The sequence below is a fragment of the Pongo pygmaeus genome, chromosome 18 (genome assembly GCF_028885625.2).
Source record: "Pongo pygmaeus isolate AG05252 chromosome 18, NHGRI_mPonPyg2-v2.0_pri, whole genome shotgun sequence".
Classification (NCBI taxonomy): Eukaryota; Metazoa; Chordata; class Mammalia; order Primates; family Hominidae; genus Pongo; species Pongo pygmaeus.
This window is the reverse complement of record NC_072391.2, coordinates 43,688,513-43,831,293: the sequence shown is the minus strand read 5'-3', so window position 1 is coordinate 43,831,293 and position 142,781 is coordinate 43,688,513. Positions and strand designations below refer to the sequence as shown.

Sequence of the window (142,781 nt, the reverse complement as noted above, 5' to 3'; positions counted from 1 at the left end):
TTTACCCCAGTCAAGTATTTGCCTTTTGCCTTATTAAGGAATCTGTTTTGTTCTTTTATTGATAATTCCTTTCTTTTTTTCTTTGCCTTATTGCACTGGTTGGGACTTTTTGCCTTGATCCAATTGTAGGGGGGAACATTCAGTCATTAAGCATTAAATAACTTTGTTGTTGTTGTTGGCTTAAAAAAATACCCTTTAGTAGATTGAGGGTAGTCTCTTTTATTTCTGCTTGTTGGAAGTTTTTTGTCAGGAACAGATGTTGAATTTTGTCAGATGCTTTTTCTGCATAATTGATAGGACCTTTTTTCTCCCCTTTAGAATGTTCATATGTTGAAACATACTGATAGATTTTCTTTTTTTTTTTTTGACACGGAGTCTCACTCTGTCACCCAGGCTGGAGTGCAATGGTGCGATCTTGGCTCACTGCACCCTCTGCCTCTTGGGTTCAAGCTTCCCTCACCAGCCTCCCAAGTACCTGGGTATACAGGTGTGCATCACTATGCCTGGCTAATTTTTGAATTTTTAGTAGAGATAGGTGTTTCCCATGTTGGCCAGGCTGGTCTTCAACTCCTGACTCAGCCTCCCAAAGTGTTGGGATTACAGTCTCGCTCTGTCGCCCAGGCTGGAGGGGCAGTGGTGCGATCTTGACTCAATGCAACCTTGCAACCTCTGCCTCCCAAGTTCAAGCGATTCTCCTGCCTTAGCCTCCCGAGTAGCGGGAATTATAGGCACACGCCGCTACGCCCAGCTTATTTTTGTATTTTTAGTAGAGATGGAGTTTCACCATGTTGGCCAGGCTGGTCTTGAACTCCTGAGCTCAGGTGATCCACCCGCCTTGGCTTCCCAAAGTGCTGGGATTACAGGCATGAGCCACCGCGCCCGGCTGCATTTCTCTTTTGTAAGAACCTGCTCTGGTTTATTGATATTTTGCTGTTTTTCTGTTTTAAGTTTCATTAATTTCTGATCTTTACTATTTTCTCCTTTCTTTGCTTTGGGCTTATTTGCTCCCTTTTCTAGCTTATTGTGGCGGAAGCTCAGATCATTGATTTTATGATTTATTTATTTAATTCAAGACTGATCAGAAGGCTTTTTGTGCTTTTCTAACAAAAGCATTTAATGCTATAAATTTCCCATTTGCTTCATCTCACAAATTTTATTGTGTTGTAATTTTGTGTTCAATTTAGAATATTTCTGATTTTTCTTGATATTATAATTTTCAAATATAGTTTTTTTCAGTTATCTTTCTGATACTGATTGTAATTTATTGTTTTTTTAAACTATAGTTCTTTGAATAGTTTTGCAGTATTTGCTCTAGGGATTACTATAAACATACTTCACTTTTTACAGTTCATTTAGAAGTCAATGTTTTACCAGTTCAAGTGGAATGTAGAAAAATCTTACCATTGTTTACATTCCTTTACCCTCTCCCCTTTGTGTTATAATTTTCTTATAAATCATAAGACTTGTCTGGGCACAGTGGCTCACCCCTGTAATCCTAGGACTGGGAGGCCGAGGCGAGCAGATTGCTTAAGTCCAGGAGTTCGAGACCAGCCTGGACAACATGGTGAATCCCCGACTCTACAAAAAATACACAAAATTAGCTAGGCGTGGTAGCATGTTCCTGTAGTCCCAGCTACTCAGGAGGCTGAAGTGGGAGGATTACTTGAGCCCAGGAGGCAGAGGTTGCAATGAGCCAAGATCACTTCACTCCACTCCAGCCTGGGTGACAGAGCTAGACACTGTGTCTCAAAAAATAAAAAATAAGACTCATCAGACAATGTATTTTTTCCTTACAACTATCATAGATATTTTTAAGAACCCAAGAGGAAAACAGTCTATCACATTTACCACAATATTTATCATTTGTATTAATCTTCCTTAATTCCTGATGTTCCAAGTTTACATCGGTATCAGTCCTTTTCATCTGGAAAATTTCTTTTAGTGCAGGTCTATTGACATTTAATTCTCTTATTTTTTCTTCATCTGAGAATGTCTATTTTGCCTTAATTCATGAAAGATATTTTTGCTGGATATAAAATACTGTGTTGACAGTTCTGTTCTTTCAGCCTCCATGGTTTCTGATGAGAAATGTGCAGCCATTAAAGTAATATTTCCCCTATATGAAACATGTTATTTTTCTCTGAGTATTTTCAGGAATCTTTGTCTTTGGTTTTTATTGGTTTGATTATGATGTGCCTGGGTGTTTGAATTTATTCTCTTTGGGATTTGTTGAGCTTAAATTTGTAAGATTATGCCTTTCATCAAATTATGTAAAGTTTTAAACCATTCAGATATTTTCTGCTCTACTTTCTCCTCCCTCTTAGGCTCCAGTGATGCAAATGTTAGACTCTTTGGTATTATCTCACAGATCTCAGAACCTCTGTTCATTTATTTTATTTTAATAAATTATTTCAGTTAACAAAATCGTATATTGTATACAGCATGATGTTTCAATATGTATGTTCACATTGTAGGATGTCTAAAGTAAAGATAATGAACATATGCATTATCATGTATACTTACCATTTTTTTGTGGCTGGAACAATTCTCTTGGCAATTTTCAAGTATACAATATATTATTAACTATAGTCGTTATGCTGTATAATTGATCTCTTGAACTTATGCCTCCTAACTGAAAGTTTGTTTCATTTGACCAGCATCTCCCTAGCTCCCCTCCCTCACCACTGGTAACCACCATTCTACTCTCTGTTTCTATGAGTTTGACTTTTTTAGATTCCACATGTAAGTGAGGTTATACAATACTTGTTTTTTTGTGCCTGGCTTATTTCACTTAATATTCACCAGGTTCATCCATATTGTCATAAATGGTAGGATTTCCTTTTTAATGGCTGAAGAGTATTCTACTGTGTGTATATACTACATTTTCTTTTTTTTTTTTTTTGAGATGGAGTCTCGCTGTGTCACCCAGGCTAGAATGCAGTGGCGTGATCTTGGCTCACTGCAAGCTCTGCCTCCCAGGTTCACACCATTCTCCTGCCTCAGCCTCCCGAGTAGCTGGGACTACAGGCGCCCGCCACCATGCCCGGCTAATTTTTTTGTATTTTTTAATTGAGACGGGGTTTCACCGTGTTAGCCAGTATAGTCTTGATCTCCTGACCTTGTGATCTGCCCACCTTGGCCTTCCAAAGTGCTGGGATTACAGGCATGAGCCACTGTGCCCGGTCTATGCTACATTTTCTTTATCCATTCATCTGTTGAACACTTACATTGATTTTATATCTTGACTATTGTGAATAATGCTACAATGAAAATGGGAGTGCAGATATCTCTTCAACGTACAACGTACTGACTTCATTTCCTTGGATATATACCCAAAAATGGGATTGCTGGATCATAAGGTAGTTCTATTTTTAGTTTTTTGATGAACCTCCATACCATTTTCTGTAATGGCTGTACCAGTTTACATTCCCACCATCAGTGTACAGGATTTTCTGTTTCTCCACATCCTGACCAACACTTGTTATTTTTTGTCTTTTTAATAATAGCCATTCTGACAGGTGTGAGCTGATATTATGGTTTTGATTTACATTTCCCTGATGATTAGTGATGCTGAGCACTTTTTCATATATGTGTACACCATTTGTATGTCTTCTTTTTAAGAAATGTCTATTCACATCCCTTGCCCATTTTTAAATTGGGTTATTTTCTTGCTATTGAGTTGTTTGAATTACTTATGTATTTTGGATATCAACTCCTTAGATGTATGTTTTGCAAATATTTCCTCCCATTCAACAGATTATCTCTTCACTCTTGATTGTTTCCTTTGCTGTGTAGAAGCTTTTTAGTTTGATGTAGTCTCACTTGTTTGTTTCTGCTTTTGTTGCCTGTGCTTTTGGTGTAATAGTCAAAAATCATAGCCAATGCCAATATCAAGGAGTTTTTCTAGCTTGTTACCTGTTTTCTTCTAGTAATTTTATGATTTCTGGTCTTAGGTTTAGGTTTTTTAATCCATTTTGAGTTGATTTTTTGTATATGGTGTAAGGTAAGGGTCCAGTCTAGTTCTTTTGCATATGGATAGCCTGTTTTCCCAACACCATTTGTTGATGATACTATCCTTTTTCCATTGTGTCTTCTTGGTGGCCTTGTCGAAAATTAGTTGAACATATATGATTGGGTTTGTTTCTGGACTTGCTATTCTTTTCCATTGGTGTATGTGTCTGTTTTTATGCTAGTACCATACTGTTTTGATTAGCTTTGTAATATAATTTGAAATCATGAATTGTGATACCTCCAACTTTGTTTTCCTTTCTCAAGATTGTTTTTGCTATTTGGGGTCTTTTGTGTTTTTTTAAGAGTTTTTTTTTTTTTCTGTGAAGAATGTCATTGGAATTTTGATAGGGGTTGGGTTGAATCTGTATCATTTTGGGTAGTATGGGTAGTTTAAATAGTATTCTTCAAATCTATGAACATGGGATATCTTTCCTTTTTTGTGTCTTCGGTTTCTTTCATCAATGTTTTGTAGTTTTCAGGGTACAGATCTTTATTAGTTAAAATTATTTCTGGGCTGGGCGTGATGGCTCACGCCTGTAATCCCAGCACTCTGGGAGTCCGAAGCAGGTGGATCGCGAGGTCAGGAATTCAAGACCAGCCTGGCCAAGATGGTGAAACCCCATCTCTACTAAAAATACAAAAATTATCCGGGTATGGTGGTGGGTGCCTGTAATCCCAGCTACTTGGGAGGCTGAGGCAGAGAATTGCTTGAACCTGGCAGGTGGAGGTTGCAGTGAGCCGAGATTGCGCCACTGCACTCCAGCCTGGGCAACAGAGCGAAACTCCATCTCAAAAAAAAAAAAAAAGTCTAAGTATTTTATTATTTTCATGCTATTGTAAATGTGATTTTTTTCTTGGATAGATTGTTATTGGTGTAAAGAAATGCAACTGATATTTGTATTTTGATTTTGTATCTTACAACTTATTAATTCATTTATTCTAATAATTTTTCTATGAAGTTGTTAGGGTTATCTATATTGAGGATCATGTCATCTACAAATGGATAATTGTACTTCTTTCTTTCTGATATGATGCCTTTTATTTATTTTTCTTGCCTGATTGCTCTTGCTAGTATCTTTAGTGCTATGTTCAGTGGAAGTATTGAGTGGGCATCCTTGCCTTACACAGATCTTAAAGGAAAAGCTTTCAGTTTTTTCCCCATTAATGATATTAGCTGAGAATGTAGGCTGTTCATAAATTGCCTTTATTACGTTGAGGAATTTGTCTTTTATATTTATTTTGTTGAGAGTTCTTTTATCATAAAAGGATGTTATGTCATTGCGATGTCTGACTTTAGTATTAGGGTGATGCTGCCCTCAAAGTGAGTTCAGAACTTCTACTTTTTGGCAGAGTTTAAGAAGGATTGGTATAAATTCTTTTTTTGTTTTTTGAGACAAGAGTTTTGCTCTTGTTGCCCAGGCTGGAATGCAGTGGCATGATCTTGGCTCATGCAACCTCCGCCTCCTGGGTTCAAGTGATTCTCCTGCCTTGGCCTCCTGAGTAGTTGTAATTACAGGCGTCTGCCACCACGCCTGGCTAATTTTTGTATTTTTAGAAGAGATGGAGTTTCACCATGTTGGGCAGGCTGGTCTTAAACTGCTGACCTCAGGTGATCTGCCTGCCTCAGCCTCCCGAAGTGCTAAGATTACAGGCATGAGCCACTGCACCTGGTTAGTATTAATTATTTTAATATTTGGCAGAATTCAACCATGAAGCCATCTGGTCCTGGGCTTTTCTTTGATGAAAAGTGTTTTATTACAACTTTAATATTTTTATTTGTGATTGGTATGTTCAGGTTTTCTAGTCTTGATTCAATCTTTGTAGGTTCTATGTTTCTAGAAACACCCATTTTCTCTAGGTTATCCAATTTGTTGGCATATAATTGTTCATAATAGTCCCTTATGGTCCTTTTTATTTCTGTGACATCAGTTGTAATGTCTCCGCTTTCATTTCTGATTTTGAGTCTTCTTTTTTTTCTTAGTGTAGCTAAAGGTTTCTCAACTTTTATATTTTTTGAAAAACCAACTTGATTTTGTTGATTTTCTGCAGTTTTTCTATTCTCTCTTTGATTTATTTCTGTCCTGATCTTTATTATTTCCTTCCTTCTGTTAACTTTGGGTTTAGTTTGTTCTTTTTCTAGTACCTTGAGGGGTAAACTGAGGTTATTTGGGATCTTTCTTCTTTTATAATGCAGGCATTTATCACTATAAAATTCCCTTTTAGTAGTGCTTTTGCTACATCCCTTAAGTTTTGATATGTAGTATTTTTGTCTTCATTTGTGTGTATGTATGTATGTATGTATGTATATGTATGTATGTATGTATGTATGTATATGTATGTATTTATATACACAGGGTCTTGCTGTTTTGCCCAGGCGGAGCTCAAACTAACAATCCTCCCATCTCAGCCTTCCAAGTGGCTGAGACTACAGGTGTGTACCACCATTCCCAGCTTGAGATATTTTTAAATTTTCTTTTTTTAAAATTCGCATATAAAATTTATTTCCATATAGAAAAATTTATAAGCTAAATATAAAGATTAAACTAAAATAGTGTTTGAAAAGCCCACTACTTCAGTGCTGACAAACTAAATGAAAATAAGGCTATTTTGCATTTTAAATCATAAAAAACTGAAATATATCTTAAAATAATTAGATCCCCAGTGTTTGCTCTTTTTTTAATTTTATTTTCTTTCAACTTATATTTCCTGCTACAGCTTCTTTCTTACCTGAGGGTTTGCTCTTCTTCCATCACAGCTATATTGAAGAGTATACTGGTTTGGATTGACTGGCCTACCTTGGTCATCTCTTATTAATCTAAAAACATCACAAATGTCATGCAGTTTCTGTTTCATTATGTTAATAGCTTTATTACATTGGGCTCACTCTCAAGAGTTTCCTTCTTTGCTTGCAATTTACATACATCATCCTCTAGATTCAAAATTATGTCTAATTTGCATTTGTAACAGTTCTGAGCAGCAACTTTATTTTTCCCTCTTCATCTGATATCACAGATGAGCAAGACTTGTAGGTCTGTCAGATAGTACCTATTTAATGTGCTACTGAAAGAATCAACAGGTGGGCTGGGCACAGTGGCTCATGCCTATAATCCCAGCACTTTGGGAGGCCGAGCTGAGCAGATCACCTGAGGTCAGGAGTTCGAGACCAGCCTGGCCAACATGGTGAAAACCCGTCTCTACTAAAAATACAAAAATTAGCCAGGCGTGGTGGCGGGTGCCTGGAATCTCAGCTACTTGGGAGGCTCAGGCAGAAGAATTGCTTGAACCCAAGAGGTGAAGGTTGCAGTGAGATGACATCACACCACTGCACTCCAGCTTGGGCAACAGAGCAAGACTCGGTCTCAAAAAAACAAAAAACAGGCACGTGGACAATTTCATCTACAGAAAAAGGGATATGCAAAGCTTTAGCATGTCATTCATCACAGCTCAAGTTTCTATCAGTCACTGAGGTACCTACTCCTTATTTTCTGTGACTTTCCAGGCCTGAAAAAGATTCCGAAGTAGATTCTGGTGCACTTGGCTGTAAGTGGTAAGTGTGGTTATAAAATATGTCTTGAAATGCAAGATCCCCATGGAAACCATAATCACTACTATGATCCATGTGACAAAACATACTGGGTTCTGGGTAGCAGCCTCCTACAGAACCTTCTAAGTCATGATGGGAACGAGACTATACTAAAACCCTATAGCACCTTCACAGAGTGAGAAGAATTAGACTTGGTGATAGAGGTGCTATTGTGACGAGTCTAAAGAAAGGCCAGAATCAGAATCTGGTTCGTCAAAAAGCCGAGAAACATCCACTGGATCAAAGTCATTGTCTGTGGCTAGTGACATTAAGTTTATCAAATATATTTACGGGAAGGTCATATAGTAGGTCTTGGCTTTTTAGATTCCTCATCTGATTGTCAACATGTGGAAGAGATCCTGTCAAATTAGTTCTAGGAAGGGTTTGCCCAGGATTGGTGAATGTAACTGTAGAAATGGTTCTTGTGCCCGTGAAGTGCTTCCTACTGGATCTCTTCTAAATGTATTGTTGGGACACAGCAACATGGCCTCATGAATATTGACATCGTGACTTACAGCCTGGCTAAAGTCTCCATTATAATGTGCTGAAGAAATTCATGCCATCATTGATACTGCCTGGAAGAGGAGGAATATCTCCCGATGAGATCCCTCCAGTGAATTTTCAGGCTATGATGAAAACAACAATCTTCCAGAGAGAAGTATCTGTCCCATTCAGATGTCTGATTTCTAGGTTCACTGGTCTCTTCTGCCTCCCAGTCAGGTTTATCTGCTCTTTGTTTTCATCTTCATTGTTCTGCTTTGTAATGAGTTCTTCTGGGTTGACACATTTTCCTCGTGCTGGGAACTGGGAGCCCCAGCTTCATGCTCTTTTCTTAGTGCCTCATTTTCTTCGTTCTTCCCCGCCGGCCCAGGGGCTACTCCGAGCTGCTTGGGGATCCCCGCCGCCCCCACTGCGCAGCCTGGCTGGCGCCGACTCTTCTGGCCAACGTGGCGGTGGCGCCGAGCAGCCCGTGAACCAAGTCTGCATCCCCAGCTGCCACGCTGTGCACCAGCCACGAATCCACTTGGGTGCGGGGGATGCAGGGGACCCCGAGCGCGCGCACCTCCCGGAGCGGCTGGCCCTTGGTGTGCAGCTGGCCCGCTCACCCTCCCGAGGCGGGGAAGGGGCTGAGCGCGTAGACGGAGCTGGCTGGGCGGAGCTGGCTGGCTGGGCGGAGCTGGCTGGCTGGGCGGAGCTGGGTGGGCGGAGCTGGGTGGGCGGAGCTGGGTGGGCGGTGTTAGGCAGAGGGTGAGGTCAACTTTCTTACTTTCTTTTTAGTCCAGTGGCTGTTTAAGACTATGTTATTTAGTTTTCACGTATTTGTGAATGTTCCTTTTTTGTGTGTGTGCTGTTACAGATTTCTAATTTCACTCCATGTAGTTGGAAAACATACTTGATATGATTTTGACCTTAAATTTGTTAAGACTTGTGGCCTAACGTGATCAATATATCTGGGAGAATGTTTTGTGTGTGCTTAAGAATGTGTAGGCTAGGCTTGGTGGCTCACACCTGTAGTCCCAGCACTGTGAGGTTGAAGGGACAGGATCGCTTGAGGCCAGTTCAAGATTACACTGAGCTCTGATCACACCACTGCAGTCCAGCCTGGGTGGCAGATTGAAATCCTGTATCTTAGAAAAGAAGAATAAGAATAAGAATGAGGAGGAGGAGGAGGGGGAGGGGGAGGGGAAGGGGGAGGAGGAGGAGGAGGAGGAAGAAAAGCAGAATGTGTATTCTGTTGAGTGAAAAGTTCTATTTATGTCTGTTAAGTCCATTTGTTATAGTGTTCAAGTTCACTCCTTACTGATTTTCTGTCTGTACGTTCTGTCTGTTACTGAAAGTGGAGTGTTGAAGTCTACTACTATTGCTGTCAATTTGTACTTTTAGATCTGTCAATATTTGCTTTGTTAGGTGCTTTTGTTTGGTGTATATATATTTCTAATTGTTATATCTTGTTGACCCATTTTTTGTTAAATGACCTTCTTTGTGTCTAGTGACAGTTTTTGACAAAGTCTGCCTTGTTGGATATGAGTTATAGCCACTTCTACCTTTTTTGGGTTAACATTTGCATGCAATATCTTTTTTCATCCCTTTACTTTCAGCCTTTGTGTGTCCTTGAATCTAAATGAGTTTCTTGTAGACAACATATAAATTTTAAATCTGTTCAGGCACTGTACATCTTTCTTTTGTGGAGTTTATTCCATTTACATTTTTTTGTTTTTAAAAATATTTTTATTTCACAAACTATAATTGGATACATGAATGGGGCACAATGTAATGGTTTGATGTATTATATAATGTGGAATAATTAAGCTAATTAACATACCTAGCACCTCATTTTTTTTTGTTGTAAGACTTTTAAAATTTATTCTTAGCTATTTTGAAATACATAATGCATTATCATTGACTATAGTTACCCTACTGTGTGTTAGATCTTATGTATTTATTTCATCCTAATGGAAACTTTGTACTCTTAGATCATTTATCTGATACTCTGATTCCTTGTTCTCTCCTTCTTCCAACCCCCAGTCTCTGGTAACCACCTTTCTACTCTAGTACTATGAGTTTGACATTTTTTAGATTCCACATATAAGTAAGATCATGTGGCATTTGTTTTTCTGTGCCTGCCTTATTTTACTTAGCATGATGTCCTCCAGGTTCATCCACAGTATCACGAATAACAGGATTTTCTTCTTTTTAAAGGCTGAATAATATTCTATTGTTGTATATATCATATTTTCTTTATCCATTCATCTGTTGATGAATATTTAGGTTGAATTCATATCTAGCTATTGCGAATAATGTTGCAATAAACATGGGAGTGCAGATACCTCTTCAGCATGATTTTAATGCATTTATTCCATTCAAATTTAAAGTAATTTTTGATAAGGAAGGATTTATTCTTGCCATTTTGTTAATTGTTTTATTTGTCTTGTGGTTATTTTATTCCTCTTTTTTTTTCTTGCTGTCATTTTGTTTCTTTTTTTTTTTTTTTTTTTTTTTACATTGCTAGGTTTTGATTCCCTTTTTCTTTGTGGTTATCAAGGGGCTTACACAGAATATAGTTCTCACAGTCTACTTTAAGCTGATAACTTCCCTTGCATGCAAGAATGCTTTTCTCTCTTCTCTTCCCACATTATGCTATTGATGTCACAATTGTCTACTATTTGTATTATGTATCCATTAACATATTTTAGTATTAGTTGTTTTTAATACTTTAACCTTTTTTTTTTTTTTTTCTGGGATAGAGTTTTACTTGTTGCCCAGGCTGGAGTGCAATGTCACAATTTTGGCTCACTGCAACCTCCGCCTCCCGGTTCAGGAGATTCTCCTGCCTCAGCCTCCCAAGTAGCTGGGACTACAAGTGCCTGCCACCATGCCTGGCTAATTTTTTTGTAATTTTAGTAAAGACGGGGTTTTGCCATGTTGACTTAAGGTGATCCGCCCGCCTCAGTTTCCCAAGTGCTGGGATTACACGTGTGAGCCACCGAGCCCAGCCTAATACTTCAAACGATTTTTTTTTTTTTGCTTTTTAAGAGACAGGGTCTTGCTCTGTCACCCAGGCTAGTGGCCTGATCTTGGCTCACTGCAACCTCACCTCCCACATTCAAGTGATTCTCCTGCCTCAGCTTCCCAAGTAGCTGGGGTATTACAGGTGTGCACTACCACACTCAGCTAATTTTTGTATTTTTTTTTTAGTAGAGATGGGGTTTTGCCATGTCGGCCAGGCTGGTCTCGAACTCCTGACCTCAAGTGATCTGCTCACCTCAGCCTCCCAAAGTGCTGGGATTATAGGTGTGAGCCACCGTGCCTGGCCTAAACTTTTATAGTAAGATTGCAGTCTATTTACTCACCACGGTTGGAATAATAAAAGATTTTTTGCCTGTATGTTTACATCTGCCAATGAGTTTTATGCTTTGTTTTGCTTTCCTGTTGTTGTTCAGCATTCTTTCAGCTTGAAGGACTCCCCATATCATTTCTTATTTCTTGTCAGACAGGTCTAGTGGTGATAAACTCCCTCAGTTTTTGTTTGTCTGAGTAAGTCTTTATGGCCCCTCTTTTTTTTTTTTTTTTTTTGGAGTCTCACTCTTGCTGAAGTGTAATGGTGTGATCTCAGGTCACTGCAACCTCCGCCTCCTGAGTTCAAATAATTCTCCTGCCTCAGCCTCCCAAGTAGCTGGGATTACAGGCACCTACCACCACGCTCAGCTAATTTTTGTATTTTTAATAGAGATGGGGTTTCACCATGTTGGCTAGGCTGGTCTGGAACTCCTGACCTCAGGTGACCCGCCTGCCTCAGCCTCCCAAAGTGCTGGGATTACAGGCAGGAGCCACCCCACCTGGCCCAGCCCCTTGTTTTTTAAGGATAGTTTTGATGGGCATAATATTTTTGGTTGGCAGTTTTCTTCCTTGAGTACTTTGAATGTACTGTTCCACTCCCTTCTGTCCTGCAAGGTTTCTGCTGAAAACTCTGTTAGTCTAATGTGGATTTCCTTGTATGTACCAAGCTGCCTTTCTCTTGCTGCTTCAAAATTCTTTGTCTTTACCTTTTGTTAGTTTGATTATAATATGTCTCTGTGTAGATCTCTTTGGATTCTTCTTATTTGGCATCCTTTGGGCTTCCCGGATCCACATTTCTCTTTTCTTCCCCAGTCTTGGGAAGTTTTCAGCCATCTCTTTCTCTCTCTCTCCTCCTAGTACTCCAGTAATGCATAGATTGTTCTAGTTAATGGTTTCCAATAAGTCTTTTAAGCTATCTTTACTCTTTTATTCTGTTTTTACTTCTCAGATTGTGTAATTGTGATTGACCTCTTTTCTAGTTCACTGATCCTGTCTTCTTGATCTAGTCTGCTGTTGAACTCTATTGAATTTTTCAGTTCAGTTATTCTTCAGCTCTGTGATTTCTGCTTGATAATTTTAAATATTTCCTATTTCTGTTGAAATTTTCAGTTCAAGAATTACTCTCTTAATCTTGGTGAACGTCTTTATGACCTATTTCACATTCCCTATCAGGTAAATCACATATCTTTATTTCCCTAGGTTCTGTTTCTGGAGATTTATCTTGTTCTATTTATAACATATTTCCCTGTTTCTTCATTTTTCTTGACTTTCTGTGTTGGTTTTTGCACAGTAGGTAAGACAGCCACCTCTTCTAGTCTTGTCACACTGGCCTCATCTGGGAGATGGACCTCACCAACCAGCCCTACCAGATATTCTAATTCTAGATGCCTCTCACATCTTTTTGCTTGTCCAAATTGCTTTGTTCTTCATGGCCCTTTGGATACTAGGGTGTGCCAAGTTCTGTCAGTGCCCCAAGATATGTGAGATAGAAGCCAATCCCTTGACATGCAGCTTGAAAAGTCGGAGTGCTAGATTTATGTTCCAATTCCTTCTACCTCAGGGAGAAGCTGGGAGCTAGAGTTTATCTCCCACTCACTCTGTCCTAAGCCTGGAAGAGGATCTGTGGCAAATGCCTGCACTTTTATGCAATCTGCACATTCTGAATTTCAAATGAATCCACTGGATGTGCACCCATTTAGCAACCAGCTTTTTTTTGTCTTCTGTGTTCTGGGGAGACTCCAGAATACAGAGCCCTATCAACTCCCAGAGCTAGGTGATTTAGCAATCAATTCCTCATATGGGAACTGTTAAAAGTGGGGCACTTGATGCATACATATACTTTTTCCAGGAAATCTGCAGACCTGGATTTATCACTCAGTTGAGCTGGGGGAGAAGGTGCAGGAAGTGCCCATTCTTCCCTAGAGCCTTTCAGAGGTTTATTGTTTATCTGCTCTGTTTGCTCCCAGATACAGGCTAGCCGGAAGCCCGACCCTCAGGCAGTAGCTGGAAAAGTATGCAGACAGACCTCTTTCAGAGAGATACTTGGAGCTGGGCCTCTTTGCTTATTCTCTCTGGACTGATCCTGGGTGGGCTACAGCCACTGGAAGTGCCCTTTAACTCTACAAGCTAGATGAGCTCACAAACAAACCCTTCATTCCTGAGGGAGAAGCTGGGAGTTGGGTGATGCTTCCTGTTTGTAAAGTGCTGTCCCTGTTGTGAGGTTTGTGCACAAAGGTGTCTCAGCTTTTACTACCTGTTTTGATGTGAATATTTTCTCAGTTGCTCAGTGTGTTAGAGTCTTTCAACTAGTTTTTGGCATTCTCTCAGAGGGATTTAATTTGTGCGTAGATGTTTATTTGGTGTGTCTGTGAGAGGAGATAAAGTCAGCATTCTCCTTTTCTGCCATCTTGCTAATGTTTATTGTAATTTTCTTTTTCTTTCTTTTTTTTTTTTTTTTTTTTTTGAGACAAGGTCTTGCTCTCTCACCCAGATTGGCATGCAGTGGCATGATCACAGCTCACTGCAGCCTCAATTTCCTGGGCTCAAGCAGTTCTCTGGCCTCAGGCTTCCTGAGTAGCTGGGATTACAGGCACACACCACCACACCCAGCGAATTTTTAAAAATTTTTTGTAGAGATGAGGTCTCACTGTGTTTCCCAGGCTGGTCTCAAACTCCTGAGCTCAAGTGATCCTACCGACTTGGCCTCCCAGAGTGTTGGGCTTATAGGCATGAGCCACTGTGCCCAGCTTAATTTTCTTTTCTCGTGATATCTTTGTCTGTCTGTATCAGGGTAATGCTGGCCTCATAGAATGAGTTAGTATGTGTTGCCTCCTGTTCTGTTTTGTAGAAGTATTTGATATTAAAATTCCTTAGGCCGGGCGCAGTGGCTCACGCCTGTAATCCTAGCACTTTGGGAAGCTGAGGCAGGGGGATCACCTGAGGTCAGGAGTTTGAGACCAGCCTGGCCAACATGGCAAAACCCCATCTCTACTAAAAATACAAAAATTAGTCAGGCGTGGTGGTGCGCACTTGTAATCCCAGCTACTTGGGAGGCTGGGGCAGGAAAATCGCTTGAACCCAGGAGGCAGAGGTTGCAGTGAGCCAAGATCATGCCACTGCACTCCAGCGTAGGCAACAGAGAGAGACTCCGTCTCAAAAAAAAAAAAAAAAAAGAGAAAAATTCTTTAAATGTTTTATAGAATTCATCAGTGAAACCATCTGGTTCTGGACTTTCCTTTGTTGAAAGGTTTTTGATTACTGAGTCAATCTCTTGTTATGTGTCTGTTGAGATTTTCTATTTCTTCTTGAGTCATTTAGGTAGTTTGTGTGTTTCTAGGAATTTGTCTGTTTCATCTAGGTTATTTAATTTGTTGGCATACAATTGTGCATAGTCTTTTCTTATAATCCTTTGTGTTTCCGTATGGTCAGTAGTAATGTCCTCACTTTCACTTCTGACTTTAGTCATTTGCCTCTTCTTTTTCCTTAGTCTAGCTAAATGTTTGTTAATTTTGTTGATCGTTTCAAAGACCCAATTTATGGTTTCATTGATTCTCTCTATTGTTTTTCTATTCTCTATTATATTTATCTCCAACTGGTAATTTTAAGGAACTCAATTCCAGAACCTCAACTTCTATTTTATTATTTACTATGGCATCATGTAAGTTCTTTTCTACTACCCCTTTCTCTCCAGTCCTTCCCCCACCTGGCAAAATAAAGTTGAAACCTTCACTCATCTGAATCTTACTGTGGGGCATTTTCTGGAGTGCAAAAACCTCCAGGATGCCCCCCAAAATGGCCATTTGAAATATTGTAATGTTTTATGCCATAATCTTACTATAGGGTTTCCTTTTTGCTTTTATCTGTTGAGGGTAAAGCATTGTTAGTCAGGGTTCAACCAAGGAAAGAGGACCAGTAGGAGATAACCATTAAGAAATTTATTGCGGCTGGGCACGGTGGCTCACGCTTGTAATCCCAGCACTTTGGGAGGCCTAGGTGGGTGGATCATGAGGTCAGGAGTTCGAGACCAGCCTGGCCAACACAGTGAAACCCTGTCTCTACTAAAAATACAAAAAAATTAGCTGGGCGTGGTGGTGGGTGCCTGTAATCCCAGCTACTCAGGAGGCTGAGGCAGGAGAATTGCTTGAACCCAGGAGGCGGAGGTTGCAGTGAGCCGAGATCATGCCACTGCACTCCAGCCTGAGCAACACAGCGAGACTCTGTCTCAAAAAAAAAAAGTCTCTCTGAACAAAATATTGAACCTCATTCGATCTAAGACACCATCAGCTGTCAAATACACTTTTGTGTCATGTAACACGTATAAGGAAGCCAATTAACCTTTAACATTTTAATTTTATACTTAAAAATTATTTTAGGCTGGGCATGGTGGCTCATGCCTGTAATCTCAGCACCTTGGGAGGCCAAGGTAGGAGGATTGCTTGTGGCAAGAAGTTTGAAACCAGCCTGGGCCACATAGGGAGACAGCCTCTCTACAAAAAAAAAAAAAAAAAAAAATTAACCAGACAAGATGCACAGATGCACGCCTATAGACCCAGCTACTTAAGAAACTGAGGCAGGAGGATTCAGCCCTCAAGTCTGACATTGCAGTTAGCTGTGATCACACCACTGCACTCCAGCCTGGGTGACAGAGAAAGACTCTGTCTCTAAAAAAAAAAAAAAAAAAAAAAAATTATTTTAGACTTATTTAGACATAGAATTAATGATGATGAACAGCTGTGGCCAAGTTCACTCATGTGCAGACAATGATAACCATACCACAACTGCTACCTGGCTGATGGTGTCAGATACCATTGATTGTATAATGCACGTGAATTTCAGAGATGTTAAAAAGTGGGGGAAGAAAGTGTATCTTGGCCGGACATGGTGGTTCACGCCTGTAATCCCAGCCCTTTAGGAACTTGAGGTGGGTGGATCTCCTGAGCTCAGGAGTTCAAGACCAGCCTGGGCAACATGGTGAAACCCTGTCTTTACCTAAGATAAAAAATAAAAAAAGGGTCAGGCGCGGTGGCTCACGCCTGTAATCCTAGCACTTTGGGAGGCCAAGGCAGGTGGATCACGAGGTCAGGAGATGGAGACCATCCTGGCTAACATGGTGAAACCCCGTCTCTACTAAAAATACAAAAAATTAGCCAGGCGTGGTGGCGGGCGCCTGTAGTCCCAGCTACTCGGGAGGCTGAGGCAGGAGAATGGCGTGAACCCGGGAGATGGAGCTTGCAGTGAGCTGAGATCGCACCACTGCACTCCAGCCTGGGCGACAGAGCGAGACTCCATCTCCAAAAAAAAAACAACAACAACAACAACATAAAATTAAAAAAAGAAAGTGCATCTTAAAGTCAATGAAATATGTTTTGCTTCAGCCAATCCCTAGAATATAGAGACTTTATTTTTCTTGATTCAATTACATGTCTTTGATACATGAATTTCTGTAAAATAATTTGTGTTCCAAGACTTCAGATTTTAAAATGTTTCTAGCTTTAAGAGAAAATATTTTGGCCGAGGCGATGATTTGTTGTTGATTCTTATTTCAGGCGATAGCAGAGGCTCTGTGACTGAGTTGTCAAACATACATATTAAGAATTTGGTTTTTTTCATTTTATCAGACAGAAAAGATGATTAAAAGTTTATGACCCTCCTAGAGAGATGTATGCTGTTTGATTCTTAGCTACAATTTCATAACAGTTTAAATTTCATCTTAGTGTGGCATAAAGAACAACATTTTGAAGTCAAACAGACCGACTTGGATTTATATTCTGGCTTTGCCACTTACTAGTGATGTGACTCGGTATGTCGCATCACCTTCCTAGATCTCAGTTTGCTCCTCTGTAAACTCCTCATAGATTAGACAATGTATATAAAGCATAAAGTGTTTACCAGAGCAGTTGTTTAGTAAACTGCTGTATTGATGAAAATGATGGTCTATTGGAGTGCTAGGAATACACGATTGGTAGAACTGGATGTTACGCCAGGCAGTGGGGTTGCTAGAACCTTACCTGGAGTCAGTCTGGAGAGGAAGGATAGTTTTTTTAATAGGTCGTTCCTCAGGAAATGAAGTGACTTTACTATTAGTCAAAAAGAATTAGTGCTACAAATTGCAGCTGGAGAGAAGGAATAAATTCTAGTGTTCCATAGCACTGTAGGATGACTATAGTTAATAATACATAGTTTGTTTTTTTTTTTTGAGACAGGGTCTTACTGTATTGGCCAGGCTGGAGTGCAGTGGAGCGATCCTGGCTCACTGCAGCCTAAAACTCCTGGACTCAGGCAATCCTCCCACCTTAGCCTCCCGAGTAGCTGGGACTACAGGTGGGTGCCACCATGACTGGCTAAATTTTTTAAAAGTAGTTTGTAGAGACAGAGTCTCATAATATTGCCCAGGCTAATATATAGTTTCAAATAGTTAGAAAGAGGATATTGAATGTCCCCAACACAAAGAAATGATAACTGGTTGAAATGATGGATGTGCTAGTTACCCTGATTTGATCACTCTACACTGTATTATCAGAATATCACTATGTATCTTTAAATATGTACAATTATGTCCAATTTTTAAAAAGTGACCCTGACTCAGATAAATAGATAGATGATAGATAGAATTAGTGCTAATAAACACCATATTGGCCTTTTTTTGGGGTTTTGTTTTTGTGTTTTTTTTTTTTTTTTTGAGACGGACACTCACTCTGTTGCCCAGGCTGGAGTGCAGTAGCACAATCTCAGCTCACTGCAACCTTTGCCTCCTGGATTCAAGTGATTCTTCTGCCTCAGCCTCCTGAGTAGCTGGGACTACAGGTGTGCACCTCCACGCCCCGTTAATTTTTGTATTTTTAGTAGAGACAGGTTTTCACCATGTTGGTTAGGGTAGTCTCAAACCCCTTGACCTCAGATGATCCACCCATCTTGGCCTCCCAAAGTGCTGGGATTACAGGCTTGAGCCACTGCGGCTGGCCAATATTGTTGAATGATAACATTTTATTAGTCTGGGAGCAGAAGGAAAGGTTGGGAATGCAGAAAGAATGGTTTTAATAATTTGAGAGGGATTTTGAAATAGGAATTGATTCCTAAAGCTTACGAATGGAAGAGGTCATTTACTCTTCATTCATGAAGTACGTATTGAGCACCTGCTAAATGTCAGGTGTTTTGCTAGGCCCTGGGAACTCAGTGGTGAGGATGCAGACAAGGTCCCCATCCTTGTGGAGCTTACATTAGGGTAGGGGTAAGGATACACAATAAAAAAGGAAACCACTTTAAAAACAAGATAATGATATAATGATTCTAAGGATTTACTGGTAAGGGAAGGTCTGTCTGGGAAGATGACGTTTAACTAAGGCCTGATGACAGAGTGATGTTTCTTGTGCTTGAGGTTCATTGAGCTTCTTCTTTTTATCTGTGGATTTATAGTTGTGCTCTCTCTCTCTCTCTCTGTCTCTCTCTCCTTTCTTTCTTCTTTAATTTTATTTTCTTTGTTTTTGTAGGGTCTGGCTCTGTTGTCCAGACTGGAGCGCAGTGGTGCGATCTTGGCTCACTGCATGCTGCCTCCTGGGCTCAAGCGATTCTCCTGCTTCAGGCTCCCAAGTAGCTGGGACTACAAGTTCACGCCACCATGCCTAGCTAATTTTTTAAATTTTTTGTAGAGATGAGGTTTCACTATGTTGCTGAGGCTTGTCTTGAACTCCTGGGCTCAAGTGATCCCCCAGCCTCAGTCTCCCAGAGTGCTAGGATTACAGATGTGAGCCAATGCACCTGGCTGGATTTATAGTTTTCATCAAATTTGGGAATGACATGGCCATTATTTTCTCCTCTCTCCTTTGGAAATTCCAATTATACATATATTAGGCCACTTAAAGTCCCACAGCTCACTGCTCTTTTTTTCCTCTTTTTTTTTTTGGATAGTTTCTATTGTTATGACTGTGTCTTATCTTCACTAATCTTTGTCCTTTGTAGTGTTTAACCTGCCTTTAGTCCCATCCAGTGTATTTTTCATCTAAAATGTTTTAGGTTTCATCTCTAGAATTTCAACTTCGGACTTTAACAAATGTTTTCAGGCGGGCCCAGTGGGCGGCTCACACCTGTAATCCAGCACTTTGGGAGCGGAGGTGGGCAGATCACCTGAGGGCAGGAATTTGAGAACAGCCTGGTCAACATCTACTAAAGCATGGCCGGGATCTTTGGGGTGTCAATATTCTTCCCAGAAACCTCTGCAGGCCATGGCACCTTTGCCTGAGTTCTTGTCCTGTGTCCAGGAAGAGCAGACAAGTGAAGGGTGACCAATTGTCTAAGTTCTTGTCCTGCGTTCAGCAAAGCGAAGGGTGAACATGAAGATGAGCTTTATCAAGTATTACAACAACTCAGCAAATGAAAATGAGCTTTATTAAGTGTTACAGTAGCCGAGAGGAGACCTGCAGGGGGTAGCTCCTGTCTATAGGCAGGTCATCCACCAAGTGTTCAGTTCTCAGCAGAAAGGAGGCCCTGGAAAGGGTAGCTCCTCTGTGCAACTGGTTGTCCCAGATGTCTGCAGTTCTCAGTGGAGAGGAGGCCCTGGAGAGGGTGCCTCTTCTCTGCGGTCAGGTAGTCACTGCAACTCTCAGCAGAGAGGGTAGCTCCTCTCTGCAGGTGGTGGTCCCGTCCTCTCCAGCTCTCAGCAGACATGGTACTCCTCTCTGCAGCTGGTCATCCTGTTGTCTCTCTGCCCCCTTCATCCTCTGGCTGTCTTCTGCCCTGCTCTGGCTGATCCCAGGGCTTTTATGGACCTCAGAGGGGAGGAAGTATGTGCCCATTGGTCCATGGGTGTCATGGGCCGCCATAGACCAGCAGGAAAAGGCAGCACAAGTCCCCACTCCAGTCCATTGGACTGGCAGCCCAGTCCCCAGCCTTCTGGCCCTCCCTGGTCTGAAGGTGGGGACTTCCTGGGGACCTGCCTCTTCTGCCCAGGACTCTGTCTGTCTCCCGCTGCCATTCATGGCCCTGGGGCTGGGCCCCAACCCCGCTCTGAGATGAGAGCAGGCGCCAGGAGCCAAGAGAGGCCAGGCAGTGGGAGCAGACACCGCTGAGCCTGCAGAGATGGGGGGAGGGTCCTTCCTGGGGCCTTGGAGGCCTTGGAGGGTGCAGGCTGCAGAGATGTCCAGTCCTGCACCTGGGAGGGCAGCCGCAGCTGCACCCTGGAGCTCCCATCCCGCCAACTTGGAAGGCTCACGCTTGTCCCCCGGCTCCTGCTTGCTGTGTAGAGTGGGAGGCCCAGGTCTGCAGCCACAGGTCCGCTGCGCCTGGGAGGGTAGATCTTGCCTGTTCCTGCGCTCCCCTCACACCCCGCCCCCACAAGAGCACAGGTAGGCTTGGATCCACAGCTGTAGTTTGGCGGGGCAGGGCTCCTGGCCTGCTCCATAGGGCAGGACGTCTGGGTTTGGGTGGCTACAGTTGCACTCGGGGAGCTCCTGGCTCCAACTTACCAGGGGCGGGGCTCCCTCAGGCTCCACGGAGTGTGTAGCCCCTGCTGCAGCCTGCGTGATTACAGCAGCCACTACCTTTAGCGGTGCAGGCCTGTAGTCCCAGCCACTCGGGAGACTGAGGCAGGAAAATTGCTTGAACCTGGGAGGTGGAGGTTGCAGTGAGCCGAGATTGCACCACCATTCTCCAGACTGGGCGACAGAGTGAGACTGTGTCTCAAAACAATAAAAATAAATAAAAAATTTAAAAGTAAAAATGTGTTCCATGTCTCTGCTTAACATCTACTTTTTCTCTAGTTATCTGGATGCTGGGGCCATCAGAGGGTTCACCTCATTTTCTCCTCACTTCTCATGCCTCACTGTCCGCATCACCCATGTCCAGTGTCTTGAGCACTGATCTTTCCTATATCCTGTCCAGATCCTTACTTGTTACCTTAGGAGGGTAAATCCAGTCCTGCTTTATCTTGGCTGAATGTAGGAGTACCCCACCTTTATTATTTAGCTCATATTCATATTCACTGTAAGGTTTTAAAATGTGCAAATAGGCTACATATTGATTTTAACCAGTTGCTGTTGATAAAAAAACACTTGAGAGTCTAACTAATTTTCCTGCTGCATGATAAAGCCCATGCCTTTGCTTTGATCTCCGTACTAATCTTCATTCACTGTGTATTTATTAACAGCATAGCTCTCAAAAAGCTCTGGCTTTGCTTTGCCTTTCCTTTCCTTCCTTTTCCCTTTTGTTTTTTTTTCTTTTTTTTTTTTTGACAGTCTTGCTTCATCACCCAGGCTGGAGTGCAGTGGCCCGATCTCGGCTCACTGCAATCTCCACCTCCCGGATTCAAGTGATTCTCGTGCCTCAGTCTCCTGAGTAGCTGGGATTACAGGTGTGCGCAAACACACCCACCTGGCTAATTTTTGTATTTTTAGTAGAGATGGGGTTTCACCATGTTGGCCAGGCTGGTCTCAAACTCCTGGCCTCAAGTGATCCACCCACCTCAGCCTCCTAAAGTGTTGGGATTACAGGCGTGAGCCACCGCACCTGGCCGCTTTCTTTTCTGTCAATTAAAAAAGTCACTTCTGGCCAGGCAGGGTGGCTCACGCCGCCTGTAATCCCAGCACGGTGGGAGGCCGAGGTGGGCGGATAACTTGAGGTCAGGAGCTGGAGACTTGGCCAACACGGGGAAACCCTGTCTCTACTAAAAATACAAAAAATTAGCTGGGCGTGGTGGTGGGTGCCTGTAATCCCAGCTACGCAGGAGGCTGAGGCGTGAGAATCACTTGAACCCAGGAGGTGGAAGTTGCTGTGAGCCGAGATCGGGCCACTGCATTCCAGCCTAGGTGACAGAATGAGACTGTCTCCAAAAAAAAAAAAGTCACTTCTGACCTTACCAGTAAGAGAAATCTGCTTCAGATCCTTTTATTATTTATTATCTATTATGGTATCACATTCCTAGGCTGAGCTGTTTCCCAGATGTACTTATCGAACATTTTTATGCATTATATATGGTCCAAGAACTTTAGAATGTGGGTTGAGGTGGAGTTACGTTTTTTTTGGTTGTGGTAAAATCTATATAACAACATTTACCATTTTTTCTTTTCCTTTTTTTTTTTTTTCCAAGATAGGCATTACAGGTGTGAGCCACCGCACCTGGCCTCTTTCTTTTTTGTCAATTAAAAAAGTCACTTCTGGCCAGGCACGGTGGCTCACGCTACCTGTAATCCGAGCACTGTGGGAGGCCGAGGTGGGCAGATCACTTGAGGTCAGGAGCTGGAGACTTGGCCAACATGGGGAAACCCGGTCTCTACTAAAAATACAAAAAATTAGCTAGGCGTGGTGGTGGGCGCATTACAGGAGCTAATTTTGCTCCGTCACCCAGGCTGGAGTGCAGTGGCACGATCACAGCTCACTGCAGCCTCAACTTCCTGGACTCAGGCAATTCTCCCTCCTCAACCTCTCAAGTAGCTGGGACAACAGGCACTTGCCACCCCACCTAGCTAATTTTTGTGTTTTTTTGTAGAGACAGGGCTTTTCCATATTGTCCAGGCTGGTCTCGAACTCCTGGGCTCAAGCCATCTGCCCGCCTTGGCCTCCCAAAGTGCTGCGATTAAAAGCATGAAGCACCGTATCTGGCTTTAGTCATTTTTAACTCTCCATTTCAGTGACATTAAGGGCATTCACAATGCTGTGTATCAGTTACTACTATCTAATTCTAGAACTTTTTCATCATCCCATACTAAAACTCTGTACCCCTTACACAGTAACTCCTCATTCCCTCCTTCCCCAGCCCCTGGCAACCTCTATTCTACTATTCGTCTCTATGAATTTGCCTATTCTAGGTACCTCATATAAGTGGGATCATAACAACATTTGCCTTTCAGTATCTGGCTTATTTCACTTAGCATAATGGTTTCAAGCTTCATCCATGTTGTATCAAGTATCAGAATTTCATTCCTTCTGAATGAGTAATAATAAGGCTGAATAATTTTCTGTCGTATATATATTCCACATTTTGCTTACCCATTCATCTGTTGAACATTTGGGTTGTTTCCACCTTTGAGCTACTGTGAATAACACTGCTGTGACCATAGGTGTACCAGTATTTGTTTGAGTTCCTGTTTTCCATTCTTTCGGTTATGTACCTAGGAGTGGAACTGCTGGATCAGGTGGTAATCCTATGTTTCACTTTTTGAGAAATCACTAAACTGTTTTCCATAGTGGTTGCATCATTTTTGCATTCCCATCAGCGAAGCACAGTGTCTCAGTTTCTCCACCTCCTCACCAATACTTGTTCTTTTCTATTTTTGTAAGTAATAGCCATCCTAATGGGTGTGAAGTGGTATTTCATTGTGGTTTTAACTTACATTTCCCTAATGACTAGTGATACTGAGCAGCTTGTCATGTGCTTATTGGCTATTTCTGTGTCCTTTTTATAGAAACGTCTATTTAAATCACTTGACCATTTTTGAGAACAACCGTTGAATGGGGTTGTTTCAGTGGGGGTTGTGGTTATTTTGTTTTTTGTTTTTTTTTGAGACAGGGTCTTGCTCTGTCGCTCAGGCTGGAGTGCAATGGTACGATCTCGGCTCACTGCAACCTCCGCCTGCCAGATTCTAGTGATTCTTCTGCCTCAGCCTCTCAATTAGCTGGGACTACAGGTGCACACCACCATGCCCAGTTAGTTTTTTGTATTTTCAGTAGAGACGGGGTTTCACCATGTTGGCCAGTCTGGTCTCAAACTCCTGATCTCAAGTGATCCACCTGCCTCAAACACCCAAAGTGCTGGGATTACAGGCGTGAGCCATCGCACTTGGCCTGGGAGGGGTTATGTCTTAATGCCCAAATCTATCTGCTCTCCAAGTGATCTTTGGAGTTTTGGTATTCTTTCTGATGTTTTATATCTAACATATCTAGAAAGTACTCCATAGAAAATTGCTTCATGTTTCCATGATAATTGCCCATATGTGACAGATTTTTCTTTGCAATAGATGAAGCAGATGGTGATTTCAAGTTGCTTCCCATGTATCCGAGCTGTTTCCAGAGTCTGCCCTTTCTGTTTCTATGCAGCTATAGAATGGCTGACCAGGAGGCGGGAGTGGCGGCCCATGCCTGTAATCCCAGAACTTTGGGAGGCCGAGACGAGTGGATCACTTGAAGTCAGGAATTCAACTGACCAGCCTGGCCAACATGGTAAAAACTTGTCTCTACTAGAAATACAAAAATTAGCCAGGTGGTAGTGGCACACGCCTGTAATCCCAGATATGTGGGAGGCTGAGGCAGGAGAATTTCTTGAACCCGGGAGGCAGAGATTGCAGTGAGCCGAGAGTGCACCACTGCACTCCAGCTTGAGTGACAGAGCAAGACTCCGTCTCCAAAAAAAAAAAAAAAAAAAAAAAAAAGGCTGGGCGCGGTGGCTCACGCCTGTAATCCCAGCACTTTGGGAGGCCAAGGTGGGCGGATCATGAGGTCAGGAGATATCAAGACCATCCTGGCTAACACGGTGAAACCCCGTCTCTACTAAAAATACAAAAACAAAATTAGCCAGGCGTGGTAGCAGACACCTGTAGTCCCAGCTACTCGGGAGGCTGAGGTGGGAGATTGTGTGAACCCGGGAGGCGGAGCTTGCAGTGAGCAGAGATCACGCCACTGCACTCCAGCCTGGGAGACAGAGCGAGGCTCCGTCGCAAAAAAAAAAAAAAACAAACCAGTGGCTGACCAGGGATGTGATCTGGGAATGAGACTCCCAAGGCTCCCGTGATAGACCTGTTAAGCTTCACTTTTCTTTTGCTTGGAAAATTTTATCTCTTTAGTACAATGAGAATACAACAAAACAAACCGCTCACTTATTGGCCTCTGGTTGCTGTCATTTCACGTCACCAGCAACAGCAATGGCTCTGCCAGAAGTTGCCAGGTGCCCCATTTCGGTTGGGAGACACATGCCCTTGCCATTAGGGATACGGATAAATATCACCCCTGCTCTTCATCAGGAAACCCGGGGTCCAAAGTTTTAAGTGGGATTTTGAGGTTGTAAGAATATAAAACACCTAAAAAAAAGTAGAACTCATGTTTGTTACAAGTTAAAAGAATCATTTGAAGCTGGGCGTGGTGGCTCACACCTGTAATTTCAGCATTTTGGGAGGCCAAGGCGGGCAGATCACTTGAGGTCAGGAGTTCAAGACCAGCCTGGCCAACATAGAAAAACCCTGTCTCTACTGAAAATAAAAAAAAAAACTAGCCAGGCATGGTAGCATGCGCCTATAATCCCAGCTACTGGGGAGGCTGAGGCTGAGGCACTGAACTCGGGAGGCAGAAGTTGCAGTGAGCCAAGATTGTGCCACTGCACTCCAGCCTGGGCGACAGAGCCAGACTCTGTCTCGAAAAAAAGAAAATCACTTGAACACGTGTGAGCAGTTATGAATTCTTTTATGGTGTGCCAACATTTGAGTGTGGTTACAAGAAACAATAGTAAAAACAGTAGAAAAGAGTGACCATTTCTGGAGTAGTCACTGCTCTGGACACGGTACCAAATACTTTCCATGTATGATTGTGTTCAATCACTACAAATCAGGAAAACAAAGCTCAAAGAGCTAAGAAAGTTGCTCCAGGTCACATACTTCATACATGACAGAGCCTGGATACAAACCTAGGTCAGTGTGACTCCTGTTTTGGAGCAGAAGTACTGACAGCTTGTTGGGTGGAGGAGAAACAGGAAAACGCATTTCAAATAGCTTAGTATTATTGCAACTGACTAGGAAAGCAACATAGGTATTATTTAGAAAATAGAGGATTTCAGTGGATATAAAGACCTTTTTGTCCATAAGCTGTGTTGGTAATGTTACTTCCAAGCGCAGAAGGCCAAGTGCTCATCAGTAACCTTTCTGGTTGATGCAGGTGTTCTCACTACATATGTTGTAGGTTTTCTTTTCAGATTCAAATTTTGGGGGATTTTGGGGTCTATTTTTATTTTTATTTTTTTTAAGACAGGGTCTCACTCTGTCACCCAGGCTGGCGTGCAGTGGTATGATCACAGCCCACTGCAGCCTCAGACTCCTGAGCTCAAGCGATCCTCCCACATTGGCTTCCCAAAATGCTGAGATTACAGGCATGAGCCACTGCACCTGGCCCAGATTCAAATGGTGGATTCAAGTATTTTGTTGATATTTTGTTTTGGATTTTGAGATAGGGTCTCAGTCTGTTGCCCAGGCTGACTGCAGTGGTGTGATCATGGCTTACTGCAGTCTCAAACTCCTGAGCTTAAGCAGTCCTCCCACATCAGCCTCCTAAATAGCTAGGACTACAGGTGCGCCACAACACCCAGCTAATTTTTGTATTTTTGTAGAGACAGGGGTCTCGCTGTGTTACCCAGGCTGATCTTGAACTCCTGGACTCAAGCAATCCACCCGCCCGAGCCTCCCAAAGTGCTGGGATTACAGGCATGAGCCACCATGCCTGCCCTTGTTCATATTTTGATTGGCTTTTATTTCAGTTACTGTGTTCTCTCTTCATTGGTGTCACCACTTCTTCCTGAACAAAATATTATTTCAAAAGTCTCCTTTCCTAAGAATTCTTACCATGTTCTCATCTTTCTACCTCTAACCTTAATGACTTCCCTAAACCTGTCTTTAATGGATTCTGCTTCTTCATTTGAGGTTTGAAAGTCTCCAGGTCTCCAGTTAATCTGCTACTTCTTTTTTTTGAGACAGGGTCTTGCTCTGTCCTCCAGGCTGGAGTGCAGTGGTGCAATCATGGCTCACTGCAGCCTTGGGCTCTGGGGCTCAAGCGATCCTCTCGCCTCAGCCCCCCAAGTAGCTGGGACCACAGGCACATGCCACCATGCCCAGCTAATTTTTGTATTTTTTGTAAAGGTGGGGGGTTTGCCATGTTGCCCAAGCTGGTCTTGAACTCCTGAGCTCAAGTAATCCACCCACCTCAGCCTCCCAAAATTCTGGGATTACAGGCAGAATAATCCACCACGCCCTGCTTAGTTAATCTACTTCTATCTATATCACAGCCCTACTCTCACCCCACAACCCCCGTTGTTGACAAAGATACTTTGTTTCTTATCTGAGCCTTTTGTCTTGTACATCCTCATTTGTGTTTTTTTTTTCACCCTGTCCTTTCTGATTTATGGGCATTGATGGCCTCTCTAGGCTGAAACCTAAAGACTTTCTCTAGAATCTGTGTCTTACCAGACCAATTTTTAACTTCCTAGGATGGAAAATCCAGTTGTTTCAAATTGATAGAAATCTACCATCAATGTAGACTGGGTTTAGCCAGGCACTCATGCAAGACAATGCCTGCTCTATGCTGTACACCAAGGGATTGCAAAAGTTGTGATGTTCTTGTCCAAACATGGAGAAACATGAGCTGGGGACTTGTGTGCGATTGTAAGCAATTGAACAACCACACCCAAAGAGGGTGAACTGATGTCACCCTGGAGACAAGTCGTCAGTGATGAGCTGAAGGGCTCTGCTCACTCTGCTCTGATTTTAGCATTTCTTTTAATGACTCAAATGAGTTATCCCTAGACAGCAAGCATCCACACACACAGGCTATGGCCCTGGCTTCCTTGGTGCGAGCAGGCCACATTAAGAAAGTCGTGCACATTTGTCATTTTTTTGACCACCGTCTGTCAATTCCCCTTCCTCAAAATACCATCCCGCAGTCTTTGTGGGATAGTAAATCCAGGAGCTAAGCTCCCACAGTGGCCGCCAAACAGGTTCCCATCAGATGCCCTGGAAGTGAAAGATGCAAAGGTGGGGAAATGGCTGGAGCGCAGTCTTTGACTGCAGTGAATGGCAGACTGCAGTTCACCCCAGTCTTTATTCTCTTTCCCTGGGACTCCATTAGTGAATTGTGGAGTTTTGAATTGTCCTTTTGTTTCTCATCCGTTCTTTCACAGTTTATTTTTTCCCCTAGGTTCTGGGAAATTTCCTCTTTTATGATTCCTTGAACATTTTATTTCAGCTATCATTGTTTTTTTTTTTCTAAGACGAAGTCTCGCTCTGTTGCCCAGGCCAGAGTGCAAAGGTGTGATCTTGGCTCACTGCAACCTCTGCCTCCTTGGTTCAAGATATTCTCCTATCTCAGCCTCCCAGGTAGCTGGGATTACAGGTGCCCGCCACCACGCCCAGCTAATTTTTTTTTTTTTTTTTTTAGTGGAAACGGGGTTTCACCATATTGGTCAGGCTGGTATCGAATTCCTGACCTCAGGTGATCCACCTGCCTAGGCCTCCCAAAGTGCAAGGATTACAGGTGTGAGTCACTGCGCCCGGCCAGCTATCATATTTTTAATCTATCTAATTGCTTCCTCTTGTTTTCTGATTATTCTCTTTTTAGATCAACCTGTTCTGGTTTTATAAACTTTTTCTTAAACCTCTTCTTGTCGGCTGGGCACAGTGGCTCATGTCTGTAGTCCTAGCACTTTGCAAACCTGGCTTGAGCCTGGGAGGTTGGAGCTGCAGTGAGCTATGACTGCACCACGCACTCCAGTCTGGGTGAGAGAGCGAGACCTTGTCTCGAAACAAACAAACAAAAAACAAAAAATCTCTTTGAGTCAAGTTTTCTTCTATTCCCTGATGATCTTTCTTTCCATCATAGTTAATTTTTCACCTATATATTTTGCTCTTTCTTTTTCAGGCCGCTGGTCCTGGGAATGTCTTGGTGATCTTTGGTTGTCTGGTCATATCTTAAAAAGAAGGTCTATGTGACTTGGTGGCTTCTCCCCAGTGAGAATTCTGACTGGGTGCTCTGGGTGTGGGGTCAAGGAGGATGAGGTCACTTGATTGCCCAGAATGAGGACTTTAGTGTACCAAGGTGATGAATAAAAGCCTTTGATTCTCCGATATGGATTGCTTAATTTCTTTTTTCTTTTTCTTTCTCTTTTTTTTTTTTTTTTGAGACGGAGTCTTGCTCTGTCGCCCAGGCTGGAGTGCAGTGGCGAGATCTCGGCTCACTGCAATCTCCACCTCCAGGTTCACGCCATTCTCCTGCCTCAGCCTCCCAAGTAGCTGGGACTACAGGCGCCCGCCACCAAGCCCAGGTCATTTTTTTTGTATTTTTAGTAGAGACGAGGTTTCACCATGTTAGCCAGGCTGGTTTCCACCTCCTGACCTTGTGATCCGCCCGTCTCGGTCTCCCAAAGTTCTGGGATTACAGGCGTGAGCCACCGCCCAGACCAATGCTTAATTGCTTTAGAGAACTGTCAAGGACTTGTTTGTTTACTTTTGCCTGAGGGTAGATGCCAGCTGCTTGGACTTGTAGGGCATGAGTCTGAGGGCCTGGGGATGGGGGAAGGTGGGGGAGGAGAGAGAGAAGCAGGTGGGTACAGTTGATCCACCCTAGAGCTTTCCCGGCTCACAGGCCTCCTGGCAGCACTTCCCTGCTGCCTGCTGTTTGTCTGTTAACCCTCTCCCATCTGACCTCAGCTTCCAGGGTGTAGGGACTCTCATCCCTGTGTGGTACCCACTTACCCTGTCCTCAGGGTATGAGTTTATTCCTTATTGGACTTCTTGTCCATCAATCTGAAGAGTCAAGGCAGAGACATCCTGCCTGGTTTATTAATAAAAAATGAAAAAAAAAAACCCACATGCACGTTTAGTATTTGTTATCCCATGGGTAATATTTCTAGTAAAAGAACTAAAATTAACGTATTATTTCCATTGAAATAAATAATATATTGCTTTAAAAGATATATATGTAATATACAAAAACATGCTTCTTAGGCGGAGCACTGTGGCTCACGCCTGTAATCCCACTTTGGGAGGCTGAGGCAGGTGGATCATGAGGTCAAGAGATCGAGACCATCCTGGCCATCATGGTGAAACCCCATCTCTACTAAAATTACAAAAATTAACTGGGCATGGTGGCGCGTTCCTGTGGTCCCAGCTATTTGGGAGGCTGAGGCAGGAGAATCGCTTCAACCTGGGAGGTGGAGGTTGCAGTGAGGTGAGATCGCGCCACTGCACTCCAGTCTGGCAACAGAGTGAGACACTGTCTTAAAAAGAAAGAAAGAAAGAAAACTAAAAAACACATGCTTCTTGTAAAAATGCAAATACAAGATGGCTTTCCCTTTATTTCCCCACCCCAGTTCTGCTCTTTTCCCGGGAAGTGGCTGCTGTTAATAATTGGGTGCATATCTTTGCCAACCATTATTAATGGATTTATGTATCCATGTTCATCTGTCTGATTATCAGTCTCTTCTCAATTTAGACAGGATTAAATTGTATGTGTTATTTTGTGATTTTTTTTTTTAACTCGGTCATATGCCTTGGGTGGCTTTCCATGTTGGTAGATGTAGAGCTATCATTCTTTCCCCTACTGGTTGACATTTAAGTAGTTTACAGTTTTTCTAGAAAGGCAGACTCTGTTGCTTTCTTGTTTCATTGACTCTTAGCATGTTTCTCACTGAAATTAAGAAATCCTGGTCATATCTGTAAAGAAGCCCGGTGTGTTGAATGGAAAAACCTAATTGGATGAAATACAACAAGTTGAGCAGATCATACATAAATATGGTAAAACTTAGAAGTGCAGTTTCAACATCAGCCAAATAAAATACTAAAACTTCTTTAATAAAACATGTTATTCTATCCTAGTTCGTGAATGAAGCAGAATCAAATCAAATTTATTTTGCTCCGAGTTAAGGAGACAAGCCAGTTTGCATTTCTTCTGTCAAATATATTTATAACAAGTGCCCAAGTTTAAAATGTCCTTGTTTCTCCCCTACTGTTTGTTTCCTACTATTTTCTGCCTATTTTTCTTATTCTCCACACTCTAAGTTCTTGATTTATCAGTTGTTCTTTTTGTTATAGGTCTTGAAACTGGAATCAGTTTAACCTCAAAGAGACTATCACAATGTAAATTTCCAGTCAAATCCCATTTAAAGCAATGAGAACATGGGCCTGGCACAATGGCTCATTCCTGTAATGCCAGCATTTTGGGAGGCTGAGGTGGGAGGATTCTTTGAGCCCAGGAGTTTGAGTCCAGCCCTGGTAACAAAGCGAGATCCCATCTCTACAAAAATTTTAAAAGTAAAAATATTAGCTGGGCACGGTGGTGCACACCTGTAGTTCTAGCTACTCAGGAGGCTAAGGTGGGAGGATTCCTTGAGCTTGGGCGGTTGAGGCTGCAATAAGCTGTGGTTGTGCCATCGCATTCCAGCCTGGGTAACAGAGTGAGACCCTGTCTCAAAAAAACCAACAACAACAACAACAACAACAAAAAACAACAAAAACAAAAACAAAAAAACAAACCAAAGAGAACATCTATAGACAAAAACACACATTTTCAGGATCTAGATCCACACCTTCCCTGGAGAAAGGGAGAAGTCTCCTCTCTCTTTTTATTTATTTATTTATTTTTTTTGAGGCAGGTTCTTGCTCTGTTGCCCAGGCTGGAGTGTAGTGGTGTGATCACAAGTCATTGCAGCCTCGACCTCCTGGGCTCAAGTGATCCTGTCACCTCAGCCTCCTGAGTAGTTGGGACCATAGGCACGGGACATGCCACCATGCCTGCCTAACTTTTTTTTATTTTTTGTAGCAATGGGGTCTCACTATGTCTCCCAGACTGGTCTTGAAATCCTGGGCTGAAGTAATTCTCCTGCCTCAGCCTTCCAAAGTGCTTGGGCTTACAGGCATGAGCCACTGTGCCCGGCTGAGGTCTCCACTTTTGAAAGAGCACAAATCCTTTACATGGCTGGTTCTGGCAGGTCTTTTCTACCATTCCACACCAAAAGATTTTCAGAGTTCTGCTATGCTGAGATTAGCGCTGAATTTCACTGGCTGTGTGGCAGAATGACTTTACTTCCCATTTTCACATTTTTTTAATCTTCCAGAAACTTGGTACTCACCAAGTGTCCCTTTGCGAGGCTGGGTCAGAACTCCAGCTTATATCCTGCTCTTAACAAGAGCAGCTACCACTCAGGGGGCACCTGACTATGTGCAGGCACTGTTGTATGAGTTTCACATTCATTTTCTCACTTAATCCTCAAAATATTCCCATGCAGTAGGCCTTGATGGGGAAACTGAGGCCCAGAGCAGTTGGGTCACTTGCTTAAGTCACACCGTGCTTCAGATTCCTGAGAGAGCTGGGCTTCAAACCCAGTCTGCCTGGTGCCAAAGCCTGGGCTTTTAGCCTCTGTGCTACACGTTCACCACTAACCAGCTCTCTCTCTCTTTCTCTCTTTCTTTCTTCCTTCCTTTTTCTTTTTCTTCCTTTGTTTGTTTGTTTCTTTCTTTCTCTTTCTTTTTCTTTCCTTCCTTCCTTCCTTCCTTCCTTCTTTCTTTCTTTCTCTTTCTTTCTTTCCTTCCTTCCTTCATCCTTCCTTCCTTCCTTCCTTTCGTTCTTTCATTCTTTCTTTCTTTCGACAGAGTCTCACTCTGTTGCCCAGGCTGGAGTGCAGTGGTGCAATCATAGCTCATTTCATCCTCAAACTCGTGGGCCCAAGTGATCCTCCTGCTTCAGCCTCCAGAGTAACTAGGACTCCGGGCATGTACCACTATACCCAGCTAACTTTTAAATTTTGTGTAGAGACAGGGTCTCCCTATGGTGCCCAGACTGGCCCTGAACTCCTGGCCTCAAACGATCCTCCTGCCTCAGCCTCCCAGAGTGCTGGGATTACAGGCGTGAGCCACCCCATCTGGCTTAATGAGCCCTCTTAAGCACGTGAGAAGGGAGACCTGCAGCCACCACCTGATAGTAACAGGATGGGTGACTGTGGTAGACTAGATAATGGCCCCCCCAAAAAAAGATGTTCCTATGTTAATCCCTGGAACCTGTGAATGTCACTTTACAAATCAAAAAAAGGACCTTGCAGATGTGATTAAGTTCAGGATCTTGAGATTGGGGGACTGTCCTGGATTAGCCAGGGGGGCCTTGATGCAATCATGTGTATTAATATGAAAGGGAGGCACAGGGAGGTGTGACATACACAGAGAAGGACGTGTGGTCCTGGAGGCAGAGACCGGAATGATGCAGCCACAAACCACGAAAGACAGCGGCTGCCAGCAACTGGAAGATACAAGGAATGGGCTCTCCTCTGAGGCCTCTAGAGCACGCATTAGTCAGCATAGTTCCTGAACTATGAAGGAATAAATTTCTTTTGAGCCACTAAGTTTGTGGTAATTAGAGCAGGCATAGGAAACTAATACAGTGACTGTGTGGTCTCTCTAGGCCACAAGGATATTAATGATACATACCTAGTTTTTATTTTTTTTTTTTCAGGGTCTCACTCTGTCACCCAGGCTGGAGTACAATGGTACGATCTTGGTTCACTGCTTCCTCTACCTCCCGGGTTCAAGCGATTCTCCTGCCTCAGCCTCCTGACTAGCTAGGATTACAGGCATGAGCCACCACGCCTGGCCAATTTTTGTATTTTTAGTAGAGACAGGGTTTTGCCATGTTGGCCAGGCTGGTCTCGAACTCCTGACTTTAAGTGATCCACCCACTGCGGCCTCCCAAAGTGCTGGGATTACAGGCATGAGCCACCACATCCAGCCTAGTATTTTTTAAAACTAAGGAATTTAAAATGCTTGGCAGGAGGCCTGGCGTGAATATATGCTCAACCGAGATGAGGTATTGTGATCACTAATTGGCTCTGATAGGAGCACACATGGGTTTTTGGGGAGCACATGGGCCACTCAACAAACCCAACTTTAGTTCATGTGATGTGCTTGGTTATCCAGTAAGGTCTACAGGGCACTTTAGAGGCAAAGAAGTTGAAATTATTTAAAAGTGACAACACATGGTATTTACTGACCAACTGGCAGGAAATTCACCCAAAAATCTCCACCTCCAATTTCCTCTTTTTTTTTTTTTTTGAGACAGGGTCTCACGCTATCACCCAGGCTGGAGTGCAGTGGCATGATCATAGAGCACTGCAGCCCCAACTCCTGGACTCAAATGATCCTCTTGCCTCACCCTTTCAAGTAGCTGGAACTACAGGCACCCACCACCACACCGGGCTAATTATTGTATTTTGTTTGTTTGTTTGTTTGTTTTTTAGAGACAGGATCTTGCCATGTTGCCCTAGTTTGGAATCCAACTCCTGGCCTCAAGTGATTCTCCCATCACGACCTCTCAAGTAGGTGGGACTATGGGTGCCTGCCACCATGCCTGGCTAATGTTTTTTATCTTTATTTTTTGCAGAGACAGGGGTCTCTATGTAGAGACAGGGGCCACTGTGTTACCCAGGCTGGTTTCAAACTCCTGGCCTTAAGCAGTATTTTCACCTTGGCCTTTCAAAAGGCTGGGATTACAGGTGTGAGCGACCAGGCCCAGCCTCCCCTTCCAATTTCTAGCGTGACCGTAGCCATCAGAGAAACACTTTTCAGATAGTAATTTTTGTTACCTGGTGGATGCCCCAGTAATTTCTTATTTTCTGGATCTAATTCTGAGTGGTCATTCCAGGACACTTAATTAATAAACATAAAAGTAAACATGGCAGCTGGGAATTATAAGTGCAAATTCAGTTGCCCATCAGGAATGTAACAAGTGACCTGCACGCTTTGCTATATTATCCACGGAAATGAGCAGAGGGAGGGCTGTTTTGATCTAGGCACCCGGGTCCCAGATGCCTGAGAGCTATTTCTCCCCAAGGGCCAGACTGCAGCAGAGCCAATGAGTTTGCCTTTGAGATGTTCCCATTTGTTCTCCCAGCTCCAAGAGAAGTCATCGCCTTCATTGTGGGTTGTTCTGGGCAAATGATGGAGGAATTAGCAGCATGGCCTGGAGCGGCTCTGAGCAGGCCTGGGCCAGCTGACACACGCCACTTAGGTTTCCAGGGAGCCAAGCTGTCCCCACTCACGCACGGCTGATGCACTTGTGGCTAAATGCGGTGCGGTCAGGGCCCCGCGCCAGATTCAGGGAAGGAAATAGAATACCACCTCCATTGCCAGGGAAACAATGGTCTGCGGACATGATTTAAACTGGAGCCAACGAGATCGCTCAGAGGGCCAGCCAGCAGAGGAAGGGAGACCAGAGGGCAGCTTGCACAGATCTTGTCTTGGGTTATAACTGTTGACAAGCCACTTAACTGCCTCCAGGTTTACGTTTATCTGTGTATAAGATGGAGGTAACAATATTTATACATCTCACTGGAGACTTATGAAAACAAGATTTTGGACAGACCCTTGGGACCCATGGATGGAAGGTGGTATGTAAGTGCAGTGATAAACCTTCTGTGTGTATGTGTGTGGGTGTTTTCAGCAGTGCATTAGGGACCTATGTAGACCCACCAGAAAACACTTTTGGAATCTGATCAAAAACGACAAGAAAAATGAACAGCTCTTGGTTGTAAGTGCATGGGTTTGCTTTGGTTTTGTACAGGTCTGGGAGAATTGCATGTGTAACTCAGACTTCAGAATTGTTTTCCACCTGTCGCTGTGATGAGTAATACAGATGCTCAGATCATCTGAGAATGCTGTAGTGATTGTTCCCAAATATTTGCCAACTTTGCTTTACAAAACTCCCCAATTCTACTGTGTGGTTTATGAGTTGTACATGGAGTCTGGAACATTTCTTCCCAAGGTGGGTGGGGAATCTATTTAAAAACAAAGCACACAGGAGGATAATTGTTCTTTCCCCGTGACGTGTGATTTCTGAGGAGTCTTCCTGCAGCTGCTAAATAGACATGTTTCTGTTCATTTAAGTCTAAGCAATTGACCTCAGACCTCTCAATAATGTTCGTAAATGTTTTCCGTCAGCTGGGGTCCTGCGGGAGTCTATTGCTCCGTGTTCTTGGTTAGTTAAACCTGTCTCTTAGGCATATCATTTGTCTAGAATAATTCCTCTGGCTCTAGGTGAATGATGACTATTATAGAAAATAATTGTTGAGTAATAAACTACACACTTAATTTTTTATTAGAAAAATATAAATGAAATATAGAAAATAGAGATTATCTGTAATTCTCACAGGCGGAATGAACTATACTGGCATACATACATGTATATTTTCAACAAAAATGGGATTCTATGTATATGCTTGAGGTGAAGTCTTTACCTAGTAAACCTGGAACAGCATTGCATATCCTTAGAGATTTTTGCCTGCAGCAGGGAGGGCTCCTGTTTCTGTTGCCGGCCCGCGGGGTGGCAGAATGAGAGGCCTTGGAAGAACTTCCAAAGACTCGTTCCTTGAGATGTTGCTCCACTTAGCGCCCCTGTGTTTTGGCAACAACATACTTCCCAGAAGTGGTAAACACTTGCTGATTTGAGCTTCCATGTGGATGCTTGTCCCTACCACTCCCCTCTATCCTCCTTCCCTTTTTTTTTCATGCTAGCAGAACTGATTAAGGCATGACTTACATGCAGTGCAATACACACACATTACAGCCTGTGGAATTTGTTTTTTGTTTTGTTTTGTTTTGAAATGGAGTCTCGCTCTGTTGCCTAGGCTGGAGTGCAGTGGTGCAATCTCAGATCACTGCAACCCCCACCCCCCAGGTTCAAGTGATTCTCCTGCCTCAGCCTCCCGAGTAGCTGGGATTACAGGCATGTGCTACCACACCCAGCTATTTTTTGTATTTTTTAGTAGAGACAGGGTTTCACCATGTTGGCCAGGCTGGTCTCGAACTCCTGACCTCAGGTGATCCACCCGCCTCAGCCTCCCAAAGTGCTGGGATTACAGGCATGAGCCACTGTGCCCTGCTCAGCCTATGGAATTTGAACATACACATACACTCTTGTGACACTACCCAAGACATAAAACACCTACCTCCAGCATCCCAGAATTCACTTTGTGTCCTCTCTGCACCAATCCCCCCGCCCTAGGTAATCACTTCCATTCATTCCTAAATACTGACTTTATCATGTTACTGCCCACTGCTATGTTCCACAGCATCACTGTCCCTCTGTCTTGCTGCTTCAGGTCTGTATGTCTCGGACTAATTTTCCTGGTCCACCCTCTTAAGGGTCCCACCTGCTGGGCCTCCATTGATGTCGTGTGGCTGGAGGGTGGTCCTTGCATCCTCACCCCCATCTGCCAGGTTCTACCTGGGCTTTGTTCCCTCTGGGATCTCACTAGAACCCTCTTTTCTTAGTCTTCCAAGTCTTGCCCATCCTTCAAGTTTCAGCTCAAGTCCCATTTCCTCCAAGAAGTCCTCCCTAATTTCTTTGCCTCCCTCTTACACGCTGAGTTCACTGACACCATGTGGCTGAGTTTCTGTAGATGTGGGGCCCCAGAAGCCTGCCCTGGCCACTGTGTCATTCCAACTTTTGATCCCCAACAACCATTTATATCTTGGAGCAGACATTTTTCCAAACCCTCCTCTGTCCTCACCCATTCTCTCTTACATCCTGCGGCTGCCTGAGGATCTGTCCCTCCCCAGACCTCAGACCCTGCTCGGTGTCTGTGTCACCTTTTTCCTGCCCCAATGTTGGGACTTTGCTACCCAGATCAACCAAGTCCTCTCCTATGGACCCTCAGGTCCCGCCTCTGCTACCAGTTCTTCAGATTTGATACCAAGACATCTTGGGACTGGGCTCAGCTCAGAGGGTAGGGGTAGACTGAGGGGAGAGAGTTCACAGGTGGAGAGAAAGTTCTTTTGATGGGATGTGGGGTGGGGCTGGGAGCACTGGTGAGTTACTCAGTCACCCCATCTCACTCATGTCCCCTGCACCTTGCAGTTAGTGACTGTCCCACTTTCTCTGTTGTTCCTATGTGTTAACCTCACTCCTGTCCAGACTTTTGGGGTTTCCCATGGCACAAGCAGAGCTCGGAGCCCATAAGAATGGGCACAGTGAAGGGGATTAAATAAGACAGTGCAGCTAAGGTGCTGAGCACAGGGCGTGCCCACGGTCGGGCTGAGAGAAGCGAGTTAACTTCAAGACCCTGCAGTCCCTTCTCTGATTCTTGTCAGCCAGGGGAGGTGAGGTGGGGTCCCAAAGCTGCGTGTGTGTTTGTAGGAGTCGAGGGGACTTCCAGAAACCCTCTCGTCCACAGTGAACACAGGCCCCAGAGCAGCAGAGCCAGGTCTGAGGCCCAGCTTTGGGCGAACTCTCCCTGTGACCTCAGTCTCTCTACGAGTGAAATGGGGCGGTGGTCCCTCCCCCTTGGATGAGCAGAGATTGTGAGCACTGGTGTTCAATGACTTTGCAGATGGAACCCTGCATGAGGCGGGTTGGCCTGGTTCCAACTTAAGCATAATTGAGTTTTCTGAATTGGCAGCTGGAAGATGTAGTCCCTCATAGAAAAAGTTGGGTTCTAGACAGAAAGCAGAAAGTTTCAGTGAGATTAGAGCATGTGGAAAAGGGGCTGGGCATGGTGGCTAACACCTGTAATCCCGCACTTTGGGAGGCCAACGAGGGTGGATCACCTGAGGTCAGGGATTCGAGACCAGCCTGGCCAACATGATGAAACCCCATCTCTACTAAAAATACAAAAAATTAGCCGAGTGTGGTGGTGCCCGCCTGCCTGTCATCCCAGCTACTAGGGAGGCTGAGGCAGGAGAATCGCTTGAGCCCGGGAGGCAGAGGTTGCAGTGAGCAGAGATCGTGCCTCTTCACTCCAGCCTGGGTGACAGAGCAAAAATAAAAAATAAAAATAAAAATAAAAACAATGGAGAAAAGGGGAGAAAAAAATAGGAAAGAAAAGAAAGCTGCAGTGACACCACCCTCAGTTGCAGGCAAACTCGAGTCTGACTTTGGAACATGCCTTCATCACCCTGTGCCTCAGTTTACTTGTCTATGAAATGGAGATAACAGTTTTTTCCTCCTAGAATTGTTGTGAGGGGCAAGTACAGTAATTGATGTAAGGATGTAGCCCAGTGCCTGGCTCAATCAACACTAGTGTTATTATTTCCTAATAAGTGTTTGTTGTTGCTCAGTGAATGAATGGATGGATGGATGAATGGCCGTTGGTCTGGATTTAGCTCCAGAGGGTGCTTTTTTGTTATTCTCTAGCATTTTCAGGCTGATTCCATCTGACTTTGCTTAGGCAGGGAACAGTTTGACTCGCATGTGGAGAAGGAAGAGAGGAAATGAGAAGTGTTCGCCCAGGGGTGCAGGACCACACACAGAAGGCAGTGAGATCCTGGGAGCAAACCCAGTGGCACCGGAGAGCCAGTGGGGACACCCCCCCACCAGGCCAGGTTTCCCTGTGGCTGCCGTTTCCCTCTCCACTTCTGTAGAGTCAGACTTGCACTTTGGTTTTACTCCCAAACTCAGCTCCTTGATTCATCCTGGCAGGGCTGTGGATGTTGCTTTATCATCTTTCTGTGTGGCCAGGATGAGACAGGTCATAGACATTTTACTATGAAAGAATAAGCAACCAATATTGAATATCTCGGAGTCCCTGCCCCTCGACCCTCTCCCCATCTTCTCAGACAACTGTCAGAGCCGAGCCTGGGGGCGTAGGCCAGTCTCACCCCGCATCCCGCACACACCTCTCAACCCACAGAGCCGGGGAGTTCCAGGTCATTCCAGGTCATTCCCAGGGCAATGGTTTTACCATCTGGCCCTGTCTTTGCTTCTTACGTGCTGTGTGACCTTCAGAAAGCCCCTTCCCACCTCTGGGCCTCAGAATCTCCATCTACAAAATAAGGGAGATGACCCTTCCAGTGTCTGAGATCCTTCCTGTCTGTGAAAGTGGCAGAGGGTGTGAGTGATGAGCATGGGGTTGGAACGCTGTCCCCATGCCTTTCTGGTGGACTGGCCCTGGGCAGCTGTTAAAGTTCCCCAGGTTGCTCCTCCTCTGTGAAATGGGGATGACAAACAATGACCCACCCCACAGGGCTACAGTGTATCTCAAATAAGGAGAGGCAGCCAAAGCGCTCAGCGCAGGGGCTGTGAGTGCATACAGAAGCCGGCAGCCCCGTCTCTCATTCCCGTCAGCCAAGCTAGTTAATTTGTGGTCCCAAAGTTGAGAGAGAGAGAGAGAGAGAGAGAGAGAGAGAGAGAGAGAGAGTGTGTGTGTGTGTGTGTGTGTGTGTGGAGAGAGAGAGGGAGTGTGTGTGCGTGTGTGTGTGTGGAGAGAGAGAGGGAGTGTGTGTGCGTGTGTGTGTGTGTGGAGAGAGAGAGAGAGAGAGTGTGTGTGTGTGTGTGTGTGTGTATGCATGGCAGTGTGTGTGTGTATAGCTTGGTCTCTCCCAGGCGCTCTGGGAAGATCTGGCTAGGGAGCCCTCCCTGGCATGTCCCTGACAGAGCCACGTGTCCTTGTCTCCTTGTCTTCTGCACTGCAGCCCCGGGCTTTGGGGACTCTGTGCCTCTTTGCTGCCTCCTGAGTAGTTTTATTTGGAGGGCCAATAGCAGGACCCTCCCATCACAGAGGTGACTGACCAGGCCTGGCCAGGGTACAAGCAGCCCCACTGAAGACCTGCAGGGCCGCCACCTCTCTGCTGCAGACCCGACCTCTCCTCTGTCCTGAGGGCTCCCTGAAGGCAAGGAGTCCCTGCACATCCCCAGGGCCCCTGCACCCAGATGCAGGGTTTTGAACTCAGGTCAGTTCTGCCCGAGGACTCCCTCCCTTCATTCCTCCCTCCTTGGACCACACAGTGTTTGTTTCACAGCTGGACACTTTGCTAAGTGATGCAGGAAGTAGGCCCCCGGGGAGGCAGATAGAGCCCAGCAAGGCAGATAACCAAGTGAAGCCTCTGGATGCCGCTGGGGCCTGGACAGGGTCAGAGATAAGCGGAAATGCCAGGCTTATCGCTCCTGCCTGAGTTCTTCCAGAGAAATCATCCTGGCCAGCCAGCCCACCTCATTCCCAGCGCTCCGGGCGGTTGGGCAGCATCCATCTCTAGGCAGAGTAAACACGGAGTTGGCACAGTCACAGTGGCTGATGGATGGGGACTCTGTGCCCCACTCCAGCACTGCGCGGTCCCAGCACCAGAGGCCAGCAGCGGGCGTCAGGTTACACCCAGATATTTGCGGTAAGGGCAGCTCCGGGCAAGTGTGTTTTGAAGTAAGAGCCCGAGGAACAATTGGTAGGGTCACGGGACTAAGGGAGACCTGGTGACAGTTGTTCCCCAGACCTGGGTTCTCTTGCGCCAAGAAAGTCAGCAGAAAGCTTTGGTTTAGGGGGACAGTTTGGGGATGGTCAGCTTGGGCCTTCTGCAACAAATGCATCGTGTGGTGGACAGACAATGTGGATGGCAGCTACCCCTGAAGTTGTCCGCCTTGAACTCTGCGTGGCTTTCTGGAGTTCTTCTTCATCTCTGCTTTCTTTTCTTAAGTGAGCTTGGTGCCATGGAGGGGATGTGTGTACTTCCTCAGTGCATTCCAGCAATGGTGCGGTGTGGGCGGGGAGGTGGCCTGGGCTGGGAGGAGGTCAGCTGGCTTAGGACTGGGAAGCTGTCCCCCTTCTTCCTCCTGCCCCTCACCCCACAATGAAGTGACCGAGCGAGCACACTGCTGCCTTGCTGGGCTGACCGTCTGTGGTCAGACGGGGAGAAGGTGTGGCTGGTCTTAAGGATGGCCATTCCAATCACTGCCATTTTCCTGGACTTACCACGAGCCAGGTGCTGTGCTAGACATTTTGCTTACGTTAATGTCCAACAGCCCTGTGGTTATTGCAGTTAATGGGCCCCCAGTGAAGATGAGGAAACCTGTGTTCACAGAGGCTAAGTGCCAGGTGCACCGTGAGCCCCTATGGCATTTTGTGTGAATTAGAAAACTTTCCTCTCAACACGTGGCTTCCTTCCCTCGGAAAATCGTCATCATATTTGATTTTGTTAGGACAAGACCTTTCACTGCTACATGCTGCAACACGACTGTTATAAATAAATACACAAATCAACAAAGGGCACTGTGTGTTTCTCCCCTTAGAGGCTGTCCTTAGGTTCTGGGTAAACTGTCTCCTGTCCTGGTCCCCAGAAGCAAACACACTGAAGCTGTTTCTTTGTTTCTTTTGATATTTACCTCCATATTTCTTCATTCTCTGTTTTGTGCATGATCTATGGAGTTGCTGGTAAGATAAATGAGGACTTAGCTCTCTCACACTCCCCACTTTCCCTCCCTCACCCTCACAAGACAAGTGTCGCTGCTTTTACTTAATAAAGGGTTTACTTTGCTATGACTAAATATTCTTCAATGCAAAATCAATGATTGTATTTTAATCTCATTCTTTCTTGTAAGAACTCTGGGCTGGGTGCGGTGGCTCACACCCTGTAATCCTAGCACTTTGGGAGGCCAAGGTGGGTGGATTGCCTGAGCTCAAGAGTTCAAGACCAGCCTGGGCAACACAGTGAAAGCCCATCTCTACTGAAATACAAAAAATTAGCCGGGTGTGGCGGCATGTACCTGTAGTCCCAGCTACTCTCAGGAGGCTGAGGCAGGAGAATTGCTTGAACCCTGTAGGCGGAGGTTGCAGTGAGCAGAGATCGCGCCACTGCACTCCAGCCTGGGCGACAGAGCAAGACTCCGTCTCAAAAAAAAAAAAGAAAGAAAAAAGAACTCTAGTTGTCCTAGCGTCTCTAATTCCTTTTGTTCCCCCTTTTGCCATATCTGCCATCATCATGCTGATGGCTAATGTTTGAGCACTTGCTGGGTGCCTCCCAGGCATTCTCATGGCACCTCTCGACCACTCCATGAGGGTATGTGTTATTACTATTCTCCTGTTACAAACAGGGAAGTATAGACTCAGAGAGGTTAAGTGAACACTGGCCCACAGCTCTGGCTAATAACTGGCAGAGGCAGAAGTTAAATCCAGGCAGTCTGACTCCAGGCCCCATGCTCTCCACATTTTGCTGCACGTGTTTAATTGCATTCTATTGTACACTCTTTTTCCCCGGGAGGGTTCCTGTTGAACACTCTTCATTTTCTTGCTTCAACTTTGGGCCTAGGTTGAAGCTATTGTTTCCTGGAGCTCTTTTTTTTTTTTGAGACAGAGTTTCACTCTTGTCACCCAGGCTGGAGTGCAATGGCGCAATCTCGGCTCACTCCAACCTCCACCTCTCAAGTTCAAGCAATTCTCCTGCCTCAGCCTCCTGAGTATCTGGGATTACAGGCACCCACCACCGTGCCTGGTTAATTTTTTTGTATTTTTAGTAGAGACGGGGTTTCACCATGTTGGCCAGGCTGCTTACCCCCTCATTTTGTTGGAGTATATCGTCAAAGCAGCTTCCTTAGAAAGCGTGCGTGGGTCAGGTGCGGTGGCTCAAGCCTATAATCCCAGCACTTTGGTAGGCTGAGGCAGGTGGATTGTTTGAGACCAGGAGTTCAAAAGCAGCCTGGGCAACATGGCAAAACCCTATCTCTAAAAAAAAACCCCACAAAAATTAGCCAAGCGTGGTGGCACACGCCAGTAGTCCTGGCTACTTGGGAGGCTGAGGTGGAGGACTGCTTGAGTCCAGGAGGTTGAGGCAGCAGTGAGCTGAGATCATGCCACAGCACTCCAGCCTGGGTGACAAAGTGAGACCATGTCTCAAAAAAAAAAAAGCACGAATTGTTTGCATTTTTGCAAATCATAAAACCCTTCATTTTGTTCTCGATGGTGGTGCAGTGTCTTCAAAATTCTAAGGGGAAGTGCTTTCCTATCTAGACTTTGACAGCCAGCCTCTCTTCTAGCATCCAGTTGTTTTAGGATGAGAAGTTTCATGTCATTCTGATTCTAGTTCTTTGGTATGGGTAGTAGTCTATTTTCAGAAATACCTGAAACTGGATAATTTATAAAGAAAAGGAATGTATTTCTTTAGTTATGGAGGCTGAGAAGTCCAAGGTTGAGGGGCTGCATCTGGTGAGGACCTTCTTGCTGGTGGGCCCTCTCTGTAGAGTCCAGAGGTGGCCCAGGGTATCCCATGGCGAAGGGGCTGAGTGTGCTCCCTCAGGTCTCTGTACCTCCTCTTATGAAACCACCAGGCCCACTCCCATGATAACCCATTCATCCATTAACCCGTAAGGGCAGGGACCTCGTGATCCAGTTGCTTCTTAAAGGCCTTACCTCTCAATACTGCCACACTGGGATTAAATTTTGACATGAATTTTGAAGGGGACAAATTCTCACAAGTATGTGTTTTTTTTTTCTTTTAAATTTCAGTGAGTTTTAAAATTTTCTCTTTATCCCTGTGTTCTAAAATTGCATAATGATTGTAGTATTTCTTTTATAAATTATTTCCTTCTTTCATTTCTCTTTCTGAAACTCCAGTTAATTAGATGTAAGGCTAGCTGGACTCACTGTTGAACAGCTTTCTCTCCTGCACATGTCTTCATCTTTTAGTTCTATTTTCTGGGATATTATCTTAGTTTCATCTTCTAATCCCTATATTGAATTTTTAAATTTTACTATTCATATTTTTAAATTCCAAGAACTCTCTTTTACTACAGTCGTTCTTTTTCCATAGCATCCTCTCCTTTTTTAAAGAATGGAATAGCCTTTCACGCTCTTCTGTGGCTACAAATGACAGCCTTGTCTGTTTGTTTTTTGAGACAGGGTCTCGCCCTGTCACCCTGGTTGGAGTGCGGTGGCACGAACACGGTTCGCTGCAACTTCCGCCTCTTGGGCTTAAACAATCCTGCCACCTCAGCTTCCCAAATATCTGGGACTACAGGCGCATGCCACTACACCCAGCTAATTAAAATTTTTTTTTTGTAGAGACAGGGTCTCCCTATATTGCCCAGGCTGGTCTCGAATTCTTGTGCTCAATCGAGCCCCACGCCCTGGCCTCCCAAAGTGCTAGGATTACAGGCATGAGCCACCTCACCCCGCAAAATGACAGACTTTTTGAAACTTTCTGTTTCTCATTTTCTCTGTGTCTTCTATTATCATGTTTCTGTTTATTTGCTTTAGTCTTTCCTTTTCATCTTGAAGGCTTTCTTTGAACATCCAGTGATCCTTTTTGTCTGTGCATATTTCTGAATAAGGTACTAACAGCTGGGTGGGTGTTTGAGGCTTGTTACCTGCATGGTTTTGTTGAGGATGATCAGGTGGGGCGCTCCTGAGGAACCCCAAAAGCCAGCCCCTAGAACTATTGTGGTGTGGACCATTACATTTCTCCAGAAGCAGGCTCTGATCTCTAGGGAGGGTGGGCCTGGCCAGGCCCTTCTGTGCTGAGGTGTGGGGCAGGAGGAGGGATGGACTTTTCAGTCTTGCATTCCTGCTCCCCATTTACCCTACCAGGGGTCTCGGGGTCTGAAGCCTCTCTGGGGTCCTATAGGGAAAGCTGGCTCCATGCTTATCTGTGTTTGCCTTTGTGGCCAGTGAGGCTGCAGTTTTCTCTTTCTTATTTCTCCAGTTACCTCTCCTCCACCAGTTTTCCATCTTCCAGAAATTCATTGATAACACTCATTCACCAGTGGCCCCTTCCATTCTGTTCATCGTTGCGGGTGGGTATTTATTTTCTTCCTTTACCATGAAGTCTCTGGAGGGGAAGGAGAGAAATATGAGAGGTCATTCTTTCAACTTGAGTCAGAGTCTTGATATCATTTTATTTTATTTTATTTTTTGAGGCAGGGTCTTGTTCTGTTGTCCAGGTTGGAGTACAGTGTCTCCATTGCTGCTCACTGCTGCCTCAACCTCCCAGGCTCAAGAGATCCTTCTGCCTCAGCCTCCTGATAACTGGGATGACAGGCACATGCCACCATGCCTGGCTAATATATACGTATATGTTCTTTTGTAGAGACAGGGTCTTGCTATGTTGCCCAGGCTGGTCTTGAACTCCTGGGCTCAAGCAATCCTCCTGCCTCAGCCTCCCAAAGTGCGGGGTTACAGGTGTGGACCACCACTGTCCTGGGTTAATAAAGCCTGGAAAGATATTGAAAGACCCCATCTCTACAAGAAAGTTTTTTTTTTTAACTTTTATTTTAAGTTCAGGGATACATGTGCAAGTTTGTTACATAAGTAAACTTGTGTCATGGGGGCTTGTTGCATAGATTAACTAATGGGTACTAGACTTAATACCTGGGTGATGACATTTAAAACAATTAAAAATTAGCTGGGTGTGGGGGTATGCACCTGTAATTCCAGTTATGCAGAAGGCTGAGGCTGGAGGATCGCTTGAGCCTAGGAGTTCCAGTTGCAGTGAGCTGTGGTTGTGCCACTGCACTCCAGCCTGGGCAACAGATCGAGACCCTATCTTAGAGGAAACAAAGTAAAATAGAATGAGGGTGTTGAAATCTCTCTCACCCCATGATCCCCAAGACTGTTAGGTCACCAGAAGGCCAGGAAAGAGTCTTGGGATTTAGTGCATGCTGGCCCCACCCTAGGGTGGATAGAGGTCAGCCTGTCTTTTTCCGGGAGAGGATCCGCTGCCCTGTCCTTACCCAGGAAAGACAAGGGGTTATTGTATTTGCTGCTCTGTCAATCCAGTTCAGCTACCTCTTCTCTGGTCTTCCTTCTCTTGGCTTGGGGGGTCAATGCCTCCCCATCCTCTGGGCAAGCACCATCACCCAAAAACTGGCCAAGCCCCCTGCTGTGTCCTGTGTATCAGGGAGAGTTAGAGAGAAGCATCCCTGCAGGAAATCCATGTGCTCCAAACTCATTTCTCCTAAAGTGAGAATGAAAGAGGTTAAAGCTGGTCCTTCTGGCTACTCCTTTCCACCAAAGAGGCCCCAGGAACCGCCGGCAATATGTTCTAGGCTTTCTCCCAGAGGGCCCCGGAGCTTCCTGGAGCTCCCTTCCCGGATTGTCAGGGTTTCCTGCCCTGTGCTCACTTTGATGCCTCCTCCTTCCACAGAAGTCTCAGGACGGTCTGCTCAGCCTCCTGCTGCCTCCTCCTTAGCTCATTCCTCCATGTTGAACACCTGCCATGTGCCAGGCGGCTGGTGCCTCCAGGAATCCAGGCCAAGCCCAAGAGGCTTGGTCTGCCCTCAGGGAGCTTCCAGCTGCAGCCACCTTCTTAGCAAATGAGCTACCTTGTAAACTTGTTGCTTAATGAAGACATGACAAATCGTTTTGTAATTTAATTCCTTTTGTTTTTTTCTTTTTTGAGACAGAGTCTTGCTCTCTCACCCAGGCTGGAGTGCAGTGGCACCATCTCAGTTCACTGCAACCTCCACCTCCCGGGTTCAAGCGATTCTCCTCAGCCTCCTGAGTAACTAGGATCACAGGCGCTCACCACCATGTCCTGCTAATTTTTGTATTTTTAGTAGAGATGGGGTTTCACCATGTTGGCCAGGCTGGTCTCAAACTCCTGGCCTCAAGTGATTCGCCTGCCTTGGCCTCCCAAAGTGCTGGGATTACAGGCATGAGCCACCATGCCCGGCCTCAGATAATTCATGTTTGATATAGATATGTGGCTGGGGTATTTGGTGTTTTCCTCTGGATTCATTTAGACTTTGAAGTTATCTTTCTGGCTTTATGTATTTATTTGTTTTATTTATTATTATTATTATTATTATTATTATTTTTGAGACAGAGTTTCACTCTTGTCACCCAGGCTGGAGTGCAGTGGCGTGATCTCAGCTCATCGCAACCTCCGTCTCCTGGGTTCAAGAGATTCTCCTGCCTCAGACTCCCGAGTAGCTGGGATTACAGGCATGCACCACCACACCTGGCTAATTTTTTGTATTTTTTTAGTAGAGATGGGGTTTCACCATGTTAGCCAGGCTGGTCTTGAAATCCTGACCTCAGGTGATCCACCTGCCTCAGCCTCCCAAAGTGCTGGGATTACAGGCATGAGCCACCACAACCGGCCTATATATTTATTTTTGAGACACAGTCTTGCTCTGTCGCCGGGCTGGAGGGCAGTGGCGCAATCTCGGCTCACTGCAACCTCTGCCTCACCGGTTCAAGCAATTCTCCTGCCTCAGCCTCCCAAGTAGCTGGGATTATAGGTGTGCGCCACCATGCCCAGCTAATTTTTGTATTTTTAGTAGAGACGGTGTTTCACCATGTTGGCCAGGATGGTCTCAATCTCTTGACCTCGTGATCCATTTGCTTTGGCCTTCCAAAGTGCTGGGATTACAGGTGTGAGCCACTGCACCCGGCCCTTTCTGGCTTTATTAACCCAAGACTTACCTGGATGCTAGTTCTCCAGAGATCTCCACAGCAGTGGTAATAATGAAGTCTCTCCTCCAGAGACCAGGGTCTGCCTCTCTTGTCTGGTGGGAATTTTATTCCACAGAAATTATGGGCACCAACTGGGGAGAGGCACAGGGGCTGCGTGTGTTAGACTTCTGGAGACTTCTCTAAGCAGCCATTTCCCAAAGGTTGGCCCAGGGAGCCCAGATCTGCAGGGAAGTGCTAAGCGTGAAGTGTCGGGAGAGCCCGCTGCCCTGGTCGGGTGGGGGAGACTTCTGTGGTAGATGAGGTCCTCCTGAGGCGCACGGTGAATCCCCAGACGGACTGGAACACAGAGTTACCCCTCAAATTTCCTTTTCCAGGGAGACTTTGTTTATTTGTGTGTTTGTTTTCAGTGGCGGTGAATATAACAGACCCTGCTCTTTCTAGCATGTTCTGGGTCATTCCACCAACGACACCCAGGGCTGTGCTCTCAGGAATGGGTTTGGATTTCTCTGTGGGCTGCCCAGGGGCAACTATCGGGATAGAAGGGTAGGTAGAGAAGGTTGTGGTCAAGCTGCATTTGCATAGCAAGCTCATTGCATTGATAGGTTAATGGTTTAACATAGCAAAACCTCTAATGGTGCTTTCATGTATTTATTTATTTTGAAGACAGGGTCTCGTTCTGTTGGCCAGGCTGGAGTGTAGTGGCAGGATCAGAGCTCACTGCAGCCTCAAGCAATCCTCCCGCCTTAGCCTCCTGAGTAGCTAGGACCACAGGTGGGTGCCACCACACCTGGCTTATTTTTTGTAGAGACCAGGTCTCGCCATGTTGCCCAGGCTGGTTTCGAACACCTGGACACAAGCAATCCGCCTGCCAAAGTGCTGGGATTACAGATGTGAGCCACTGCACCCGGCCCTAATAGTGCTTTTAGATTCCAAATGTCCAGGTCAGATTTTATCATAATTGCTTTTATTCAGAAGGGGGAAGCTTGAGGGGACACTAAAGCCGCCTCCCTTGGGGGCAGCCCTGCCCATGGCTGGACCATCCTCAGGAGGCCGTGTGCCTGCCTGGGCCACCTTGGGCAAATGCCCCTCTCTGGGCTTTGCCCTCTGCCAGCGGGGAGCTGGATGGAAATGGTGTAGGTCAGACTGCTCCGTGGCGTCCTTGGGACTTTGAGGGACTCCCTGTGCCCCACCTCGGGGGTAACCTTAGTGTCTCTGCTTGTGTCTGCTTTATTGACTGATACGTCTGTAAGACGTTTTATTTGAACCAAGGGCTTCTAAGGTAAAAACGTTTGTAAACCACAGGAAACACAGGCCTGTTGTGCTCTGGGTCCCTGCTGAGTCTGTTTCAGTATGGAAATTGCATGTCTGATACCTGCATAGTTGTTATTGGGGGAGCAGGTGTCTCTGGTGAGTGTCCCCCTGAGGGCCCTGTGAAGAACATGGCCCTTGGGACAGCACTTGGCAGGTGGCCAGGGCCATTGCCCTCAGTTCTATTTTTAGGTACAAGGGACTAGTGACTGAGGCCTCTGGTGGGGAGGGACCTGCCGGCCACCCCACAGACAGTCTAAACACATGTTCTGAACGCTGGTGTAGTAGGGGCACCTGAAGTTTGTTTTAAATTTGCAGAAGCATCAAAATTTTCATCATGGCAAAAGTCACAACTTTGCTGAGTGGTCTCACATTCCTTTCTGTCTTGGTCTTGCTTTTTATTGTGACTCTGATGTGTGTGGCCTCAGGGCTCTGGGTCTCTAAGGACCTTCCTCTGCCCTGGGATCCCTCCTGGAGCCCAGCTGGCAGGTGCCATTCTCCAAAGGACCCTTTCCTTTCCTCCGAACCATTAGTTGAACGAACCCTGCCGGCTCTGGGCAGATTCTTAACATATTTGCCCATCAGCAGCCTCTCAGAGAGGAATGTTAAATGCTGCCGTGATGTCAAAGGGGCCCCAAGGAGAAGGGCCTGGGCCGACCTCGGCCTGTCACTCACAGGCCCGTATAGGGTGGGAGATAAGCAAAGCAAAGGCACAGGAAGAACCCGGGCCTCTGCGCTCCTCACACAGCCCAGGCCATCGTGGAGGTTGGTGCTGCCAGGAGGCTGTCAGCTACGGAGGACAATGACCTTGCAGACACCACCGCCTGAGTGAGAACCAGGGGTCTGTGCCTCTCCTCATTACCCGCTCTTGCCCTGGTCAAGCCTGCACCAGCATGTCAGGAACCTCCAAGGAGAGTCTGGGGCACGGGGGGCTGCCAGGGTTGGGCAAGGCCTGCTTAACCACCATGGACAAAAAGCTGAACATGCTGAATGAGAAGGTGGACCAGCTCCTGCACTTCCAAGAAGATGTCACAGAGAAGTTGCAGAGCATGTGCCGAGACATGGGCCACCTGGAGCGGGGCCTGCACAGGCTGGAGGCCTCCCGGGCACCGGGCCCGGGCGGGACTGACGGGGTTCCCCGCGTTGACACCCAGGCCGGGTGGCCCGAGGTCCTGGAGCTGGTGAGGGCCATGCAGCAGGATGCGGCCCAGCATGGTGCCAGGCTGGAGGCCCTCTTCAGGATGGTGGCTGCGGTGGACAGGGCCATCGCTTTGGTGGGGGCCACGTTCCAGAAATCGAAGGTGGCGGATTTCCTCATTCAGGGGCGTGTCCCCTGGAGGAGAGGCAGCCCAGGTGACAGCCCTGAGGAGGTTGGTTCCTGCTTCCCTGCCCTGGCTGGATGGGAGGCCCCGGCCCTGGTGGGAGACTGGCCAGGCAGCCAGTGTTTGGAGAGCTGGAGGCATGGTGTCCCCTTCCTGTGTGACCTGTTGATGGGGAAAAGGAGAGCTGGAAACTTACAGGTCATAGGTGGATTTCCAGTCAGGACACTGCCTGCCATTCTCCCCAGGGAAGGGAAGAAGCGGGGCTCTGGCCAGGACTGCAGGGTCTTGGCAGCTCCAGGGAACCTAGCTGTGGGGCACACGCTGGCAGTTCGGGACAGAGGACCACACACTTCTCTGACACCCCCGTGACTGCCCTTCTGCTTCTTCACACATGGGGTGGGACAGGCAGGAGTGGCCAGTCTGTCCTGATGGAGCCCTGCTCAGAAACCCACCCGCCACCTCCTGTCCCCAACCTTGAGCTTAGCTCCAGAGGGGGTGGAGAGTGCAGCTGCCTGTGGGGAGACGAGTGTTGACAGTGACCCAGGGGGACAGCAGGCAGGAGCTGGAGCCTGGGGGTGGAGGGTGGCATTCCTGGGAGCGGCTGTTCCTGAGTTGCATAATCAATCCTGCAGGCTAATGGAAGCTTGGCCGCTGGGAGAAGGATATGGGGGGTGAGGTCTGTAGAGGGAACACCCTGTTTGGGGACAGCTAGGGGTCAGCCACTTAGCAACACTCAGACAACCTGGAGCCACCATTTCAGACCCCTGCAGTGACTCACCAGCCTCTGGCAAGAGATGAGCTGGGGTCAAAGGGGTCTGTGCTTGATTCTGTGTCAGCTGCCGAGGACAGGAGCATGCCTCCCGTCCCCGCACCAGGCCAGAGCTCCCCTGCTGCCCCTTCCCCTCCCTGCCCTGCAGCTCCTCTCAGAGCTGCCCCTCTCCCTAGCCCCCGCTGTCTGCACGGTGCCTTTTCTGAGGGCTTGCCCTGCAGGGCAGTGTGACCCTAACCAAGCCCGGCTTTAAAAAATAAAATTATGCTGGGTGCAGTGGCTCATACCTGTAATCCTAGTGCTTTGGGAGGCCGAGGTGGGAGGATTGCTTGAGGCCAGGAGTTTGAGACCAGCCTAGGCAACATAGTAAGACGCCATCTCTACAAAAAATAAATAAAAAATTTGCCAGGCATTGTGACACATACCTGTAGTCCCAGCTACTCGGGAGGCTAAGGTGGGAGAATTGTTTGAGTCCTGGAAATGGAGGCCTTCAATGGAGCTATGTTTGTGCCAGTGTACTCCAGCCTGGGCCACAGAGTGAGGCCCTGTCTCTTAAAAAAATAAAGAAATTTAATCTAATTATAGTCAGCCCTCCATATTTGTGGGTTCTACATCTGCAGATTCAATCAAATCTTGGATCAAAATGTAGTTAGTCCTATGATGGTGTGTCCGTACTGAGCACGTACAGGTTTTTCTTTCTTGTCATTATTCTCCAAATAATAATACAGTTGTTATACAATAGTATAACAACTACTCATATAGCGTCTACATTGTATTAGGTATTATAAGCAATCTAGAGGTGATTTAAAGTGTATGGGAGGATGTGTGTAGGTTACATGCAAATACCATGACATTTTATATCAGGGACTTGAGCAGCCATAGATTTTGGTGTGGAGGGGTCCCAGGAACCAATCCCCAGCAGATACAGAGTCATGACTGTAAATAATAAAATAGATCTAATCAATAGCTTTAACAAAATTAATATGCACATAGTAAAAAATATCATGTAGAGTAAAGAGCATACATCTCCTTCCTATTCCATCCCCCAGGCCCCAGAACACCAATACCCTGCCCCATAGACAAGCGTGGGTTCTGATTTCCTTTGAATCCTTCCAGATAGAGGCTGTGTCTACAAGCACCTTGGTATCCACAGCACCCTTTTGTTTTGTTTTGTTTTTCCCACAATCTGTAGCACCAGAATTGCTTTGTTGTTTTTGTTTTGTTTTTGAGACGGAGCTTCGCTCTGTCACCCCTGGAGTTCAATGGCACGATCTCGACTGACTGCAACCTCCATCTCCCGGGTTCAAGCGATTCTCCTGTCTCAGCCTCCTGAGTAGCTGGGATTACAGACGCCCACCACCATGCCCAGCTAATTTTTTTTGTATTTTTAGTAGAGATGGGGTTTCACCATGTTAGCCAGGTTGGTCTTGAACTCCTGACCTCAAGTGATCTGCCTGCTTCGGCCTCCCAAGTGCTGGGATTACAGGTGTGAGTCACCGCTCCTGGCAGAATTGTTTTATTTTAATTCAAATGTTATTCACATTGTCCTGGCCCTGATTTCTAATTTTTTACTTAATATATTTTGGGCATTGATTGATGTTCATATCGTTATGAATATATCCGCGTACTCCCTTTGGGGGCTGTGTCTTCAGTTGTTAACCAGCCCAGATCCTCATTTGTTTCTATTGTTTCTCATTTTTAGCAACTATAAATAATGATGCAGTGAATATCCATAGATGTATGTCACTGAACACAAGTGTGAGTTTATCTGCATGATACACTCCCGGCAGTGGAAATGCCAAGCCAAATGGTAAATTTGTACACATAAAGGCAAGTCAGCCTTCAAAGAAGTTACTCCAAATCAGTCTCCTACCATCAAGGTGTGGGAATGCTTTTGATTCTTTGCCTTTCTGGTAAATGAAAATGGGAAATTATTGTGCTTTTTTTTTTTTTTTCTCTTTTCCCCACCCACTTCCCCCTTCAGATTATTTTAACGAAATCTGAGATGTTGGATCATTTCTTTCATAAATGTTTTAGCATTTGTAGCAAAAAGATAAGGGCTCTTTTAAAAAACATAATCTTGATACTATCATCACACCTAAAAAAGTGAATAACTTTGTTTATTTATTTTTATTTAGAGACAGGGTCTCACTACATTGCCCAGGCTGGTCTGGAACTCCTGGGCTCAAGCAATCCTCCTGCCTCAGCCTCCTGAAGTGTTGGGATTATAGGCACGAGCCACTGCACTGGGCCGAATGATAACTTTTTAGTATTACTGAAGTTCGGTGTTCAAATTTCCCTGATTATCTTATATTTTAAAAATATTTTAGGCCGGGCGAGGTGGCTCAAGCCTGTAATCCCAGCACTTTGGGAGGCTGAGGCGGGGGGAATCACGTGAGGTCAGGAGTTCGAGACCAGCCTGGCCAACATGCTGAAACCCTGTCTTTAATAGAAATACAAAAATTAGCTGGGCATGGTGGCACATGACTGTAATGCCAGCTACTCGGGAGGCTGAGGCAGGAGAATTGCTTGAACCCAGGAGGTTGGAGGTTGCAGTGAGCCAAGACTGCACCACCATACTCCAGCCTGGGCAACAAGAGCAAAAACTCCATCTTAAAAGAAAAAAAAAAAAGCTGGGTGTGGTGACTCACGCCTGTAATTCCAGCACTTTGGGAGGCCACGGTGGGCAGATCACGAGGTCAGGAGTTCGAGACTAGTCTGGCCAATATGGTGAAATCGCGGTCTCTACTAAAAATACAAAAATTAGCCGGGCATGGAGGTGTGTGCCTGTAGTCCCTGCTACACGGGAGGGGGCAGAAGAATCGCTTGAACCCGGGAGGTGGAGGTTGCAGTGAGCCAAGATTGCACCACTGCACTCCAGCCTGGGTGACAGAGTGAGACCCTGTCTCACAAACATAAAATAAAATAAAATAAAATTTACAGTATTTGTATCAGACCCAGATAAGACAATTATTTATATGTCTCTTAAAGCTAACCTTTTGAACTTATGAAAAAAAATTAGGTTTTTATTATGGAAAATTTCAAATATAACCAAAGCTAGACTAATATGTCTCATAGTTTTGATTTATATTTATTTTACTAGAAGACTGAACATCACTTGTATTTGATGTTCAGGTTTGAAACCTTTTGTATTTTCTGTGAACTGCCTGCTCGTATCTTTTCCCCCTCTTTCCTATTTTGTTTTTTTGCCTTTTTCTTATTGATTTGTAAGAGCACTTCATGTATTAATGAAATTAGCTGTTATACATGTTGCATGAAGGCATTTCTGGGTCAGGGAAGTCATAGAACTTCCTCTTTTCTGAGTTCTTGTGCCATTTCCCGTCTGTCCTGCCCCACTGGAACTTGCTAGATCTCTCCCCTGGCCCTGGCGTTTAATAAACATGTTAGGAATGTCTTTAGGTTTGGTCCAGTCTCCCCATCAGGCTGTCGGCTGCTGATTGGCCCATGACAGGAAGCCTCTGCTTCCCTCCGTGTTCTGAGGCCAGGGCAGGTCTTGCAGGAAGGGCTCAGAGAATGAGCGGTGAACTGAGAAACAGCCACAGCTGCTAAACACATCGTCAGTGCTGAACGCCGTGCATTATGGAGGCTTCTTGGGGACTGTGTTTCCTGGGAGAGTGGGGCATGGCGACCATCTGTGGAATGGAATTAAATCCTAGCACTGGCGGTTAAATTTGAAAATTGTGCCAGGACTTTGTGAAGGTCCTCCTGAGATCTTCAGAAGTCCCCAGCGGCACTTCATTTGGTTCCAGCAGTGAATTCGTTGATCCCTGGAAGCCAGGTGCGGTCTCCTGGAAAACAGCCCCAGGCATATGTGTTCAGAGGCACCAGTCCTCTAGAATGGTGTGTGAGGAAGCACAGAAACGGCAGGGACTAGAAGGCTGAGCCCTGAAGACAGCACCCAGCTGGGGGTGGGGGGTGCGTACACACGCGCCTGCCTACCCTAAAGATGAGGGAAGGAGAGGACAGTTTGAGCCCAACAAGGTCTGCTAAAGGACAGTCTGTCCAAGTCCCTTTCTGCCAGTGGGTGAAAGAGGAGGAGGTCTGTTTCATGCCTCCAGTTCCCCCAGCTCCGGGGGCGGCAGGACAGAGCCTGAAGAAGGATAAGGGGGAGCTGTCTGCTGAGCAGGAGATCTGGGCCACATTGATGACTCTGGTGATCATGGTGACAGCGGCAGTGAGCAGTTTTGATGAAGTGCCTCCCCCACGCCAGGTGCTGGGCTGTGTGTTCTCCATGTGCTATGTCCTTACTGTTCAGAGGTCAAAGCTTGGTGTCCTGGAATCGCAAAGTAATGAGCAGGTAGTAATTGAGAGGAGTGGGCACGATGTAACAAACTGTGGAACCACCACCTTAGGTTTGGGGAGACATTTGGGACAGCTGTGGTGCCTTGCTTAGAGGGGGACTGCCCTAGCCGAGTTTTGCCATCTTGGCCTAGAGTTGCCAGATCTTCAGGTTTTTTTGTGTGTGTGTGTTTGTTTTTTGTTTTGTTTTTTTGCTGGGATTACAGGTGCCTGTCACCACGCTTGGCTAATTTTTGTATTTTTGTAGAGACAGGGTTTCACCCTGTTGGCCAGGCTGGTCTTGAACTCCTGACCTCATGTGATACACCCTCCTCGGCCTCCCAAAGTGCTGGGATTACAGGCGTGAGCTACCACGCCCCGCCATCCTCAGATTTTTTAAGAAAAGCTGGGAACTTAGATTTTTTTTTCTAGTGAGTTTATTAAGGTATAGTAATTACATAATAATTATGATGGTATAATTTACATATAAGAAACTGCACATACACACAAACTATGCACATTTCAAATATATAGCTCCACAAATGTTTCCCTCCGTGTCATCATCACCACAGTAAAAATGGGAAACAATTCTGTCACCCCAAAAGGGATCCTAACTGTAAAAATCTCATAGATTTTAAAAGTTGGGAACAAATTGAAAAATTTAAACCTGGGTAACAAAGTGAGTACCTTGTCTCTATAAAACAACATCAACCAACAATTAGCTGGAGGTGGTGGCACGTGCCTGTAGTCCCAGCTACTCGTGAGGCTGAGGTGAGAGGGTCACTTAATCCTGGAAGGTCGAGGCTGCAGTGAGCTGGGATCCAACCACTGCACTCCAGTCTGGACAACAGAGCGAGACCCTGTCTCAAAAAAAAAAAAAAAAAAAAAAAAAAAGTGCAAGCCCAACAAAATATGTCCTGAGCTGTTTTTGGCCTCTGGGCTTCTAATTAAGGGCTTCTGTGGCAAGGCAGGGGAAGGCCCTGGCTGGGCCCCCAGGCATAAGGCACTCACTGATACAGGGGCCTCTCTTGCCTTGGCCACAGAAGCCCGGAGACTGGTGAGTGCCTTATCCCTGGGGGCCCAGCAAGGCTCTGGGCTGTGGCTGGCACTGCTGCTGTAACATGTGCCAGGATTCATCTTAGGGACTTCACCGAAGGGTCCAAACCCCCAGAAGCACCATGCTCTTGCATGAGGACCCAGCAAGAGGTCAGACCATCTGGAAATATTTGCTTGAGTGTGGACTAGCTAAGCATACTGAGGGCTTTGGGCTGTTTTATGGGTGAAAGCATGGGCAGGCCAGGCACTGGTCTGGTGTGGACCCTTTGGATTTAAGGAAAAGCTTCTGAGAGCTTCTCTGGGCCAGTTCCTTACACTGGGCTCATTTAACACTGATAGCTCTTGGTTCCTGGCAGGACAAAATCAGCAGAGCTATTGAGCACCCACTATGTGCCGGGCGCACTTCTAGGACATTTGCACATTACTCCCAAATCCTCCCACTGACTCTACAAGGCTGATAACATGATTATCCCCATTTACAGATGAGGAAAGTGAGATGCAGAGAATTTAAGGATCTTGGCCAAGTGTTGAAGGTGGGGTTCAAATCCAGCATGGCTGGCTCCAGAGTCCATGCCCCTGGCTACACTGCTACACTGTAAAGAGGTGACCATGGGATCCCTCAACCCAGCTCCCAGGCACACATTACTAATTGACCTTGGCACTGTGTTCCCCTAAGCATGGATTTGACTTCAGAATTCAACTGAAACCAATGCTGTAGTAGCCATAACCAATTGATCTGGGTTGGCATATTAAGATTATTTTCCATCTCTGGCCGGGCGTGGTAGCTCACACCTGTAATCCCAGCACTTTGGGAGGCTGAGGAGGGAGGGTAGCTTGAGTCCAGGAGCTTGAGACCAGCCTGGACAACATGGTGAAACCCTGTCTCTACTAAAAATACAAAAATTAGCCGGGCATGGTGGCCCATGCCTGTAGTCCCAGCTACTCGGGAGGCTGAGCTGGGAGGATCGTTTGAACCTGGGAGGCAGCGGTTGCAGTGAGCTGAGATTGTGCCACTGCACTGCAGCCTGGATGACAGAGCAAGACCGTGTCTCACACACACACACAAACACACACACACACACACACACAAATATATATGTATATATTTTTAAATGATTATTTTCCATCTCTAGTCTAAGTCTTTTGGGGTCCAGCCTATTTTGAACCCTGTATCAGGGGCTGGGTTCATCCCTTATGTGGAATATGGTGAAGCCCTGGAAAAGGAGGTGGTTCTGGGTGTGAAGCTGGGTGCCTCCTCTTTTAAATTTTATGACGTTGGGAAGGCCTCAGTGTCCTTCTCTCTAAAGTGATAATTGCAGTATCTACTCTCCAATGTTACTGTGAGACTGTGTGAAATAACCTAAATGCCCTTATCTTAAACAAGGGGGAGGTGCTAAGCAAATGTCTGTGGCCTGAATGGCAATGTTGATGATAATGATGACATTTTTTATGGTTGTTATTTTAGAACAAAGAGCGAGTAGAAGAAGAGGGAGCAAAACCAAAGCATGTGCTGAGCGCCAGTGGGGTGCAGTCTGATGCCAGGGAGCCTGGGGAAGGTGAGTGGGATCCCATTTGCTTTATCTGACATTGCAGACACAACAGCTTCAGAATAAAGGCCCCAACAACAACACGGCCCACAGTATGATTCCTGGGCAACTGTCAAAGCTTCTTTTTTTTTTTTTTTTTTTTTGCAGGGTTTTTTGTCATATATATCCCACCAGAGACACATAGTCAATTGCTGCGTTTCAAAACCACCTGGAATACAGTTGACCCTTGCACAACTCGGGGTTGGGGAACTGACTTTCTGCACAGTTGAAAATTCAAGTATAATTTTTGAATCTTCCAAAATTTAACTACTAATAGCCTACTGTTGACTGGAAGTCTTGCTGATAACGTAAATAAGCAATTAACATATGCTTGTTAAATATGGTATTCTTAGAGTAAGCTAAAGAAAAGAAAATGTTATTACGATGATCACAAGGAAGATAAAATGTATTCCCTATTCATTCAGTGGAAGTGGGTCTTCATTCTTGTCATTTTCACTTTGAGTAGGCTGAGGAGGACGAAGAAGGTGAGGGGTTGGTCTTGCTGTCTTAGTGGCAGAGGAGGAAGAAAATCTACATCTAAGTGAACCCATGCAGTTCAAACCTGTGTTGCTCAAGGGCCAACTGTAGTACCTTTCTGTGCAGGCTATGCCACCAACTTGTTACTCAAATGCTTTAAATGTTTATGGATTACTTTCTTAACCTTTAATTTTCTTGTATAATTTTGCATGATATTTACGTGATTCCAAAGTCAAATAGACAAAACAATGTGTATTAAGAGAAGTCTAGAGGCCAGGTGCAATGGTCCATTCCTGTAATCCCAGCAATTTGGGAGGCCAAGGCAGGAGTATCATTTGAGCCCAGGAGTTTGAGACCAGCCTGGGCAACATAGTGAGACTCCATCACTATGAAAATTTTTTTTACTTAAAAATAAGAGGCTGGACACGGTGGCTCACACCTGTAATCCCAGCACTTTGGGAGGCTGAGGTGGGCGGATCACCAGAGGTTAGGAGTTCGAGACCAGCCTGGCCAACATGGTGAAATACTGTCTCTACTAAAAATACAAAAATTAACTGGGCATGGTGGCATGTGCCTGTAATCCCAGCTACTCAGGAGGCTGAGGCAGGAGAATCGCTTGAACCAGGGAGGTGGAGGTTGCAGTGAGCCAAGATCACACCACTGCACTCCAGCCTGGGTGACAAGAGCAAGACTCTGTCTCAAAAATAAAAAATAAATAAAAGAGAAGTCTATCTTCTACCTTTGTTCTCTGCACCCTGCGTCCTCCCCTGATATGTAAGTAACCATTTAAAAAACTTTTGTCTTTTCTTTCCCTTGAGGTCCAGTCTAACTAGACTACATGATCAGTGGTTATGTGCACATGTGCACACATGCACACTCACACATGCTCCCTTCTTAGAGAAACAGGATGCCAGACACACCATTCTCCACCTTGCTTTCTTTCACTTACAGTATATCCAGAGATCACTCCATAGCTGTGCTTAGAGATTGTTTTTTTGAGACAGGGTCTCACTCTGTTGCCCAGGCTGGAGTGCAAGTGGCGTGAATATGGCTCACTGCAGCCTCTATCTACTGTGCTCAATCCTCCTGCCTCAGCCTCCCAAGTAGCTGGGACTGCAGGCACACGTGACCATGCCCAACTCATTTAAAAATTTTTATTTTTAGTAGAGGCAAGCTTTCATTGTGTTGCCCAGGCTTCCATAGAGATATTAATTTCTCCTTTTTCATGGCTGTGCCACACTCCTTGTTGGATGCATCATGGTTTAGTCAACCAGCCCCTTTCATTTGGGTTGCTTCCAGTCTTTGGCTATTATAAACTGAGCACTGAATGGCCTTGTGCAGATTCCTTGCAGTATCTTTGTGGCAGACTCCTCCACATGGGAGTGCATTTTTGTCCTGCCTGTTTTCCTGTAGAGAGCCAGAAGGCGGACATGCTGGAGGGGACAGTGGAGAGGCTGCCCCCCATCAGAGCGTCAGGGCTGGGAGCTGACCCCGCCCAGGCAGTGGTCTCACCAGGCCAGGGAGATGGTGTTCCTGGCCCAGCTCAGGCATTCCCCGGCCACCTGCCCCTGCCCACAAAGGGGGAAGCCAAGGCTCCTGAGACACCCAGCGAGAACCTCAGGACTGGCCTGGAATTGGCTCCAGCACCCGGCAGGGTCAGTGTGGTCTCCCCGAGCCTGGAGGTTGCACCAGGTGCAGGACAAGGAGCATCGTCCAGCAGGCCTGACCCTGAGCCCTTAGAGGAAGGCACGAGGCTGACTCCAGGGCCTGGCCCCCAGTGCCCAGGGCCTCCAGGGCTGCCAGCCCAGGCCAGGGCAGCCCACAGTGGTGGAGAAACACCTCCAAGGTAAGGGGAGCTCTTCCAGGCTGGGTGAGGGAGGGGATGGACTGCGGCCCCTCGCTGGAGCTCGGCCGTGGGCAGCATCCACTGCATACATGTTCCTGGGCTGTTCTTGCGAGGGGAATAGGGAGGAGGCCCGGGCCCTACCTCTGGGAGCTTAGAGTACCACTGCCCACCGGCTGCCCACTAGAAATAACTGGGGGGAGTTTGGAAAATAAAGATGCCTGGAGATGTTGATTGAATTGGTCTGGAGTGAGTCTCAGGAATTAGATTTTTTGTTTTTTACATGCTCCCCAGGTGGTTCTAATGGGGAACAGTGTTGAGAATCACTAGCTCTTAGATCAGTACTAACAGTAGCTAAAAGATGGGGCTCACGGAGCACCTGCTCCCGGTCTGGCCATTGGCTGGGCATTTCACCGGGTTCACCTTTTATTCTCAAGCCATCTGCAGGAGGTGAATGTGGTTGTCATCCCCATTTCATTGATGAGAATACTTAGGCTCCCAGTGCCCAGGGCCCCACAGCTAGGAATTCATAGAGTTGGGATCTGAATCTGGGTTACCGGATTCCGGAACCTGTGCCCCAATCACTGCACCATCCTGCTTCCTCAAGTAGGCATTTAATTAAGTTCTAAATAATATGGTGGGGAGAGAAGGACAGGGCCCTCAGGAATGTGAGAGGGGTGCAGGCTGAGTCAGCCCCAGGAGCTTTCGGGAGGCTCACGCAGAAGTCCTGGAGGTGGAGTCGTGGCAGCTGCCCTGCCCCTAGAATGCAGCCTGAAGACCTGCTCTCGGCAGACGTCCGTAGCAGAGTAAAGAATCTGCAGACTCTCGTGCCCTCCCCAGCATGTCCTGGTCCCCAGGGCAGCCCCGCTGAACGGTGCTGTGGCCCCGGGCTTCTCTCGGAGGGACCTGGTGTTTCCTAGCATCTTCTGCGCCTGCCCGGCGTGGCCCTGACCTGTCATGGAGAACCCAGGCCTGGCTCAGGGAGTGGATCTGGTGTCTGTGTTTGCTGTGGTGACAGGCAGAGAAGCCCAGATCATTTGTCAGACTTGGTTCTAGGAGGAAATGGGAGCCTCCCAGGAGGCCTCACAGGCTGGAGGAAGGGGTTCCTGGCAGGCATCCCGGGATCGGAACCAGGACACTAAATGTGGAATCTGGGGCTGGGGGTGAACTGTCTATGAAGTTGTTAGGGGCCTCAAAAGATTCTGAGAGAGAAGAAAAGTTCTCTATCTCAGGTTCAACCCTTGGCTGAATTCAGGCCCAGCAGACCTGCAGTGGCCTCAGGAAGAGAGGAGATCACTACCTGCCCTTCCTCACCTCAGACATGGGTGTATTTTGAGGAAAATAGGTTGGAAGTCAAGTATCAGCTCTGATGGGCCATGGCTGCCTGTGCAGAGTTTCCTGCTGGGCACTGTGGCTCATGCCTTGATCCCAGCACTGTGAGAGGCCGAGGCGGGAGGATCGCTTGAGCCCAGGAGCTTGAGGCCAGCCTGGGCAACAAAGCAAGACCTTATCTCTACAAAAATTAGCTGGGCTACCGTGGGCATGGTGGCATGCACCTGTAATCCATGCACGCTACTGGGGAGGCTGAGGTGGGAGGATCACTTGAGCCCAGGAGGTTGAGGCTGTAGTGAGTTATGATCACACCATTGCCCTCCCGCCTGGGAGACAAAGTGAGACTCTATTTCAAACAAACAACAACAACAACAAACAAACCCAGAGGATCCTGAGGCCATGACTACTGAGGCACTGAACTGGAACCGGTCAGCACTGCCTGCCATGAGTCTGCCACATGGCGGGTAGACAGCTTTGGGTACTGAAGGTGGCAGTAGCTGCTTGTAAGTGCCTTTAGGGGCTTCTCTCCATGCCACTGGAAGTGAAGACCCAAAGGGAAGTCATGACTGCTGGCCTTCTCAGCTGACCATTGACTGGCAGCAGTTTCCTGTGTCCCTTGGTCTGGCAGGAGGCCTGAGTTAGATTTGGAGTGGCTTGCCGTGGATGCCACACTTCCCTTCCTACCTGTCATTACCGAGCCATGCCCAGTCCCAAGGCACAGTGTTGGAAGGATTTCTACCTCCCACCCAGTGAGTCACACGCACCTAGGGACAGGTGTGTCAGAGAGGTCCAGCAGCTCAGACACGGGGACGGGGCCTTCAGCTGCTGGAGAAAGGCTTCACTGTTTTCTTTTAAAAAATTGGGATAAAAACTGTCCAGGCACAGTGGCTCACACTTGTAATCCCAGCACTTTGGGAGGCCGAGGTGGGCGGATCACCTGAGGTCAAGAGTTCAAGACCAGCCTGGCCAACATGGTGAAACCCCGTCTCTACTAAGAATACAAAAATTAGCTGGGCGTGGTGGCGGGCGCCTGTAATCCCACCTACTCGGGAGACTGAGACAGGAGTATCGCTTGAACCTGGGAGGCGGAGGTTGCAGTGAGCCAAGATCGTGCCATTGCACTTCAGCCTAGGGGACAAGACCGAGACTTTGTCGCAAATAAATAAATAAATAAATAGGGATAAAAACCACATAATGTAAAATTTAACATCTTAGCGCCCCCCCTCCTTTTTTTTTTTTTTTTTTTTGAGACAGGGTCTCACTCTGTCACCGAGGCTGGAGTGCAGTGGTGCCATCTCAGCTCACTTCAGCCTCCACTTCTCGGGCTCAAGTGATCCTCCCGCCTCAGCCTGCAGTGTAGCTGGGATTACAGGCATGTGCCACCATGCCTGGTTAATTTTTTATTTTTTTGTAGAGACAGGTCCCACTATGTTGCTCAGGCTGGTCTCAAACTCCTGACCTCAAGTGATCCTCCTGCCTCAGCCTCCCAAAGTGCTGGGATTACAAGTGTGAGCCACAGTGCCCAGCCCCATCTTAACCTTTTAGAAGTGTACACTCAGTAATGTTAAGTATATTCACGTTGTTGTGAGACGGATCTCCAGGACGTTTCCATCTAGCAAAACTGAGATTCATCATCCACTAAATTAACACCTCCTGCCCCTCAGCCCTTGACAGCCACCATTGTACTTTCTGTCTCTGTGAATCTGAGTATTTGAGGGTCCTCATATCAGTGGCATCATACAGGATTTGTCTTTTTTTTTTTTTTTTGAGATGGAGTCTCACTGTGTCACCCAGGCTGGAGTGCAGTGGCATGATCTCAACTCACTGCAAACTCCACCTCCTGGGTTCAAGCGATTAGCAATTCTCCTGCCTCAGCCTCCCAAGTAGCTGGGACTACAGGCACGTGCCACCACACTGGGCTAATTTTTGTATTTTTAGTAGAGATGGGGAGCACGGTGTCCTCAGGGTCCATCGATGCTGTAGTATGTGTCAGAACGTCCCTTCTCTTTAAGGCTAAATAGTATTCTGTGCTATATAATGCGTAGACACCACCTTCTGTCTATGTATTATCCATCACTGGGCATTTGGGTTGCTTCCACCTTTTGGCTGTTGTGAGTAATGCTGCTGCAGTTATGAGTGCACAGATGTTTCTTGGAGACCCTGCTTTGGATTCTCTGGGATATATACCCAGAAGTGGAGTTGCTGAAACATGCGGTAATCCTACTTTTAATTTCTGAAGAGCCTCCAGTTTTCCACAGCAGTTGCGCCATTTTAGCCCTTTTGAACCCCTGCATTTGTGCCTTCCTCTCTTGGTTGACTCTTGGTGCATCTGTAAGGTATCACCGTCCCTGAAGACAAAAGAGAGAACTGAGGCCAGACTTATCCAAAGCTGTCCAGCAACCTGCTGGCAGAGCTAAGCCCAGAATCAAGGCCACTTGCCTCCCTGCTGAGACTCAGTCCCCATCAGACACTGTCACCCTCACCCCCTAACACACATAGACCCCGTGCTGTGGGATTGTGGCCCAGCAAAAAGAAGCCCCACCAAGAGGCAGCCAGAGTTGGGGAGACTCGGAGAGGGAGGGTTTGGATTCCCGGGTGACTTGACTGCCAGGATCAAGGTCCTTCCTTCTAGAGGTCGGGGCTCAGAGGGCCTTTCCCACCTCCATCTGGGCTCACAAACCCTAGTATTGCAGAGTCTGGGCAGTGAAAATGAGTGAAGTGAGCTGGGGCATTGCCAGGGTGCGCAGGGCCTGTGCTGAGGTGGAGAGCTGTTCCTCAACCACGTGGGCATGTGGGCCCAGCACAGCCAGCTCTTCTGTTTGTTCAAGATGAACAGAAAGTCTAGTCTTTTATGAGAATTGCCTGATTTTATTTTATTTTAGTTTTTGAGACAGGGTCTCTCACTGTGTCGCCCAGGCCGGAGTGCAATGGTATGATCATAGCTCACTGTAGCCTCCATCTCCTGGGTTTAAGCAGTCCTCTTGCCTCAGCCTCCCGAGTATCTGGGACCACCACTCCTGGCTAAGTTTTTTAAAATTATTTTTTGTAGAGATGGGGTCTTGCTATATTGCCGAGGCTGGTCTCAAACTCCTGGCCTCAAGGTATCCTCCCACCTTGGCCTCCCAAAGCACTGGGATTACAGGTGTGAGCCACTGTGCCCAGCTGGAATTGACTGATTTTAAACAAATACTTCTGATCTGGGGCTTCCAGTGTGACGTTTGAGTTGGTTTCTCCTTCTCGTCATTTAAGTGAAAGGGAAACTGGGCCGAGGGGAAGGTAGAGGGACCCGGGCCTCCCGCCTACAGGCCTCAGTTCTCCTGGGACAGAAGCAGGTTCTCAGGGGTGTATTGTCCTCACCCCTGTCCATTCTCAAGCTTCCCAGGACCTTCATCCGGTGGGATCCTGGGAGCTGATGGCACCAACTGCCACTGAAGCCAGCTGCTGCCCTGGTGTCCTGTCTAGCAGGGCCCCAGGGCCATTGTCAATGATGGCAGCAGTGGGCATTGGAACCCACGTCTGTTCTGACTCCAGAGTCCTTGCCTCTAACCTCAGCGCCATGTTTCTCCCCACCCCAGGATCTCCATCCACATACAAGAGATGGGTACTCCCGGGGAGATGCTGGTGACAGGCAGGGGCAGCCTTGGACCCACCCTCACCACAGATGCTCCAGCAGCTGCCCAGCCAGGCAAGCAGGGCCCACCTGGGACCGGGCGCTGCCACCAAGCCCCTGGGACTGAGCCCGGAGAACAGACCCCTGAAGGAGCCAGAGAGCTCTCCCTGCTGCAGGAGAGCAGCAGCCCCGGGGGAGTGAAGGCAGAGGAGGAGCAAAGGGCTGGGGCCGAGCCTGGCACGAGACCAAGTTTGGCCAGGAGCGATGACAATGACCACAAGGTTGGGGCCCTGGGCCTGCAGCAGGGCAAAAGCCCAGGGGTGGGAAACCCTGAGCCTGAGCAGGACTGTGCAGCCAGGGCTCCGGTGAGAGCCGAAGCAGTAAGGAGGACGCCCCCAGGCGCCGAGGCTGGCAGCATGGTTCTGGGTAAGTGGGGCTGTTCCCTGGCTAGACACGAGCCCTGAGGGGAGGGAGTTTGGAGCCCCTACTCCTGGGGAGCCTTCCTGTAGCTTCCAGGGGTAGATCATATGAGTCTGGGGGCGTCCAAGAGTCGGGAACGTCTCCAGGTACATCCTGGGGCTGGAGACCAAGGCGCAGAGATGCGGGGCCTGAACTTGGGCTGGCTGCGGGGTAAGGGAGAGGGGACACGTGTGGCCCACCTGGGTACATTTCCTTTTTTGGAGACAGGGTCTTGCTCTGTTGCCCAGGCTGGAGTCCAGTGGCATGATCATAGTCCCCTGCAGGCTTGACCCGGGTTCAAGTGATCCTCCAGCCTCGGCCTCCTAGAGCTTTAGGATTGCAGGCATGAGCCGCTGTTCCTGGCCACTGGGGAGATTTCTTACCGCCACCTGCCCGCCTGAGCTTGCCACCATGAGTCTCATTTTGGATTGAGAGAGAGAAGGCTTCTGTTAAAAAGCGAAGACATGAATTGGTGTCTGTGACCACTGTCAGCCATTCCCACCCACCCGGGCTAGTGACCCAGGGTGTGTTCTTATGATCCAAAAGCCCTCAACCCCTCCAGCCCTAGGGTCACACCCTCCTTGGTCTGAGAATTGTCCACGGACCGCTGTCAGTGTTCCCGGTAGTTGGAGAGCAGGCAGAGTGCTCCCATGGCGAGCATTGAACAAACGCCAGCCCGAGCCGGCTTCCTTCCAGCCCTTGGTGCACAACCGGTTCATGCCGCTGCACTTGCTATGTGTTCTAGATTCTGTTTTATTCATTTAGTCTATTTCCTGTAACATTTCTAGTATTCATATCACCTCTGAAGGACAAGATTAAAATAAAACAACCCTAAACCATTAAAAAACAAACAAACAAGCAAACCTTTCCAAGTGCTGGCCGTCCTCTATTTCCCTTGCAGACAGATCCCCCGTCCACCCCCTCCCCAATCCTGTGCCCCGGGGCCTGCCCCTCTGGCTGCATCACGGGCTGTCATGCTGAGCTTCTGGTTGGGCTCAGCTGGCAGGAGATGGAGGATGAGAGGAGAGAGGGTGGATGTTTATTTCTCCAGCTGCCTCCTTCTCATAACACCCTCACGAGTTTCCACAGCCCTGACTTTACAGTCCCTTTAAAAATAGTGGCGTCACTAACTGCCCCATCACCTTGTCCACGTGGCCCCTCTGTTTCCTGCGGGCCACACAGATCCACTAGGATCGCCTTGTAGACGTCATGAACAGACTGGATAGAACTTCTCGGCCTTGCCAAGGGCACTGTCCTGGGTGCTGGGAGACCTGGGTTTGAGTGCTGTCTGTCACGGGCTCCCTTCTCTGCCGAATGGATGGCTCTACTGAGATGGTTTGGAGAAGAGGTTTCAAATACCAGGGCTGTACGTAGGGCCTGGTGGACCAAGAAAAGCTAAGTGGGTCTGGCACAGGTGACCGAGAGGTGTGGGCTGCACAGAGGAGGCTCACGGGTCCTTATTGCCTCCTGAGCAGATGACAGTCCGGCCCCGCCAGCTCCTTTTGAACACCGGTTAGTGAGCGTCAAGGAGACCTCCATCTCTGCGGGTTACGAGGTGTGCCAGCACGAAATCTTGGGAGGGTAGGTGGGCATCTGCCTTGGTTGGGGGGCTTAGAGCAGGAGTCATGGGGCAGGGTCGGGACCACCTGGAGAACTGGGGTGGGTGCTGCAGGATGACTCTCTCTCGAGCTGATGGAGCCAAGGCTGGGGTGGGACATCCCGTACAGCATGGGGTGCATGGTGGCCCACAGAGTAGGGGAAAGAGAATAGCTTGAGAGGACACGAGAGCCCACATGGCATCGGGGAGGGGACGCTCAGGAGGGCGGGCACCCTGTGGGTATGGGAGGCACAGCCTGGAGGTGGCCGGAAAGCTGACATGAGGTGGGGTGAGGAGAAGCTTCTTTAGGGTGGATAGCCCAGGTGGTGTGGGGTGAGGGGATGTTCCCTGGGGTGCAGGATGGCCCAGGTGGTGTGCGGTGAGGGGGATGTTCCTTCAGGTGCAGGATGGCCTCAGTGGTGTGGGGTGAAGGGATGTTCCCTGGGATGCAGGATGGCCTGGGTGGTGTGGGGTGAAGGGGATGTTCCTTCAGGTGCAGGATGGCCTCAGTGGTGAGGGATGAGGGGATGTTCCCTGGGATGCGGAATGGCCTGGGTGGTGTGGGGTGAAGAGTTGCTTTGCAGGTTTCAGGATAGCCAGCAGGGTTTTGGGGTGATGACAGGCTGCACTCTGGGATGTAGGATGGTCCACATGGCCTGTGTGTGGATGAGTCCGACCCAGAAGTCCAGGGATGGGTGTGGGATGAGCCTCTGGGCTCTCAGCCTGCTGTGTGGCTGTGTCTCTGCAGGGGCCGGTTTGGCCAGGTCCACAGGTGCACAGAGAAGTCCACAGGCCTCCCGCTGGCCGCCAAGATCATCAAAGTGAAGAGCGCCAAGGACCGGGTGAGGCATCTGCCTGGGCCAGGTCCCTGTGGCCAGCCTCAGGATTCCTTTCCTTCCCTCAGGGCCCCCAGGCTCCCATGCTGAGCTGGAAATGCTACTTATTCCTGCTCTTTTCCAGGATTCCCACCCTCCAGTCAGGCAGTCCCCTTCACAGCCCTGGGTTCAGACCCACCCACCATGTGCAGGTGTCCAGGCACAGCTCTGTAGAGCTGCCTGTGGGGCCTGGGGCAAGAAGGTCCTGTCCCTGTTGGGCCTTAGGTTTCCTGTCTGTGAGATGAGTGGGTCACACTCAGGCCCTTTGTGTTGTAGAATCTGGTTTGGGTGTTGAGTCAGGGAGACCTGGTGTGAGAACAGGAAACTAAGGAAGGATGAGGAGTTCTGTGTCTGTCTTGGGAGGTCAGCTGGCTCCTCTTCCTGACTCATTCGCTTGGAAATCCCTCTGTCCTCTGGTTCCCCCAAGGAGGACGTGAAGAACGAGATCAACATCATGAACCAGCTCAGCCACGTGAACCTGATCCAGCTCTATGACGCCTTCGAGAGCAAGCACAGCTGCACCCTCGTCATGGAGTAGTGAGTATCAGAGGCGGGGCGGCTGCCTCGGCTCAAGCCAGGGCTCAGCGCTGGGGCTTAGAGCCTTCATTCGAGGCAAAGTCCTCTCTCTCCTTTCCCCTTCCTGGCACGTCCAGGGTCGTGTCATCCTGTCTTCTCTGGCTTGGCTATTTGACCTCCAATACAGAATGTGGAGGACAAAGCAACTTTGTCACAAACCAGTGGCCAGAAAGCCTGATTTGACCTGCAGGTGTATGTATGTCAATTGACCTATACTACTTTCAGTAATTTTTTGAAAATTAAATTAAATTGAAACTTTTGTTTAGAGACAAGGTCTTACTCTGTCACCCAGGTTGGAGTGCAGTGGTGTAATCACAGCTCACTGCAGCCTTGAACTCCCAGACTCCAGTGATCTTCCCACTGTAGCCTCCCATGAAGCTGTGACCACAGGCGTGTGCCACAATGCCCAGCTAATTTTTAAATTTTTTTGTAGAGATGAGGTCTTGCTATGTCGCCCAGGCTGGTCTTGAACTCCTGAACTCAAGCGATACTGCTGCCTCAGCTTCCCAAAGTGCTGGGATTACAGGTGTGAGCCACCACACTCTGCCTATTTTTAGTAATGTGGGATTTGTTGTTAACCATTGGAAATTAGGAAGCTTCACATTAAAACCTAGATATCTGGCTTTTCTTGAAAACGTAAAAGATGTAGTAAATGCCGGGCCTGCCTTTCCAAGTGGAAATGATGTGTGGGAGCTCCCAAGGGTTGCTGTTTGTATACAGGGTGACCAGGCTTCCTTTGCCACAATCCCCACCACTCCCAACCACCTCAGTGCTGGGGCCAAGGGCTCGGAGGCCGTTCATATTTGTGCTTATGTTACTGTTTTCCTTACGGGCAGAGCTGAAGAGAGTAAAACGTTTGTCATGTCATGTCCTTATTGAAAGTGAAAAAAGAAAAGATAAGGGAAAGACTGTGTGTCTTCAGAACATGTTTACTTCACGTATGGCCTTATTGGCCTATTTAGGCTTATGCCACAAAGGTCCAAGTTGGCCTCCATAGGTGAATGAGTTCCCAGCCCTGGTCAGGATCATCCAGAGTGTGCCTGGATCATCAACACTGATGGCCATCTCCTCTTCCCTTTGACCTGTCACTTCCTTTTTACCACCCCTAATCTTTGCTGGAAGTGGACTGGAGCAAAGGTCCCAATAAAACCCCAATGGCAGGCCTGGCGTGGTGGCTCATGCCTATAATCTCAGCACTTTGGGAGGCCGAGGTGGGCGGATCACGTGAGGTCAGGAGTTCGAGACAAGCCTGACCAACATGGTGAAACCCTGTCTCTATTAAAAATACAAAAATTAGCTGGGTGTGGTGGTGAGCACCTATAATCCCAGCTACTTGGAAAGCTGAGGCAGGAGAATCACTTGAACCCAGGAGACGGCGGTTGCAGTGAGCAGAGATTGCACCACTGAACTCCAGCCTGGGCGACAGGGTGAGACTCTGTCTAAAAACAAAACACACAAAAAACCCAAGGGCAGCGGCAGCAGCCCTGTGACCCATGGGGTGTGACGGTGGGCCTACCCGGGCTGGCCTCTTTTGGCCCTATGATGACAGTGGACAAGCCCTGAAGAGCCTTGCTTAGGCTGGTGCCTGCCTCTCCCTTTGCTCTGGCAGTGTGGACGGGGGTGAGCTCTTCGACCGGATCACAGACGAGAAGTACCACCTGACTGAGCTGGATGTGGTCCTGTTCACCAGGCAGATCTGCGAGGGCGTGCATTACCTGCACCAGCACTACATCCTGCACCTGGACCTCAAGGTGGGTTCTGCCCTGGGCATGCGGTAGGGGCCCCTGGTGCCCTAGCCCCTGGCGTGCTCTCACCATTGAGAGCTCTATCCACAGACAGTCCCGGCTTCCATTCCTGGCTCTCTGTCATTTTGTAGTTCTGGAGTCTGGGACAGACCACTCTTGCTGCCTCTTGGGGCTGTAGTTCTTCCATCTGGATAATTGTACCTCTTTAAGTATTATTTGAAGGTTAAGTGAAACAATGAGCTTTTCTTCTTTAAAATTATCTTTAAGATTACTTTTTTTAAAAGTTCAAAAGGGATCATAGGCTTTTGGTAACAAATATAGACAACAGAGTAATGTGTAAAATACACAGTGAAAGTTCCTCCCACCAGGCCTCTGTGCTGAAGGGACTTCTCTGTGAGCAAGCTGGCATGACCCACAGACACGCAAAAGGAGATCCTACGATGCATTCTTCCCTCCCTCCCTCCCTCCCCCCGCTTTCTTTTCTTTCTTTCTCCTTTCTTTTTCTCTTTCTTTCTTTCTTTCTCTCACTTTCTTTTTCTTTCTCTCTCTCATTTCTTTCTCTCTCTCTTCTCTCTTCTCTCCTCTCTCCTCTCTTTCTTTTTTGGAGACAAGGCCTCTCTCTGTTGCCCAGGCTGGAGTGCAGTGGTGCCATCATAGCTCACTGCAGCCTGGACCTCCCAGGCTTAAGTGATCCTCAGTCTCCCAAGTAGCTAGGACTACAGGCGTGTGCCACCACACTCGGCTAATTTTTGTATTTTGTATAGAGACAAGGATTCACCATGTTGCCCAGGCTGGTCTTGAACTCCTGGACTCAAGCAATCCTGCCTCAGCCTCCCAAAGTGCTGGGATTACAGGCATGAGCCACCACATCTGGCCCAGATGGCTGCAAATGCCATTAATTCATTCCTTTTTATGGCTGAGTAGTATATGGTACTGGCATAAAAATAGGCACTGAGTAGTATATGGTACTGGCATAAAAATAGGCACATAGACCAATGGAACATAATCAATAACCCAGAAATAAACCCTAATACTTACAGCCAACTGACTGACAAAGCAAACAAAAACAAGTGAGGAAATGACACCCTATTCAACAAATGGTGCTGGGATAATTGGCAAGCCACATGTAGGAGAATGAAACTGGATCCTCATCTCTTACCTTATAGAAAAATCAACTCAAGATGGATCAAGGACTTAAATCTAAGGCCTGAAACTAAAAATTCTAGAAGATAACATTGGAAAAATCCTTCTAGACATTGGCTTAGGCAAGGATTTCATGAGCAAGAACCCAAAAGCAAATGCAATAAAAACCAAATGTTTAAAGAAGAATTAACACCTTTACAAATTCTTCCAAAAATAGAAGAGGAGGGAGCACTTGCTTCTCATTTTATGAGGCTAATCTTATCCTGATACCAAAATCAAAGACATCACAAGGAAAGAGGGCTACAGACCAAAATCCCTTATGGATATAGATGCAAAAATTCTCAATAAAATATTAGGAAACTGAATAAAACATATAAAAAGGATTATATACATGACAAAGTGGAATTTATCCCAAGAATGCAAGGTTGGTTTAACATATGAAAATCAATCAACGTAATGTGCCATATTAATAGAATAAAGGATGAAATCATGTAATCATTTTAATAGATGAGAAAAAATAATTGACAAAATTCAAAAACTTTTCATGATGAAAATAATAAACAAATGAGGAACAGAACTTCCTCAACCTGATAAAGGCCATTTGTGAAAAATCCACAGCTAACACTATAGTTTGTAGTAGGAGACTGAATGTTTTCTCCTTAAAATCAGGAATAAGACAAGGATATCTGTTCTTGCAACTTGTATTAAACATTTTACTGGAGGCTATCACTAGGGCAATTAGGCAAGAAAATAAAAGGCATTCAGATTGGGAAGGAAGTAAAACTGTCTCTATTTGCAAATGACATGCTCTTGTGTATAAAAAATCTTAAAGAGAGGAAACTATTAGGATTAATAAATTCATCAAGGTTGCAGTATACAAGACAAATATACAAAAATCAATTGTATTTCTAAATACTGGGACTGAACAATCTGTAAATAAAATCAAGAAAATAATTTCATTTGTGACAATATCAAAAGAGTAAAATACTTAGAAAAAATTAACAAAATAAGTGCAAGACATTCTCTGAAAACTACAACAAAATGTTAAGATAATTCAAAGACCTAAATAAATGGAAAGGCATGCCATGGTCATGGATTGGAAAATTTAATATTGTTAAGGTGACAATACTCCCCCATTGATCTACAGATTCAACATAATCCTTATCAAAGTCATAGCTGGCTTCTTTCCAGATATTAATGAAATCCTAAAATTCAGATGGGAATTCAAGGGACCTAGAATAACAAAAACAATCTTGAACGAATTTGGAGGACCAACTTTTCCCAATTTCGAAACTTTCTACAATGCTACAGAAACCAAAACAATGTATTACTAATGTAAGGTTAGATATGTGCATCAAATTAATACACTGGACAGTCTAGAAATAAACCATTACATTTATGGTCAATTGATTTGTGACAATGGTGCCATGACAATTCAATGGGAAAATTATAGTCTTTTCAACCATTGTGCTGGGACCCCATGCTAGGGAGCTACATGTAAAAGAATGAAGTTGGACCCTTACCTCACACCATATACAAACATTAATTCAAAATGGATTGTAGACTTAAATGTAAGAGCTAAAACTATAAAATTGTTAGAAGAAAACATAGTAATAAATCCTTATGACCTTGGATTAGGCAATGGTTTCTTAGATATGACACTAAAAACATAATTAAAAAAGAGATAAATTAGACTTCATCAAAATGAAAAAAATCTCATACTTCAAAGGATACCATGAGAAAAGTAAAATAATAACTCACAGAATGGGAGAAAATATTTCCAAATCATATATCAGATAAAGGATTTGTATCTACAACATATAACATATAACATATAACAAACTCTTATAACTCAACAATAGAAAGAAATAACCCAATTAAAAAATGGTCAAAGGATTTGAATAGATATTTATCCAGTGAAAACATACAATTGCCACTAAGCACATGAAGTGATTCTCAGCATCATTAGTCACTAGGGAACTGTAAATCAAAATCAGAATGAGATACTATTTCATATCCACTAGACTGACTACAATAAAAAGTAAAAATGACAGACAATAAAAAGCGTTAAAGTCTGGGCATGATGGCTCATGCCTGTAATCCCAGCACTTTGGGAGGCCGAGGCCGGTGGATCACCTGAGGTCTGGAGTTTGAGACCAGCCTGACCAACATGGATAAGCCCCATATCTACTAAAAATACAAAATTATCTGGGTGTTGTGGCACATGCCTGTAATCCCAGCTACTCGGGAGGCTGAGGCAGGAGAATCACTTGAACCTGGGAGGCGGAGGTTGCGGTGAGTGGAATCAGGGCACTGCACTCCAGCCTGGGCGACAAGAGCGAAACCCCATCTCAAAAAAAAAAAAAAAAAAAGAAAAAAGCATTAGCTAGGATATGGGAAAATTGGAACCCTCATACATTGCTGGTGGGGTTGTAAAATGTGCATTCACTTTTTAAAAAGTTTGGCAATTCCTAAAAATGCTAAACATAGAATTACCATATAACCCAGCAATTTTACTCCTAGCTATTAAGAGAGTTAAAACATAAGTTGACACAAAAACTTGCACACAAATGTTTTTAGCAGCATTACTTATAATAGCCAAAAGTGTAAACAACCCAGATACTCATTAATTTTATTAGTTAATGGATAAACAAAATATGGTCTAATCCATACAATGGAATATTATTTAGCCATGAAAAGGAATGAAGTGCTGATACCTGCTACACAACATGGATAAACCTTGAAAACATTCTGGTAAGTGAAAGAAATCAGACACAAAAGGCCATATGTTTTATGATTCCGTTTATATGAAATGTCCAGAATAGGCAAATCCACAGAGAAAGAGAACACATTAATGATTGCCATGGGGTGGGAAGTGAGGAAAGAATGGACAGGAACTGATGATGGGTATGGTTTTTTTTTTTTTTGAGGTGATGAAAATGTTCCAAAATTAGATAGTGATATCATTACACAACTCTGTGAATATACTAAAAATCATTGAATTGCACACTTTAAAATGGTGAGTTCTGGATGGGCGAGGTGGCTCACGCCTGTGATCCCAGTACTTTGGGAGGCTGAGGCAGGCAGATCACCTGAGGTTGGGAGTTTGAGACCAGCCTGGCCAACATGGTGAAGCCCCGTCTCAACTAAAAATACAAACAAATTTGCTGGGCGTGGTGGCCCATGCCTGTAATCCCAGCTACTCGGGAGGCTGAGGCAGGAGAATCACTTGAACCTGGGAGGCAGAGGTTGCAGTGAGCCGAGATCGTGTCACTGCCCTCCAGCCTGGGCAACAAGAGTGAAACGCTGTCCCCACCCCCAGCCCAAAAGAGGTGAGTTTTATGGTAAAAATCAGTATTATTTGTATTACTTATAATGTTATAAAATTTAAGTTCACCTGTTTCTTTTGACCTTTTTAAATGTGCATACTAGAAAACTTTAAATTACTATATATGTGGCTCACATTACATTTTTATTGGACAGTGTTATTCTAGATCTTATATAGAAGACAGAGATTTTTAAACACCATTCTCTTGCACCTATCTGAGGAATTGTACAACCCCATTGTAACATAAATAACAATGAAAACTTCTGTTGGGAGAAACAGTAGCTGACATTTGCTGTGGAAGCTGTAAAGTGTTTCATGCATGTTATGTCATTTTATCCTCACACCCTCTGGGGGGACAGACAGGAAGAGGTTATTACTCCCGTTTTACGTATGGAGACACTGAGTCTTCAGGAATGGGGAGGGACTCATCTTGGGCTACAGAACCAGGTAATGAGCCCCTGGGCCTCAGGCACTGGACCCTGGGTCTGCAAGTCCTGTCTATCATAAGCCCTACATCTTCGCTCAGCTTCTCTCCCCAAGCCCCTAACACACATACCCCCAAATTTGTCATGCACGAGCAGCGAGCATCCTTCCAGACTCCCTCAGGGCCTCAGAGCTGATCCAAATGCCGTAAGAGGAGAGGCGTGCCAAGGCCGCCACCCTCATGGCATGGGCCACAGCTGTCACTGCAGAATGGCAGGTGGACATTCAGCAGCTCTGCTCTCCTTAACCAACCAGTGATGCTTTGGTCTCACCCCAGAGGTTCTGATGTAATTGGTCAGGATTGAGGCCTGGGCACTGGGACTTTTTCTTTTTCTTTTTTTTTTTTTAATTCTCTTCGCATTCCAGTATAACATTGGGATTTTAAAAGCTCCCCTGATGATTCCAATGTACAGCCAGGGTTGGGAACCCAGCCCCAAACCAGTAGTCCCATACAAGCAGCTCATGGGCCAATTATACGTCACAGAGGTATTCTGTTGGGCTCTGAGACGTGAGTTTAGATTTCGTTTAGTTGTTAACATTTAAAAGCATGGAATTTTCACATAAAAACCTGAATTCCTAGCTGGGCATGGTGGCTCACACCTGTAAGCCCAGCACTTTGGGAGGCTGAGGCTGGAGGATCTCTTGAGCCCAGGAATTCGAGACAAGCCTGGGCAACATGGTGAGACCCCATCTCTGTTTTTTTAATTAAAAACGAAACTGACCAAACAAAAAACCCCTGAATTCCCGGCTTCTCTTGAGGACTGAGAAACTCTGGCATTGTGCCTGCACTCCTACGTGGTGACCAGTGTCTGGGACTGGGTAGTGCTGTCCCTTTACACAGGCTGGGAGCCTCCAGTTCCCCACACTCCACACCAATCCTTATTGTCTCACCAGCCCCTTCATGTATTTCCATTATCTATCCAGCCCTTGCAGGGCTGCCCTGAGCCATTCATGTCCTTTGAGGCCTGGAAAACAGAGGCCTATAGACAAGTGTGGCAGCTGCAGACTTCCTCAGCTATTGTTTGGGCTAAGCAGACTTCTTTCTTTCCCAGCCGGAGAACATATTGTGTGTCAATCAGACAGGACATCAAATTAAGATCATTGACTTTGGGCTGGCCAGAAGGTAAGGGGGTTTTTATTTAGACACCTTAACAAAATTCCTTGGGACTCTTTGTGGCTCTCTGGGTATGGTTACTCTTGACCCAGCTAATGCTTGAGTTTTGGAACTGATGCAAGAAAGCTCTTGTGCACAGAAGCTGGTGGCCTTTGACTTGCAGACAGGCCTTGTTGCTCTTGCATGGGCTGGCTCTGTGCTGTGGGCTCTGCTTCTTCCTAAAAGGCTATGGAATTAACTGAACTTCACTCCACCTGTCTGAGAAGAGAGGCGAGTGATGGTGAAGGGGGCTGTTGAGTGAGGTGCTGGGCTGCTTAGTTCTGTGGGTTCCCCAGGCATCCTGGGGCCAGGAGGTGCTGGGCTATGTGATGCATCTGTCACCATCCGTGCCCTCCAGGAAATCACCAGGTTAAATACAAAAAGTGAGTATGTGACAGTGTTGGGTGGTGCCATGGGTAGGTGTTTGTGTAACCACTCAGGACTGGTTTACATCTTGGTGAAATGGTGATGTAATACATTACCTGCTGGCATGGGGGTGGTCATGAGGGTTAAATGAGAAAATACACAGACAGTGTGGACCCATCCTATCCGGGAGGTTAGGTTCTCAAGTTTCAGGGCATAAAGTAAACATTGTAGGCCCAGCACAGTGGCTAATGCCTATAATCCCAACACTTTTGGAAGGCCAAGGAGGGAGGATCTCTTGACCCCAGGAGTTCAAGACCAGCCTGGGCAACAGCAAGACCTCATCTCTACAAAAAACACAAAAATTAGCCCAGCATGGTGGTGAGCACCTGTAGTCTCAGCTGCTTGGGAGGCTGAGGTGGGAGGATCACTTGAGCCTGCAGTGAGCCAAAATCACACCATTACATTACATCTGGGCAGTAGAGCTAGACCCTGTCTAAAAATAAATAAATAATAAACATTGTATATTACTTATTATTATTTATATTATTTATATATTATTTATATATTATTATTATTATTAGATAATAATATAATATTATTATTATTATTATTATTTTGAGATGGAGTCTTGCTCTGTTGCCCGGACTGGAGTGCGGTGGTGCAATCTCTGTTCACTACAACCTCTGCCTCCCGGATTCTAGCAATTCACCTGCCTTAGCCTCCCAAGTAGCTGGGATTACAGGCGCCCGCCACCACACGTGGCTAATTTTTGTATTTTTAGTAGAAATGGGGTTTCACTAAGTGGGTCAGACTGGTCTCAAACTCCTGACCTCAAGTGATCCTCCTGCCTCAGACTCCCAAAGTGCTGGGATTACAGGCGTGAGCCACCACATCAGGCCCATTGTATATGATGTTAAAAATCTCATAGTCTCTTAAAATGCCTGAAGTGTAGTGCAGTGTGGCTAATGTTGCTGTGTAGCCCAGGGGTGCCACACTACCCATGGCACCACCCAACACTGTCACATACTCACTTTTTGTATTTAAACAGGTCATTTCCTGGAGGGCAGGCGTGGTGACAGATGCATCACATAGCCCAGCATGTCCTGGCCCCAGGAGGCCTGCGGAACCCACAGAACTGAGCAGCCCAGCACCCCACTCAGCGGCCCCCTTCACCATCACCCTACTTTCTTCACAGATAGGTGCTGTGAAGTTCAGTCACATGCGTGCTGAATATTGTGTGCCTGGAGAGCTCCTGCCCATGGCATGCATGCCCAGTGGTGTGGGTTCTTGGCAGTGGTAGTAGCAGACCCTTGGCATTTGGGAAGGCTTCCCCTAAACCTTCAGGCATCCTCAGTTCGTAAACATGGCAGTAGTTGTATGCCCAGCTTCCAGGATTCCTCCAGGATTCTGTTTCCTCCAAGAATGACGTTTCTCTGGAAATCACATATCTTTTTTTTTTTTTTTTTTTGAGACCGAGTCTCATGCTGTCACCTGGGCTGGAGTGCAGTGGCACGATCTCGGCTCACTGCAACCTCCGTCTCCTGGATTCAAGCAATTCTCCTGCCTCCGCTTCCCAAGTAGCTGGGATTACAGGTGGCCGCCACCACGCCCAGCTAATTTTTGTATTTTTAGTAGAGATGGGGTTTCAACATGTTGGCCAGGATGGTCTTGATCTCTTGACGTCGTGATCCACCTGCCTGGCCTCCCAAAGTGCTGGGATTATAGGTATGAGCCACCACGGCAGGCCGAATCACATATCTTCTAGGTAGGTCTTTCAGCTGCAGCTGAATTTTCAACTCTTCTGGAAGCTCCTTCTCTCTCCTAATGGCTGGCTGTTTTCTTCTTCTTTCTTCTTTCTTCTTTCTTCTTCTTCTCCTTCTCCTTCTTTTTTCAGACAGAGTCTTGCTCTGTCACCCAGGCTGGAGTGCAGTGGCGCGACCTCAGCTCACTGCAACCTCTGCCTCCTGGGTTCAAACAATTTTCCTGCCTCAGCCTCCCGAGTAGCTGGAACTGCAGGCGCCCGCCACCACGCCTGGCTAATTTTTATATTTTTAGTAGAGACATGGTTTCACCATGTTGGCCAGGCTGGTCTTGAACTCCTGACTTCAAGTGATCCGCCCGCCTCAGCCTCCCAAAGTGCTGGGATTACAGACGTGAGCCACCACGCCTGGCCCTGATGGCTGTTTTCCATGCAGAGGTAGTTTTGTTATTTCCTGGCCACGCGGTACCCTCCACCATGTCCACGAGTGGAAGGAAACACAGCATCGCCCCTGGATGGAGAGCCGTGCGCCTGAGCTCAGCTCTGCCTTCCAGCACCTGCCTCCCAAGCAGCATCTACACCTTCAGTGCTGGTCTTCCTGGTCACTCCTCCACTGGTTGAAGTGTAAACGTTACCCATTTGCAGTGTGATGATGCATTTTCAGTGCCCCATGTGCTGCAGGAGGAATTTCACATTATCCCACGAGGCCTTCAGGGTCTCTATCACACAGTGTATTGTAGTTCATGAACAGAAAAAAAATCATTCAATCTATCATGTTAGCAAATTGCTTAGTATTTTCCCTGATAATGTGCTATAAAATTCAGATGCCTCCCACATGCTTGCACGTTGTATACACTAGGGCAGTGTTTCTCAACCTATTTCATTATTGCTGCCTGCCCTGTAGTGAGCCCTTTTTGACTTTATTTCCCCAATTGCCTAGTCCCCCTATGCCATGAAATTTAATACCACTGATGTACTGTGTATCTGTTTATGTGCTGTGGCCCTTTGGAGAGCCACAAACCATTGCAATAGCTAAGGTTGTTTTGTTCCCCAAGAACCAATGTTTGTCCCCCATGGGGCAATATTGTCTTCACTGAGAATGCACACGCTGGTGTATGCAGTACACTCTCAAATACCTGATGGCCCGCTGCCAAATGAGCATTTGCAGGGACACATTGTGAACACCGAGAAAGAAGCAATCATTGGACGCCCCTGAAATCTGGGAAGGCTTTTCTGAGCGGTTGGCAGGGACTGGTGGACAGGATTTGCTGTCTGCAGGCAATGCTGCTATGCTGGCAAATGCTTCAGCACCAGCCTGGGGGAGTGGGGAGTGAGAGGGGATGGGTTTGATTTGTAATCTTTGCCAGTGTTTGCTAATTACACACTACCAAGATGATATCACTGAAGGTGGAGTTGGAAGGAGAGGCACTCAGGACTCCCGTGCACCTGAGAGCCGGCTCTAGTGCAGCACTGCCTGGATGGGAGGTGGGGGGGCCCTGTGAGTTATGGGCTGAGAACAGGGTGCATGCCGTGTATGTGCGGCCGGTTGGGGGAACATACAGTGGAAGATGAGGGTACTAATGGGGACTCCTGAATGCGAGGCTCACACGTCTGAACATTATCCTATAGGCCACAGAGTCTTACCTGGTGGGGAGGTGAAAAGGGCTATAGGTCAATTTACCAAAAATTAGTCAAGCCAAAAGCCTCCATGCTGAGTGGCTGTTTGGGGAAAAACTCTCAAATTGTATTTCCTCTGCTGTTTCCACAGCAAACAACACTGAAGACTTCTGTGATCAAAAGCGGGCAGGTGGGTTCCCTACCAGCGAGCAGTGGATGCCAGCTGGGTGTCCTGCAGTTCAGTTCCAACATCTCCTACTGGGAGATAGCGTCAGATCCCACAGGTTGAGGGCTCAGTCCTCAAGGATACCCCCTCTTCCCCCAGACACTGGTCACAAGTGCAGGCCTCTGGAGCTTCTGATGGAATGTCTTCATGTTGGGGTTCCCAAGACCCCCTCTTTGGGTTTGCTTAATTTGCCGGAATGGCTCAAATAACTCAAGGAAATACTTACATTTACTTGTTTATATTACAAAGAATACAGGTGAAGAGGGGCATAGGGCAAGGTATGGGGGAAGGGGCATGGAGCTTCCATGCCTTCCCTGGGTGCCCCTCCTCTCCAGGAATCTCCCCATGTTCAGCCATCGGGAAGCTCTCCAACCCTGTCCTCTTGGGGTTTTATGGAGGCATCAATACATAGGCATGATTGACAGTGGCATAGAAAGGTGATTGGACAAAAAGCCCATGATCTAAACCCAGCAAGGCCTGTCTTTTTCTTAGCATCTCTGTGTTGCATTCCTTCCTTTAGGGTAGGGGGCAGGACCCTCTCTAGAATGAGAGTCTTTTGATCCACAGTCAGATTAGAGTCCTGCCTTGGGCAGGTGAAAGGACTGGAGAAGGACAGAGAGAGAGATTCTCTCCTGTGGCCTAAAGTGTCCCAACATTATAACAAGGACTATGCAAGTTAGAAGCCAGGAATAAACATATATATATATATACACACACATATATATACACATATATAAATATGCAGGCTATATATCTCTCTCATAACATCTATCTATCTATCTATCTATCTATCCATCCATCCCATAACACGACAGTGCCCAATCCATTCAAAAGTGTCAGACAAATTCCTTAACCTGGTCAAAGGCAAGAATTTGCTGGTGGGACCAGAAGCAGAGGGCAAGTTCCAGAAAATAAACATGGTGCCACATGTAAGAGCAGGCCACTCATGGAAAACAGCTGGGCTCTGGTGACGGGCAGGCACCCAAAACCCATGATAATGCAGGAAACCGCACTCCGTGGGGCCAGGCTGACAGAGACACAGGTTCTGGCTGTGAGGTGGACCGAAAACGTCAAAAACAACCTCCATCATCTGGCACACAGGTCATTCAGCAGTTTTATTTAGCAAATTGTTTTTTGCCAAACTGGCCTGCTTCCTGGGCACTGTGTCTTTCCAAGAGGATCTGTGGGGGTTTTGCAGGTTAAGGAAGCATATTCCATGCTGCGGAATAACTAAATGTTTGTAAAGACAAAGGGAATGCTAATTTCCCCCCAATACAAACTATAGAAAATAAAGTTGGTTTTCAGCAGGGACATGGCTCCTGGTGCAGTGGAGGCACATATTTGTACAATTCTCCGATATCAGGACCTCCAGCAAAGGGACCAGGATTATCCCAGGCCAGGCAGTGAGAGCCATCAGTGCATCTAAATAGTGACATGTCCAGGGTTAAGGCTGGAGACACAATGGAAATTATCTTAAACATGTTGGGAGTCTCCTGACTCCCAGTCCGGTGCTCAGACTAGAGTCAGAGCACAAAAGATCCCATTTCATCAGATCCTTTGGCAGAGTAAGAGGATGCCTTCCCCGAGCCCTATGAGGATACGGTCTCCTATTTGACCTTATGGCCATAGATAGACTTGTGCTAAGAATATGAAGAGAGCGTTTTGACGGATATTTTGACAGCTTTGGGGTGAATGTCTCAGTTAGCTATTGCTGCAATACTGCTGTGTAACAAACCACCCCAAAACCAGAGGCTTAACATGACAGTAATTTATTCCATCCACACATTTGTGATTTAGCTGGGGGAGTGGTATGCTGGATGCAACTTTAACTAGTACTTACTGTATTAGCTCATGATAAGGAGTTTTGTAATCCAGTTGTTAAACACAGCCATTAGTAAGAATTAAATTCTGTAAGTTTACACATAAAGAAATTATATTAAAATAGAAGATACTAAATATTCAGACTCCATTGCTTCCTAACTATGCTGCTGTGCTCTGTGCTTGAGGTTGCTTCTGCCCATCGTGTCTCTATGGTGGAAATACTTGAAGGGGGTGCCACTGTGCTGCTCTTCCCACCTTCTTTCAGTGACGTCATGATAATACCTTGACATTGACCATGGTGAAATTGGTATCTACACCACAGAAATTGCAAATGCTACAAATCAGGGCTTTAAAACAACAACAAAAACAAATAGATGATTGTGAAGCATTTACCCACATACCCCTGACTGGGAGTCGCTGATCTAGACTGGGCACAGTTGGGCTTGAATCCAGGGTGCAGGTCAGTGAGGGTGGGTCCGCTCCATGTGCCCTCGTTCTCATGGTGATGGTGAAGGAGAAAGAGGACAAGCTCTGATGGCCTAGGTTGGCATGGGCCCACTGTCAGTGGGGGTGATATATTACATCTCTTGTGGAGGGAACTACAAAGTCACATGACATGAGGTGTGGCTGTGGGGCACGAAGAGGCACTGGGAACAGTAATGCAACCTGGGAGAGTGGCTTTGGGGGCTTCTCCTTGAGGGGAAGGCTGTTCCGTTAGTTGGAGTTTGGCTCCTGATCCTTGAGTCCTGGGTCAGCTGCTGGGCAGGGGAGGGGCAGGTGCCAGAGGAGCGCTTGCCCCCCTAGGCCCAGTCCTTCAACCCCCGCCACCTTGCTGCTCTTTCACTGGATGGGCTCAGCTGTGTTGGTGCTGAGTCTTTGTCTGCCTGGCTCTCGGCAAATTTGGAGGAGAGGAGACTGCTCTCTGAAAGCTGATTTAAAGGAAGCAGGGCATATTGGCAGAATATTCATTTTATTTATTTTATTATTATTATTCTCAATTGCCTCATCTATAAAATGGGGACAATAATCCTACCTATTTCATAGGGCTATTGGGAGGAGGGAAAGAGATGCTACGCATGTATAAAACTTTTAGCATAGTATCTGGCAAATAAAGTGCCCTTGAAATTTTAGCTAGAGACTTTTTCTTCAAGAGTGATTCTAAAACACACTGTTTGCCCCCCTTTCCCACTCAACCATTGACTCTCTTCCTAGCCTTAAACTTCGTGTCCAGAACTTTTTCTAATTTTTTATTTTTGGAATTGTGGTTAAAAAAATACATAACATAAAAGTTACCACCTAGTGTCCATCAGTGGATAAAAAATCTGGGGTGTATATATGCAGATGAATACTGTTCAGCTTCAAAAGATAAGGGAATCCTGTCATTTGCAGCAACATGGATGACCCTGTAGGGCATTATGTTAGGTGAAATAAGCCAGGCTCAGAAAGACAAGTACCACGTGATCTCACTTAGGTGTGGAATCTAACAAAGACAAACTCTTACAGGCAGAGAGTTGGATGGTGGTTACCGAAGGCAGGGCAGGTGACACTGGGGTGATGTCGGCCAAAGGATACAATATTTCACTTAGAAAGGAGGAATAAATTCAAGAGAGCCATTGTAGAACATGGTGATTATAGTTAATGTATTGTATACTTCAGAATTGCATACTTCAGAATCTATTCAAGAGAATAGATTTTAAGTGTTCTCACCACAAAAAATAAGTATGTGAGGTAATACTTAGGCTAATTAGCTTGATTTAGCCATCCTACAATGTACACATGTATCAAAGCATCATATATACCGGCTGGGTGTAGTGGCTCACGTGTGTAATCCAGCACTTTGGGAGGCTGAGACAGGCGGATTGTTTGAGCTCAGGAGTTTGAGACCAGCCTGGGCAACATGGTGAAACCTCATCTCTACAAAAAATACAAAAAATTAGTCAGATGTGGTGGCGTGTGCCTATAGCCGCAGATACTCAGGAGGCTGAGGTGAGAGAATTGCTTGAGCCTGGGAGGCGGAGGTTGCAGTGAGCCGAGATCTTATCACTGCACTCCAGCCTGGGTGACAGAGTGAGACCCTGTCTCAAAAAAAGAAAAAAAAAAGGCACCATGTATACCATAAATATATACAATTAGTACATTCACATTGTTGTGCAACCAATCTCCAGAACTTTTTCATCTTGCAAAACTGAAATTCTATACCCATTAAATAATAACTTCCCATTTTCCGCCTGCCCCAACCCCTTCCTAATTTCTGTTTCATAAATTTGACTACTGAAAGAAGCAAATGCCTGGAGGAGGAAGACTGTGGTTTTCTGATTCTATCGCTGACTTAGAAAAGCCAGAATTTTGGGGCCTGGGATCTGATTATTCCCCAGTAATTCACAGGTGTAATGTGGGTGTGGGGTCCAGGCCATATGGCTGATGGGAAGTGGGGAATGTCTACATCCCACCAGAAATGAGCCCCAGCACCACATCTCCCAGGCCTCACCCCATGGTTCTTTGTACCCTCCCCTTCTCCCCAGGTACAAGCCTCGAGAGAAGCTGAAGGTGAACTTCGGCACTCCTGAGTTCCTGGCCCCAGAAGTTGTCAACTATGAGTTTGTCTCATTCCCCACGGACATGTGGAGTGTGGGAGTCATCACCTACATGCTGTGAGTGCTTAGCACCCTGGCTCTGAAGTGGGGACGGGGGTCATTTGTCTTCCTTTGGGTAATCTTAGAAGCAAAATTTTGAGCACAAGTAGTCTATTTGGGAAGTAACCCCAGGAAACCCCAATAGAGGAATAGGGTAGTGAGATGGGGAAGGAAAGGAGCCAGGGAAGGGTATGTTATCAAGCCAGTTACCATATTTACAAGGCAGTCATATTTCCAGGTTATCATTTTAGTAGGTTAATATTGAAAAAACTGAGATGTGCCGATATTATTCCCTGGAACAAAGGTCTAAAGGCCTGTTTCTCGGTGAGGAAGGCCTACTTGGGCTTCAGCAGCTGTATCAAAGTTATGGGTTGAGCTGCGCATGGTGGCTCATGCCTGTAATCGCAGCACTTTGGGAAGCCAAGAACCAAAAAAAATTAGCTGGGCATTGTGGTGCGTGCCTATCGTCCCAGTTACCAGGGAGACTGAGGTGGGAGGACTGCTTGAGGCTGGGAAGTTGAGGCTGCAGTGAGCCATGATCATGCCATTGCATTCCAGCCTGAGTGACAGAGCAAGACCATGTCTCAAAAAAAAAAAAAAAAAAAAGGTTATGGCTTGAGCCATTGAATTTTTTGGTACTGAGACATAAAAGTAATAACTGAAAATAACAAAGGTATTCATGACCCACGAGTAAGGCCTGACTGTGGGCAACTGGAGTTTCATTCTGCTGGGGAACTTCAGAATGCATCATGGAGTACCCCCTGAGAGTTATTTCATCTAGGGGGTATTTATACACTAACTCTTACCAGTTATTCCTTGTGGACTAATGGAGATGGGGTGGAATTGATTTCCTGATACCTTTGGGTGGGTAAAGCGAGCTTCAGCTGGAGAGAAAGCCCTCCAGCAAAGACATGCAGGTGCTTTGGTACAAATGGAGCTGGATCATGCCTATAATCCCAGCACTTTGGGAAGCTGTGGTGGGAGGATTGCCTGAGCCCAGGAGTTTGAGGCTGCGGTGAGCTATGATTGCACCACAGCACTCCAGCCTGGGTGACAGAATGAGGCCCTGTTTAAAGACGAAACAAAATAAAAACCCAAATGAGGCTGGAGTGCACCGAAGGGGTAAGGGGGTGGGGGGTAGGGCAGGATACCCTTTGTGGCATCATTGAACCCCTGTGCTCCCTGTTTTCTTCTCTGTCTGGCTGTGGACTTCCCGTGGCTGCTTCCTCAGAGGTAAAGTCATGTTTTACTTCTGGTCTCCTGATTATTGTGTAACTGCTACGCACTGTCCCTGCACTCAGATATGGGAGTTGCGCCAGGCTGGGGAAGTTCAGATCCCTGAGGCTGGCCGTCAGGGTGTCCTGATTCTCTACCCTCCCTCAAGCGGGAACATAATAAAGCCCATTTTCCTTTGGCCTGGGGCCTGGGTAGCATCTAAATAAGCCTGGCTGTCTCAAGGACATGGAAGGCTATTTCTATTTCTAAAATTAAATCAATGTGTACTTGATAACTGGGCATACCAAGTTGGGCCCTAATTTTACTCTTTAATCAGGAATGAGGTGGAAAGAGATGAGCACAAGAGGGGACTTATTCCAAAAATTCTTCTTGCCTCCGAATTTTAAATCCTTCCGCTTCCTCCCTTTAATGAACACACTGGACTCCATCCTGTGGAAAAGTAGTGGAGGTGCTTTTCTTTTGAACCCTCTTGGTTCTGGCTAGGTCCACTTGAACTCTGTAAGCCTCTCTATTCTGCCGATGCATGTTGGCAAATGTGGCCTCCACCTACTGATGGTCCTTTCTCTCTTCTATAGACTCAGTGGCTTGTCCCCATTTCTAGGGGAAACAGATGCAGAGACCATGAATTTCATTGTAAACTGTAGCTGGGATTTTGATGCTGACACCTTTGAAGGGCTCTCGGAGGAGGCCAAGGACTTTGTTTCCCGGTTGCTGGTCAAAGAGAAGAGGTACCTTTCATTGCTTGTCACTCATGGGCCCTTCTGATGGGGACCCCAGGTCTGGGAGCTGGGCAGGACTGCTGATCGTGAAGGTCCTTCTTCCTGTGGACAAATTCCATTCAAGATTTCTTAGTTTGCTACTTCTTTGGAAAAATAAAGGGAACAGAGAAAGGGACAAAGGAAATCAATGAAACAACAAACAAGTAGGGGCATAAAATATAGTTTTAGAAAGAAGCATATGTAGATTGGTCCTATCTGCAAGTTATCAGCTGTCATAGGCTAAGGTTGAAGAAAAGAACTGAGATATGCAGATGTTGTTTCCAGAATAAAGATCCGAATACCTTGTTTCTTGGTGAAGAAGATCTATTTAGGCTTCAGCATCTATATCAAAGTCATGGGTCAAGCCATTTGAGTTTTTTGATACTCAGAATAAGGTAATAACTGGACATAACCAAAGGTATTAACAACCCAAGGCTAAGGCCCAAGAGTCTGGGCTCTAAGACAGCTTGTGTTTCCCTGACTTTTACAATTTTGTTTATTTCTGACTATGAAAAGTCAGAGGAAAAAAAATTCTAAGTCAGATGAACAAGTTGCCTTTATACTCTGGAAGGAGAAATGAGCTTCCTTCAAATTTCCTGTTCTTTTGCTTCTTTAAGAGCAATTCCAGGCATAGCTAGCCTTCCTACTGCCCTGCCTCAACTTCTCAGCCCCCTCTGGGAAGTGGTTCCTCCCAGAATCACTGGAATATGTTCCTGCTATAGAGGTCAGAGAACATTTTGCTGACGACCTTCTGGCACTTTGAAGGAAGGGAATTTTAGACACAAGGAGTTCCCTTTTTGGTACATGGCATGAATCTGCCTAAATGATTAATCTGTTCCACTGACTCAGGTTTCCTACCCAATTGAACAGATTTTTGGATGAGAAAAGGCAACTCCAACTAAAAGTCTTAACTGCTCTTTGATTTCACAGCTGCAGAATGAGTGCCACACAGTGCCTGAAACATGAGTGGCTGAATAATTTGCCTGCCAAAGCTTTAAGATCCAAAACTCGTCTCAAATCCCAACTACTGCTGCAGAAATACATAGCTCAAAGAAAATGGAAGGTATTTGGTTTTTCTCTTAGTAAAGGTGGAATTTGTCATCCTAATCTGTCCTTGGAAAAAACTGCAGCTAAATTTTCTTTTCTTTTTTTTTTCTTCTTTTTGGGTTTGTTTTTATAGACAGGGTCTTGCTCTGTTGCTCAGGCTGGAGTATAGTGGCATGATCATGGCTCACTGTAACCTTACATTCCTGGGTTCAAGCAATCCTCCCACCTCAGCCTCCTAAGTACCTAGGACTACAGGCATGTACCACCATGCCTTGCTAACTTTTCTATTTTTTGCACAGACAGGGTCTTGTTAAGTTGCCTAGGATGGTCTTGAACTCCTGGCCTCAATGGCATTACAGGCATGAGCCACTGCACCTAGCCTGTAGCCAAGTTTTTACTTACATTTTGATTCTAAACAGAAAGATTATTTAGGGGGAAAAATCTCTCTCATGTCAAAAGCTGCTAGCTTGATTTAAAAATGTCACAGAGCAAAAATAACTGGCATAAAACTTACATTTGGTTTGTGCTTATATGGACACTTGAAGTGACAGAATGAAGCTTAAGCATATGTTCTCAGTGGCAATCATAGTGAAGCTCCTGAACTAACTGCTTAGAGCTTGAGGCCTGATTCTTCCACATTTCAGAAATGGGAGATAAGAAAGACCTGTTAAACTTTTAAAGCTTTATAATTTTGTTTACAACAGAATTCTTTAGTCCCATGGACATAAAACCTATCTTAAAAGCAATTGTGATCCAGGGAAGTGGCTTCTAACAATTTAATATGGACTTAGATCCTCACTGGGGATCCAAAAGCATGATCAAAACCCTTTATGTATGGAGCCGGTACACAAGAATACCTATACGTGTACACACTTACCGGGAAACACACAACAAAAATTTGACTCAGGCGTGGTGGCCTGCACCTATAGTCCCAGCTATTTGGGAGGCTGAGTGCGGAGGATCACTTGAGTTCAGGAGTTTGAGGCTGCAGTGAGCCGTGATCACGCCAGTGTACTCCAGCCTGGGTGACAGAGGGAGACTCCCATCTCTGTTTAAAAAAAAAATCACAACATTTTCTCTAACAGAGTATGATGTATTCTGATATTTTCTATTCTGTGCCACTTGGTTTTATTTTTTAAATGCTGTTCACAACCCACCAATTTGATTTCATGACCCCATTGCTTGGTTGTGAATCACAATTTGAAAAACACTGTTCTATCAAAGCATGATGTAGGCTGATGAAAAATAAAAATAAGACACTGGTCTAGAGTACTCCATTTTTCATGTGAAAAGGGCAGGATAAACCTGGGTAACATAGTGAGACTGTGTCTTTACAAACAAGACAAAAATTAGCCGGTCGTGGTGGTAGTTGCCTGTAGTCCCAGCTACTTGGGAGGCTGAGATGGGAGGATTGCTTGAGCCCAGGAGGTAGAGGTTGCAGTGAGCCAAGATCACGCCACTGCACTCCAGCCTGGGCAACAGAGCCAGACCCCATCCCCACCCCCCACCCCCTCCCCAAAAAAAGAAAAAAAAGGGGCAGGATGATGTATCTTCCCACTTCATATTTACTCCCAACATGCCCCTGAAAGTCATATGACTATTCTATAATTATTTTAGAAACTTGTTTCCCTTTAGGTTATCAGATTTAAACCAACCTCAGCGGCTGGACTCACTTAAATCCTTTTATTGTTTCTTCATAAAGCAACCGGTCTAAAATATATGCTTTTTCTTTTCTTTTATTCTCTCCTTGCCTCAAGAAACATTTCTATGTGGTGACTGCTGCCAACAGGTTAAGGAAATTTCCAACTTGTCCCTAATCTTCAACTCTGCTGCTCCAATGGGTCCAGAAATTACTGAGGCCAGTGGTGAAGTGAAGAGATGACTCAAACATTTAAATAATTTGGCTTTTTTGTATTATTGATTCCACTTATTTTGTAAAAATGGTTATGGCTGCTGCCTTCCTCGTGGATGAAAAGTGGCTGTAAAGAAGCTTCCTAAGAACGTTTTTTTCTGCCTTGTAAGATCACTACGTGTGAAATGCTCTGTGTACCTTTCAAATATACCTACTTTTGGTGGTAAGTGTAGGGATGCTTTAGGTAGGTACTTTGCATCTGCTGAATTTAAATTCTAAACTCACACTGATTGAAGAACGCAGTAGACTACTTTGCAGGGGCCATGTTATTCAGTATTATCTCCTCCAGTACAAAGAATTCCTAGAATTTTGATTTGCTCGGGTGTGAGCTGACATTTTATTGTACTACTCCATTCTTGAGTCAAGCCATGTGGATTTAGGACAGTGATCTTCAAACTTGCTTTAACTTATGCTCCCTTTTGAGAATCAGCATCACTTGAAATGTCAAAATATGTCAACTGTCATAGCCAAATCAGAGAAGTAATCATTTTGAGTGCGCTTTTTAAATCTCCACACACCTCCACCTCTCTCCTAATTCTGCCTGTCTTAACCCCTCTGTCTTAGTTATAAATTTCTGGTCTTGTAAGTCTGGAAGCTGATAGGCAATTTATGAAAGACATAAGAATGTAATGAGGTTCAGCTTTCTGAGAAACACAGAAATGATACATCCTGAGACATAAAGGAAAGCTGCTCTTCTGCTGCCTCAGGCTGTAGCACTTTCAATGTTGTCACTCTACACATACACTTCCTATATACATGTACAGTTGACCCTTGAACAGGGTTTGAATTGCAGTCAACTTAAATGTGGATTTTCTTCCACCTTTGCCACCCCTGAGACAGCAACACCATGCTCTCCTCTTCATCCCACTCTGCAGCCTACTCAACAGGAAGATGATGAAGATGAACACCTTTATGAAACCCCATCTCTACTAAAAATACAAAAATTAGTGGGGCATGGTGGCGGATGCCTGTAATGTCAGCTACTCTGGAAGCTGAGGCAGGAGAATTGCTTGAACCCGGGAGGTGGAGTTTGCAGTGAGCCAAGATTGCACCACTGTACTCCAGCCTAGGCAACAGAGCAAGACTCCGTCTCGAAAAAAAAAAAAGAGAATACAGTATATGTATATATACACACACACAAACACACACACACACAAACACGTATGTGTGTATGGGTGTTGATTGACTGTTGATATTATTGATAGGGCTTCCAGTCAACAGTAGGCTATTAGTAGTTAAGTTTTTGGGGAGACAAAAGTTATACTCAGATTTTCAACTGCAAGGGGGTAGGCACTCCTAACCCTCACATTGTTCAAGGGTCCACTGTACATTTAAACACTTTTCTATATGCATTAGAGTAGCCCTGTCATCCCTTCGCTGAAATCATACTGTTCTCAACATGGCAAGCAACTAACACTTTTTTTTTTTTTTTGACAGGGTCTCACTCTGTTGCCCAGGCTGGAGTACAGTGGTGTGATCTTGGCTCACTGTAGCCTCTGCCTCCTGGGCTCAGGCGATCATGAGTAGCTGGGACTATAGGTGCCCGCTACTACACCCAGCTAATTTTTGTATTTTTAGTGGAGACAGGGTTTTGCCATGTTGCCCAACCTGGTCTTGAGCTCAAGCGATCCACCTGCCCCAGCCTCCCAAAGTGCTGGGATTATAGGTGTGAGCCACCACACCCAGCTTCAACTAACACATTTACGAACTTGTATACATGTATATTCAGATACTTTACCAACTTGTAAAATGGTTAAAAGGAGTACTTTATTATGAAAAAACATACAATCTTTTAAATTTCCTTACTTCTACATGATTTTTGTGCTATTCTCATTTTTTTCTCAGGTGAGCAGCTTTAGTTTTTTATTTTTTTTGAGACAGTCTTCCTCTGTCACCCAGGCTGGAGTGCACTGGTGTGTTCTTGGCTCACTGCAACCTCTGCCTCCCAGGTTCAAGTGATCTTGTGCCTCAGCCTCCCAGGTAGCTGGGATTACAGGCGTGTGCTGCCACGCCCAGCTAATTTTTGTATTTTTAGTAGAGATGGGGTTTTGCCATGTTGGCCAGGCTGGTCTCGAACTCCTGACCTCAGGTGATCCACCTGTCTTGGCCTCCCAAAGAGCTGGGAATATAGGCGTGAGCCATTGTGCTCGGCCTCAGGTGAGCAGCTTTAGTCGATATTGTGAATTTTAGATTTTAATTAGACATGCAACAGTTTCACCACCTTTCAGGATTTTTGTCCCGTAACAGAGGCTCTTGCTTTTTGACAGAGAGGTAGGCAGGTGGAGAGGTTATCCTGCTGCTGCAGTTCTCAAGTTGTTAAGTTTCCTCTGGAAGGCTAACCCTTGTTGGGAACTAACAGTTTCAGTACCAGCAAGTCTAGGCCTGCTCCAAGTTGGTCAGCTGAAGAATGAACATCAGAAGACACAGCTGCTGGAAGTTGTCCTTTGATGAGACAGTGATAGTGATTTGGTAAAATGTCTTATTTTTTAAATGTCAGTTATCTTTCTTTAAAAGGTTTTTTGAGGGCAGCTTCCAGAAGGAGCTAGAGAGTATATTTTATAGTTCTATTGTGTTCATACCCTGTTTTGGACTTAAGATTCTGGAGAATGCTATGAAACATCTCCCCAGAAAAAGGTAGTTAATTACCATATCTAGAGCAGCACTGCCCAACAAAAATATAGTACAGGCTATACACATAATTAAAACATTTCTAGTAGCTTCTCTAACAAAACCCATTGAAAATCAATTTTAATAATTTATATAACTTAGTGTATCAAAAATATTTCAATATGTAATCAATATAAAATTGAGATACTTTACCAGCTACTAGGGAGGCTGAGGCCAGAGAATCGCTTGAACCCAGGAAGTGGAAGTTGCAGTGAGCCAAGATCACACCATGGAACTCCAGCCTAGGCAACAAGAGCAAAACTCCATCTCAAAAAAAAGAGATATTTTATATTCTTTTTCTCATACTAAGTCTCCAAAATCTGGTATATTTTACACTTAAAAACACATGTCAAGGCTGGGCATGGTGGCTCACATCTGTAATCCCAGCACTTTGGGAGGCCAAGGTGGGCAGACTGCTGGCCAACATAGTAAAACCCCATCTCTAAAAATACAAAAATTAGCTGGGCGTGGTGGCGCACACCTGTAACCCCAGCTACTTGGGAGGCTAAGGCACAAGAATCACTTAAACAGGAGGCGGGGGTTGCAGTGAGCTGAGATCACACCACTGCACTCCAGTCTGGGTGGCAGAGCAAAACTTTGTCCCCACCCCCGACAAAAAAAAACAACAAAAAAAAACCTGTCAATTCAGATGCTAGGTTTTCATCAGACGTACTTAATCTGTATTTAGATTTCTTAAAACTTACTGTGGAAAATGTATTTACATACTCAAGTTGTTTGAAACATAACTCACAGTTTTCCAATAACTGAAGTATCCACTTTTACATGTATTAAAATTAAATAAAATTAGAAATTCAGTTCTGCAGTTGCACTAGCCACATTTTAAGTGTTTAATAGCCACATGTGGTTAGTGGCATCTATATTGGATAGGGCAGATCTACAGAGAATCCTGTATCTACCAATTTTAATTTTTTTCCCTTTATGTTGTTATTCCTTACCTAGAGAAACAATTTCCCTCCAAAGTTCCTTTGAGGGGGTCTGTTTAGGCCAGGCCCACACCAGTGAGCTATGTAGATTTTAGCATCCTTGGTTTGAAATTTGAGGTTTTATGAAGCTTGAGTTTTTCTGGATATTTTTAGTACTTTGCTGGTGTGTACTTAGCTCAAATATTTGATTGCAACTGTGTTGGGTCAACTATTTCTAATGGGACTTTTCCATTTGCATGTACAGTCACTGGAAACTGCTGGGCAGAGAAACTCTAAAAGGTAGTTGGGGCCCACTTTTTCCACCTGTCAGATTGGTGAAGAATTGGTGAGGCTGTGGGGAAAATGGCATTCTCCCACTTTTGATGGATATGTATCCAAATAAAAGTCATGCCCATGCTTTCTTTCCTCCAGAAATTTTATTTCTAGAAATTTATCCCTCCGTACTTGAACAATTGTATAGAGATTTATGCAAAATGATGTTTACTATAGCACTGTTGCTAATGGCCCAGTAAAAACAACCAACACATGCCTATTAGTTTGGTTTTAGTTAAATGAATTTTGCCACATCCATATAGTGGAATACCTCACAGCTGTTATAGATAGATCTAGATATATTGAAAGCCATTTTTTCTTAAAAAAATTATAGAATGTATATATGGTATCATCCCATTTGTGAAGAGACATATGCTTTTATGTGCATTAAAAAATGTAGGATATGCAAGAAACTTAACAGTGGAGTGTGAAAAGTGGGTGATTGTGAGAGGGAATTCCACTTTTCATTTATCTTTCTGAACCTTTTGAATCTTTTTTTTTTTTTTTGACAATGAGCATGTATTCCTTTTTTTTTTTTTTTTTTCTTTCCAAGATGGAGTCTCACTCTGTTGCCAGGCTGGAGTGCAGTGGCGCAATCTCGGCTTACTGCAACATCTGCCTCCCGAGTTCAAGTGATTCTCCTGCCTCAGCCTCCCAAGTAGCTGGGACTACAGGCATGCGCCACCATGCCCAGCTAATTTTTGTGTTTTTAGTAGAGATGGGCTTTCACCATGCTGGCCAGGATGGTCTCGATCTCTTGACCTTGTGATCTGCCCACCTCGGCCTCCCAAAGTGCTGGGATTACAGGTGTGAGCCACTGCACCTGGCCCGCATGTATTACATTTATAATTAAAAATTCACAACTCAATGTCAAGTGTGAACCGTGTGTTGCCCCTGATTTGAGCAAGCAATAAAAAGATATTTTTGAGACATTTAGATTGTGAATTTCACATTTGATGATAGAGTTACTATAAATTTTGTGAGGTGTGATATTGGCAGTGTGGTTAGATGACTTCAGAGAAAAAGGAAGGTATAGTTAAGCAAGTATGGCACAACATCTAATAACTTAGGTCTAGGTGATGTGTATGGGTTTCATTATACTGTCCTCTTTACTGTTGTATGTATTTGAAAACATTCATGACAAAAAGAACTTTTTAATCAGTTAAATAAACCATGAAGAACTGTTAAAGAAGTGAGCTTCCAAAAAGTGTTTATAATAACAGTACTGAAACACATGAATTCACTAACTAGTAAGCATCTGTATTAGTCAGGGTTCTCTAGATGGACAGAACAGGATATATATATATATATATATATATATATGTAATATGTGTATATATATATGTATATAAAGGGGAGTTTATTAAGTATTAACTTACATGATCACAAGGTCCCACAATAAGCTGTCTGCAAGCTGAGGAGCAAGGAGAGCCAGTCCGAGTTCCAAAACTGAAGAACCCGAAGTCCGACGTTCGAAGGCAGGAAGCATCCAGCACAGGACAAAGATGTAGGCTAGGAGGCTAGGCCAGTCTCTCCTTTTCACATTTTACTGCCTGCTTTATATTTGCGGGCAGCTGATTAGATTGTGTCCACCAGAATAAGGGTGGATCTTTCCCAGCCCAGACTCATATGTTAATCTCTTTTGGCAGCACCCTCACAAACACACCCAGGGTCAAACTTTGTATCCTTCAATCCAATCAAGTTGACACTCAGTATTAACCATCACAGCATTCATCACTGGGATTGTAATTGTGTTAGAAAACTGTAGAAAGGCTTCCTAGGAGGGCATTTGGACAAGACTGCTTTAAGGTAATTCCTCCACTCCCCAACTAATTTAAAAAATAACTAAGTACATATTATATTGCAAATAATCAAAATAATTACCATTACTTGCTTTCATGGCATAAAGAAAAAACAGACAATACTACTTATATTTATTCTCATATGCTATTTAAACAAGGCTCAGAAATTTTAGATTTATCAGAATCACATCTCAACAGGGTAATTTAAAAGTGAATGTGCCTGATTAACTGAAAATGGATTAAAGACCTAAATGTAAGAGCTGAAACCATTTAACTCTTAGAAGAAAACAGGGGAAAAGCTTCATGACATTGGATTTGGCAATGATTTCTTGGATATGATAGCAAGAGTACAGACCACAGAAGTAAAAATAAATTGGACTATATCAAAATTAAAAGCTTCCGTGCATCAAGGGCCATAATCAACAGAGTGAAAAGGCAACCTAAGGAATGGGAGAAAATATTTACCTATCATATCTGATAAGGGTGAATATCTAGAATATATAAAGAGCTCCTATAACTCAACAACAAAAACCAAACAACCTGATTCAAAAAGGGGCATATTTGCTGTTTGTATATTTTCTTTAAAAAATGTCTATTCAAGTCCATGAAGAGATGCCCAACATCTTTCCCCTAATCATTAGGGAAAAGCAAATCAAAACCACAATGAGATAACACCTCACACCCATTAGGATGGCTACTATTAAAAAAAAAAAAAAAGAAAAACTAGAAAATAAGTGTTGGCAAAGATGTAGAGAAATTGGAATCCTTATGAACTGTGGGTGGAATGTAATATGATATACACTCTATGGCAGTTCCTCAAAAATTTAAAAGTAGAGGCTGGGTGTGGTGGCTCACGCCTGTAATCCCAACACTTTGGAAGGCTGAGGAGGGTGGATCACCTGAGGTGAGGAGTTCGAGACCAGCCTGGCCAACATGGCAAAACCCTGTCTCTACTAAGTAAACTACAAAAATTAGCCAGGCGTGGTGGTGGGCGCCTGTAATCCCATCTACTTGGGAGGCTGAGGCAGAAGAATTGCTTGAACCTGGGAGGCAGAGTTTGTAGTGGGCTGAGAACATGCCACTGCACTCCAGCCTGGGCGACAGAGTGAGAGTCCATCTCAGTCAGTCAATCAATAGATTACCATATGATCCAGCAATCCCATTTCTGGGTGTATACCCAAAAGAATTGAAAAGCAGGGTCCTCAAGAGGTATTTGTACACACATGTTCATAGCAGCATTACTCAAATCAACCCAAGTGTCACATTGATGGATGAATAAACAAAATGTGGTATATACAACTGAATATTCAGCTTTAAAAAGGAACTTTTGACATGTTACAACATGGATAATCTCGAGAACATTATACTAAGTGAAAAAAGCCAGTCACAAATACTGTGATTCCACTTATATGAATCCTTAGTCAAATTCAGAGAGTGAATACAATGGTGGTTGTCAGGGGATGTGGGGAGGAATAGGGAGTTGTTTAATGGTTAAGTCAGTTTTGCAAGATGAAAAAATTCTGGAGATTGGCTGCAAAACAAAGTGACTACATAATACTTAACCATAAACACTTTAAAAATATTAAGATAGCGTATTTTGTTACATATATTTTACTACAATTTTAAAGTAGGTGAATGTGCTTAACTTTACAGGGTGATAAGTACATTGCTTTTGACTCAAAGCTAGAAATCTAAATCTTGGCACCAAATAATAAATTATATAGTCTCGTCTGTCACCCAGGCTGGAGTGCTGTGGCACTATCTTGGCTCACGGCAACCTCTACCTTCTGGGTTCAAGCAATTCTCGTGCCTCAGCCTCCTGTGTAGCTAGGACTACAGGTGCCTGCCACCATGCCTGGCTAATTTTTTGTATTTTTAGTAGAGACGGGGTTTTGCCATATTGCCCAGGCTGGTCTCGAACTCCTAAGCTCAGGCAATCTGCCTGCCTCAGCCTCCCAAAGTGCTAGGACTACAGGCCTGAACCATTGTGCTGGGTCTCAAATTACATACCTTCTTAATAAATGAGGAAGATTTATCAATTTTGGATCAAAGCCATAACAAGAGCTATTTAGTGAATGCCTTCTAAATGCCGTGCACTTCACAAATACAATAGTACCTTTAATCCTCACAAGGCAGGTATTTCTATTTTAGCTATTGTTATTTATTTATTTTTTTTTAAGAGATGGGGTCTCCCTGTATTGCCCAGGCTGGAGTGCAATGGCTATTCACAGGTGTGATCATAGCATACCACAGACTTAAACTCTTTGGCTCAAGTGGTCCTCCTGCCTTGGCTCCTGAGTAGCTGTGACTGTAGGTGCACACCACTGTGCCCAGCTTTTCTATTTTATAAATAGGAAAACTTAGGCTCAGTAAGATTTTGGGCTTTTGTTAGGGGAGAAGTGGCAGAGCCAGAATTTAAACCCAAGTGTGTGTGGTTCCAAAGCTCATGTTCATTCCCCAATACCACAGGCCTTGCCAGACATGCTTATGTTGGGACCATTTGATTGTGGTATTTCTTTAGCCTTAGTCTGCTAAAGTTCTAAAACTAAAAAGATAGGGGGAAAAAAGAGACATCACCTTTAGTCATTCTAGATCTATGTAGCAGGTATTATTCATTACCTGTAGCAGATAAAAGGCAACCATTATTATTACTGATGTCATTCTAAGTAGATTTTAAACATTTGGATGCAATCCCTTTATCATGGAAATATTTAATTATATCATATATTCTTAATTTTAGTTAAAATCATGTCTGCATGATGCCTTTAGCAACTTCTTACCATCCATGAAAAGGTCCTTTTCCATAGTCTTAAAATAAGTAGTATTTACTAAATTTACATTTTTCAATATGTAGATATTTAAAAAAAGCTTGATTTTATAAAAAGGTGGTAATGTTTAATTCATTATGAGACCTCCGTATGTGAGATTCTTTCTCTCTTCTAATATTTTCGAAATGCTTACTCATAGCAGGTACTGTCCTAAATGCTTTATATGTATTGGCTCAGAAACTCCTCCATATTATCTATGAGGTGGTACCATTTCTACTCCTACTTTATAGATGAGGCATAAAAAAGTTAGTTAATTTGCGAAATATTTCACAGGTGATAAGTGGCTGAGCAGGGTTTTAAAGTCTGATTTGAGTTTGTGGTCTGGTGGGCAGTGTGGCTCAGTGGACAGGAACTTGGGCTTTTTCCTGTTAGAGAAGACATAGCTTTTAGCATAAGAAGGATTCCCCCAAACTGATGAGAAGTACAACTTGAATGCATATACAAATAACATTTATTAACTTAGGCTGTACAATATATTGATTTAGTCAAATAAAAAATACCTTACACAAAAACTGAAGTAAAATCTGTAAGATGCCATTCAGACTGAATTTTATATTCTGAGTAAGACAAGGGACTGCCATTCACTTAAAGCAAAATGGCTCCAATTCCATTTATCTATCTCTCTATCTCTCTATCTATCTATCTACCTATCTATCTATCTATCTATCTATCTGTCTATCTATCTATAAGTCTCACTCTGTCACCCAGGCTGGAGTATCTATCTATTTAGGAGATAAGTCTCGCTCTGTCACTCAGGCTGGAGTGCGGTGGTGCAATCTCGGTTCACTGCAACCTCTGCCTCCCAGGTTCAAGTGATGCTCCTGTCTCAGCCTACTGAGGAGCTGGGATTACAGGCATGCACCACCACACCTGGCTAATTTTTGTATTTTTAGTAAAGATGGGGTTTCACCATGTTGGCCAGGCTGGTCTCGAGCTCCTGACCTCAGGTGATCCACCCACCTCGGCCTCCCAAAGTGCTGGGATTACAGGCGTGAGCCACTGCACCCGGCCTCCAATTCCATTTTGTAGGAGAGCACATAAGGCTATAGCAATCAGGCACTGTGGCTGGTCTAATGCTCACACCAGGGGCCAGCCCACTGCCCAGACTTAGCCTCCAGGTAGGCTGCTTTGCTATTTAAAGGCAACAGTCTTAGGATCCTTATCATAAAAGTTTAAACAAAATCCCAAAGCCATCAAGTCTTCCTGGAGGTGGCAATGTACTATCAGTTTGGAATGTATACCAGTCTGGAAGCTGAAATCACTCTGCTATAGCCTTTTGAGCACTGGCAGCATTTTCCAAAATTTTTCTTTTCCATTCTTCATAATCCTGTGTCAGATCTTCATCTTTCTGTGGCTTATGTGGCATCTCCTCTACCTTCTCCATTTCTGACAGAAAATTATCAAAAGCAATTTCAAAATTCTTATGCTTAGAAATGAAATTTAAAAAAAGGTAAACTTGTTTAAATTGTCTAAAATAGAAAAGATACTGAAATGACATGGAGAAATAGCAGTTATCACTTTTTTTTTGAGATGGGGTCTTGTAATGTTGCTCAGGCTGCACTCAAATTCCTAGGTTCAAATGATCCTCCCACCTCCACCTCCTGAGTAGCTGGGACCGTGGCTGGGACTATAGGCTCACACTACCACACCTAGCTTAGCTATCACTTTTTTCCCTCCCTTACACTCCAAGCATTCCAAGACATCTAATAGCTAATTCTATCAAGCACTTAACTGGTGCTTGATAGGCACTGAACCAAGTACTTTAAACAGCATTATTTCATTTAACCCCTACTACACTCCGTAATAGGTGATAATATTAATCACATTTTATAGGTCAGGAAATTGAGGCTCACAGAAATTATAGACTTTCTTAGAATCCCATAGCCAGTGGCTGGGCATAGCGGCTCATGCCTGTAATCCCAGCACTTTGGGAGGTGAAGGGGGCGGGTCACTTGAGCCCAGGAGTTCACGACCAGCCTGGGTAACATAGTGAGATCCCATCTCTATCAAAAATACAAAAATTAGCCAGGTGTGGTAGCACATGCCTGTAGTCCCAGCTACTCGGGAGGCTGAGGTGGGAGGATGGTTTGAGCTCAGGAGGAGGAGGCTGCAGTGAGCCAAGACCATGCCACTGCACTCTAGCATGGGTAAGAGAACCAGGCCATGTCTCAGAAAAAGAGAAACCAAAAAACAAGAAACATACAAACAAACAAAAAAACCAAAAAATCACATAGCCAGTAGGTGGTATTAAAACAATAATGCAGCCATTTGCCTGAGATTGTCTTTGTAGCTAAAGCTCTTATAAGCAAACTGGAACTTAACTTGGAAACATTTCTTTGTGGGGGGAAAATAACCTCCGAAAGACAAAAATAATCCCCAGCCAATCACAAACAGCCAACCAGCTGACTGGTTATACAACAAGGGACTTCCCATCAGACCATGCCCAGGTAAGACAAATACCTAGCTGTAGCTGCCCAGGCTGGTCTTGCACTCATGGGCTCAAGCAATCCTCCCGCCTCAGCCTCCCAAAGTGCTCGGATTACAGGAATAAGCCACTGTGCCAGACCAGCCATATTCTTAATTACCCAATAACGATGTTACTTCCATTACTGATTGCTTGGAAAACTGGTCTTATCAAATGATTCACAGTCAGAATTTACTTAAAACTGGACTCCTGTCAGGCAAGCTGCTAGAGCAGCACTGGGCTATTCACCGCATAAAATGTCATGTCAGTACCGTATTAGTAAAACTTACCCTTTGCTGGGGTTTCAACCACTATCTTCTTTCTCTTCCGTGGTGGAGTAGCTACATCTCCAGGTTCTCCTTTAAGAAGTGTTATCAAGGTTAATTTTTCTCCTGTCCTCAATTTCAGTATTTGGGCATGTTTTGGATCACAAATAAAATTAGACAGCTTAACTGATCAAATATGAGGAGAAGAAAAATAATCTTAGACCTCTCTTTTTGGCCTCTTGTCAGACTTGAGAATCATTTTCCAGGCACAGATTCATGGAATCATAGGTTAGAAACATCAATAAAAACATACCTGGTCCACATGTAATACGGAATTTAGGAAGCAGCCAGTTTACATATTTGAAAATATTGACTTTTACAAGCAAAAGTACTACATTTTCAAATGATGCATTCTTGAACTACAGAATACTTACTGTCGACCTGCTGTCCAATCTTCTCTAGTTGTTTATACAGTCGATCAAATATAGCTTTTTTCACACCGGATGTGGCTACCATTTTGTTTTTATCCACTTTCAGCTTTAGAATCCTACAAAACAATTTCATAAGTTGCTTTTCTCAAGATCTGTACAGTTTTCTTCTCTGGGCAACCAGATAATCAACTTATTTTCTTTTTGACCATGCTTTAAGAGCCTCTGTCTAGTTTTTTTCCTTCATTCCAAACATGTTATTATCTATGCTAAGTTGTTTAGTTGTTTATTGGACTGAGAGTTAAAATGCACATGGGATCTGTTTTATAACAAAAGGGGCACATAAAAGACATTTGCTGTAGTGCATCATGACTTTTAGAACTCTTTAGTAAATCTGAGATTAATTTAATGAATGACAATCATAGGACTTTTTTATGTTCCATTCATTTTAACTCACAGGATATTTATATTACAGGAATGTAACAACCCCACCCCACCCTGAAAATAAACTCTCCTAATAAGACTCCATAGCAACCACTAATTACAAACACAAAATAAACTTTTTCTTCAGGATAACAGACCTGTCAAGACCTTTTCTTACTCAGCGTAATATGGTTTCAAAAGTAGGGTTGACTATTCTCACTGTTTTCTACAATATCAGCTATACTCCCTCCGTATATGCACATACTTTTGTTGAATTGAAGAGATGTTTTCCACAAATGCTAATTAATACTCCTAGGTATGTACCTAATAGAGCCAAGCATACCAAAATTAGTGGGTAGGTAGTGAGAAATCCATTCTTTAAGGGCCAATTACATTTTGTTTTCTAAGGAGTTTTCTGGCAAGATAAAAATAAGATAACTCTAGACAAAGATATCAACAATTACTAATATTTCCAAGGTAACATTTCAGTATACACATAGATAACCTGAATCTGTAAGATTCAGACGTGAGAATTTATCACTAAAATGTTATAAATTCCTTGAAGAACAGTTGTAGCCAGTGCTTTTTTTTTTTTTTAGAGACAGTGTTGCTATGTTGCCTAGGCTGCAGTGTAGTAGCGTGACCATAGCTCACTATAACCAAGAACTCCTAGGCTCCAGCGAGCCTTCAGCTTCAGCCTCCCGAGTAGCTGAGAAGCCAGGATTGATGGCATGCACTGACACCCAGCTAATTTTTTTTTTTTTTTCCTTAAGAGATTGGGGTCTCCCTATGTTGTCTAGGCTAATCTTGAACTCCTTGCCTCAAGCAGTCCTCCTGCCTCCGCCTCCCAGTGTTGGGATTACAGGCGGGAGCCACCATGCCTGGCCCAGCCAGTACTTTTTAAAAAACATGAGCAGAAAATCACACATGAAGATTGTTTTAATGACAGATATCATCTCTTATAAAAGGCAGACTGAAATCAGAATTCCCAGCATATGTATACAGCTGCAATTTGGCTAGTGGAATTCTGGCAACACTAGTTCCAAGTTGTTAGCTACATTATGGGATAAACTGGGAATATGGTCACTTGGCCAATATTCCTAATATTATTTCTAGGGGAAAATATGCTCTGAATTGATATCAACTAAATTAGAAGTATTCCTTGGGGATGAAAAACCCACTTGTAAATTGGTAACTTTTTTGAATGTTTAATGAAATACTTACTTGCATGCTGAAAGCAGTGCAGCAGAAGTGAAAAGTGGCCTGGATAAGTCAAGATCTACTTGCTGTGTCTGGGGAAGACTGGACTCATAGCTAAAGGAGAAGTTATTGCAGAATTATCTGTTAGAAAATATTATTTGAAAAGAGACTGAAAGTGTAAACCAGAACTTACAAGCTTTTAAAATGGATATGTGTGCTGTCACTTAACATGAGTCATTTTTTTTAAGACTGAAAATTAACCAGAATAGGACAATGGATAATTTGTATCTATCAGTATAAATTTTCTGGTCCCCCCACCCCCGCCCTGCCCCAAGACGGAGTCTTGCTCTGTCATCCAGGCTGGAGTGCAGTGGTGCAATCTTGGCTTACTGCAACCTCCACCTCCTGGGTTCAAGCAGTTCTCCTGCCACAGCCTTCCGAGTAGCTGGGATTACAGGCGCATGACACCACGCCCAGCTAATTTTTGTATTTTTAGTAGAAATGGGGTTTCACCATGTTGGCCAGGCTGGTCTTGAACTCCTGACCACATGATCCACCCGACTTGGCCTCCCAAAGCGCTGGGATTACAGGCGTGAGCCACCACGCCCAGCCTATTGGTATATATTTTAATTAAGGTTCTTTATGCCCCATACCTTTTTAGTATCTTTGAAGCCATGTTCACTGCTTCTGTACAGCTAAACTGTACAGCTAGGTCTCTTATTCCAATATTTGAATTCAGGCCCAGTAAACACTCAAAAGATTTAAGACAGCTCTGATACGTCTCCTTGTTCAAACCAGAAAGTTTAATTAAATAAGCCTGTGAAAGGAAAAACACATACACAAACCATAAAAACCTTAAGTTCTATATATTAGTACCCTTAAACACTTGTTTAATAAGCAGTATAACTTTTCAAAATTAATTTTGTGGCAAGTCACTCCACCTAAAGGTTTAGCTTCATTTAGTCAAAAAACCGGTAATCATGTCAGGCTGAGGAAGTACTGCTTTCAAAGAGTTCAAACTATACAAAGGCAGGCAGTCATGCATATGCACAGATGATTTAAAATTATAACACAATATTAATATAGTCAAAACAGGCAGTAAAAAACCACAGGAAACACATGGATGGTTACTTGTGTTTATACAAAGGTGCTAACGTGTAATTTATTGGGAAAAGGAAGGAGAGAAGTAGCAGGAGTGGAGGAGGGGCGGGGTGGTGTGAGAGAGAGAGAGAGAGAGAGAGAGAGAGTGTGTGTGTGTGTGTGTGTGTGTGTGTGTGTGTGTGTGTGTAGGAGAGAAAGAGGAAAAAGAAACAGGAGGATCCACTGTGGGAAACCAGCTCTGTCTGGGAGACTTGAGGAAAGTTTCAATGTAACAATAAGGCAAGGTCATGTAAGACAAATAGGAGTTTACCAGAAGAGCACTGCAGGAAAAAAACAAGGTATTGCATTTTCAAAGCCACAAATCATTGACATGCAGAGTTTGTTAAGTGAATACTGCAGCTTGAGGCCAGGAGAGTTTGATGGTCATCAACAAAGCTTTGTTTTTAATATTACCATTTAATGAGTGTATCGTTATGACACAGGTGCTGTGTTAATGGTGTTATGTACATTTAATCCTCATAATAATCCAGTGAAATTGGATATTTTATCTTCACTTTATGGATGAGGACACTGGAGGCTAACAGAGGTAGCTAGTGTGGAGATTTGATCTCAACATGCAACTCCTCCTGACCCCAAAGCTTGTTCTCTCAAACACTGTGACACTGGAAGAAAAGCATAGGGGTTTGGAAATACGTGCTTTAAAAGGAGGATAATGCTAGCAGCAATGTGGAAGATGGCCTCTAGCCGAGAAAGAGGTGGTCAGGGAAAACAGTGAAGAGTAAAGAAAACATGGCAAAAAAATTTTTTCCAATGCAAAATGATTCTACAATATTTCCAGAATAACACACAAGAATAGCCAGGACAATTCTAAAACAAGAGTTTTTACTGGGGTTTAGTTCAACCAAAAGTTAAAAGAGCTTCAGTGTTGCACTGGATTATTCAGACATTCGGTGGGACCTACTTACCCTGTCCAAGGGGCACTTCATCCAGGAAGCTGCAAGGTCCAGGCACATGACTGCACTGCTGGTCTCCGTGGTGCGTGCAGAGAGGCCAACACACTTCACCCGGGACAGGCGCAAGTACTCCTCTGCTTTCCTGGTTAAAAGGGCAGTGTGTTCGCTACAACTTATTCAGAAGTTTGCTCAACACGTTGGTAAACAATGAATACAGCCTGGTGAGCTTCACACTAAGCCTAACTCCTGTGGCACGTTTATCTGGGGCTGGGAATGAAGGTCATATCCTCTGGGGAGAGGAAGACAGAACCAGCACTGACTCCAAACATCACTGTGCTCAAATGCTTTCAGGCAAAAGGAAGTTAAATTTTGTCAAAAAAATAACCCTTCTTTCCTCCTTCCATTACTGGAACAAGCATGAACTATCACAGAGACAGGTAGGTTAGACCAGGGTTCCTCCTTTCCTCCTATTTCCTTTAAATCAGTAGTTCTTAAACTTGATTGTAGGCGAAAATCACCTTGGGGACTTGCAAATTACTGGGTCCCAGGCCGAGTTACTGATCAGCAGGCTTGAGGTGGGATCCAAGAATTTGTATTTCTAACAAGTGACAAGATGATATGGCTGTTGCTAGTCCAGGAACCACATTTTGAGAACCACTGTTCTAAATGACTACCGAGTCCTGCAGGTGTGTCTTCAAATCTTTTAAGCGCTGTTTTCCTTGCCTTCCCTCGCCTGACTGCTCCACGTTTTAGCTACAATGGATTTATTTCGAACCCCGGATCCCGCTTCCCATCTCAAGGCTTTTTACAGGCCTTTTTACAGCGTCCCTGCCTGGGCTGCTCTTGCCATATCTTTCCTCGCCTAGCACCTGCCATCAATCCGGCCTCAGCGGGAACGGCGCCTGCTTTTCCGAGTTTTGTTTGTTTGCGTTAAAGGCAGCCACTAGGCCGCGCTCCACCCCAAGCCCAGTGGCTCTGGCGCATGGCCCGGTTAAGGTCTACACAGTCCTCGCCCTTACAGACAGCGGATTCTGCGCCTCGTTGTCGGGTTCGCAGCTATAAACCCGACTGCAGCAGGCGTTGGCGGAATGAGCGGAAAGTTCTCCCTGGCTCATTTTTCTACCACCGCGTGCCACCCACGGACAGGGCTGGCTGTTCCCCGGGACGTGTACCATCGCCGTTTGCCATCGCCCTTCTTGCCATCTCATTCAAGCCCACGGCCGGGAGTTTTTCTTGAAGTAGGCCCTAAACCCCGCCCGGCCCCAGCGCTCCCCGTCACTCCCGCGCCGCCAGTCGCCTGGGAAGGGCGCGGGCCTCACCTGAGGGCCCAGGGCCGCGAGGCGGAAGCCCAGCCCTGGTCTTGCGCGGCCGAACTCACCTCAGCATGTTGGGCTTGGCGAGGCCCAGGCGCGGGGCCAGGCGCCCGATCAGCTCCGACCCCATGGCGCCGGCACTAAAGCGAACAACTCCGGCGAACGCCGCGGGGCAACGAAACCCGCGCGCAGCGGCTGCACCGGCCAGTGAGAGCCAGGCCCCACCCCCGGCGCATCTGGATTGGTTAGGACAGGACATTGAGACCGTCCCACAAGCCAATCAGGGTCTTCCTTTTGCGCATGCGCATCACTAGCACTCGCCAACGCAGATGTGGTGAATGTGGACTTGTCGGCTCCCCTTCCTTCCATTCCTTCTTGAGAAACTCATCACACACTGCCTTTCCCTCCTGTTGTCTCCTGCCTGCCGCCGGGCGATCCCCACTGCCCTGCACCGCTCCGCCCACTCTCGCACGCTGTGGTGAGATTGGCTGGCGTCCAGGTCCGTCCATCTAGCGTTAAGTGGCCAGGGCCAATAAGCACGCGAGACTTGGGTTCCTAGAAGTAGGCCAATCAATGAGCCGCCTGTAGGGCCCGGGGGCGGGGCTAGAGAGGGTGGGGCTTGGAGGGGGCCGCAGAGTCACATGACCGCGGGAGGCTACGCGCGGGGTGGGTGCTGCTTGCTGCAGGCTCTGGGGAGTCGCCATGGTGAGTGCTGAGGGGGCAGTGGCACCCGGGTCGACCCTCCTTGTAGCCCCTGCTCTCTCCCACCGCCCCGCACCCCAGCGAGTGGAGAAGGGGCCCCACAGACCGTTCGGGATTAAGACCAGCCCGATTTGGCCTGCGGGATAGGGGACAGGAGGAGGAAGGCCGCGGGTAGGCTGATCCGGGCCGGGGTGGGCGGCGGCTCCTGGCTGCGGCCGTTGCTGAGAGACGGGGCGGCCTCTCTGTGGGTTGACTTGGCATGTAGGCTCTGGGGTCCATGAAGGCCTGCGGCCTCCTCTAAGTGGAATCGGTCACCTGCCCACCACGAGGGGACCTGTAGTCCTAGGTCTGAGCGTCTGGCCCCCAGGGCGCGTGGAGGCCCTGAGACTCGGAGGTGGCGCCGGGACCCGCCCAGATGTTGCGTTTCTACCTTTGTGCCTAGTTGTGCTCGGCCGTCCCCACGCCTTCCTGGAGGGGTCGCAGTGGTTCCTTGGCCTTTCTTGGCCTCATACCCGCCTTCGGCTGCAGTGTTTGTCAGCGAGTTCTGGGGACCTGCTTACATGAATTTCCTGGAAGGACTCAGGCTGTCTTCTAATCCTGACGGTCGCAAAGGAGACTGATTGTTTCCTTTAGCATTTGTGCATTGGGCGCACCTTGGCTCTTTTGTCTCGCCATTGATGAAATCCAAGTATTTGTCTTGCTGGAAGCAGTACTTCTACTTAGGGCCCCTCTATGACGGCAGCAAATCGTGGCGTGGCTGTTGGCCGGTAAACTTGAACTTCCTCAAAATGTGACTCTTTGTGTCTGGTTCCAACAAAGGCAAGTTGTCACTTGCATTTTATTAGCGTTTGACATAGCCTGCACTGTGTAAATAATTTTTTTGAGTATATACTGTATGTCCGCTTTAATTATCTTATTCACTCTGTGTTGATAGGCTTCTGTAAATCTGTAAGCCTGGAAATGTGGAGAGTAGTTTTCCAAGTGATCAGTTCATGATGACCTTTGCTTTGCTCTGCACTTTAGAACTGTAGACTTGAGAGGGCTGTTTGTGGGTCTCAAGCTAAAATGGGCCTAATCACAAATGTTAATTTGATTCCCATTCTGTAGGGTTTCCATTTTCTTCTGATTCATGTAGCTGTGAAGTACGGTCATTTACAAATGGAAAACCAGTTTCATGATTGAGGAAACATTGGTTAATTGGCTTGTGTTTAATGATAGCGTGCTCATATTATAACTGTTAAGGCTGTATGTGACACTTCATAGGAAGGCATCAAGCATAGCCGTCAGAATAGCTGTTGCTAGCATAACTACACTGTTTTATGAGTAATATATAAAAATAGATTGCTTTACTATAGCTTTATGTCTTCACTTGTAGCTTACTTTGTAATAAGTCATATTCTGTAATCTTCAACATTTTGTATTTACATTCCTATTTTAAGCTCAGTTGAGACAAAATAGAAGAATTTTCCTAAAATTGCATTCTTTTGTTTATACATCTCTAAATCTTTCTAGTCATTCTATACAAATGTTTTTGGAACTGATTGTAACCTCTTTATGGCCAGTTTCATTTGCTATATAATAAAAATTATCATACACAACAGCCAAAAGGTGGAAACAACCCATATGTCCATGGATAAACAAAATGTATTGTGTGTGTGTATATATAGATATATAATGAAATACTTCGTTTTTAAAAGGAGGGAAATTCTGACACATACTGCAGCATGGATGAACATTGAAGATATTATGGTCAGTGAAATAAGCGAGACGTAAAAGTAAAAATATTGTATGATTTCACTTAAATGAAGTATATAGAGTAGTCAAACTCAGAGAAAAGAAGGTAGAATTGCCTGGGGGGTCGGAATGGGAGTTTAATGGCTACAGTTTCTATTTGCATTTGTAAAGATAAAGTTTTAGAGATAGATGGTGGTAACTGTATTAATGTGAATGTACTTAATGCCACTGAACTGTGCATTTAAATGTGGTTAAAATGGTAAATTTTAGGTACATTTTACCACAACAAGAAGTCATTTTTAATTAAAAAATCCAGATGTATCATAAAGAAAAATAAAAAAAATTCAGATGTATCACTGTTTATCTCTAAATGGATCAATTGAACTTCATGAAATCTATTGATTCAAATTATTATTAAATCTATTGCGTCCAGAGGTAAGGAGCCAAAAAATTCCAAATGATGGCCTGGTTTCACTAAAGTTCAGAGAAGACTAGCCCATGATGAATAGTAAATTTCATTAAGTCAGAATCTTTAAATGCTGGTGTCATCCTTGCCTCTGAAACCAGCATTTTATGGTAATAGTTCCACTGGGATAAATTCATGTTCCCTTTAAGTGAAGTTTAAAAGATACCTAACTTTTTCTTTGAAATTTGTTTGTGCTTCTGAGGAAGAGTGCTTGCAGCAGAGCTCAGTTTGCTAGAGTTTTTCATGGGGAAAAAAAGGGAGGTGCATGGCATTGTTCATTATTCAGTTAATATTTTTCTCTTTCCAAAGTTAGAACAAGAAAAAGTTTTCAATTTTTATAAGCTATGCTAGTTCAGAAGTGGGTTTTATGTTATTCAGGTTTCTTTGTTAATCTCAAAATGAAATGTTGTTTTGCTTTTCTTAGATAATGAAAGAGACCAGATTTTACTTGCAGGTTGATGTGTAAGTCTTTGCCTTCCACCTCTTCAACTCATTGTGTGAGAGGCATTTTGTCTTTAGTCATTGTTTTAAAAAATAAAAGTGAAATGACATAACAAAAAGTTAACCATTTTAAAGTGAACAATTTAGTGGCATTTAGTATGCTCACAATACTGTACAATCACCACCTTTGGTTTCAAAACATTTTCCCTACCCCTAAAAGAAAGCCAGTGCCCATTAAGTGATTATTCCCCTCAGCCTCCCTCCTGGTAATCATCAGTCTACTTTCTGTTCCTATACAGAATATTTCATATTAGAGGAATCATACAATATGTGGCTTTTTATATCTAGCTTCTTTCATTTAGCATGATGTTTTCTAGGTTTGTTTATGTAGCAATACTTCATTCCTTTTCATGGTTGAATAGTATTCTGTAATTGTATGTATATAACCACAATTTGTTTATTCATCCATTAATTATTCAGTCTTTTTTTGTTAAATATCTAAACATTCTAAAACCAGTGTATTCATTTATGCAGTGAACATTTGTGGAGCACAATATATATCAAGCAGTGTGTTGGATCCCAAGGTTGTAAAAATGACCATCATTTATAATAATAATGTGATGCATGCTGTGTTGGAGATTTAAGCAGTGTTTATATGACTTGAAGAAGTGGTTAATTCTTTTTGGCATAGAGATTGAATTCATTTTGCAAGCAGATTTTTGTTGATGGCAAAGAGAAGAGTGTCTAGATATATTTTGTCCACTGTAGCTGTAGATCAGTATATCTGAAATGGTGTAAGCTATTTGAGGACAGTGCTCTTTATTGTTTTCTACTGTAAGTCACTAACAATTTTGGCTGTTTTATTTCTAGGCTGTTTAGTCTTTTGTTAAATATTGCCAAGGAGGGGCTGGTCACTGTTTTTGTAAACTAGTTCCTTAGTCTGTCTAAGAATGGACTGAAATGCAGATGATAAGTAGTCTAGAGGAAAAGAGAGGCTTTAGAGATTGGTTTTGGCTACACCTATCACAAGATTTCGATTGGTCAGATGGCTATGTCTGGGTTGGATTCAGAGTGTGTTAGCAGAACACAGCCATGAACTACCACTGCAAGTTTCTTTGAGGCCAGCCTACTTTCTGAGAGAGAGGCAATTGTTTGTACACATACTGTTCTCCTTTGTCAGTCTTATTCTGTTAACTTCAGCGATGGGGCATGACTCTGTGTGCAGCAGCTGTTAATAATTGGTAAATGGGCCGGGTGCGGTGGCTCACGCCTATAATCCAAACACTTTGGGAGGTCGAGGCAGGCGGATCACGAGGTCAGGAGATGGAGACCATCCTGGCTAACACGGTGAAACCCCGTCTCTACTAAAAATACAAAAAAAATCAGCTGGGCGTGGTGATGGGCGCCTGTAGTCCCAGCTACTTAGGAGGCCGAGGCAGGAGAATGGCTTGAACCCGGGAGGCGGAGCTTGCCGTGAGCCGAGATGGCACCACTGCACTCCAGCCTGGGCGACAGAGCTAGACTCCGTCTCAAAAAAAAAAAAATTTGGTAAATGGGTTTGAGGTATAGAGCTGGACATTGTTGGAGAAGGACTATGGCTAGAACTATAGAAATAACATACTTGCTAGAAGAAGGTGCTTGAGACATCAGTGGAATTTTTTATTTTTCAGCCTACAACACAGCAGTCCCCTCAGGATGAGCAGGAAAAGCTCTTGGATGAAGCCATACAGGCTGTGAAGGTCCAGTCATTCCAAATGAAGAGATGCCTGGTAAGAATGGAGATGTGGGAGGCACAGTTGCAGTTCGTGTGTTCCTAAAGAAGCATGTGCAGTGTCTTCTAGAGTCAGGTGTTTCTGGTAAATCTAATCTTCACCGTCTACCAGCATCTATCTTCAATCTCATCTCCCTCAAGCACTTTGTGGAGCAATTTCAACAAAGAGCCGTGTTTACTCACATGTATATTTATGGTTTGGGATTGTCTGTCTTCCCTACTAGAATACAAGCTCATAAGAATAAGAGACCATTCCTTTTATTTACATATTACTGTATTATTACCACACCAGTGTCTGACTAGAATTACTAGCCTCCTTGGTTCTATACCTCAGACCTGAGGAACACTTAACATATAATAGGTACTCAGTAAATATTTGTTGAATGAATGGATTTAAATGCTTTGCATTTGAATTATTCAGCTTTTTTTTCTAAATACCTTGAAAACTTTAATTTCTTTGCTGAATAGATAATTTATTGTAGAAGCTAGCTTAAAAATTATACTTAACACTTATTTATGTATTTTTATATTCTAAAACATAAAGTAAGAGATAATCTGTGTAGATACTGTTGATTCTCTGGATTAAAATGTAAGGAATTGAGCCAAATTGGTTAGTACTTTAAACTGTAAATTACCATGATGAAGATGATGCTATTTTACCTTTGTAAAATGTCTTACTGTGCTTTGTAAAGCATAGTAATATGCTCTTGTGTCTTTTATTGGTTTCATTCCTAACAAATTGGGAATGAAAAATAAATGTCTTGGAATGGAGAAGATGGGTTTGCTATTGCTTGCTTCTTTCTCTTCCTGCGTATGGATAGTGTTTCCTCTATCTCAAGGAATTGCTTGCATTTCTGAGTTAAGTGGAACATATGGGCATTGTGAGGGCTTGAAGAATGCAAGGGGAAAGCAAACTTACATGGATAGTCATTTCAGACAGCTCTGAAGAGTCTTTAACCCATGACAAAGCCATGTCAGGATAGTATCTTGCTTCACCTGAATCAGTATGCCAGTTCTCTTGATTGCAGGTAAAATGTGATGAATAGAGCTAGTTTCCTAGTCTCTATAGATCGAAAAGATGAGCATTCTGTCAGGAAGCTTGTAGTCTTAGCTATGTTAAGTCTTACTAAGAATCATGTATCTTTTTCTTTTTCAGTAGAGACGGCAAGGTGAACCGATCTAAGTTGATTTTTTTATGTGGTTAAAATCATTTAAGTGTGGTATTCTTTTAAAACTATGTAACAAGTCCTTGATGTAAAGACTTTGTACAACAATCAAGATAAATGTTTATTTAAATTAAGCATTCTCATCTATTCTCTTGGTATTTCTGTAGGACAAAAACAAGCTTATGGATGCTCTAAAACATGCTTCTAATATGCTTGGTGAACTCCGGACTTCTATGTTATCACCAAAGAGCTACTATGAACTTTGTATCTTTTGAATGTTGAAGACTAAACATTTGGACCAGACCTTCTTGATAAGGCCAATTTTGTTTGTTCTTTATGAAGTTTTTCTGGAGTTATCTTATTCTTCGTTATCTGAGTCACATGGCACTCCTCCATGCAGATGTGCTAAGTGAGAAAAACACTTTGAGAGTACTCCTTTCCTATGCTTAAACGTCCATAAATGTGTTGTCGGTGCATCTCAATTTTCAGACCCTTCATGAGGATATTTAGGCTATGACACAGTTGGTTCTTTAATACTTAGATTTTGTTATGCAGCAGTCTCAAATGGACAGGAATTTAATCATTTGCCATTTCAAAACCCATTAGCAGTCTGACAGGTAACCATTGTATTTACTGCTTTGCCCCACCACACATGCTTTAAAACCCTTTTTTAAAGTAAGAAAAGTCCAGCTAAAATTCTTCCTTCCCTTGAACACTTTCTTAAAGGACTAAAACTTAAGGTATCTGCCCAGTAGTTAATAATGACTCCAACAAGTTTCAAAGTTTTGTGTAGGTTGGCTTATTTTTATTTTTAGTCCTTAATCATAATTAAAAGATATGGCCATTTCTGATGAACTGCACTACTTGGAGGTCTACCTGACAGATGAGTTTGCTAAAGGAAGGAAAGTGGCAGATCTCTATGAACTTGTACAGTATGCTGGAAACATTATCCCAAGGCTGTAAGTAATTACAAATCCGATAACTTTTGTGTCTATATTTCCCACTTTATGTTATGTCCTTTATGATTATCAGCTTAAGAAAAAGTTTTAAGGGTAATTTCTTAACAAATTGAGATTAACGTTTTGGTAGATACTCTCAATTGTTTTAGAATAACTAGATTTACGTTTTATGTAGATATTTGAGGAATTTTGGAAATAGAAAAAATGGACATACTTGCTATTTTGTTTAATGTCTTGACTATTAGAAAAATTAATATAATTGTTCTCTTCCTAATATGTTTAAAGGTAATATCTATGTTGTACATATACTGTGTGTGTGTGTGTGTGTGTGTGTGTGTGTGTGTGTGTGTGTGTGTGTGTAGTTTTTTAGAGGTCAGTCAGTGGTTATATTTTAAATGAGATATTTTCCTTGTCATGCGGGAGAAAACAACATGGTTCCTGTCTTGTTTATTTAATGTTTTGTTCAATGTGTTTGGAAATAAATTCTTGATTTGAATATTTTATTTCTGATCAGCATTTCTTCATAATTCTCCTAGTTACCTTTTGATCACAGTTGGAGTTGTATATGTCAAGTCATTTCCTCAGTCCAGGAAGGACATTTTGAAAGATTTGGTAGAAATGTGCCGTGGTGTGCAGCATCCCTTGAGGGGTCTGTTTCTTCGAAATTACCTTCTTCAGTGTACCAGAAATATCTTACCTGATGAAGGAGAGCCAACAGAGTAAGTGATTTTCTTTCTTGATTTTGTTGCAATATTTCTTTCATTGTAGAATGTATAAAAGTGTGGAAATATGTACAGAAACAAAGTAAGTATGAATAATTCTTCCACCCAGTCAGCCATTTAGGTAGCATTTGTATATAGATTTCCTTTGTAATATAGAACTCCTCAGTATATGTAGTATGATCTAAAATGTACTCTTATGCAAATTTTATCTTTGGATTATTAGGACCTGCTTTTTTCATTTAATGTAATTTTTTCCACTACATTAAATCTTCTTTGAAAATAAAACTTTTTTAAGAGAGTTATATTTGGAAATTGAATTCGTAATGAAATAATAAAGTGTGAGCCAGCTGGATTTCATAATTGTTCCTTTAGTGTCTACCAGTTTTTATAATTTATAGACTGCTAGTTACCTTGGAATATAAGTGATTTGAATTATCTGTTCCGAGTTAGCTGTTAACTCCAGAGAAGGAAAAATAAAAGCCATTCAGAGACACTCCTGTCTCTTGTGTTATCAGTATTCTAGCATCAAAGTCTACTGTACTTTTATCCCACAGCAGGGGCAGATGGTCAGCCAACTGTGGTCTTCAGTGGGGTGAGCTGTTCACATGACAGGTCCCCAGATTAAAGAACTTCATTCCTGTTTTAAAAAGTTTATTCATTTATTTTCTTTCTTTTTTTAATTTTTAATCTTTTTTCAGTTTGCCCCAACAGATTTTGTTTTTTTCTTTTTAATATTTTCATTTATTTCTAAGGTTTTTAATATATCATTTATTTCTAATGTTTTTTAATATATCTGCATCAATTTCTTTTAAAACAGTACAGAAAAGATAAAACATTTAACAATGTAGAGAAATCGATGAAGTTACTTGCTTTATTATGTTTTGACTGTCCATTTTGAGCATTTAATTAGGCAATCAATAACAATTTTTGAAAGGTACTGAGGTCTCCTCCTAGGAGACATAGAAAAAGCAGGAAATCCATGGTCTCTTCCCTCACAAAGTTTACATTCCAATTAAAAACAAAATATTCAACAGTAAAATGATGTAGTTAGCAGTACACCATAAGTGTTACATTTTTTAGCCTTTTGTTTTTGTTTTTGGTTTGTAGGGATGGGGTCTCATTATGTTGCCCAGGCCAGTTTTAAACTCCTGGCCTAAAGCGATCTTCCTGCCTTGGCCTCCCAAAGCACTGGATTACAGACATGAGCCACCATGCCCATCCTTCTAGCCTTTTTGAATTAAGGAAGTTGCCATAAGAGCAAGTCCAGTTGGCCCAGGTTAAGGAGTTGGGGAAAGTAATTTGCCCTTTAAATTTATACTGTCCTCTCCATGGTACTTTTTACCCTAGAGTCTGTTCCCTTTGAAATTCAACACTAAGCCAATGAAGTTGAAAGTGATTTTTTATAAAGCATTGGTGTACTATAGAGATAAGTAGGAAATAGACAAAGGAGAAGGATAGTAGTAAGTTGGTCCTGTAAATACTGTGTAAAGACTTTTCTGTTTCTTTGCAGTGAAGAAACAACTGGTGACATCAGTGATTCCATGGATTTTGTACTGCTCAACTTTGCAGAAATGAACAAGCTCTGGGTGCGAATGCAGCATCAGGGACATAGCCGAGACAGAGAAAAAAGAGAACGAGAAAGACAAGAACTGAGAATTTTAGTGGGAACAAATTTGGTGCGCCTCAGTCAGTTGGAAGGTGTAAATGTGGAACGTTACAAACAGGTTTATATCTTTTTGTTACCTCTTCTTATGTTCTGAGATAAACTGAAATCCGATTTTTAAAATCAGAATATTTTTGTTACACAATAGTACATTGAAAAACATCTTAAAATGGCTGTTATTGAAGAAGACTTAAATGGAAAGATATATATGCAGTGTTTGTGGATTGGAAGACTTAATATTGTCAAAATAGCATTTTAAAAAAATTGATTTATAGATCCAATGTAATCTCAGTCAAAATCCCAGCAGACTTTTGTAGAAATTAAGAAGCTGATTCTAAAGTTTATATGAAGAAACAAAGAACCTGGAACAGCTACAACAAATTTGAAAAGGAAGAACAAGTTGAAAGACCCAAACAACCTGAATTCATGATTTACTCTAAAGCTACAGTGAGATCCTGTGTGGTATTGGTGAAAAGGATAGACACACAAATCAATGGAGGGGAATAAAACAGGGAATGGCAAACTTTACCTGTGAGGGACCAGATAATAAATGGTTTTTGGCCTTGTAAGGCATATGCTGTACAACAAGCTTGTCCAACCTGCGGCCCAGGACAGCCTTGAATGTGGCCCATAAGTTTGTAAACTTTAAAACATGAGATTTTTTGCTTTTTTTTTTTTTTTTAAAGCTCATCAGCTATTATTAGTGTATTTTATGTTTGGCCCAAGACAATTCTAATTCTTCTTCAAGCCAAAAGATTGGACACCCTGGTCTACAGCTAATAACAGTGCAGATATGGTGCAAAAGCAGCCACAGACAATATGGAAGTGAATGGGCATGGCTGTTCCAGTAAAACTTTATTTGTAAAAACAAGCAGCAGCTCAGTTTACCAGTCTCTGACTAGACAATCCATAATAGACCCAGATATTTATGATCAGTTATTTTTGATAAAAGTACAAAGGCAACCTTTTCAGCAAGTGATTCTGGAACAATTGGATGTTTATATGCAAACAAAAGACCCTGAACCTTGACTCATCCCTCATACCATATAGAAAAAACACAAAAATCAATCAGAGACCTAAATATAGAACCTAAAACTGTTAGAAGAAAACACAGAGGAAATCTTTATGACCTAGGATTAGACAAAGATTTCTGAGGATATACAAGCACAAGCCATGAAGAAAAAAGCTCACTCTTGAGAGACCAAGGCAGATGGATCACTTGAGTCCAGGAGTTTGAGACAGGCCTGGGCAACATAGGGAGACCCCATCTCTACAAAAATTACCCAAATTAGCTGGGCATGGTGGAACGTACCTGTAGTCCCAGCACTCAGGAGGCTTGAGGTGGGAGGATGACTTGAGCCTAGGAGGTGGATGTTGCATTGAGTGGAGATTGTGCCACTGCACTCTAGCCTGGGCAACCGAACAAGACCTTGTCTCAAAAAGAAAAAAGCTTTTAAAGTTTAGAAGTGAAGTCTTGGTGAGAAAAATCTCAAATACGATTTTCAAGTTAGTAGTTCAAATGTGTTACTAGAGGAATAGCTTAAGATTTTGAAAACAGATTTTAACCCTTATGTGTGTTTTTTTCTGTTTTAGATCGTTTTGACTGGCATATTGGAGCAAGTTGTAAACTGTAGGGATGCTTTGGCTCAAGAATATCTCATGGAGTGTATTATTCAGGTAGGTGGGAACATTTATTTCATTTTTTTTAAATGACCTATTTTATCTTTCATTAAATTTAATTATTTTGAAAAAATTTTAATGGAATAGGAAATAAGCTTTCCTGAATAAAGAATTTTCCTTGCGGGGTGTGGTGACTCACACCTGTAATCTCAGCAGTTTGGGAGTTCAAGGTGGGAGGATCTCTTGAGGCCAGGAGTTCAAAACCAGCCTGGACAACGTAGCAAGATGCCATTTCTATAAAAAATTAAAAAAATTTTTTTAGTGTTTCTTTTTTTTTCATGTAATCTTGCTTCTTCTAAAAATAATTTTAAAATAGGAATTTTCTGTTTCTAACTTATACCTTGGTCTTTGTATCAATGTGGTTTGTTTTCCTCCAAAATGTAGGAATGAGTAATCTGAGTTTTCTAGGTCTCTGTAGCTTTAGTTTAATTGTAGGTGCACTTTGTTTATTGGAATATTTCTGTCTGAGCTTATGTTTAGTAGAGAGGTTCAAAAGTAATGTGTTTGAATTTAGTTGTATAAGAATAGAGTGTTTTTCCCCCACAAATGTGAACTTTACCATATGTGAGTCCAGAATATTATGTGAAATACTTTTATTTGTATTGATCATTTGATTTTCAGGTTTTCCCTGATGAATTTCACCTCCAGACTTTGAATCCTTTTCTTCGGGCCTGTGCTGAGTTACACCAGAATGTAAACGTGAAAAACATAATCATTGCTTTAATTGATAGGTAAGACCTTCCAACACTGGAGGATAGATGCTCTCACTTGGGAATAATGAATTTTAAACATTTTTTTGAATTATTTGTTTCTGTTACATCTTTATCATACCAATGATCTTAATTTAATTACACTATAAATAATTTAGCTTTGTGAGTATGAGTACTAGGTACTTACCTAGGTTAGACATGAAAGAGGCTTAACTTAAATGTGCAGGAGACATGAAGATAATGAATATCTTTATTCTGTGTGCTTAATTGACATTTAAAGAGGTTGTACAGACTTATTTTTTAAATCGTACAAATCCAAAGATCATATTGAAGAACAAAATTTGTTTTTTACCATGATGTAAGTATCTTGCAGTGGGAACTCATTTGATTTAGAGTAGCCGTAAGATACAGATGATTGAAAATGTTCAAGTAATCACTCTATCATCACATTTTCTTAAAGAAAAAATTTTAAGTATCAAATATGTTTAGTACATCCACTTTTTTATTTTCTTAGATTTTTTTTTTTTGAGACAGAGCCTCACTCTTGTCACCCAAGCTAGAGTGCAGTGGCGCTATCTCGGCTCACTGCAACCTCCGACTCCTAGGTTCAAGTGATTCTAGCGTCTCAGCCTCCGGAGTAGCTGGGATTACAGACATGCACCAACATGCCCAGCTAATTTTTGTATTTTTAGTAGAGACAGGGTTTTGCCAGGTTGGCTAGGCTGGTCTCAAACTCCTGAGCTCAAATGATCTGCCTGCCTCAGCTTCCCAAAGTGCTGGGATTACAGACATGAGCCACCGCGCTTGGCCAATGGGTGACTTTTTTGCAGCCATGTTGTGTAGTAGTATATGATGTCTGTCCTACACTTGTAAGCATTGTCATGAAACCAGAAACCTAAGAGAAGATTAATTTCTGCAGATACCTTTTGTATGTCTTTTAAAAAACTAAGTTATTAGCTTTAAAGTCTGAGAATTTAGATAACAAATTTTTCCAAATTATCAGCTCAATCCTGGGCAGCAAAAATTCCATACTTATTGGGCCCACTCTTAAAGGAAGCTAGTAACTGGATTTTCCTGAGTTGCCTGTAATGTCACTTACACATCTCTGTCAGTAGTGATGCTTCTGGGCATAGCAAAATGTGGATGTAGTTGTGACTCTGACAAACAGATAATGATAATGAAACATATTATTTTGAGTAATTTAAGATGTGGGAAATAAAAGTTAATTTTATGAATTTTAGACTTGTATTTCAAGCTTTAGTAAAAATGCAGTATCTTAAAATAGTCTATCTACTTTTATTTTTTAAAGGTTATGTATTTAAATCATGGTTGTTGAATACATTTGTCACTTTAATGCATTTCTGTCCATATCTACTTAATTATGCTTCAAAGAGTTTGAGAGAATTATCTTGTTGAAAATCCACTTAATATGGTATGAAATAAGAATGCTGATGAAAAAGGTTTCATTGGCAAAACTGTTTAGTTAAAAATGAATTGAGGAGGCCGGGTGCAGTGGCTCACATCTGTATTCCCAGCACTTTGGGAGGCCAAGGAGGGAGGCTTGCTTGAGTCTAGGTCAGTACCACCCTGGGCAACATGGTGAAACTCCATCACTACAGAAAACACAAAAATTAGCTGGGTATGGTGGCACATGCTGTTAGCCCCAGCTACTCAGGAGGCTGAGGTAGAAGGAGGATAGCCTGAGTCCAGCAGGTGGAGGTTTCATTGAGTGGAGAGTGCGTGACTGCACTCCAGCCCGGGCGACAGAGCGAGACTCTGTCTCAAAACAAAACAAAAAAAACCAAACAAAAACCTTTTGGGCTCATACAAAATATAGAAAAGCAATAAAGAATAAGATGTCATCCATGATCTCACTACCCAAACCCTGTATCTTTTAAAATAAAGGGTTATTTTTTATTTTTTATTTTTTTAAGATTAGCTTTATTTGCTCACCGTGAAGATGGACCTGGAATCCCAGCGGATATTAAACTTTTTGATATATTTTCACAGCAGGTGGCTACAGTGATACAGGTTTGTGTAGCATTTCTCCTAAGTTCTCAAAACTTTGAACCTTCTCTGCCTTCTTTTACAATTGTTTAAAATAAATTGTGTGGTTTTCTAAACATTCCAGTCTAGACAAGACATGCCTTCAGAGGATGTTGTATCTTTACAAGTCTCTCTCATTAATCTTGCCATGAAATGTTACCCTGATCGTGTGGACTATGTTGATAAAGTTCTAGAAACAACAGTGGAGATATTCAATAAGCTCAACCTTGAACAGTAAGTCAGTTACATTTTTGTAAAAATCCTCAAAGATATTTTTGTCCTACATTGGCTTATCTTTCTCAATTGTTTTTTGAACTGCTGGCATTAGTCTTGTTTTAATCATGCATTAAGATTGTCATGCTTAGCACTGCCAGGGGCAGAAAGTAGTGACCAATTACTTGGTTTTTTTTATATTAATGAAATTGTGGTACCTACGGACCATGGGCAGTCTTCAGGGACCAGTGTCTCCAATTTGGATCCCTTTCTGTGTGTCAGGGGCATCCAATCTTTTGGCTTCCCTGGGCTGCATTGGAAGAAGCATTTCTTTGGGCCACACATAAAATACACTAACACTAACTATAGCTGATGAGCTTTAAAAAAAAAAATCCCAAAAAACTCATAATGTTTTAAGAAAGTTTACGAATTTGTGTTGGGCCGCATTCAAAGCCATCCTAGGCTGCATGTGGCCTGTGGGCTTCGGGTTGGACAAGCTTGCATGTGAATGAGTTTGTTCTTAAACTGGTAAGGAAACTTTGTCAGGCAGTATTTATTTCCATAAGTGGTGTTTTCCTACGAATGAGCACGTGGTGAAAAATGAGGGGCTATGTATATTTAAGGTGCAGAATTAAATTCGTTTAAATATCTTTTCTATTTTGAGCTTTGATTTTGATACCTTAAAGGAAATATCAACAGTACTATTTCCAACTTGAAGCCTCCTCAGCTGTTCTGTCCTAGACTTATGGCGTCCTCTAGTGGCCACTATGGGCAGCTCTGATCCTGTTACCTTCCCCAGCAGTTCCCTTCCTGCCCCATTCCCCACTGCTCTGGGTTTGGGTCAAGCCAGGCCTGCCTCCCCCCAACATATTCTTCAGAATTTTACCTCATGTAATCTTCCTCCTTTCTATCTCCCTTCCGGTGGTTTACCTGCATCAAGAAAATTTCTTCTTTTTTTCCTCCCTTTGTGTTACCCTTTTTCTTTTGGTCATTTTTGGTTTTGTGTGTGTGTGAACTGAAAACAAGTCCAGATATGGAATGATAAGTGTGAGAGAAAATTAAATGATGTACCACGTGTGGTGGCTTGCACCTGTAATCCCAGCTATTCAGGAGGCTGAGTTGGGAGAATCACTTGAGTCCATGAGTTTGAGAACAGCCTGGGCAACATAGCGAGACCCTGTCTCTAATAAAAAATACAATTAAAAATAAAAAAATTTAAATTAAAAAAACTAAATGATGTATCTATGTCTTTCTCCCCAAGTGAATTTTAAAGTAAAAATAGACAAAATAATTAGAAATAACAACCTCTAAAGAGGTTGTAATAAATGCCCCAATATGCCTCAATATCTACAGAATGATTTTACTAACGACTACCTAAAAGTCAGTCAGCCTGCTTTTCCTTAATCACCAACATCTGATGCAGAAGAAATAGTTTATATATTTTTCTATTGTGTCAAATTGCTGGTTTTGCATGGAGTTTTTTTCCTACTTATTTTCATCATGAATATGATGAAATATGGTTCCCCCTGGGAACCAAACTACCACTTAAAATACTTCCCTTAGAAATGTCATCGAATTCTAGACAGTCATCTTAACTCCAGCTCTACCATCTGTTCATGAGTTGGAAACTGTATCTAGTTTTGTATCAACAGAAAAATAATAGATGAATATATATTTGTGTTTAGATAAGCATTTTTATCCTCTTGAAAGGAGGTTGTTATAGTCTTCTGTGGTGGTATGATTCACTTGACCCATTTCCTTTAATGTGTAATGAAAAGTTTCAAATTCTTATGGAACAAGTGCTATTTGTGTATATAGAAGGTTAATTTTATTCATTAAGACTTCTGTTTTTCTTTTTGTAGTATTGCTACCAGTAGTGCAGTTTCAAAGGAACTCACCAGACTTTTGAAAATACCAGTTGACACTTACAACAATATTTTAACAGTCTTGAAATTAAAACACTTTCACCCACTCTTTGAGTACTTTGACTACGAGTCCAGAAAGAGCATGAGTTGTTATGTGCTTAGTAATGTTCTGGATTATAACACAGAAATTGTCTCTCAAGACCAGGTAAGATAATACCTACGTGCTATTTTAGGGAAACTGTGTTACAATTTTAGACTTTGGACCTAGATACCTGAGATGGGAGGGGAGGGTAATTCAATACTAAATAAAATTTACAAGTAACTTTTTCATTATATAAATTAAAAATTGGAGATGTATGAAGAATTATAAAACATTTATAATTCCACCAGATAGAGAATAACCACTGTTAATTAACATTTGGTGAATATCTTTCCAGACTTTTGTCTGTATATGTGTGTATGACATACATGTGTATCGACTTTCTCACCAAAAAAAGGAATATCTTGTTGATACTGTATTGTAATTTTATAACTGGAAACACTTTTGATAATGGCTTTATATGCCAGTGGTTTCACATCAGTGGGTTTCTTGTGCCTCGCATGTTACAGGTGGATTCCATAATGAATTTGGTATCCACATTGATTCAAGATCAGCCAGATCAACCTGTAGAAGACCCTGATCCAGAAGATTTTGCTGATGAGCAGAGCCTTGTGGGCCGCTTCATTCATCTGCTGCACTCTGAGGACCCTGACCAGCAGTACTTGGTATGAGTTTACCTTTAGTATATCCTTGTATCAGCTCCTAGTGAAATCACATGTTCAAGTGCTTAAAATGGTTTAATTCACTTTCTGGTCTTAGATGGTTTTGAAGGAATTGCAACTGAATTAGAGATTCACTTGAACCTGGGAGGCGGAGGTTGCGGTGAGCCGAGATTGTGCCACTGCACTCCAGCCTGGGCAACACAGCGAGACTCCATCTCAAAAAAAAAAAAAAAAAGATTCATGGCATCCATGGGCTTTTACTTTATGTATAAACACATAATTGTTTGTAAACTTCTGGAGCATGTGAGTAACAATTCAGTTGCTCTGATTTCTTTTGAAGACTATCTGAGAATTACAAAAAAGTCTGTCTTCTTTTACTTGAGTGCCCATAATTATTCCATGTTCATTTTTTTCTGAACTATGTGTAGCTTATAATAAACTTTATAAGAAATACAATTCTTATGTTTAATTTTACTTTTCCAAATTTGCAAGTATAAATTATATTTGTCATATTGAAAATGTGAGTTTTTGTTTTTTGATGAAAGATTTAAAAATTCGTTTTGCCTTTTTCTTAACTTTTTTTTTTTCTGATAAAGAACAATCACATGAGGTTCTCTCTTTATTATTAGTCCACAGGGAATCTTTGTGAAATGGATAAAACATGTTGCCTGAGTAGGGGTATCAGTGACTGATACTAGATAGATAGTTTATTTTAGTGAAGGGTTAGCACAGTTGGCTGCTTAATTATTGTTTGGGCAAAGTAGTTTAACCATTCTTGGATGCATAAGGCTGTTAGGCTGCTATGATGAAAAAGACATTTGCTTGAGGATGTCCTGACTGTCTCATCTCTTTCTGTTGACTTTCTTCATTGTAGTTGACACTCCTGTACTTCTTCATAATCAGTGTGAAATAAGAGGCTGACTTCTGTTGATAGTGTGATGGTCTTTGTCTTGGTTTAGTGACAAACATTCCAGGACTATGGTATTGTGCTCTGTGAGCTATGTGATCTGTACAGAGTGACTGTCTGAGTATTTTAACTGATTGCCTTATGTTTCTGTGTGAGATTGTTTGTATCTGTGTTCATTTTCTGTTGCCTACCAAATATAGTAGTTAGAAACTATGCCTTCCGGCGGGGCATGGTGGCTCGCACCTATAATCCCGGCACTTTGAGAGGCTGAGGTGGATGGATCACCTGAGGTCAGGAGTTCAGGACCGGCATGGCCAACACGGTGAAACCCCATCTCTACTAAAAATGCAAAAAATTAGCTGGGCATGGTGGTGGGCGCCTGTAATCCCAGCTGCTTGGGAGACTGAGGCAGGAGAATCACTTGAACCTGGGAGGTGGAGGTTGCAGTGAGTGGATATCACGCCATTGCACTCCAGCCTGGGCAACAAGAGTGAAACTTCGTCTCAAAAAACAGTATGCCTTCTGCATGTGGCTGATTGGTTATTCCCATGTATGGAGATCTTTAATGATAGGGTCATTAGCTCTGACTGCCCCTAGGGGAAATGCATTCTCTTATTCATCTACCATATCAGGAATTTCACAAAACCTGAATGCCATTGTGTCACATATACTAAAAATATTTTATCAACTCTGTGTTTTTCTTGTAATTTTTCTGAATTCGCTATATGTTGTGCCATTTCAGAAAAAAAAATCCAAGAACAACACAGAATTCATGGAATATTTCACAAGTAGCTCTTTTAAAGTATATTAGCATTTTCCTTGACTTAAATGGTCTTAATATTTTTTTGAATGAGGAGGTATGATGTACCAGAAATATGCATATAGTTGTTCTGTATCATAGTAATAGTTAATATTACTGAGCGTATGCCTTGTGCTAAGTAGTGGTGAGACTTCACATGTGTCACTTGATCTTCCCAACAACCCTAGGAGTTTATAGAAACTTGTGGCTAAGAGAAGGTAAATAATTTGCCCAAGGCCACACATGTAATAAGTATTAGCATCTGCTTTTAAATGTGAGTCTGTTGAGTATCTTCACAGCCTTCTTTTTTTCTCTTTTCTTTTTTCTTTTTTTTTGAGATGGAATCTTGCTCTGTCACCCAGGCTGGAGTGCAGTGGCATGATCCCAGCTTACTGCAACCTCCATCTCCTGGGTTCGAGCAATTCTCCTGCCTCAGCCTCCTCAGTAGCTGAGATTACAGGTGTGTGCCACCACGCCCAGCTAATTTTTGTATTTTTAGTAGAGACAGGGTTTCCCTGTGTTGGCCAGGCTGGTCTCGAACTCCTGACCTCAACTGATCTGTCCACCTTCGGCCTCCCAAAGTGCTGGGATTACAGACATGAGTCACCACACCTGGCCAGAGCCTACATTCTTTATCAGTGCAGCATACTTTGCACATGTGTGTATGAAAATATATTTAAATATATCTTTGCTTCTAACTCGCTACCTTGGGCAGGTTATACAACCTCTCTGAAACTCAGGCTTCCCCATTTGTGAAATGGAACTGTATCTGTCTCTGGGTTGTTGTGACAACTTGAGGAGATAAGAAATATGTAAATTGCCTACCATAAAGTATGGTACATTGTATATATTCACAAAATATTAGCAATGATGATTAGAGCCCACATTTATTTCACAAATGATTAATCAGAGTTTGGAAATTTTTTTTTCTTTAATGCTTTTGGGTCAGATTTTGAACACAGCACGAAAACATTTTGGAGCTGGTGGAAATCAGCGGATTCGCTTCACACTGCCACCTTTGGTATTTGCAGCTTACCAGCTGGCTTTTCGATATAAAGAGAATTCTAAAGTGGTGAGTTTACTTTTAAGTATTTAGGTACGTTTTTTTCCTCTTTCATCACTCTGAGTGTGTGTGTGTTTGTTTTATATTATAAAAAATTTCAAACATACAAAAATAGACTGGTATAATAAAATCCCATTTTCGCCAACTCTCTGTTACTTATCCTGTGCTAAGTGTTCCTAACGGTGATGTTGGTGGACACATACTAACTGAGGGATCACATAAAAAGCACTTAGAAATGCAAGATTAAAGCAGCGTGAATTTATGCTGAAACTCTTTCCTAAGTTCTAATTCAGGTTAGCTTTAAAACCTAAGGAGAGGGCCTAGCATTGCAGTCATTTCTCTCTAAAGGCATATCATTGAATAATATGAGTTGTGGGCAACTTTTTATGAGCTTTTTTCTTCCTCAAAATGGAACCATGGCTTGAGTCTTCACAGTGTAGTTTTGAAGAAAATACCTCAAGCAAGCTCACGTACCTGAAAGTTGGACATTCAGGTTAATGTTAAGGAACGACCTCAGTAACTTAATTTTGTTTGTTTGTTTGTTTTGAGATAAGGTCTCATTCTGTCGCCCAGGCTGGAGTAGAGTGGCTCAGTCTTGGCTCACTGCAACCTCCAACTCCTGGGTTCAAGTGATTCTTGTGTGTCAGCCTCCTAAGTAGCTGGGATTACAGGTGTGCACCACCATGCCCAGCTAATTTTTGTATTTTTAGTAGAGACAGGGTCTTGCCATGTTGACCAGTTGGTCTCGAACTTGTGGCCTCAAGTGATCCTCCTGCCTCAGCCTCTCAAAGTGCTAGGATTGTAGGTGTGAACCGCTGCACCTGGCCTCAGTATGGACTTGATTTTCTCATAATAGAGAAAAAAGATGTATGCAGTAGACCTACCAGCATGAAACAGCAGCTTTTGGCCAATTTTTATCAGGCCAGCTTATCATTCACTCTTCACCAGCATTTATGGATAGGAATTTGTGAATATAACAATAAAAATAGCAACCAGCCTACATTACAAAGCCATAGTAATTAAAACAGTGTGGTAATATGGTACTGGTGTAAAAACAGACACGTAGACCAATGGAACAGAATAGAGAGTCTAGAAATAAACCCACACATATGCAATAAACTAAACTTTGATAAGGACACCAAGAATACACAAAGGGGAAAAGAATGGTCTCTTCAATAAATAGTATTGGGAAAGTTGGATATCCACATGCAAAAGAATGGAATTGGACTCTCATCTTATGCCATATATAATAATGAACTCAAAATGGATTAAAGACCTGAAACCATAAAGCTCCTAGAAGAAAACATAGGGAAAAACCTCCTTGTCATTGGTCAATGATTTTTTGGATATGAAACCAAAAACCTACACAACCAAAGCAAAAATAAGTTTAAAAATAAGCAAAAAATAAGTTTAAAATAAGCTTAAAATAAGCAAAAAGTAAGCAAAAATAAGTTTAATAAACTAAAAAGCTTCTGTACAACAAAGGAAACAATCAGCAGAGTGAAGAGACAGGCAATGGAATGGGGGAGAATATTTGCAAACTATACATCTGAAAAGTGGTCAATATCTAAAATATATATGGAATGCAACTCAATAGCAAGCAAATGAATAACTTGATTTAAAAATGAGCAAAGGATCTGAATAGACATTTTTCCAAAGAAGACATACAGGTGGCCAACTGGTATGTGAACAGATGTTCAACATCATTTATCAGGAAAATGTAAATCAAAACCACTATGAGATGTCACCTCACATCTGTCAGAATAACTGTTATCAAAAAAACAGAAAATCAAGTGTTGGCAAGGATGTAGAGAAATGGGAACCCTGTTTATTATTGGTGGGAATATAAATTAGTATAGCCATTATGGAAAACAGTATGGAGGTTCCTCAAAAAACTGAAACTAGAACTACCATGTGACCCTGCAGTCCCACATCTAGTTATCTATTCAAAGGAAAGGAAATCAGTATCTCAAAGAGATATCTGCACTCCCATGTTTATTGCAGCATTATTCACAATGGCTGAGATATGGGAACAACCTTAGTGTCCATCGATAGATGAGTAAAGAAATTGTGTTGTGTATATATGTGTGTGTATATATGTATATATGTGTGTATATATACGTATGTACACACATATTCTCTACATAGTGGAATAATACTCAGCTATAGAAATGAAGAAAATCTTGCCATTTATGACAACAGGGATTAATCTGGAGGACATTATTCTAAATGAAATAAGCCAAACACAGAAAGGCAAGTACTGTATGACTTCATTTATATGTAGAATTGTTTTTTAAGTTGAATTCATCCAGCCTGGGTAACATAGCAAGACCCAATCTCTATCAAAAAATAAAAAGGCCAGGTGTGGTGGCTCACACCTGTAATCCCAGCACTTTGGGAGGCTGAGGCAGGCAGATCACCTGAGGTCGGGTGTTCGAGAACAGCCTGACCAACATGGAGAAACCCCGTCTCTACTGAAAATACAAAATTGGCTGGGCATGGTGGCGCATGCCTGTAGTCCCAGCTACTCGGGAGGCTGAGGCAGGAGAATCACTTGAACCCGGGATGCAGAGGTTGCGGTGAGCCTAGATCGCGCCATTGAGCTTCAGCCTGGGCAACAAGAGTGAAACTCCGTCTAAAAAAAAAAAAAAAAAAAAAATTAAAAAATTAGCCAGGCTTGGTGGTACATGCCTATAGTCCTACCTACTCAAGAGGCTAGGGCCGGGCCGGGTGTGGTGGCTCACACCTGTGATCCTAGCACTGTGGGAGGCCAAGGTGGGTGGATCATCTGAGATCAGGAGTTTGTGACCAGCCTGGCCAACATGGTGAAACCCTGTCTCTACTAAAAATACAAAAATTAGCCAGGTGTGAGGGCACATGCCTGTAATCCCAGCTACCCGGGAAGGTGAGGCAGGAGAATCACTTGAACCCGGGAGGCAGAGGTTGCAGTAAGCCGAGATCACGCCACTGCACTCCAGCCTGGGTGACAAAGCGAGACTCTGTCTCAAAAAAAAGAGGCTAGGGCAGGAGGACAGCTTGAGCCCAGGAGTTGGAGGCTGCAGTGAGTTATGATTATGCATTTGCTCTCCAGCCTGGGTGACAGAGGGAGACCCAGTCACTAAAAAATGGTTGAACTTGTGTAAGCAAAGACTAGAACAGTAGTTGCCAAAGAATACAAACTTTCAGTTATAAGATAAAAAAATTCTGGGGATCAAAACGATTTAGGGCAAATAAATAAAAGTAACTAGGCTTTACTTATTTACTAGCATTTCTTACTGTGTTGTCATGCACTGTGCCAAGGTCTATGACTGCCACTGTCACTTTTTTTTTTTTTTTTTGAGTCAAGGTCTTTGTCGCCCAGACTGGGATACAGTGGTATGATTACAGCTCACTGCAGCTTCCAACTCTTAGGCTCAAGCGATCCTTCCATTTTAGCCTCCTGAGTAGCTGGGACTACAAGCATGTGCCACCACACTGGCTAATTTTTTATTTTTTGTAGAGAGAGAGTCTCACCATGTTGCCTAGGCTGGTCTGAAACTCTTGGGCTCAAGCGATCCTCCTGCCTCCTTAGCCTCCCTAAGTGTTGGGATTACAGGCATGAGCCACCGTGCCCAGCCTGTCGCCATCTTTTAAAAATGAAAAGAACTGATTGCTTTAACAAGAAGAAATTTGGATAGTCAGTCATGATAAAATATTTAACCTTGCTTGTAATTACAACAGCGAACCTTTTAAGAAATCAAATTGGCAAAGAGAAATGAAAAATAAGGTTCAGCAATGGCGATGGTGTGATGAAAATTCATTCTCATCTAATGTTGGCAGTGTGAATTAATATAATACTTCTAGGAAGTTGGCAGTATGTAAGTAGGGTGTTAAAATATCCAATAATTTTACTTCCAAGTGGAATTCCAGGAATTTATACTAAGGGAATAATTAGGGTCTCAATAAAGCTTAGTGTATATAGAACATTCATTGTAATATTAGAGATTATTTCTAAAAGGGAATAGTTAAATAAATTATGCCATAGTCAGTCTCCATAATATTTTCTAGTCATTAAAATGATTTCGAATTAGTATCGGGAAAATTGTTAGGACAAAATAAGTGAAAGAAAAATTAGAGCTGGGCGCAGTGGCTCATGCCTGTAATCCTAGCACTTTGGGAGGCTGAGGCAGGCAGATCACCTGAGGTCGGGAGTTTGAGACCAGCCTGACCAATATGGAGAAACCCCATCTCTACTAAAAATACAAAATTAGCTGGGTGTGGTGGCGCATGCCTGTAATCCCAGCTATTCGGTAGGCTGAGGCAGGAGAATCACTTGAACCTGGGAGGCGGAGGTTGTGGCAAGCTGAGATCATGCCATTGCACTCCAGCCTGGGCAACAAGAGGGAAACTTCTTCTCAAAAAAAAAAAGAAAAGAAAAATTAGATACAAATTACTTGAAGTGTGAATTGATTTTGTTTAACTCTCAAGAAAATAAGGGCTAGATGCAGTGGCTCACGCCAGTAATCCTAGCACTTTGGAAGGCTGAGATGGGTGGATCACTTGAGGTTAGCAGTTCAAGACTAGCCTGGCCGATAAGGTGAAACCCCTTCTCTACTAAAGATACAAAAATTAGCAGGGTGTGGTGGCGCGCTTGTAATCCCAGCTACTCAGGAGGCTGAGGCAGAAGAATGGCTTGAACCCAAGAGGCAGAGGTGGCAGTGAGCCGAGATCGCGCCAAAGAGAAAAAAGAAAACCAAACACAAAAATGCCAGTTACATTACATTTACATAGAAAAAAAGAAAGGAAGACATTTAGCATCTGAATGTTACCAATGATTATCCCTGGGTGGTAGATTTAGGGTTGATGTGTGGATGATTTTGTGTATTTTTCTAATTTTCTCCAATTTGGGAATGTAACTTACAAATCAGAAAAAACAATTGTCAGCCAGGTGTGATGGCTCATGCCTGTAATCCCAACACTTTGGGAGGCTGAGGTGGGAGGTTTGCTCGGGGCCAGTAGTTCAAGATCAGCCTGGGCAACAGAATGAGACCCTATCTCTACAAAAAATAAAAAATAAAAATTTGCCAGGTGTGGTGATGCGAGCCTGTAGTCCTAGCTATTTGGGAGTCTGAGGTGGGAGCATCACTTGAACCCAGGAGTTAAGGCTGCAATGAGCTGTGATCACACCACTGCACTCCAGCTGGGTAACAGAGCTTTTTAAAAGAAAAAAAAAGGAAAGAAAAACAGGTTGGGTGTGGTGGCTCACGCCTGTGATCCCAGCACTTTGGGAGGCTGAGGCGGGCAGATCACTTGAGGTCAGGAGTTACCAGCCTGGCCAACTTGGTGAAACCCCGCCCCTACTAAAAATACAAAATTAGCTGGGTGTGGTGGTGGGCACCTGTAATCCTAGCTACTCGGGAGGCTGAGGCAGGAGAATCACTTGAATCCAGGAGATGGAGGTTGCAGTGAGCCAAGATTGCACCACTGCACTCCAGTCTGGGCAACAAGAGCAAAACTCTGTCTCAAAAAGAAAAAACAAATACCAAATACATTAACATTGCAAAGGCAATTTAACCTCAAATGATGTTTTGAGAAGACATCCTGCTTGATTTACTTGTTTGCCCTATAACTGAAACAGAGAAGGAAAATGACAGGAAAACTGCACTCAACTTACCGCGTTCACTATTTTGTTCTATTAAAATGGATATCCTGGAACAAGTTAATTTTGAACTTAAGGTAACTTAAAATGTTTTTTCTTGTTTTAGGATGACAAATGGGAAAAGAAGTGCCAGAAGATTTTTTCATTTGCCCACCAGACTATCAGTGCTTTGATCAAAGCAGAGCTGGCAGAATTGCCCTTAAGACTATTTCTTCAAGGAGCACTAGCTGCTGGGGAAATTGGTTTTGAAAATCATGAAACAGTCGCATATGAATTCATGTCCCAGGTGATGCTCTGTTTTTTCTGCGTTGTCATGTCAGCTCTGCTGGGTTCAGTTTCTTGTTTGCCGGCATGGTGGTAATGCACATGAATTTACTCTTCTTTTACTGAATATGTAACTACCACCTTCCCACCATCATGGAACCTGTTAATATTATTGTCATAATTGACTGATGTTGATCATTTGCTGATGAAATCTAAGATTTCCAAGTGGGTCATGGTAAAAGTGTTTCATGGAACATGAAATTTGGGAAATGCACTCAATTCCCAAAATTCAGTTTGGGAACCCTGGGTTAAACAAAGTTGAAAGAAGTTTCTTTATTGCAACTTGTTAGCATTTTTACCATCTCACCTGTGTCCCGTGGCTCTCAAGAGAGGGTGCAGCATGTTCTGATATGAAGGCTGCAGAAGTCTCACAGGATGGAGGTTTGGTGACAAGTACTTTGGAAAATGCTCAACTAGAGGATGGTTGGTCCTTGAAAGTCCTTTCTGCTTTGTGTTCACTAGGCATTTTCTCTGTATGAAGATGAAATCAGTGACTCCAAAGCACAGCTAGCTGCCATCACCTTGATCATTGGCACTTTTGAAAGGATGAAGTGCTTCAGTGAAGAGAATCACGAACCTCTGAGGACTCAGTGTGCCCTTGCTGCATCCAAACTTCTAAAGAAACCTGATCAGGGCCGAGCTGTGAGCACCTGTGCACATCTCTTCTGGTCTGGCAGAAACACAGACAAACATGGGGAGGAGGTAAGGTCATTCCTGACTGCATGATAGCAGACAGGATCCATAACAGGGATCAGTTGCCATGGCCTTGTGTTCTGGAGGTGAAACATTTGGGGTGCTTGGAAATCTGATGAACAAAATTGCTTTGTTTTGTTAAAAAAGAGAGTCTCATCCTGTAGTGAAGCCTCTGCTTTGAGATATTGTAACATAGCAAGTTCAAACCACTACCTGTTTTTAAAAAAATACAGCTGTGTACTTCAAAACAAGAAGAAGGAGAATGAAAAGGATTTAAATTTGTTGTGTCCCTTTAAAACACGAAAGAGCACGGTAGTGTTGTGTTTCTTTGTATGAAAACGGGATGTTTCATTAATCTCTTCACTGTCCCCCTGCCCTTTCATTTTAGCTTCACGGAGGCAAGAGGGTAATGGAGTGCCTAAAGAAAGCTCTAAAAATAGCAAATCAGTGCATGGACCCCTCTTTACAAGTGCAGCTTTTTATAGAAATTCTGAACAGATATATCTATTTTTATGAAAAGGAAAATGATGCGGTAAGTGAATTAATAAAGTGTTGTTAATAAACTAATATTTTCCCTTCCTACTCTTAGGAGATTTGATATGTACAAAAGTTTATCATTCTGATACTTTAATCACTGTTCATTTGAAAAATATAAAATAATTTACAGATGTCAAATAATAGGCTAATTTGTCATAATGTTCTAGTTTAAGATAATTCCTAGGCTGGGCGTGGTGGCTCATGCCGGTAATCCCAGCACTTTGGGAGGCTGAGGCAGGCAGATCACCTGAGGTCAGGAGTTTGAAACCAGCCTGGCCAACATTGTGAAACCCCATCTCTACTAAAAATACAAAAATTAGCCAGGCGTGGTGGCAGGCGCCTGTAATCCCAGCTACTTGGAAGCCTAAGGCAGGAGAATCGCTTGAACCTAGGAGGTGGAGGCTGCAGTGAGCCAAGACTGTGCCATTGCACTCCTGCCTGGGCAACAAGAGTGAAACTCTGTCTCAAAAATAATAATAATAATAATTCCTAACCGCAGTATCCGTTTAGCAATACAGTTTTGGTCAACATTTGTAAGTTAAATAAAATTTTGCTTGTTTTTCTTTTTTTGACAGTCTGGCTCTGTCACCCAGGCTGGAGTGCAGTGGCGCAATCTCAGCTCATTGCAGCCTCTGCCTTCCAGGTTCAAGCAATTGTCATGCCTCAGCCTTCTGAATAGCTGGTGTTATAGGCGCCTGGCACCACGCCCAGCTAATTTTTGTATTTTTAGTAGAAATGGGTTTCCACCATGTTGGCCAGGCTGGTCTCAAAACTCCTGACTTCAAGTGATCTGCCCGCCTCAGCCTCCCAAAGTGCTGGGAGTACAGGGATGAGCCACTGCGCTGGGCCAATTTTGCTTGTTTTAAAGGGTTGTTGTTGTTGTTGTTTTTTTTTGATAGTAGTTGTTCAAACTATGAATTGTATCCCCATCTTTCTTTTTTCATAATTACTCAGGTAATTGATGAGTGTAACAAGCTTCTCAAAACAGTTTTATTAAATTGCCTTTCATTTTTTGTGGTACGTGCTTGATCATGAATTTGTACATATTCTTTTGTAGGTAACAATTCAGGTTTTAAACCAGCTTATCCAAAAGATTCGAGAAGACCTCCCAAATCTTGAATCCAGTGAAGAAACAGAGCAGATTAACAAACATTTTCATAACACGCTGGAGCATTTGCGCTTGCGGCGGGAATCACCAGAATCCGAGGGGCCAATTTATGAAGGTCTCATCCTTTAAAAAGGAAACAGCTCACCATACTCCTTTCCATGTACATCCAGTGAGGGTTTTATTACGCTAGGTTTCCCTTCCATAGATTGTGCCTTTCAGAAATGCTGAGGTAGGTTTCCCGTTTCTTACCTGTGATGTGTTTTACCCAGCACCTCCGGACACTCACCTTCAGGACCTTAATAAAATTATTCACTTGGTAAGTGTTCAAGTCTTTCTGATCACCCCAAGTAGCATGACTGATCTGCTATTTAAAATTCGTGTGATCTGTAAAAAAAAAAAAAAAAAAAAAAAAAACCCACAAAAAACCCACAAGCACTTATCTTGGCTACTAATGAAGCTCTCCTTCTTTTGTTTGTTTGTTTGTTTGTTTGCTTCATTGTTGATTGTGTATTTTCTTCATTCCTGGGGAGTACTAACCCAAAAGTGTCTGTCTCTTTTGTTTTCTAGTCCAATTTGAGATTAATTTAGAAAAAAGGAATACCGTATGTGAAATTCATCTTGGGCTTTTCCCTAAATTGCAAGATAAGGCCATGTGTAAGATTTTCCCTAAAACTAGAATATATTAATGCATGTTTGAGAATTTTAAAGCACCATGGTCAAAACCAGAAGCTATATTTTGCATATTTGGACTCAGCCATCCATTAAGAACCTATGTTGTCCTCTGGACATATTTATCAAGATAATTGGGTTTTAAATAGTATAAAAGAAAATTTGTGATCTATATAATTTATGTATCACCTTCATTGTAAATTTAGCAGGAAATGCATCACAATTATGATTTTTTTTTTTTTTTTTTTGCACCAGTGAAACAATAAAGATGCTATTAACAATTTTGGAGCTTTTTTTTTCCCCTTTCATACTATCTTTAATTGATAAAAAGAACTAGTAGAATGGCTATAGAGTTTAATAGTCATTCTCATATATTCACAGAGCTCACTTAACTCTAGTTTTAAGCACTTGTTGAACAAGGCAGCATCTACTCTTTTAGTCATTTATACCCCTTTTCTTTCCTCAACTTTACCCTGCTTTTCCCAAGGCATGATGAATTCACATAAACCCCCCAAAGGCTCACCACCGATACTAGTTACCTACTATATAATACTTATATAGTATTATATAACCATCCCAAAACTTAGTGTCTTAAAACAGCAAACATTTATCTCACAGGTCTCTGGATCAGGAATTTGGGAGCAGCTTAGCTGGTGGTTCTGGCGAAGAGTGTGGTATAAGGTTGCAAGCAAGATACTGGTTGGGGCTGCAGTCGTCTGATGCTTTGACTGGGGCTGACTTTTCTGCTCACTCACCTGGCTGTTAGGCAGAGGCCCCAGTTCCTCTCCTTGAGGGCAGAGGCCCCAGTTCCTCTCCTTGAGGGCAGAGGCCCCAGTTCCTCTCCTTGAGGGCAGAGGCCTCAGTTCCTTTCCTTGAGGGCAGAGGCCCCAGTTCCTCTCCTTGATGGCCCTTCCGTAGAGTGTACTCACAGCATGGTGGCTGGCTTTCCCCTGAGTATGAAAGCAAGAAGGAAACCACAGTGCCTTTCAGTGGCCTCCCCATGGAAGTGACATGCTCATTTTTGCCTTATTCTGTAAGTGGGGAGTCACTAAGTCTAGCCTATATTCAAGGGTAAGGAGAATTAAGCTCCACCTCTTGAAGGGAGAATTTATAGACATTTTCTAAAGACTACATCACTTAACCCCTCACCATCTGCCCTCCCATTGCTAGCACTTGATGACTAGCCCTTGCTGGGCTTTGCATGAACAGATGTTTCCCAAAGTTATAAAATTAGTACCACTAAAATGTATCAAATGTTAAGCCATTCTGTGGTATGTGATAGTCCAGCAAACCCTTTCTGTTCTTTGCAGGTGTTAGTTTACCCCGTATAAACCTGATTATGGCTTGACATGTCCATATTATTTACATGTTTTGTGAAATACAACTGGAATAGTAGAAAAGACATGAGTCAAGAATACTTGAATTGGAGAGGTTGGTTTGCAAGTAAAGTAATGTCAGTACAGTGTGTAAATTATCTCTTATTTTCTGGGTTGAGGTAAACCCAATTTTAAAAATAATAAACCAACAAAAGTAAATAAAAGTGAAACAAAAGCACTGCTAGTATCCTTAACTTACAGATTTTTTTTGTTGAACAAAAACTGGGTACCAGATATAGTTAGGCACTGAATCTAAAGGTGAAGAAGATCATAGTCTATAGCTTCAAGAACGTTAGTCTGCTGTGAAGACAGACCCGTAGTTACAGAAGATGGTAAAGGTATGCGCAGGAGAGCAGTGAAGAAGAGCTTTGAGGGATTGGAGATGGGGAAGTTCTGTAGAGGGTTGTATGAATTCTCACAGAACGTCAAGTCCAATAGTTTATTTAGCCTTCTGAGGCCAGTGCTTTGGCCTGCAGTCCCAGGCTACTCAGATAGACCCATGGGCTGAAGCAAGTTATACTCTTGGCTGTCTGTAGTGAAGTAGATATTTAGAAATTGACTTAGCATTTAAAACCTTTTATAGCAATCTGACAGAGTAATTTTATGTCTATTGGATGTAATAAACATTTGGCTTTGTGTTTTGTGTGTCTGCTATTCCCTGTTCTTTTTTAGTAATTTTTATTGTATCTTACAAAAAAGTACCTGTCCTTAATTGGGGTGTGGTGGGGAATCCCTTGCAGGTGGATGGAAACGCTGAACCAGAGCAGGCTTGGTGCTGAATGACATTAAATTCCAAGACTAGGGGATAGCTCAGGAGGACACATCTAGGAAGATGCTGTGACTGGATGAGAGATGCCTGCCATGTTAGACTTTCCTACCCTCCCTTTCCTGTCTCCACCCAGGAAACCAGTGATTCTTAGAGTCCAGATGATCCCTTCTTTGCCTAGAAATTCATGTTTCTGACTGATCCTCAAGCCTGAAATTGGTGGTCATCAGGTTAATGAACTGCGAAAACAGCCCCTGCTGATACACACAGCTCAAAGAGAGAGGCGTTTGAGTTGATCAGGCACCAGAGCACCTAGAAGGAGAATGATGAGCACTTGTAGTGTACAGTTCATGTGCAACTCTCAGAGCCACTGAGAAATGTGACAGACCTCAAGGAATAAATGCACCACCAGAGGCACTGAGGGGATTTAAATACAAAGTCTAGGTTCCAGAGGGGTCTTCTGTTAACATTTGCTGTCTGATTCAGAGACCTCAAGGTAATAAGTTCAAGCAGAAAGGATTTCCCAACAGAATTGTCTTTGACAATGGGAATTCCAGACTGCATATTGTAAATGAAAGGTAGAGAAATCTGTGCAGGAGACCTTCCTGTTTGCTGGGGTTGGTCCTATGGGGATGCTGTAGACATGGACAACAGACACTGATTCAGGTGCCAGTATCTACACATTTGCTGTACACTTGAATTCCCAAGAGTAGTGACTTGCCTTAGGTTTGATTAAAGACAAATGTTTCCTGGCTTGTGGTCTTGTATTGCTGAATACTCCAGTAGGGCACCCTGCATTGTCCAACAAAATGGTTCATGCTTCCAAAATCTCTGGAGATAGACTATATATTTTATTTTTTTGAGACGGAGTCTTGCTCTGTCACCCAAGCAGGAGTGCAGTGGAGCGATCTTGGCTCACTGCAACCTCCGCCTCCCCGGTTCAAGCAATTCTCCTGCCTCAGCCTCCCGAGTAGCTGGGATTACGGGCGTGCACCACCATCCCTGGCTAATTTTTGTGTTTTTAGTAGAGATGGAGGTTTCACCATGTTGGCCAGGCTGGTTACAAACTTCTGACCTTGTGATCCACCTGGCTCAGCCTCCCAAAGTGCTGGAATTACAGGCATGAGCCACCTTGCCCAGCCAGATTGTATATTGTACCACTCATTGCTGTGTTCAGCCTTGCGTCAGTAGTGTCTTCAAATAAGTAAAATCTTAGGCTGTGACTTAAATCCATTTTCACTTAGCGAAATAGAAACACAAGGAAACCTTTGGACGCTTCATAACTATTGGGAAAGGGCTATTATCAATTGTGTTTCATAGTCAAACTATAAATTACTTCCCAAGGTAGTTCCACCTATGCCCAGGAATGAACAAGGACAGCTTAAAGGTTAGAAGCAAGATGGAGTCATTTGGGTCTGATCTCTTTCACTGTCATAATTTCCTCAATTACAATTTTTGTAAAGGTGGTTTCAAATGCTTTGCTGACCTCCCGTAAACAAGGATGTGCCAATTGTAACTTCAGTTCTGCAATTCAAGTCTAGCTCCCAAAACTAAAGTCCATTGAATTGCATACTGATTGATAATGTTCATTACGAGTTTATCTCCCCATGTGCAGAGCAAAGACAAGAGGAGATCAGACATTCCTCCACCTACCCAGAGACGTTGCATTGGAAAGGAGCCGATTCTTCTGGTATGGTTTTGCAAATGTAAAATGTAAAATCTATGCACACTCACAGGAAGGGAGAAAGAAAAAAATAAAAGAGGGAGGGTAAGAAAAAAAGTAAAATGTGAAATCCTCCTGATATATTTTTAGAAATCAGGTTCTATCATTGTTTTTTCAAGCCTTGTCTTTAATTATATACACAAAGGTGATGGAATACTTTCATATACTAGTATCGTCAATTAAAAATAAAACCTTAAGCCCCCCAGCTGACTGAATGGACTCCCTTTTGGCCAAGGAGACCCCAGTGAAACCTGAAAAACCAAGTTCTCGGCCATGATGAGAAGGGAGATTGGACTCATCCTATTGTACCGCCTTGCTTTTGGAGTTTAGGCACAACTGACCAGTATTAAGGTTAAAATACAGATCATTGGCCGGGTGTGGTGGCTCATGCCTGTAATCCCAGCGCTTTGGGAGGCCGAGGCAAGTGGATCACTTGAGCCAGGAGTTCAAGACCAGGCTGGCCAACATGGTGAAACCCTGTCTCTACTAAAAATACAAAAATTAGCCAGACATGGTGGTGCACGCCTGTAATCCCAGCTACTCATGAGGCGGAGACAGGACAATTGTTTGAGCTCGGGAGGCTGAGGCAGGACAGTCATTTCAGCTGAGATTGTGCCACTGTACTCCAGCCTGGGTAACAGCGAGACTCCATCTAAAAAAAAAAGTCATTACTGACACTTGTTTGAATTTGGGGGGAAAGGAAAGAAAAAAATAAAAGACTGACAAAACACTGTGGCAGTAAGATACTAAATTATAAACAAGGCCTAAGTCCATTGCAAGGTAGGGGTTAAGTCACACCTTACAAACCATGAAATCTTCATTTAAATGGGTTTTTTATTGACTCGGGATAATGTGGCTTACTTTCCAACCTGACTTTCATAAAGCATCGCATGACTGACAGCAGACTACCTCCCACCTTATCAGAACTTAAGCATTCTTTTCTACTGACTTCAAGTCTTTAGACGAAGCTTAACTCTTTCAACCAACTACCAACTAAAGCATCCCTAAAACCCACCTATGACTTGTAAGCCGCAGCTCTGAAACGTCCCGCCTTTTCAGGCCAAACCAATGTACACCTTCCATGTATTGATGTGATTTTATCTGCAATTCTTGCCTCCCTAAAACATATAAAAACCAAACTGTGGGCCAGGCATGGTGGCTCATCCCAGCACTTTGGGAGGCCAAGGTGGGCGGATCACTTGAGCCCAGGAGTTCAAGACCAGCCTGGGCAACATGGTGAAATTGCATCTCTACAAAAATACAAAAGCTAGCCGGGCATGGTGGTGCACACCTACAGTCCCAGCTACTTGAGAGGCTGAGATGGGAGGATCACCTGAGCCTGGGAAGTCGAGGCTGCGGTGAGCCGTGTTGTGACACTGCACTCCAGCCTGAGCTACAGAGTGAGAACCTGTCTCAAAACAAAAAACAAGAAAAATTGTAACTCAACTGCCCCAGGCGCACTTTCTCAGGGCCTCTTGAGACTGTTTCCCAGGCCATGGTCACTCATATTGGCTCAGAATAAACCTTTAACAAATATTTTACAGTTTTTTTTTTCCCCCATTAACAGTACAAACAGGCCAGGCATGGTGGCTCACACCTGTAATCCCAGCACTTTGGGAGGCCGAGGCAGGTGGATCAACTTGAAACCAGGAGTTTGAGACTAGCCTGGTCAACATGGTGAAACCCCATCTCTACTTGAAACCCCATCTCTACTAAAAATACAAAAAATTAGCTGAGTGTGGTGGCACAGGCCTGAATCCCAGCTACTCCAGAGGCTGAGGCACAAGAATTGCTTGAGCCTAGGAGGCTGAGGTTGCAGTGAGCTGAGATCTCCCCACTGCATTACAGCCTGGGCAATAGAGCAAGACTCTGTCTCAAAAACAAACAAACAAAACAAAAACCCCACAACAGTACAAACAAAAGGGTTGAATATATTTAAACAGCGAGGCTTATCAAGGAATAAAATGGATTGATTAGGATATTGTGTGGAAATTTGGCAAAATAACATAAACTTGAGCTGCAGTGATTTTAAGCCTTCAATAGGATGTCTCCACAGGAGATGGGGGTAGTACAGAATGATTTTTCTCAGCCATTTTATCTTCCTATGGATCCCTGGGACCAATGCTGCTTTTTCTTTTTCTTTTTAGGGGTGCGGGGTCGCGGGGGGTTGCTATGTTGCCCAGGCTGGTCTCAAACTGGCCTCAAACAATCCACCCACCTCGGGCTCCTGAAGTGCTGGGATTACAGGTGTGAGCCACCCTGCCCGGCCCCACCGCTTTTTAAACTTTTTTAAACATACAAATCACCTGGGAATCTTGTTAAAATGCAGATTCTGGAATTCAAGTCTGGAGTGAGGTCAGAGAGCCCGCATTTCTAATAAGCCACCGGGTAAACTCCATGCTGTTGACTGTTCTGAGTACAAAGCCCTGTAGGGCAATTGCATATACCACATTTTAAAGGAGCTTGTAGGGACCCGTTTCTTATATGGGTTCCATGTTTCCTTGTGGCAAAGACTAAAATGAAGTTAGTGGCAGGGCCTAGGGAAGTGTTTGTGACCCTTTCCTCCGTGGATCATAGCGAGTGACAGCTGAAATGAGTGACCGAGGCCAGGGGCTCAATCAATTGAGGGTTATTCAGCCAGCTTTGGGGCGTGTCTGGGAAAACTGAGCCACAGGCCTATCTGTGGCCGTTTTTCCAAAGATGTTTTCAGGAGGTTTTTTATTTATACATTTTCTTCAAAGGAGGACAGGGAAGGCATGTAGGAAGAAGGGCAGGTAGGCAATAAAGCGAATGGTTACAGTCCTGGGAGATTTTAGTGTCCAGTAATTCTGTATTTTACATAGATAAGGTGAGTGTTTGAAGGAAAAAGAGAAGTAAAGGAAGAATCAATGACGCAGATGTCTCTGGGTAGGTGGAGGAATGGCTGATCTTATCTTTGTTCTGCATCTGGGGAGATATACTCGTAATGGAAATTAAAAATC

General features: G+C 43.9%; 3 protein-coding genes, 1 long non-coding RNA gene and 1 pseudogene across 9 annotated transcripts; 3 read left to right on the top strand and 2 right to left on the bottom strand.

The window, feature by feature from the left end:
* Positions 1-6,720: 6,720 nt before the first annotated feature.
* On the bottom strand, positions 6,721-20,825 carry LOC129015151 (nuclear factor erythroid 2-related factor 3-like; annotated as a pseudogene).
* Positions 20,826-24,454: 3,629 nt separating this feature from the next.
* LOC134738588 (uncharacterized) lies at positions 24,455-29,229 on the top strand. The gene is made up of 2 exons (XR_010124423.1): positions 24,455-24,577; positions 29,027-29,229. It is a non-coding gene; the product is annotated as an uncharacterized LOC134738588 (long non-coding RNA).
* Positions 29,230-35,196: 5,967 nt separating this feature from the next.
* Positions 35,197-94,605, top strand: MYLK3 (myosin light chain kinase 3). 5 transcript variants are annotated; one of them, XM_054452880.2, is made up of 13 exons: positions 35,197-35,537; positions 58,480-58,570; positions 60,491-60,923; positions 65,828-66,288; positions 67,797-67,902; positions 68,667-68,760; positions 69,221-69,330; positions 70,979-71,120; positions 77,121-77,191; positions 85,533-85,661; positions 87,455-87,607; positions 88,568-88,700; positions 90,442-94,605. In XM_054452880.2, the coding sequence occupies exons 3-13, from the start codon at positions 60,508-60,510 to the stop codon at positions 90,499-90,501; spliced, it is 1,875 nt and encodes a 624-aa protein (XP_054308855.2). In that variant the 5' UTR covers positions 35,197-35,537; positions 58,480-58,570; positions 60,491-60,507; the 3' UTR covers positions 90,502-94,605. The 5 variants fall into 5 exon arrangements, with proteins under 5 accessions (XP_054308855.2, XP_063511082.1, XP_054308851.2 ...); XM_054452876.2 differs by lacking the exon at positions 35,197-35,537 and adding an exon at positions 50,284-50,938; XM_063655012.1 differs by lacking the exon at positions 90,442-94,605 and having other exon boundaries at positions 35,197-35,541; positions 88,568-89,346.
* Positions 94,606-99,582: 4,977 nt separating this feature from the next.
* Positions 99,583-108,684, bottom strand: ORC6 (origin recognition complex subunit 6). The gene is made up of 8 exons (XM_054452885.2): positions 108,430-108,684; positions 107,363-107,852; positions 105,997-106,126; positions 104,584-104,747; positions 103,955-104,044; positions 102,314-102,426; positions 101,904-101,972; positions 99,583-100,535 (listed from the first exon to the last, which is right to left on the bottom strand). Exons 2-8 carry the CDS (start codon positions 107,554-107,556, stop codon positions 100,408-100,410), a joined length of 888 nt encoding a protein of 295 aa, XP_054308860.2. The 5' UTR covers positions 107,557-107,852; positions 108,430-108,684; the 3' UTR covers positions 99,583-100,407.
* On the top strand, positions 107,861-135,586 carry VPS35 (VPS35 retromer complex component). Of its 2 annotated transcripts, none has more exons than XM_054452883.2 (17): positions 107,861-108,002; positions 112,311-112,409; positions 113,745-113,841; positions 114,413-114,536; positions 115,073-115,255; positions 116,769-116,982; positions 118,515-118,598; positions 119,223-119,332; positions 121,246-121,342; positions 121,443-121,591; positions 123,433-123,640; positions 124,045-124,200; positions 126,853-126,975; positions 132,711-132,890; positions 133,391-133,630; positions 134,010-134,153; positions 135,216-135,586. In XM_054452883.2, exons 1-17 carry the CDS (start codon positions 108,000-108,002, stop codon positions 135,393-135,395), a joined length of 2,391 nt encoding a protein of 796 aa, XP_054308858.1. In that variant the 5' UTR covers positions 107,861-107,999; the 3' UTR covers positions 135,396-135,586. The 2 variants fall into 2 exon arrangements, with proteins under 2 accessions (XP_054308858.1, XP_054308859.1); XM_054452884.2 differs by lacking the exon at positions 107,861-108,002 and adding an exon at positions 108,800-108,818.
* The last annotated feature ends 7,195 nt before the right edge of the window (positions 135,587-142,781 follow it).

Excerpts from the sequence above, each read along its gene's own strand:
- MYLK3 (XM_063655011.1), top strand. The coding sequence starts at position 50,462 with ATGTCAGGAACCTCCAAGGAGAGTCTGGGGCACGGGGGGCTGCCAGGG. Across the intron at positions 60,924-65,827 it reads GGTGGAGAAACACCTCCAAG|GATCTCCATCCACATACAAG; the intron begins GTAAGGGGAGCT and ends TCCCCACCCCAG. Across the intron at positions 67,903-68,666 it reads CAGCACGAAATCTTGGGAGG|GGGCCGGTTTGGCCAGGTCC; the intron begins GTAGGTGGGCAT and ends GTGTCTCTGCAG.
- ORC6 (XM_054452885.2), bottom strand. The coding sequence starts at position 107,556 with ATGTCCTGTCCTAACCAATCCAGATGCGCCGGGGGTGGGGCCTGGCTC. Across the intron at positions 104,045-104,583 it reads GCTTCAAAGATACTAAAAAG|CTATGAGTCCAGTCTTCCCC; the intron begins GTATGGGGCATA and ends CTTCTCCTTTAG. Across the intron at positions 100,536-101,903 it reads GGTTGAAACCCCAGCAAAGG|AAATGGAGAAGGTAGAGGAG; the intron begins GTAAGTTTTACT and ends ATTTTCTGTCAG.
- VPS35 (XM_054452883.2), top strand. Across the intron at positions 119,333-121,245 it reads ATCATTGCTTTAATTGATAG|ATTAGCTTTATTTGCTCACC; the intron begins GTAAGACCTTCC and ends TATTTTTTTAAG. Across the intron at positions 126,976-132,710 it reads ATAAAGAGAATTCTAAAGTG|GATGACAAATGGGAAAAGAA; the intron begins GTGAGTTTACTT and ends TTCTTGTTTTAG.